The sequence below is a fragment of the Nannobrachium achirus genome (genome assembly GCF_963921795.1).
Source record: "Nannobrachium achirus genome assembly, chromosome: 23".
Classification (NCBI taxonomy): domain Eukaryota; kingdom Metazoa; phylum Chordata; class Actinopteri; order Myctophiformes; family Myctophidae; genus Nannobrachium; species Nannobrachium achirus.
Window position 1 is genome coordinate 38,570,363 of NC_137830.1, and position 144,179 is coordinate 38,714,541.

The 144,179-nt window shown below is 42.2% G+C and overlaps 4 protein-coding genes across 6 annotated transcripts in view; all 4 read left to right on the top strand.

Moving 5' to 3' along the window:
* Nucleotides 1-415: 415 nt before the first annotated feature.
* On the top strand, nucleotides 416-15,431 carry LOC308308909 (NXPE family member 3-like; the record flags this gene model as incomplete). The annotated part of the gene is made up of 6 exons (XM_080754365.1): nucleotides 416-468; nucleotides 4,283-4,412; nucleotides 5,962-6,707; nucleotides 6,797-6,867; nucleotides 7,183-7,389; nucleotides 14,843-15,431. 6 exons carry the CDS (start codon nucleotides 416-418, stop codon nucleotides 15,397-15,399), a joined length of 1,764 nt encoding a protein of 587 aa, XP_080610491.1. The 3' UTR covers nucleotides 15,400-15,431.
* Nucleotides 15,432-27,864: 12,433 nt separating this feature from the next.
* Nucleotides 27,865-51,226, top strand: LOC308308910 (uncharacterized protein; the record flags this gene model as incomplete). Its single annotated transcript, XM_080754366.1, has 16 exons — nucleotides 27,865-28,002; nucleotides 30,212-30,316; nucleotides 32,216-32,311; nucleotides 33,349-33,459; nucleotides 35,764-35,881; nucleotides 36,368-36,517; nucleotides 36,886-37,138; nucleotides 37,907-37,974; nucleotides 38,869-39,124; nucleotides 39,548-39,726; nucleotides 41,771-41,993; nucleotides 42,615-42,778; nucleotides 45,363-45,454; nucleotides 46,774-46,931; nucleotides 49,792-49,946; nucleotides 50,976-51,226. 16 exons carry the CDS (start codon nucleotides 27,865-27,867, stop codon nucleotides 51,224-51,226), a joined length of 2,517 nt encoding a protein of 838 aa, XP_080610492.1.
* Nucleotides 51,227-52,145: 919 nt separating this feature from the next.
* LOC308308682 (zinc finger and SCAN domain-containing protein 29-like) lies at nucleotides 52,146-67,093 on the top strand. The gene is made up of 8 exons (XM_080754128.1): nucleotides 52,146-52,213; nucleotides 53,986-54,226; nucleotides 55,741-55,865; nucleotides 56,699-56,948; nucleotides 57,476-57,618; nucleotides 59,782-60,028; nucleotides 62,453-62,562; nucleotides 66,966-67,093. The coding sequence occupies exons 1-8, from the start codon at nucleotides 52,168-52,170 to the stop codon at nucleotides 66,989-66,991; spliced, it is 1,188 nt and encodes a 395-aa protein (XP_080610254.1). The 5' UTR covers nucleotides 52,146-52,167; the 3' UTR covers nucleotides 66,992-67,093.
* Nucleotides 67,094-96,407: 29,314 nt separating this feature from the next.
* Nucleotides 96,408-144,179, top strand: part of LOC308309027 (tyrosine-protein phosphatase non-receptor type 12-like) — a 58,611-nt gene continuing 10,839 nt past the window's right edge. For 2 of the 3 annotated variants that reach the window (XM_080754483.1, XM_080754482.1), the window contains exons 1-14: nucleotides 96,408-97,015; nucleotides 118,524-118,632; nucleotides 119,465-119,541; nucleotides 120,075-120,170; nucleotides 120,361-120,399; nucleotides 121,435-121,506; nucleotides 123,013-123,072; nucleotides 124,138-124,280; nucleotides 126,672-126,738; nucleotides 126,859-126,936; nucleotides 128,839-128,937; nucleotides 133,522-133,607; nucleotides 139,725-139,926; nucleotides 141,425-142,460. In XM_080754483.1, coding sequence (XP_080610609.1) covers nucleotides 96,917-97,015; nucleotides 118,524-118,632; nucleotides 119,465-119,541; nucleotides 120,075-120,170; nucleotides 120,361-120,399; nucleotides 121,435-121,506; nucleotides 123,013-123,072; nucleotides 124,138-124,280; nucleotides 126,672-126,738; nucleotides 126,859-126,936; nucleotides 128,839-128,937; nucleotides 133,522-133,607; nucleotides 139,725-139,926; nucleotides 141,425-142,460 — 2,263 coding nt within the window. In that variant the 5' untranslated portion in view covers nucleotides 96,408-96,916. Of the gene's footprint in view, nucleotides 97,016-118,523; nucleotides 118,633-118,963; nucleotides 118,974-119,464; nucleotides 119,542-120,074; nucleotides 120,171-120,360; nucleotides 120,400-121,434; nucleotides 121,507-123,012; nucleotides 123,073-124,137; nucleotides 124,281-126,671; nucleotides 126,739-126,858; nucleotides 126,937-128,838; nucleotides 128,938-133,521; nucleotides 133,608-139,724; nucleotides 139,927-141,424; nucleotides 142,461-144,179 lie in introns of those variants that run through there. The other variant, XM_080754484.1, reaches the window with a different exon arrangement.

Sequence of the window (144,179 nt, forward strand, 5' to 3'; positions counted from 1 at the left end):
TGCGTGCATTTGTTGTGGGGGGTGTGCACTTTGAACACAGGTTTAAAAAGGGTGCCATTAACATACTGAATACTCAACTTAAGATGGTTCAGGGGCCACTCAGCAAAATACCAAAAGTCCAAGGGCCGCAAACTAAAAAGTACGGTCCTATTTTGGACGTTTAGAGAATGATTTTCTAACACTACATGACTAGTCTAAAAATTAAAGGAAACACACAGATAACAGCCAAGGCCAAACCTCATTGAACAAAACGATTGTCATGGAATGATTAATGATGAAGTTTCTTCTTTTGGAACAAACAAAATAGCAAGTCCAAAAAGTCTAGTATAAAACAAAACAAAAATTGTTTCGGAGAAACTGAAAAATGACATCAGAAATTATTTGTCCACACTGAAAGTATAAAAGAATTATGACCATGACGGGCCGCATAGACTGCCACAGGGGCCGCGTGCGGCCCACGGGCCACAGGTTGAATAGCGCTGTTATACAATATGTATGTTGCCGATTACAATATAAAACTTCAAGTCTAAAAATGCAATTGCCTCTCTAAGAATCTAAAATGCACATCATCAAGAGGCTGCACATGCGCACGCTTGTATTTTAAGTGTGAGTATAGTGGCATTTGAGAAATAGACATTGGGAGGAACATCTTCCTGGTCCTCACTCCTCACTAGAGAAATGATGGTTAAAAAATGTTTTTTAGAGCTATGCTTACAATTACATATAAGGATTCAGGTTAGAGTAAAGGTTATGATGAGACATTTAGAGGTCAGATTTTGTGGCAATTCTAACTGTCAGAGTTATGCTTGATTTATTGCGACCGTCAGGGAGCAGTTTACTATGAAAACCTCCACCGTCCGTCCGTCCGTCCGTCCGTCCGTCCGTCCGTCCGTCCGTCCGTCCGTCACACGTCACACGTCACACCTTTGCCCTGCTCATATCTCCGCATCAGTATGACATCACACCACATGTGTACACAAACCTTTGTGTATGTTGCTGTGGCAACAGTCTGTTGTTGCTGGTCTGTTAGTGTACGTTAGCAACCACCTTAGCAACCATGGTTTTACCCTAGCAACCAACTGTTTACCCTAGCAACCAACTGTTTACCATAGCAACCATGTTTTTTTACCCTAGCAACCAACTGTTTACCATAGCAACCAGATACGCAGAGCAGGGATCTCCATATATGGGCATAAACAGGTGACATCACACTGATGTCAGATACTCAGAGCAGGGATTTCTCCATAATATATGGGCATAAAAGGGATTCTGTTAGGGATCTCCATATATGGGCATAAAAGGGATTCTGTTAGGGATCTCCATATATGGGCATACAAGGGATTCTGTTAGGGATCTCCATATATGGGCATAAAAGGGATTCTGTTAGGGATCTCCATATATGGGCATAAAAGGGATTCTGTTAGGGATCTCCATATATGGGCATAAAAGGGATTCTGTTAGGGATCTCCATATATGGGCATAAAAGGGATTCTGTTAGGGATCTCCATATATGGGCATAAAAGGGATTCTGTTAGCTGTTAGTGATCTCCATATATGGGCATAAAAGGGATGCTGTTAGGGATCTCCATATATGGGCATAAAAGGGATTCTGTTAGGGATCTCCATATATGGGCATGAAAGGGATTCTGTTAGGGATCTCCATATATGGGCATAAAAGGGATTGTATCCCAGATGATGCCCTGTTAGGAGATCCACACTAACAGAATCCATATATGGTCCTACCGACAGCTGCTATAAGCCAACCCTGGCGATAAGGTCTGAGTCGAATAAATGCTTCTTTCCTGGCAAGAATTGCCCCTTTATACTGTAGGGCTCGTTTGTGTATTGTATGACATCACGCCACATCATCGGCTGAGGACTGTGTGATGTCATCATATCTCCATATATGGAGACATAAGTTGCTCATGCCCAAATATGGGCTGGTGAGGTCAGACTTAGTGTGATGCGTAGGTTATCTCCATATATGGAGATTCAACTTCAATGAGTAACCATGGCAAACTGTCAACTGCCCGTATGTCTTGATAATTGGTAAAACAAACTTTTGGCCTATTTGTGGAGATAAGCGACCAACGGTCGCTTATCTCCCGATTAGGGAGTCTTACTGGTACTTAGTTACATGCCAGTGTAGTACACCATATAGCTAATCTACAAACTCACAACACAAGGACAGTCATACTTGAGGACAGGAGGAGATAAAGTTCTACCAGCTGAACAAGTTTTCTGTTTGTCAAGGCATAGCGTCAATATTTGTGGTTTCCATTAGAGTGAACAGGTGTTTTATGTAGAAAGTCTTGACTTGTGTGCAAGGGCTGAGCAAGGCCTGGTTTGCTCAGATTGTATTTGCGGAACCCTGGCTGTTGGATGGAATATTTAAGGCCTGAACACTGCACCGGTGCGAATCACTATTGATATTTGCCTGGAGTTGCCAGCCTCTATCACACACTTCGTTTTGGAAGAGAGTCTGGGATTTCAGGAAGAGTTTTCATTTCTGCCTGATGGCAGTGAAACTGTGTACGCACACTCCCTGAGTGCCAGAGCATAACCTCTGCACCAAATTCTTCACATGGGCCTGTTATTGTGCCACCAGGAGGTACACAGTATCTCTAGGCTAAAAACAGGTCTTTCAGATATTTCATTTTTCATCCTGATTAGCTAAGATTGGCTTCCAGTTCCAACGTTTGCAGGAGTGCTCTGTTTTGATTAAAGTGGCTCAAATCATGAACACAGTGTGCTATCTCTGTGAGGTTTTGCATACACGTTGTTCCCACTTCCTTGAATAATCAACTGTTAGGCAGTAGCTTAACCACAGGCTAGTGGTTGTGAGTGTGACCATCATACATAATTTAATATATTCCTCAGTGCGCCTGTGGTTAGTTGTCTCCACTAGGCCTGATAGTTGTTGTTTTGGTAAAGCCTATCAAACATAATTATCCAAATGTCTGTCTGTCTGTCTGTCTGTCTGTCTGTCTGTCTGTCTGTCTGTCTGTCTGTCTGTCTGTCTGTCTGTCTGTCTGTCTGAGTGTCTGTCACAACGTTTCTCTTCGGCGGCTGGACCAATTGATCTGAATCCGCATCACCATTAGCATATGAACAGACCTGACATAACTGCAAAGACCGTTTGTCACTTTCACAAATCATATACTGAATATTAGCATTTTTATGGTGTATCTATTCTGCTCGGTTAAGGCTAGGCGTATTTGTTATTTTCCACTGAGATCCTTAATATCCTTATATACCTCGGTAGACTATGTGTCATGTTTTGTCAGGTTCGTACCTTTATTGTGTAGTGATAGTGTTTCCTGTTTTACCTTGTAACTGTTACCTGTCTTGTCACACCTCACTGACTAGTCATGTTCACCACCTGTGTATTGTTAGTCTTTCAGCCAATTATGTCTAGTCAGTGTCTATTTAAACCTCCCTGTGTTCAGTGTTCCCTTGTCGGGTTATAGACAATGTTGCTGTGTGTTCCTGCCTATGTAACCCTGCTGTAAGTCTGTTTATTAGTTATTGTCTTTCCCCTACTTGTCATTAGTTTAGTTTTTCCCAGTTTAGTGTCCCTGTCTACTACCTTGTGTTTGCTGTTCCGTTTATTATTAATAAATACTGGACTTGATCTGTCTGCCTGCTGTGTTCTGCTTCTGGGTCCTCCACTTCTGTCTCACACTGTGACACTATGCCTAAACGGTTAAACCTAGCCTTATCCTAGCCCTCAAGCCCTCTCTGACTAAACGTGCGCCTATGTCAGTGCATGAGTCGGTAAGGGAGCGGATTGGAATTGAGCCTTAAATATCTGTTACTCATTTAGTGTTAATGTGCTGGGAGTGGGACGAGGACAGAGAATTACAAGGGCTGCAGGGCAGTAAAGAAAAAGTTGAACTATACTCAAGGGTAGTAGCAGACAGAGTAACATCAGGAGGGTAATTTTTGCAACAGGGAAAGTGGCAGTGGACAAAGTATTCAAATATTTACACTTGATGTTGAGAAATGTGCGTGTGTTTTGGTAATGTTTGACTGGCCATTTGCATATATTTATGTTAGTTGAAGGTCAGGCAAAAGGGAATTTCACTCGAGACAGAACAGTTGGAGAGCAACACTGTCCCCGTTTTGAAACAGACATAAGAGAAGAGCATTTAGCATTGTATGTGTAACAACTTTTAATGTGTTTAACGTAGGCCTACTCTAAAAACAGAATAAGAAATAGCAATGATAAGATGAATGGGACTGATCACAGCCGTGTCACACTATTTACCCTTTATAACAGATGTGAAATGAAGACTCATCATTGTAAAAGGAAGGAGCTACCTGAATGCCGTCTCACGTATAAAGTCACATTCCTCGTCCTGGCTCTGTCAGCTCTGATCTTTCTGCTGCTCAACATCAACACTCTGAAGGTGAGAAGAGAGTGTTGACCTTTTAAATTATTTACATTTAAGTATACTCACATACACTTTTATACATGTACAATTTAATTTTGAATTAAATGAATGGGATTCTATTAGAACCAATGCAGGTCTGCATAACTCATAAGTTTTAATTTGGCTTCAGTATAAGTCAATAGTTTAAGATGAATAGTTGCCTAAGCCCTAAGGGAAGAATATCAAAGAATAATACAATTATAGATATTTTAAAATACTGAAGATGGCAATTGATAGTCTTGCGAAATAATTTGTGGTTTGTCAGAAAGTATCTTCTCTAATGTGAAGTTTGCTTTCTTCGCCATGCCTGTATAGTTGTTGCTCATCATCAGACAACTATTTTCCATTCCAGACAATTCCAAACATTTTCCAGGCAAAAATATTGCATACCTTCTGTATATGGCTATCTATTTAAAGCAAACAAACATTTAAGATGCCGACCGAGAGGCAAGTCGGGCAAAACGTTTACCTGCTGGAATGTGTGTCTGTCAATAAAACAGCTCCACTTCTCGCTCCAATCTTCCCTCTGCTGTATAGCTGTGGAGGGTGCCAGCAGAGTGCCACACCGGCAAACAGTGGCCAATATTGCTGAGGTATTGCCGACTGTTTACTGAGAAATAGTAGTAGCCTATGAGCTAGTAAACATGTAACACACCTGGATCATTCATTCAGTATGTGGACAGGGCCATTCATTCCTATGTTAATTGTTATTAATTGTTATTGTTCCATCCTGCTATTCCAAAATCAGCAGGAGCGGTCTGTTTTGAACATAATGCCTCAAATCATGAATACAGCATGCACATTCCCATTAGGCCAACTTGGCCAAGGAAGAAATGCCATCCTAATCTTTTTCAAATCAGGCTCGTGGTGGTACTATAACAGGCCAATTCACCCTTTACCTATAATTGGACCAATCGGCGTTTGCACGCATACTCCCTAGATGCCAAGCAAAAACCTCTGCCCCAAATCTTTCACATCGGCCTCTTATAGCGCCACCAGGGGCCAATGTTTTACAGATTCTTTCCAAACATCACTCAAATCGGTACACAAGTCATGTTATCAAGACGGATCTGTCTGATTTTTCAGATTCCATCCTGGAGAGACTCGTTTGAACAAAATGCCTGAAAACATTCCCACTAGTCTGAGGAAGAAATGCCAGCTTTTCACATTGTCCTGTTATAGCGCCACCAGGAGGCAGATTGTTGCCAAACACACTTTGTGATATTACTACTAAGATTTTGTCCAAACATTACGCGAATCGGTACACATTATCTCTGTTGTCATGTGATCAAGACGCATCTGTCACATTTCTCATATTCCATTGTGGTTGCCAATGATTGGCTTCCCAAGTTAGTAAGTGTGGCCGCTCACTTCAAACTGGGTTAGATTTTTTCCCCCAGATTAACCAAAGTTTTCGGGCCCTGAGTAGGCATCCCGGCCTGTCGGAGACCTGTGCTCTGAGGAGCATACTAGTTTGACGCTCTTGTTAATGTTTCTAATCTCGTCTCTTTAAACCCTCTGCCAGATCCGATTTCAAAGTCACTCGACCTCCATCGTCCCAGAAAGTTCTCCTCTTCACTGCCACAATACCAGCCTCTGGATCTGCCAGGGTCAGAGCCTATCGCCCGAGGATGCTCTGGAGGAACGCTGTCTTCTAGAATCCATCGACTGGCCTGAACCTCCACTCTTTCCTAAAGCTCCTCACTTCAATCAGACCAGTGACCCTGCACACAGCCACTTCACTATCCTCCCAGCAGAGGGAGGTAGAGAGTGGCATGTAGGGGACCAGCTGAACGCTCTCATCCAAATGTATGACTTTCAGGGTCAGCCCAAACACCATGGGGGGGATTTGTTGCTCGCTCGGCTGCATGATCCGTCGCTTGAAGCAGGCGTAGCAGGCCAGGTGGTGGACCTCTTGAATGGGTCCTACTCTGCTGTTTTCACTTTGCTCTGGGAGGGCCGTGCACAGGTGGAGGTGACCCTGGTTCACCCCAGTGAGGCTGTCAATGTGCTGCGGAGACTGACCAGGGAGCAACCAGGCAGGGTGTTCTTCCAGAGCGTGTTCCGCTCAGGCTCGGTCTCGGAGAACACAGTTTGTAATGTTTGTCTGCCGTCAAGCCAGCAGGCACTTTGTAACTATACAAACCTCCACACCGGAGAGCCCTGGTACTGCTATAAGCCTAACAAGCTGAGCTGTGACGATCGCATCAGCCACTCCAATGGAGGCTTCAAACAAAACATCACATCTTACGAACAGACACTTTTTCAAAGGTGAAGGAAAACAGTGGAGAAAAGTTGAGTTTTATTTCTTCATTAATTTTGCACAATATTGAAGAAATATTTTGTCTATTTATCCCCAGCGGCATCAATATGAAAGTCTCTGTTAAAGCTTCAGGATCTGACAGTGTCAGTGTGTTGCCTAAGGAAAAAGGTAAAGACAAATGTGCACAGTGTACATAATAATGAGTGCAAATAAGCTTTTAATGGAGTAGACGTTTTATAGCCTCTTTTAGAGGGTATTTGAAAGTGTATACAATTGTCTCTGTTGAGAGACATTGGCAGCAGCATTCTGTATCATTAGGGCACTAAACCATGTTTAAGTAAGTCCTTTCAAGTCCTGATCAAGAGTTCCATTGCTTAATGCTGTTGGAATGAATGCCCTTTGTAGACAATATATTTGATGCAGTGGCATGGCTTCAAAATTTGATGACGAATGATGTTAAATAAATGTTTTATTTGCTCACAGACAAACCAGAGGTGAAAAACAACGGCAAGGCGGCTGGACCCTCTGGGTATTACTTCCAAGGTTGGTGGCGAGCCATCGGTGGCATCCCAGTTCACCAGTTCAGTAACGCCTCTGCCATCAGTCAGTGTCTGAAGGACAAGGATGTCTTCATCTATGGCGATTCCACCGCGAGACAGTGGTTTGAGTTCCTCACAACATCTTTACCAGGTAACATGTACTATTGTACAGTACAGGCTGAAATGCTTGCTTCCTGAATGTAGCATTGTTTGCAGATAGGACCCCCTCAATGTACCTGGTTGTCAAGGTCTATAACCTGCTAAGCCTTAGGAGAGTGGTAAACAAAATCGAATTCTACCGCTAGAAAACTAAAACTGCATCTGATCACAATTACAATCGCTAGTTGAAAGGTTTATGGAATCCATTGTGATGCAAATGATATAAGTGACGACTCTCCTAAGGCCCGTACACATTGAGCCGATCCCGGAGCCGAGGCTCCCCGATCAGATTTCGGGATGACCCCCCGGGAAAATCGTTTGGTCGGCCCCGGAATCGGTCTTGGGCTTGAACAGTACCCCGACACGATCGGATTATGTTAATTGGCTTTTTATGACCTCGGGACTCGTCGGGAGCGCTCCCGATAATATCAAAAAAGCTTGATATTCTCGGGTCATCGGGTAGGAATCCTTTACAATTATTGTCGTCTGAATGAGCTCACGGGATTGCTTGAGATTATATGAAGCCAGCTCCTCCCTTTTTTTAGGCTGCGCAGAGTGTAGGCTATTCTGTCACCTCACAATAGAACAGCCTACACTTTTATTATTATTATTAGCCTACTTACTTTTTACTTTAGCCTTCTTTCTCCCTAAAATGTTGTAATCACTTGTTCAAAAACGTTATAGCCTATAGCGTTCTTTTTTCCCCCCTTTTTTTCTTCTGCGCAGTCATTTGGCGACAAGGCAGTGTAGGCCTATTCTATCACCTCACGAAAGCCTTTCCCCATATATATATAATATATTTTTTATATTTATAAAAGATAATAATATATTGGGCTATCATCATCCTTTTTTGGACAGTTGGTTGAAGGCTTGGATGAGGCAATGGATTTTATTAAATCAATGATATTGGAGATGCGACACTCTCAGCCGTGTCTTGGATGCGCATCACATTGCACACTGCGAAAGTTTGGGTACAAACATTCCAGAAGAGTGGCAGTGATGGAGACTGTAATCTTTTAAAATATGTATAGTGAATGAAATCATACTGGACGACTGCATTATTATGCCCTTCTTAACTATGCGTAAAACAATTTAGGCTACACCTACCAGAGGAGCGAGACGCGCGCTGGGATCCTTTCCACTTTATCACAGATGCAATATCTGTTCTTATTTTTATAGTTAACTTAATATCTAGTAGTCATGCAGAGCCAGATGTCTCGCTTGCCAAAAAATAACTGAATATATAATTATAATAGGCCTATCTATAAAGTGAGACATTCAACACAAGATCAAAATGTCGTGAGCTTGTAGCGCTAATATTTCAACACGCATGATTATGAAACCAAATGGAGCCATAGGCCTACGGCGGTTTCATTTTACGCCCTCAAGAAGATTAATAGGGTCCATTTGGTTACCATCTCCATAAGCTGGGGAATGTGTGGAAAGGGAGAGGACGCGTCGTTCGCTTCACGCTGTTGGTTACAACAATATATTCATTATTTATTTATTTTGGTCGGCAAAGCCCATGCCTGCAAAGCCCAATGTCTGGCTGGTTGCCGTTAAAATGCTGGTTGATGCTATATGCCACATTATTATTCATATAGCCTAATGTCATCATACTCAAAGTCAGAGAGACATACATTCCTTGGGATTTTTTTTTTCTTTTTTACTACGTGCGGTCTTTTTTCTTGTTTTGTTTGGTGTTGTATGACCACAACTCATTAACACCACGCAATTTAGGCTATTGTTCAAAAAGGTATATCATTCCCACAAAGGTAGGTCTATATCATTCCCACGTAATATTACAGTGCACTCAGGATTATTTGGTCATCAAAATGCGCAGCATGGTTAGGCTATGTTCCCAAAATAACAGATCTGTTCTCTGTAGACGCAGCTATGGCACAGTGCATTGTGAGCTTGTATCTGCTTTTGGCTATCAACGAACGCGAAGATGGATAGGCCTATTACATGAAAAAGGTTCACGACTCAGCCTAATATATTAATAAATTAAAAGGGTTCTAAATCGACCTATACAAGTGCTACTCTGACAGTGTTGGTTGAAGGCGCTTAAGGTGGGACAGTCACAGACTGAGTTCAAGTTTAAACCTCTCTTTCTTTTTTTGTGCGGAGAAAGGCTCACTTTGATGTAATGGGCAATTTCCTATATTGAACATGCACACCTGCAAGCATTCTCAATGATGAGAAGAAGCTTGTACCCAGGGGGCAAACCAGCCGTTTTTTAGGAAACCTGCATTTGCCCCGACATACAAAGTTGTCCACCAGAAATATTATCTATGACCCAGTAGGATCACAACCTATATGGACAACCCGGTCAATTTGTACAACAAAGTCCAATATGGCCGCCTTTAGTTTTAATGGGGGGGTGAATAGGGCAAAATTTTAAACTGAGGGATATTTCCACGAAACTTCACAGGTTGATCAATGGTATACATATGAACATTTTTTGTATTGCAAGTTTCCATGAAATCCAATATGGCCGCCACAATATGGCCGCCATAATGTAAGGACCCAGAAAATAGGTTTTGCCTAACTTCTGAACCAGATGAGCTAGAAACGCAAACTTGGTGTCTATTTCATGGTGTCTGACCATGGGAGACTCAATGGAATAGCAAATGTTATTATTGGGTGTGTCTGGACCTTTATTGTGCATATTTGCAAGATGGTGGACTCCCAAAATAGAGCTTTAACATAATTTCTACCATGATTGTTGACTGCTTTTACAAATACAAGCAATATGAATCCATTTGCTAAGATTTATGGCACAGAAGGGACTTATACCTGTGTTATTCTTGAGTTTGCATGTTGTCAAAATGGCTGTAAACGAGATATTATATTTCCTGTCCGATTCTACTGTATGTAGTTGTAGCAATGACTTCAGATAAAATCAGAGACCAAAACAATGTATCTTAGAAATAACTTTTTAATTAAAAAAAAAAAGAAAAAAAGAGAGAGATTATCTCAATGAAATGAATGCAACTGCCTTTTTGGGTCTTTCACACATAGACATGCACATGCTTTCCAACAACTTCAGCTTCAGGGAAATTATATATATTATATTATAATGAACACATGATTAAAACAGGCTGCATTATAATGCAAATAATTGCTAGTCACTATCACTGTCATGTGTACCTATCCTGCTGCATCTTGTCTCCAGTCCTTGGCAACGACACCCCAAGTAGCATGCAATTCCCTTCTTCGCACATGAACAATTTTTCTGGCAGCCTTTGATACAGCTACATGATATTGCCTTGTCCATTGATATAGGCCAGGCTGGCTCTGTAGATGGACAGGGGACTGCCTTCCCATCACTGAGAGACCATCCATATTCAGTGAAGCAAGGGATGTCTGGCTTCGCGATGTGTGCAGTTTTATCTATTATGGCTGCTAGAGCAGCTCTTTTCAGGTGCAGGCCAAAGGCATTTTCTCTAGGTGGCAGCAGCTTCAACAGGGTTGATCGGTTATTTAGGAACTTCTACACTCTCAGCTTTGCCAGGTCAAAGTCCTCCGAATGGTCAGCTTTTGATGCATATACAGCTATTGTGAGGTCTCTAGCCTGATTCTTGACATCCTCTGAGAGGGAATAAGAGGAATTTTCACCAAACTCCTGAAGTGCAGGGAGATCTAGACCCATGCTGGTCTTGAACAATGCCTTCTTTCCAGTGAAAAAGGGATAGCTGGTGGTATCTCTGCCACTCAGGCTGTGAATAAAGGGCAGGGCACGACACTGTGCGAGTCCAAGGGCTGAGACCATGTGATGGATAGGAAGATATGCATCCTGCTCTGTTCTCACCCACAGCTCTGGAAGGTCTAGGAGGTGGGTGGCAGCATGATATAGGCACATGATGATGATGTCTGTGTCATTAGCATGGATGACAACTCTGTCAACTTTGTGAGCCTGGACACTGTAGATGGTGTGTAGAATTACCCTTGTGTCGGCCTCCTGTTGTGTTGACTATAGTGCAGGGACATCAACAACACACCCCTCCTTGATCACCACACTCCTTGTCTCTTCTTTAAATCCTCCACTCAGGTAAAGATGGGTTGTACCAAGAGCAGAATTAAGTGTCTCATTTTGACACCATTCTTCACAGAGGAATCTTCGAAGGTTTGCTTTGTTTTCAGAGACAGCAAAAAACTCTTGAGGATCAGGAGCTGTATATTGTGCAGAGACTTCATATTCTTTTGCAGGTTTTGAATGGACATACCTGTGTTCCTGCTCAGCTGTCTTAAGACTGGGTCCACTGTACCGGTCACAGCAAAAGTGTATGATGTCTGTGTTCTTTACCAGGCTCACAAAGTTGACAGAGTTGTCATCCATGCTAATGACACAGACATCATCTTCATGTGTCTATATCATGCTGCCACCCACCTCCTAGACCTTCCAGAGCTGTGGGTGAGAACAGAGCAGGATGCATATCTTCCTATCCATCACATGGTCTCAGCCCTTGGACTCGCACAGTGTCGTGCCCTGCCCTTTATTCACAGCCTGAGTGGCAGAGATACCACCAGCTATCCCTTTTTCACTGGAAAGAAGGCATTGTTCAAGACCAGCATGGGTCTAGATCTCCCTGCACTTCAGGAGTTTGGTGAAAATTCCTCTTATTCCCTCTCAGAGGATGTCAAGAATCAGGCTAGAGACCTCACAATAGCTGTATATGCATCAAAAGCTGACCATTCGGAGGACTTTGACCTGGCAAAGCTGAGAGTGTAGAAGTTCCTAAATAACCGATCAACCCTGTTGAAGCTGCTGCCACCTACAGAAAATGCCTTTGGCCTGCACCTGAAAAGAGCTGCTCTAGCAGCCATAATAGATAAAACTGCACACATCGCGAAGCCAGACATCCCTTGCTTCACTGAATATGGATGGTCTCTCAGTGATGGGAAGGCAGTCCCCTGTCCATCTACAGAGCCAGCCTGGCCTATATCAATGGACAAGGCAATATCATGTAGCTGTATCAAAGGCTGCCAGAAAAACTGTTCATGTGCGAAGAAGGGAATTGCATTACTTGGGGTGTCGTTGCCAAGGACTGGAGACAAGATGCAGCAGGATAGGTACACATGACAGTGTGCAATTATTTGCATTATAATGCAGCCTGTTTTAATCATGTGTTCATTATAATTTCCCTGAAGCTGAAGTTGTTGGAAAGCATGTGCATGTCTATGTGTGAAAGACCCAAAAAGGCAGTTGCATTCATTTCATTGAGATAATCTCTCTCTTTTCTTCTTTTTTTTAATAAAAAAAATATTTCTAAGATACATTGTTTTGGTCTCTGATTTTATCTGAAGTCATTGCTACAACTACATACAGTAGAATCGGACAGGAAATATAATATCTCGTTTACAGCCATTTTGACAACATGCAAACTCAAGAATAATACAGGTATAAGTCCCTTCTGTGCCATAAATCTTAGCAAATGGATTCATATTGCTTGTATTTGCAAAAGCAGTCAACAATCATTGTAGAAATTATGTTAAAGCTCTATTTTGGGAGTCCACCATCTTGCAAATATGCACAATAAAGGTCCAGACACACCCAATAATAAAATTAGCTATTCCATTGAGTCTCCCATGGTCAGACACCATGAAATAGACACCAAGTTTGCGTTTCTAGCTCATCTGGTTCAGAAGTTAGAGGCAAAACCTATTTTCTGGGTCTTTACATATTGTGGCGGCCATATTAGATTTCATGGAAACTTGCAATACAAAAAATTTTCATATGTATACCATTGATCAACCTGTGAAGTTTCGTGGAAATATCCCTCAGTTTAAAATTTTGCCCCATTCACCCCCCCATTAAAACTAAATGCGGCCATATTGGACTTTGTTGTACAAATTGACCGGGTTGTCCATATAGGTTGTGATCCTACTGGGTCATAGATAATATTTCTGGTGGACAACTTTGTATGTCGGGGCAAATGCAGCACACCTTCCTTTGCCCCCTGGGTATTGGCCACTTTTGAGAGCGGACCACCACCTGGAACTGATGCGCTAATTATTTATCTGGCCTAGTTTCGCGCAATGATGTAATGATTAATTTGAGCTCCATATAAGTGAGTTCCAACCTGCATCTTCGAGGTGGCTTTTGATGGCGTTTCACCTCGCTAAAAAACCTCCATGATTTTCACCTTCAACAGATTGGCAGCACTGCAGGACTCATTGCATATGCAAACAGAAGGTAATAAATGGATTTGGGAGCATAGCCTAATTACAATGCGTGTCTCATAAAAAACAATATATATTTTATAGTTGAAGGGCAAATAGACGTTATACACAGTACAGTAGTATGGTCGTCAATGTGCGAGCCCATGGCACCTTCCGCGACCCCACGTTGGGTCGGGACACATAGTTTGAGAACCGAGGCTGGAGCCTTGTTTCTTTATTCAATCAACTGCCAGAAAAAATAAAATAAAACTTTTTCCCCAATCAACTCTGGCCCGAGATCGCTAGGGGTGGTCATCCAGGATATCTGGCTCATCTGTAATGGTCTCAGATATTTCACTTGGCACAGCGGGATATACCGGGCCCGAATTCAAGACCGAGGATTACTGTCGTTTGAAATGAACACCGATAAACCCCCGGGCACGAGATCTGATCCGACCCAACATCGCGTTTCGTCTGTAGGCTATCTAAGACTAGTCTAGTAGTACTAGTCTGCATGTGTTTCTAAGTCACCTTCTGGTTTCACCCCGGCTCACTCAAGCATCGAAGGAGGTGATACCAAAAATGTCAGACACCACTGCACACACAATTAGTGCCTCTTAATCTGAAGGTTGCTTGGTGCCTCGGTGCCACGCGGTTTCCTCCATAGGCCGCCGCTATTATTTTGAAGGGCTGGAAGGGGGTTGTTTTTGTTTTTTTGGATTATCACTTGACGGCAACGATTACGTCATCTAGTCACATGACAGTGTGGGACAAGAAGAGGAAAGATGGCTGCGCCCTGCCTTGTGCCTTGTTTACATTTAGATCTGCTGCAAAATGTCTCAAAATGGCTATTTTGTTTAAATGAAGTTTCTTTATGGGCCTCTCCATTGACTTAACATTGAGGAGCTTCACTTCGCGTGCACGCCCAACGTGCGTTGTAAACAAATCGCCGACATTACCGATGCGAGCGGGACCGGAGCGACATTAAGTAAGTAATAATATCTTTACTGTATATACAGTAAGATTCACAGTCCTCACCGTCAACGGCGCCATGGTATTAACCCTTTCAATGACGGTGAGGACTGTCAACGGCGGCAGAACAGTTAAACCCCAAAAAAGACGATAGTTGAGATTGGCCGGTACAGTGGGGGAAAGAAAGAATTAGAAAAACTGGAGCATCTAAAATGTGAGGAAACGTACATGCTTTATGTAGCCTGCGGGGTCATCAATCAATGTTATGCTCTCCCTCGATCACATCTTCACCTGTTCTGTTGTTACAGACCTCAAGGAGTTCAACCTGCACAGCCTAAAGCAAGTTGGACCATTCATGTCGGTGGACAGCAGCCGTAACATCCAGGTGAAATACCGCTGCCATGGGCCCCCGATCCGATTCGCCAGCGTTCCCATCAGCCAACTTCGCTACACGGCCAACGAGCTAGATGGCCTGGTCGGGGGCCCCAACACTGTGGTGCTTCTCAGCATCTGGTCCCATTTCAGCACATTCCCTGTGGAGGTCTACATCCGTCGGCTGAGGGGTATTCGCAGATCAGTGGTGCGCCTCCTGGACAGGGCTCCCGGAACCCTTGTGGTCGTCCGTACGGCAAACGTCAAAGCTCTGATGAACCTCTACGAGACCCTGACCAACAGTGACTGGTACTCACTGCAGCGGGACAGGGTGCTCAGGGCCATGTTCGAGGGACTGAACGTTGTCCTGCTGGATGCCTGGGAGATGACACTGGCACACCACCTACCTCATAGTCTCCATCCACAGCCTCCCATTATCAAAAATATGATCGATGTTGTCTTGTCTAACGTCTGCCCACAGAGGACTGTCTAGGTTTGTGTGGAAAAATAACAATTATGTCCACATCCGGGGATGTGCGCCAGGGACATGCTGGGCCCCTGATTCAGCCCGGGAAAAAGAGTTGGAGAGGCCCTCATTGCGTGCTATAGAGAGAGATCTCTCTCTATAGCGCTGCTGCTACTCAAAGATTTGCCATTTCAGATCATGACAAGTGACAATCCAGTGGGCCAATTACAAGAGTTATATTTCGTCATTGTCGGGTGGAAACTTTGTATGTCCAAAACCATTTTAAAAATGATTTAAACTAGTGAAAACAGCCGATCTACAAGCACACAACGCCTCACATCGCGAGGCGTTGTGTGCTTGTAGATCTGCCGTTTTCACTACTTTTGAGCAACGACCTTGTATGATGAAGCAGTGCTTTCCTTTGCAAAAAAAATTGAAACTTGGAGATACGAGGTTTCTGCCCGACAGTGACGATTTACTTGGTTGGCCGCCCAGCCCCCAAAATGGAACAAAGGCCGACATTTTCTTTTTTTCATAATGGCCGGCCTGGACCGGCCAGGAATGAACCGGCCGTTCGGGAGTTGTCCCGCTTTTCCCAATGGCCAGCACGTCCCTGATGTGCGCACCTAAACTATATGCAGACTTTGGGACCACAACTGCAAAGTGAGAATAGCACTTGGGCACCGTCTCTGCTGGCATTCTCTCTGCCGTTGTGTGTGGATACTGCAGCCCCGAAGCCAGGTCAACGAACAATATGTCCAGGCTATGGGACTGAGACCCAGTCTGCTCTTATTTATTTTGTACACTTAACATATATGCTATAGTAACAGTCTTGCTGCTTGGTGTGATACATGCCATGCATTTAAATCAAAGTCCTTTATAACTTGATAGCGCTGCAGCCACAACGTTAAAAGCAGGGGGCCAGTTGTCCGGATTTAAAATGAAGCAAACACAGAACTAAAAGTTCCTATGATTGGCCGCTAGCTGCGCTGTTCTGGTACCAAAAGCAACATGTTCTCCACAGGATTCCATTAATTTCCCCCGAACTTTTACATTTGATTTTCTTACCTTAAAGGGGCACTGTCACCTAAAGGGGTAGAGGGGCAGATTACACAGTGACATGAGCTTCTCTGAAAACGGTCTGAAACAGTCTGAAGCTCATGTTTTTAAGATGAAAGTTATCGCACCAGCGAACAAATAGATCGATTTCCTTTTTATAGGCCCGATCATCACTGTTGATGAGACCAATAAGAACAGTGTCGTCAGAGAATTTCTGCATGTGACACTTTGCCTCACTGTGCCTACAATCTGCAGTATAGAGGACAAATAAAAAGGGAGCTAAAACTGTTCCCTGAGGGATGACATCTGATACCGCATTATCTAGCTTAACAAAATGGGTTCCCACCGTCTGTACAGTATATCAGCTGCTACATTTGGAAACGCCTAAGCATTCAATATACTGTATTCAAGGCAACTACAGGCAAATGGGGATTTTCCTACAGCAGGAAAGCCTGAAAACGGTCTGAAACAGTCTGAAGCTCATGTCACAGTGTAATCTGCCCCTCGCCCTCCAACAACAGCTGACCAGTACAGTAAGTAGTCATACAGTCAGGCTATACAGACAATTCATTTGATTGACTTATAATTGCGCATCCCCACAATGACATCATAAAAATATTAACTTGTTTTTTAAGATGATTCTTAAAGTGACAGTAACCCTTTAGGTGACAGGCCCCCTTTAATAAACATTGTCATAAATACTTTATGGTTCCTGTCGCTAGTTTAAAGCCTTGTTTCAATCACCATGATATGCGTTTGGTGAAAATATAGTTCCATTTATAATTGATGTTCAAGCAGGGTATGCTGTAGGAGGAGCTTGTGATGATTCTTCTTTGTGTGCTTTATTTTCGGCAGGCTCAACACATTTACCCAAGTATCCCTGCGCTTGCACGTGACCGTTGGCAGCCAACTAAAACAATGATGGCGACACTCATACAAGGGCAAAAAAAGCGTATTTTCGCAGCATAGAAACCAATGGTATGATATGGTTTATTGCTTAGTCCCCGAGGGGAAACATGTTTTGCCACCAGAGCAAATACAAATACACAAGTAACAATAACATACTTTACAAATTAGGTAACATTACACCCTCCCAAAACAAAGCTAGCGGTGTTCGTTAAGGAATCTAACAGCAGCAGGAACAAAGGATCTCTTCATTTGCTCGGTAGAGCATATAGGCATCAAAAACCTGTTGCTAAACGAGCTACGCAGGTCCTTAAATACCTTATAGAGAGGATGACCTTCAAAGGAAAGAATAGTGTTCAATTTGGTCCTCATTCGCTTGGCTATAGTGATATCCAAAGTATCCTGAGGGAGGCCAATCACTGAGCCAGCCTTTTTAATCAATTTATTGATCCGTTTTTTTTCTTCAGCCGTGATGCTGCACCCCCAGCAGAGCACAGCATAAAAGAGGACACTAGCAAGGATACCTTAGAAAACATGAAGAAGTGACCTACTGATCTCAAAGGATCTGAGCTTTCTCAAGTGAAAGTCTAGCTTTCTTGCACACAGAATCTGTGTTTATCTTCCAGTCCAGCTTCCTGTCCAAGTGGACACCAACATACTTGTAGGACTGGACTATTTCTACCTCCTGCCCTTTGATGCTGACATGTGAGATAGGCACCTTCCTTTTACCAAAGTTAACAACTAGCTCTTTGGTCTTTTCTACATTAAGCAGTAGAAAGTTATCACACCAGCGAACAAATAGATCGATTTCCTTTTTATAGGCCCGATCATCACTGTTGATGAGACCAATAAGAACAGTGTCGTCAGAGAATTTCTGCATGTGACACTTTGCCTCACTGTGCCTACAATCTGCAGTATAGATGACAAATAAAAAGGGAGCTAAAACTGTTCCCTGAGGGACTCCAGTTTTTGTCCAGATGACATCTGATACCGCATTATCTAGCTTAACAAAATGGGTTCCCACCGTCTGTACAGTATATCAGCTGCTACATTTGGAAACGCCTATGCATTCAATATACTGTATTCAAGGCAACTACAGGCAAATGGGGATTTTCCTACAGCAGAAATGTGTTCCTTGGTTTACAGCACTAGGCTGATTTTGCAAGATCTACAATGTATGTACATTTATTTTAAAAGAAACATAATTTCTCCTCTCTCAGCAGCTGTAGTTGGACGTTTGCAATGCAGTCAACTGTGCTGTCAGACTGAGGGAGGTTTCACAGTTACTTATACTTGCGTTTTTGTAAGGCTCTGTATCACTGTGTGAACTGAACACCCAGACACTGTTAGCGTATAGTGGAAACTCTGACACTAGCAGCTTACTTTCCTATATCTTCAGACAGGCCTCCAGCGATCTTCAGAGTTAAGTCTGGAAGCTTCTCCAGGTTTGTACCAGCTAAGATAGTCGATAGCTTTATTTTTCTCTAGTAAATACCGGCCCATATCTGAACTGACAGTATATATGAATTATTGACATCAATAAACAGAGGATGCTTCTTATTTATAATAGTTTTGGGTTTATTCCAGAGAAGATAGTGGAAGAAGTGTCAGAAATGCATGGTTCCAGGTGATTCTTATGAAGTTTAAATAGTGAAGTTTTTATACAGAGATTGTTGGTTCACATCAGAGAGGCAGTTGTCGGTGGCCATCTTGCTTCATTTCCTTGGCAACCCAAGGAAGGAGGTTAACCAACTTATCTTCATATTGTTGACTTACACTAGGAGCCATTAAACCAAAACAACAGCAGGCCGCCTGAGAGGCACAGACAATTCAACAAAACTGACTCACAAGCCAAGAGACAGGCTGGCTAGCGAATCTAAACAAACACATACAAATGATAATATACCCATCTCAGAGTGATAAATACATGTTTATAACTCCATCAATAGTCTGCGTTAACAAATATTGACCAGTTGATCCAACACAGGAGAAAAACACTACATTTGAATTTGATCAACAACAATATTGTCAACCTTTGAGAATATTCATTTCAACCGATTAAAAGCTCTCATCTTGACTGCAAACAGCAATGAAAATGCTGTTTTTTTTTGTTTTTCTTTTTGTAGAATAATCAAGCTTCTACAAGACATTTTTACAACTTTTCATATAAACAAAAGTTTACAAAGTGTTTTTAATATTGTCACAATCACTTCATGTTAGATGTCTAGTATTGTCTAGTCACAATAGACCATGTTTATAGTTGATGTGAATTTAACATCAGGATGCAATACTTACTCATTAAAGGATTTGGACCACCCAAAACTGTCAATTATTTGGTATTTTCCCAGTTTTGTTTTACATGTGTGTCTCCGGGAACAGGCGACCAACTGGTTCCAGAGATGCTCTATTCTAATCTGATCACAACAGAGTCCTCACATCTAGAAGATGCAAATATTTTCAGCCCCACGACTGACAAGTTAAACTGTTTAGCTGTTCCCCTCATAAACGTACACTAATATTAGATGGGCTGACTACCTGAATACCTAATCAGTGACTTGTTTTACATAATATTATACATTTTATTTTGTTTTAGTGTCATGGTGAGTTGTCATATAAACTGATATTGTCCCATGTCTCACGTGACAACTTAACCAATTCTTGTATATCCTACATACTGGCAATACAGTGTTTCTGAGTTCTGGTCTTTGACAGTACTAGACATTTGTTTTAGCTCACAATCTATCCGATTTAGTGGTGTCAGTGGTGCAAAATGGTGCAACAAGAAAATCAACTGCCAAAACATTAATTAATTCATGAATTCATCAATGAATGTGTTCATGAAGACCAATGACAAGAGATTATCTGTCTATCCAGGGCTGAGCAATGCTCGGGATATTGCAACATGCAACACACTCTCAGTCTTGCAGTTGGAAGCAAACAGGGTGGAAAGTATGTTTACTTAAGAACTGTATTTAAATATTCAAATATTGTATTTTTTTTACTCCACTACAATTATTAGAACACTTTAGTTACTAGTTACTAATTTTTTTATTTTTTATTATTACAAAATAAACCACCCTATATATTTTTTCGGCCATTTGAAAATAGCCAATCTACAAGCTCACAGTGCATCACTATGACACATGGTGAGCTTGTAGATTTGCTATTTTCAAAAGATTTTTATATAATTGAAACTTTAAGTACATTTTGATACCAATACTTTTATAAGTACATTTATAATTCTGGACTTTTACTTGTAACAGGGTATTTCTATATTGCAGTATCGATACTTTTAATTAAGTAAAAATTGTGTATACCTTTTCCACCATGGAAGCAAACCATGGATGTTGGAAATTCTATCCGGTCATAGACTACTGCCACACCCCAAGATTATATATTGACAATGAAAAGAACACATAATTATAATAATCAACGACGCAGAACAATACAACAAACAACTTACAATCACATGAATGACTGACCCACTGAGCACGCCGTCTAAAAGTGGTCTAATAGACGTATAGATTTGAAAGTTTTTTAGTTGTCTAAACTTAGACTAGACGACTAATAGACTTCTAATAGTCGTCTAAATGTAGACGGTCTATATTTAGACGACTATTAGAAGTCTATTAGTCGTCTAGTCTAAGTTTAGACAACTAAAAAACTTTCAAATCTATACGTCTATTAGACCACTTTTAGACGGCGTGCTTAGTGGGGAGTTTATGATTAAACTGTGTTTTTCCCACCAGGAACCTGTGCAGTGAGCTTCAAGTGACGCTGATAAAACTCCTGCACGGACGTCTCCTGCTCTGTTGTTTCGATGGAACCTGGCCGAAGTCTGCGGACCTCATCGATAGCATGTTGACCATTCAGAGCTCTCGTCTTCACCAGGAAACAGGCCAGCATGGTGCCTGTCCTGCCCTGTCCATGCATGCAGTGGACCCCCACGCCCTAGAAAGGACAGTTTCACATTGATCAGTGGTGGAAAAAGTACTCAAATATTTTACTCAAATAAAAGTATCAATACTGCAATATAAAAATACACTGTTACAAGTAAGTCCAGAATTCAGAATGTACTTGAGTAAAAGTACAAAAGTGTTGGCACGTACAAAATGTTAGAAAATAGCAGATCTCCGAAAAGGTACTACAAGCTCGGGTCTACAAGCTCATACAAGCTTGTGAGTTTGTAGATCAGCTATTTCCAAATAGCCTACCGGTAGGTATAAAATAGGGCTAAAGTGGATTAATGTATGTTTTATAATATAATCATTTATATCTGCAAAGTAACTAAAGTTTCCAAATAATTGTAGGAGAGTAAAAGTACAATGTTTGCCTCTAAGATGTAGTGGAGTAGAAGTAAAATTATTGGTAATTGGACATATTCAAGTAAAGTAGGCCTACTAATACCTCAAAATTGTACTTAAGTTACAGTACTTGAGTAAATCTACCTACTTTACACCTCTGCAGGTGATGCAGAAATCTTCAAAGAATAAAGAGGAAAGCTAGTTGTCGGTTTAAGTAATTGGATTCTGGCCTTATGTATTCTTGTGCATACAGTGCCCTGCTCAAGGGCACATTGATAATAGTGACAGTGGCAACCAATGGCAACCGATGTAACCAGGTCACATTCCACCACAAGGCATGGCTGCAATACCTTGTTTAAATCACTTAAGCCAGTGTTTCTCAACCTTTTTTCTGCATGGGCACACTTTTCATGTCCCAAGAATCCATGGGCACACCAACATAATACAGGGGTGTAAATATCGTCACTGCCGGGAAGAAACCTTGTATCTCCAAGTTTCAAATGTGTACGTTTCTTCGCAAAGTAAAGCCCTGCTTAATCATACAAGGCTGTCACACAACAGTAGTGAAAACAGCAGATCTACAAGCACACAATGCCTCGCACCGCGAGGCGTTGTGTGCTTGTAGATCGGTTTAAATACTAGTTTAAATCATTTTTAAAATGATAAATACAATACTGGCTTTCAAGCAGTTTCAAGGGGCACACTTGACCCTTCTCAGGGGCACACCAAAGGTCCCCAGGCACAGTGGTTGAGAAACACTGACCTTTTTTATTTCACAACCATCTACTTGAAAGATAGAGGCTTCTGCATCAACCTTGTGTCAAGCCCCTTGCCACATACACACACACACACACACACACACACGTTGTTTTCTTCTTTTAATTAAAAAACATCATCGATGTGTCAGGTGACATCCAGGGGAATCGGGAAATAAGTGGTGACCTATAGCAGTGTTTCTCAACCACTGTGCCTGGGGACCTTTGGTGTGCCCCTGAGAAGGGTCAAGTGTGCCCCTTGAAACGGCTTGAAAGCCAGTATTGTATTTATCATTTTAAAAATGATTTAAACTCGTGAAAACAGCCGATCTACAAGCACACAACGCCTTGCGGTGCGAGGCGTTGTGTGCTTGTAGATCTGCTGTTTTCACTACTGTTGTGCGACAGCCTTGTATGATGAAGCAGGGCTTTACTTTGCAAAGAAACGTACAAATGTGAAACTTGGAGATACAAGGTTTCTTCCCGACAGTGACGATATTTACACCCCTGTATTATGTTGGTGTGCCCATGCCTTCTTGGGACATGAAAAGTGTGCCCATGCAGAAAAAAGGTTGAGAAACACTGCTATAGGCTATATAGCAAACAGCACCATCCAGCGTCAAAACACCATAACTCGTCAAACTCATCCCGTGGCAGGCAATGAGTGAATACAACATACCACTCGACGATAGTGCTGTCAAACAAGTCTATGAAGCTGTCTATGAAAATGTTTAATCTGGTTTAACCTTAACAATGTTATACAATAGGGTCCCTGCTTCATCTCTCTCTCAGCTAAGGGGGCCTTGGGCTGAAAAAGTTGAAGACCCCTGGTTTAGCGTAGTAGTGCTGCACCAACACAAGTCTTACCTCTCCCTTCGCATTAGCACACTCCACTATGGACAGAAACCGATCGATCTGATCTGGACTTGGAGGGCAGAAGTCGGTGATGTTGATGTGGTGGAGGACCAACCCAGGACAGGTTTCATAGTTAGGCGGTTTACTCTCACATAGGCAGACAAGATGCTTGATCCCATTGTCCAGCAGATACTGGTAGTGAGCAGTCATCTTAGGACATGCCATTCCAGCTAATTGATCCACCACAACCCAGGAGAAGTTCACTGGAACGACTGATGATGCCATGATACCTCACTCGGCGAGGTACAATATTCACTGAACACCCTGGAATGCGTAAAAAGAAACATTATTTTTACAACATTTTTGAAAGATGCTTTTCCGTACATTCAGTAGAGCAGTATACACTAAATCACAGTATTATTACTCAAATCCAACATTTTGTTGCTTGTTCCTGTATGAAAACCCTTAATATGTCTTGAAATCCTCCTGTCTCAGGTCTTGAAAATGAATACATCTGAATCTGAGTAAGCCTTGGTTAGAAGTGGACTAGTGACAATACAAATACTTTTACGTTGCATTTACTTCAAATTACAGAATGCTGATGCATTGGACATTTGGTTTGTCAGAAATTGTCACACAGAAGCTAGTAGGCTATACGCAATCCATAAAAAATGTCACAGGATCTGATACATTAATACACCCATTACATAATACTGCGATGTTCATTCTGTCTTCTTATATGCACCCACTACCCTACATGTCACTAGAAACGACCTAGTTTGAAAAGTTTGAACGTTCTTACTTTCTGTTCCTCCAAAGACACTGCATGGGAATGTCCTGGTCTTCAGTCTCACAGGTGTGCTGGGTGCCCCACCTACATTTGCATTGTGAAATGAGCCACTGTCTGTTGGCAGCTGTCCTGGCATGCAAGATGCATGCACATACTGTAAGCCTGGGTTTTATTTAGCTGTGCGCAGGTGTGGCACACCGAAAATAGCAGATCTACAAGCTCTACATACCGAGTGCATCAGGCATTACGTTAACACAGTATTTTCCACCCAACTACTATACCACAGTAACCACACCCAAGCCTATAACCCACCTATTGAACAAACATGGGCAAATTATCTTTGTGTGAAATAGGTCTACCCTGACATCCTGTTATAATGTATACCAGCTTGCGACAAGCTAAACCCCTTACTAGGGTTGTAATAAAACTAAATAGTTTAACATACGCAACTCCTTTAAACACTGTTTCAGACTCTTATTGATTTATGTATTATCTTTATGTTTCAACTTCAAAATCTGTAGTTCATTTCTTTGACCACCAGATGGCATCCTGGCCTTATGCTCACTGCTCGTAGGCGAGCTGGTTTAAAAACCAAAGTGGCTGCGTGGAGATAGCGCCATCTATTGGCGTGAAGGACGAGGCACGCCTGGTGTTCAGGTCTTCCTCAGCCAACCAGGGAAGAGGGTTTCCTCTGATCCGGATTGAAGCGGAGGAGACCAGAACCTTTTATTCTCGCCTTCCCTCCACTCCACATCTACAGCGAAATAAGCACCTCATTCCATAGTTATCTGCAGCGATTTATCCTTATAAACGTTGCTTGAACATCTAACGTTTGGTGTTAACCGACGTTTATCATAATAAGAACCATCAAAAAAGACGCCCTGGTCGGAAGAAGCCCAAAGGGGGGGCATTAATGTATTTTCTTTATTTCTGTTGGCCGTTGGATGGACAATGAAACGCGGAAGTGAACGTGACTGCAGTCGAGGTGCGTGCATACCATTTTAATCACCGAGAGATGGGGTTGTGCGCCCGAAACAATGTAACTTACACCCTGAGCGCGGTTCAGGGCTGTTGGTGTTGGGCGTAATATGACGCTCGTTATTTCACTTTGTCCTTATATCCATCATCTGATCATCATCATCATCACCTCATCTGACAATCTGTCATTCTGCTCTCAGACCATCACGTAAAACAATAGGGATTTATTGTGGCCAGGCATTGGGTGATTCACACACAAGTCAAATTCTCTTTAAAAAAAAACCTAACCAGAGGGGGCGGTTATTTCGGTGTGTGTGTGTGTGTGTGTGTGTGTGTGTGTGTGTGTGTGTGTGTGTGTGTGTGTGTGTGTGTGTGTGTGTGTGTGTGTGTGTGTGTGTGTGTGTGTGTGTGTGTGTGTTCCCTTTGCAGGTTGCCCGGAAAAGGGTGACCTGTCAAATCCTGTGACTCCAGAGGACGCTGTTTCGCAATTCTGCAATGAAAAGTAAATAAATAAGGACAAAAATATCAATACAATTTAGGAACATTTAAGTTTTATACGGTACCATGCATGATGGGAGCACGGCTCCGCTGTTTAGAATAATGTTCATGAAGTTGGGCCAACACCAACCACATTAAAGTGATTTAATTTCATGTTGTTGGCCGTTTATTGTGGTTCGTAAGGACAAATAATTCTATGTTGACATGTTGATGTACAGGCTTGTCAACTCTCCTGGATTTCCCAGGAGTCTCCTGGATTTTGAACCCCTCTCCTGGGAGTCTCCTGGATTGGCAAATCTCCTGGATTTCTCCAAACTCCCAAAATTCACCAGAACACAGGAAATGACATCTACTATGTACATTTTTTTCTGGGGGAGGCCCCCCAGACCCCCGCTTTAGGGGTGGTGCAATGAATGCAAGAAAGATCAGACACATATTCACTTAAGTAATGACTTAAAAATTAGAAGTCATCATTAAAGATGTCCTTTGGTTCAGTCATCAATACATGCGTATAAAACATGCACAAAATTCACCAGAACACAGGAAATTACATCTATGTTAAATCTTTTCAGGGGGAGGACCCCCAGACCCCCCGCTTTAGGGTTGGGGGCAATGCATGCAAGAAAGATCATATATGTGTAATGACTTAAAGATGAGAAGTCATTATTATTCACCTACATTTGTCATTTTAAGGCTGAAATTGTACCAGTGCTAGTAAAGCAAGCCTGATAAAAGTATCAAACATGCACAAAATTCAACAGAACACAGGAAAAAATATATATCTGTTAAGAGGTTTTGGGGAGAGGACCCCCAGACCCCGGTAGGGGAGTTCCGCGCACCCCCCAAAAAATGAATCTCCTGGATTCTGACCGTCCAATGTTTTTTCTTCTTACTTCTCTGTAAGTTTGTAAATAACCTTATACTGCTGTGCTGTAAGCATCGGGCATTCGAGGCATGAGCTACACAGCCAAACGTGGGGGTTGCGCTGACCCAAAATTTGCCAACATTCGGTCCATTATATCCCCCCTTTAATTGTGCCAAATGGTATTGTGTTTGATATCATTGTTATCGTTGATTCGTCACCTTTACAATGAGGTACAGTTTGTAAGGATTTGGCATTCGTGGAATGAGAAACACAGCCAAACGTGTGGGTAGCGCTCCTCCAAAAATTGTCAAAATGGCCTGGCAGGCCTGCAATACTGTTCTTTTGGTCTTCACCTTTGTTACTTGGGGCATTGAATGATTGCACTCTCCCACAGTAATAAGGAAAAGAAAAAACAACACATATCGGCAATTTTTACACTTTATTAATGTTAAGCTCAGTGTCAGGGAAGCCCAAAACGAGAGTAAATGCCAGCAGAACAGTATGTTGCAAGCCATTTTGGCAAATTTCTGGTCGGCGCTACCCACACGTTTGGCTGTGTAGCTCATGCCTCGAAATGCCTGATGCTTACAAGCTGTACTTCCTTGTAAAGGTGACAACGATAAAAATGATATAAAACACAATACCATTTGGGTTTATTAAAGGGGAGATATAATCGACCAAAGTTAGATTTCCGAACTTTTTGTGGCAAGTTTTATCTATCTATCTATCTATCTATCTAGTAGTAGAGGCCGCAAAAAATGGAAAGGTATTTTTGACATGAAAACATTAAGCTGCACTGAGCATTTGTGTGATGCAATTGACCATACAATAACAACATCGTGGTATGCCTGTTTACCTAATATGTGTTAATAATATTAGATACAGTACATTTACATTTTTGTCACGTCACGTTGGGATTTCATGATCCAACAGCGAACTTTTCGGTCACGGAATTCGATAAGTCACCGACGTCAGTGTAACTGTAACACCGGTGTGTGTGTGTGTGTGTGTGTGTGTGTGTGTGTGTGTGTGTGTGTGTGGGGGGCATGCACTGCCAGTGCATCCCACATTTTTCAAATTGGCCTCATGATGGTGCATATATTAGCCTGAAGAAGGTCATCTGTGACCAAAATGTTGTTATGCTCTAAATGTACTCCTGGCAGGGATGTATTCTTCTTGATGATTGATTGATATTGATTTAAACTTGGTTGCCAACGCACCTGCTCTCAGCTCTGAATCTTTTATTCTACTAGGTGTGCAAAAGTTCTTCTTCAACAGGCCTATAAGCACACATACAATAAAACAATGTTTTCCCTGTATTCTTTAATTGGATGATGGCCTGTGCTCCACCATGATTCATTCTCATCAACTCAGAAACTGTGGTTTACTTTCTCTCTTTCTTTTTATCTTGTCCCAGGCCATGACCTCACCGTCTCCTATCTACGCCTTCTCGCGCCTCCCCTGCAGCTGTTCTCAGCTGCGATGTGGCAGGTGGTGCAGCAGGGACTTGTGGATCATTATGGGATGCTGGAGGAGTTTATTACCACGGTGACAGAGCTGGTCCCTGAGTTGATGAGCTACAGCCAGAGAGCCCAGCTCATCATGGGACTGAGGGCCAGGGTTGGTACAAGGGTTGACACAAGTCCCCATATTGGAAATAGGGATGGGACGATATGAGAATTTCATATCACGATTATTGTGACAAAAGAAATCGATTTACGATATCGCAAAAGCCATTATCCTGGGGCGGAACATTTGCCAAAAAAATAGCAGATCGGCTATATTTTGGCAAAGACATTTGATAGAGGACTGTGAAGACTAGTATGTATATTATTAAAGGGGAAGACCACCCATTTTCAATATTGAACTATGTCATTAATATACCTTAGAGGAGTGTGGAAATTAAAAAAAGTTTCCCCTCTTCTGTGTTGCCTAGAACTGGAGGATTGATTTTGGGTTTTTTATTGTAAAGTACAATGTGTGATGTCATAAAGTTGTAGCCTCGCAAGCCATCCCGAGTTACGTCATCACCAATGTGCTTCCTTTCTCGGTCTGGTACTCCTCCCATCGAGTCTCTTTATGAGAAATAGGTTCTCAATTTCCAATCAAAAGGCTGCATTTCGAGCGAACCCGCCTCACACCGCTCCTGATTGGTCGAGCGGCTGCTACAGCTCTTGCATTTTATAAACAAACATGGCGGACCCCATGTCCGATGTGAGTTCACAAATCGCAAATAAAAGCTGCATTAAGCGAAGTTTTATCTGAAATCAACGGCATCTCATAACTTAAAAACAAACAACAGTTTGCACCTTTGGAATTTCTGTCTGGAAAAGACATATTTGATGTTCTCCCGACGATGTTTTGATGCGCTGATGACTACTGAATGGACCTGTCAGTCAAAGTGAGTTTCTACGTCATCGCGTAATGCATCGTCTATGGAGAACTCCCAGACTCTCCTTTTGGAGAGTCTGGCTGTTGCGAGGCTAATAAAGTTGTACTTTACAATACAAACCCCAAAATCAATCCTCCAGTTCTAGGCAACACAGAAGAGGGGGAACTTTTTATTTATTTCCACACAACTCCTCTAAGGTATATTAATTACATAGTTCAATATTGAAAATGGGTGTTCTTCCCCTTTAAGTACCTTTTACCAATATAGAGGGTTTAAATAGTACCGGATAAGCAGCTCGGCAAATAAAAGGTGAATTGATCCCAGTGCATGACGGAGGACGATATCACAATAAATTAAATCTCCACGATACGATTATCGTGAGTCTTTTTTATCACAATAAACGTGTAACATCGCTTATCGTCCCATGATCTCCCATCCCAATTAGGAAAACCATATCTTCTTTTTTTTTTCATGGAATGGCAACATTGACAGCACGAGTCCCTCCTGATTCCTAAATATGTATAGGCCTGTCACAATTATTACATAATCTTCTAATCGCAATTATTTGGCATAATCTTAGTTATTTTGTCATAATTCGTCATAATTGTTTCCATGTTGATTTTTTTTTTTTTTTTTTTCCAAAACAGTTGAAATAGCAGATCTATCGCGACGCGTTGTGAGCTTGTAGATCGTCTATTTCCACTATCAATGTATAAAGTTGTCAAATATGTCAAGTAATTTCTTTGTATATTTGGTTTATGTGTCATATCAGCCATGTGCAACTCCAAAGCCTAAAATCAAAACAGAAATGTAATTGTCAATGACAAAAACACAATTAGATCTCTAATCGCAATTATATGAGTGATAATTAATTGTCATGTAAAATGTCATAATCGTGACAGGCCTAAATACGTAATGTACAGTACCACATTGTGTTGTGTGATGCATTACTGTTTATTAGGCGTGTAACGATACATTTAATAGTGATACGCATCATGATACATGGTTGACAATACGATACGATACGATTCAATGATTTCAAATCGATATAGGATATATATGAAAAGTGTCAATAGTGCAGAAAAATCTGTTATTATGGATATAAATGGATAATGGATATGGATATTATAAGTAAACACTGTGATTCTCTAGCAAATATATGGACATTGTATTTCAACACGTATGGACAAACCTGCACCTTGACATGAACACAGAGATTACACACATTTATCAATAGACCAAGAGTAGCTATATGGAATGGAAAAGTAATTAGACCCCTCTTTTTCATTTTCCATCTTAAAATTGCTAAATTCAAGGCACAGATACTTAGTTTTCATACAATCGATTATTTGCATTGCAAAACAATTCGATACCGATCTTCATTGTTAAACGATACGTTACTACTGTATATCACCCTACTGTTTCTGTTGCTTCCAGCTGGTTCTAGATCTGTGTCGGGGTGAGAACCCAGCGGATCTTCAGACCATCCAGCCGCACCTGGACAGAATCAAGGCCCCCATCAGCAGCGCCAAGGATAGCCATGTAAGAGTAGGGGTGGGACGATATGAATATATGAGGACGATATGACGCGTTGTGAGCTTAAGATCGCCTATTTTTTGGCAAAGAGATTTGGTAAAGAGTGAAAAAAAGACTGTATCAAGTTTGTATATTATAAGTATGTTTAAAAGACTGTATCAAGTACGTATATTATAATTACGTTTTACCAATAGAGGGTTTAAATGGTACTGGATAAGGTGAATTGATCCAAGTGCATGACGGGGGACGATTTCACGATATACTTAATCTCCAGGATACGATTATCTTGAGTATTTTTTATCAGGGTAAACGATAATATCGCTTATCGTCCCATCCCTATGTAAGAGCACACAGTCTGCTTTATCCAAATCTTATTAGAGCACTGTTTCCCAAGCACTGGGTCGGGACCCATTTGTGGGTCGCGGAGACATTTTTGTGGGTCCCTTAACTTTTGGTTTCCTACATTTTGTTTTAAATTATTATTTCAAAACAAGATTTTCATGAATAATAATAAAAAATAATCTATAATTTCTCTAAGTAATTTCATTAATTAATAAAGGACAAATCAAAGAAATCCCATAAATTAGAAAACAAATGATTAAGAAGTAGTGAAAATAGCAGATCTACAGATCTAGTTTGGAACTTAGGGTACCGGGCAAACATCTAATTTCTCTTTTGGGTCGCGGGCTAAAAGGTTTGGGAACCACTGTATTGGAGAGTCATGACTTCAACGTCCCATTAAGACAAGATTATAATTTCAACAAGGGTTGCAAAACGAAAAGAAATAAATTAAATGGTGATTGTTTTGTTTTTGGGCGTGTGCACACGCTCCCGCGCTCATCGCTAGGGATGGAGCTCGTTGATTTGTATTGATAACGAGCACCTTATCGATCCTGCTTATTGAGCCGGGATTTTATCGAGCCCACTATTGAGCGTTTTCTAATATTTTGTGGAAAGATGTGAGATGACAAATTCTGAACAGAACTGGTATCTTTTATTATTGGCCAGTTGTTGTGACCGTGAGTTTGTGGCTGACCACCATCTATGAAGATGACAATTAACAAAAGTTGGAAAAAAAAAATGTTTTGCCTATCATTAAAACCTCCATTCATTGATGTGCAATAAGTGTTAAATGGCTTTATATTAGGAATAGTACTGTAATAATCTCTTGATCGCCTCTTGTCTTGATTGTTTAACCCATTTAGAACGGGTACACATTATTGTGTATCATTATTTCATGCTTTAACTATTGAAAAATAGCAGATATACAAGCTCACAGCGCGGCACCGAGTGCCGCGCTGCGAGCTTGTAGATCTGCTATTATTTCAAATTTAGAAAATTTGAATTTTGACCCGATTCTATAAGTGTCTTTTGAATCCTTCTAAGGTTTTTTGAAAAACCTATGTTTCTATGTCAGCAATCTGGCCAGCCATCGTCAAAGAAAAGGTCCTTTTCATTTAACTGGAGCTCAGTTAGTCTGTTGTTGAGAGACTACTATGTCAGTGGTTCTCAAACCTTTTCATGTGAAGGACCCCCAAACTGATATTTATTTGGCCACGGACCCCCATCTCAGAATATTTAGTTCCAGGGACCCCCCAGAAGCAAAATTTGAGTTAAAAACCTTCGGTTTGAAAATACATATATTCAAAGATTTGCACACATTTTCACGACTTTTTCAAAAATAGCAGATCTACACTCAGTGCCGCGCTGTGAGCTTGTATATCTGCTATTTTTCACTGGTTAAAGCATTCAATAATTCTAGGCCTAAATTTAAACATTTCATGGGACGCTATATGCTCAATAACAGGATTGAGAAGCCCAAAGCTTATTGACACCGGGTAATACATTTGTTATGTAACAGGCTCGCAATTGGAACTCCATCTCACTCATCGCTGTGCCTTTCAGGTGACTATAGATCAGGTGGAGGAGTCTGAAGTGAACTTTGTGGAGTTGGTTCACACCTTGCTGGACGACCCCTCAGAGAGAGAGCACTTCTTCACGGTGAGCTCGCACGAGTCTATGGCGTTACCAAACCTTTTCAGCGGAGATCGCAAATATTTCCCAGTGTATGAATGAATGGATGAGCACTTTGAGCACTTAGTAAAGCACTCTAAAAATGCAGTTCATTATTATTATATGCGTTTGGGTCCCCGGGACCCAAGCACAATGGGTGCGTTCGGAAATGCGCACTGGGTGTGTGGTCAGTGTAGTGAGTGCAGTGGGCGGTGACGTTGTGAGTGCATTCAGTGTGGCTTATTTACGAACGACCAGTTTAGAGGCAGCTGTGTGCTTTTTCAGTCAGAGAACTTTCTTAAAAGCAGCAGTTGCTAATACTAACGTAACGTTGCTATTTATAGGTAATTTAATTAATAACATTGGCCTACCTGCATGCTGTTAGTTTACAAGTTGATGCGTGTGTAACAACAAAGCTCAAAGCAAAGGACCAATAAAGCAGCAAATGGTGCATTTTGTTATCATTTCCTACGCGATTGTTCACAGCTGAGAAGTGCGAGACACCGCCATGAAAACCAACCAATCAAATCACAGCACTGCTGCACCGCACCGTCAAACCATGGTCAAACCCCATCTTCTGAGTAGGGTCGGTCAGTGCGTGCACTCAGCACACCGGTGCGCCGCGGACTGGATTTCCGAACGACAACGCACCAAGTGCACCGAATAAACGAACGACAACATGGCACACCAGTGCGTTGAGTGCGCATTTCCGAACGCACCCATAATGGCCGGGTTTCCCAAATCGATTTTAGCCCTTCGTAGCTCACGCATGGTCGTAGAGACCAAGCCCTGACCGTCATGTTCTCGGGTTTACATGGGTTCAGGCAGAGCGACTTATTTAGCCCCCTACAACTACACCAACATTCAGAATTCACGAACAAAATGCTTAATAAAGTCTCACGCCTGTCTAAATACAGTACGGCATTCCTTGTATTTCCTGGTGTTCCCCATGCGCACCAACCCCATCTATCTCTCTCTCTCTCTCTCTCTCTCTCTCTCTCTCTCTCTCTCTCTCTCTCTCTCAGGAGATCTTCCCTGTACACTTTGGTTCGAAGTACAACACTGCATTAGAGATGTTAGTGTGGGAGTTTATATCCAGACTGGAAGAAGTTCTGCCTGTCCCCGACTTCACACAGGTGGAGTTCAGCAAACGGCCTTCAACATTCATGATGAGGATGTTGTTGTTATTGTTTTTATTGTTGGTTACAATTACTTATGCACAATATATCAGTCATCATATACAGTAAGTATCGGCTGATAATTTACCCTTTGTCAGCCTTCTGATTGGTCCCTGACTGACCAACCAGCAGGCTCTTTCTGCCCTGGTTCAGCCCTGGTTCAACCGTTCTGCGTTATAGTTGTTCATGTTGAATTTGCTAAAACATCATTTTTGGAGAAAAGAAACATGATATGCCAAGTCACTATAGTGCACCTGAGATGTTCCTTTTTTACTGACACCACGTTTAAAGTAAGAATTGAATACGTAGAATATCAATACAAAGCAACTGAAAAACCTGTTATTTCAATGGAAGTGGATGGAGAGAAAGGATTTTTATCCAACCAAGAAACATCAACCAATAGGTGCGAAGAGTGGCACTACCACGGGCGGGACTTGACAAAGGGTCCATTGTGTTAACAGTATCAGAGAGATATCAAAATGATTCCTGATATGTTGTGCTATGATGACCCATTAATTCTACACCAACCACGTTGAAAAAACTGCTCTTGTCAGCCTCCGTACAAAGGATTTCTATGGTATGATATAAAGCAGGGGTCAGCAACCTTTTTGAAATGAAGTGCCACGTTTTTATTTTCTAGAGTGTCAGTGTGCCATGTAAACAACGGTACATTTTAATGACAAATATTTTGTCATATTTTGATTGGCAGGACATTGTTATAAGGATCATTAGACCCAGAGGAATAAACCATCTCCCCGACTCCCTCCCCAGTCAGAGTTCAGAGTTTTAATGAGTGTAGTACTATCTGCAAGATGTAATTTGCTATAAATTAGCTAACTTCATTTAATTGACCACATTTACATTTTTTAATGACAAATATTTTGTCATATTTTGATTGGCAGGACATTATTATAAGGATCATTAGACCCAGAGGAATAAACCACCTATCTCCCTGACTCCCTCCCCAGTCAGTGTTCAGAGTTTTAATGAATGTAGAATTATGTGCAAGATGTAATTAGCTATTCATTAGCTAACTTCATTTAATTGACCACATTCAAAAAAAGTTTTGTTTTTAAAATAAAAATCCTCTCTCTCAAACTTCTGCCAGTGTGCCGGCGACCACCCTCCCCTGTGCCAATTTTGGCACCCGTGCCTAAGGTTGCCTATTTAAAAGCTAATATATTGTGCATCCCTAGTAATAATAACGCATTTATTTGACCATTCAATTATAGACCGCATTGGTCATAAACATCTAATAAACATAATTCAATAACTGCAGAAGAAAAATGCAAAAATAATGTAATATGTAATATTTTAGTATTGATAACAGTAATCACCAGTAAGACTCCCTAATCGGGAGATAAGCGGATAAGCGACCGTTGGTCGCTTATCTCCACAAATATCACAACCTCCACCTCTCACGTCATAAAGGGGCAATTCTCACCAGGGAAGAGAGCATTCCCCACTAGCTGAGTATCTTAAGATGGTTGGATGTGATGATAAGCTATAAGCTTAGTTGATCCTGGCGATAAGGTCTGAGTCGAGGAATGCTCTCTTCCCTGGTGAGAATTGCCCCTTTATATAGGGCTTGTTTGTGTATTGTATGACATCACGCCACATCATCAGCTGTGGACTCTGTGATGTCATCGTATCTCCATATATGGCCATCTCCGTATATGGAGATATAAGTCGTCCATGCCCAAGTATGGGCTGGTGAGGTCAGACTTTGTGTGATGCGTAGGTTATCTCCATATATGGAGATTCAACATTCCAGGTGTAACTATGGCTGCCCGTATGACGTGAGAGGTGGAGGTTGTGGATTGGCAGGCAAGGAGTGTGTGTGCAAAGTTTGGCATGTGTATTGTATGACATCACGCCACATCATCAGCTGTGGACTCTGTGATGTCATCGTATCTCCATATATGGCCATCTCCGTATATGGAGATATAAGTCGTCCATGCCCAAGTATGGGCTGGTGAGGTCAGACTTTGTGTGATGCGTAGGTTATCTCCATATAATGCCCAAGTATGGGCTGGTGAGGTCAGACTTTGTGTGATGCGTAGGTTATCTCCATATATGGAGATTCAACATTCCAGGTGTATTGTATGACATCACGCCACATCATCAGCTGTGGACTCTGTGATGTCATCGTATCTATGAGTTGGGGAAAAGTGTGACATGACGGACAGACTGACAGACAGCCGGTGGAGGTTTTGGTAGTAAAAAATAAAATGTTATGAATAACTTCATCTTTCTTCACAGATGGTTGCATGGCTGGGAGATAGCCCTTCCTTCCTAGATGACTGCTTACAGTCCTTCTCTCCTCCGGAAGACATGAAGGCTGTGTTAGAACAGCGCAGAAACCACATTGAAGAGAAAGGTAGTTTTTGTTTTTGTTTTTCCAGTTGATGTATCAATAGTTATAACTGAGTGTGATTCTTGACAGAGAGAGAGATCTATTGTGGAATAAAAATACACATAAAATACACATTACATACAGTAATGGTCATTGCTAGAGAGAGAGAGAGACATATTTAGGAAAGTTATTTTTTTGTATGAATTGAGTTCAAATGGACCTCAAATTAAACAAGCCCAAAATCTTTCTTGTGGTCTTTATCCTTTTAGTTGACCTTGTATCAGTGAGCTGTTCTGTCCTGTACCTATTCCTATGCAAACTTCTAATAAAATATTCAATCAATCAATCATACAATTTTCTAAATAGAGCTACATTATATTTTTTAGGACTAAAATGCTTCTGGTTTCTACTGCATTTCCCTATTCTTTCTGTCTACTTCAAGCCTACAATTTACACGATGGGTACATTTAGCCTTTTGAGATGAACCTGTTTCTCTTCTTCGCGTTACAGATCCCGGACTACTGCCCATGGACGACTGCATCCTGTCCTCCCTGTCCGTGCCCCCGATGAGCCGACTGGTCCTTCCCGCCGATGCCCCCCCACGTCTGGAGAAAGAGGAGGTTTCGGAGGTCCTCATCGGCCAGGAGGTCGTGGACGGGGGTAGGGATGGGACGATATGAAAATGTCATATCACGATTATTGTGACCAAAGAAATCGCGATTTACGATATTATCATGATTATCAAAACATCCCCAACAGCCATTATCCTGGGGCGGAACATTTGCCAAGCGTTGTGAGCTTGTAGATCTGCTATTCTTTGTTAAAGGTATAGAATGAAAAAAAGAATGTGTCAAGTATGTATATTAGTACCAATAGAGGGCTTAATTAATGCAGCTCAGCAAATAAAAGGTGAATTGATCCCAGTGCATGACGGACGACGATTTCACGATAAATTAAATCTCCACGATTATCGTGAGTGGTTTTTTTATCACGATAAACGATAATATCGCTTATCATCCCATCCCTAGACGGGGGGTCCGGGATGACGTCTGACCTGAAGGAGAGGAGGTCCACGGCCGAGAGCGAGAAAAGAGCACCAAGCGTGTTTCCACGCAGTGACACCACGAGCCCCCTCAACCTGGTGATGTCATCTGGGGGGAGCGACTCGGCAGCCAATGACAGCGAGCACAGCATCCGAGGAGGCAGGGTTCTGAGGAAGAGGCAGTCGAGTGGAGACTTTGTGGTTCCGTCAAAGCGCTGCACCGAGGTGTCTGCGTTCTTGTGAGTTTTGCGTAAAATAACCCATTACATAATGCTGGGGTTCTCAACCTTTTCAGGCTGAGACCCCCAAAATAATCATATTTTAACTGGGGACCCCCCACCCTGACGAGTGACGAGCACTAAGAGTTCTAAGAGTTGAGGCATTACATTTTGTATACCACAGTTCTATTGTGAAAATAGCAGATCTACATGCTCACAACGCCTCGCAACACGAGGCGTTGTGAGCATGTATCGGCTATTTTCAAAATTTCTGCCTCTAATATTTACTATCTACTCTCCTTGGCATTAGTAATCAATAGAAAACAAGTCATTTTGGGGGTGAACTACTCCTTTAAATTGTCACTTTAAAAATGTACATATACCCTCTATACACTTAAACTTTATGTTGGTTTCTTTACTGTTGAGAGAGAAAACAATGTTGCACATTAAGTTAATCATCTGGGGATCCCCCCCCCCCCCCCCCCCCCCAAAAAAAAAGAAAAAGATGTCTGAATTGTCTTGTATTGAAACTATTCAGTCGAACATTGTGTAGCAGCTCATGGCATCACGTTTATTCAACTTCAGTCTGCATTGTTCTACTTGGACAATGAAAGAGAGAGGCCTGACTTCTTCACACCTGTAACCTGTGATGTGAAAATTGAGATGATTCTTCTGATTCTGATTCAGTGTTTGTGTTTTAAACGGCACACGTGTGGCAAAGGCACATATTTTGTGAACCTGCGAAACGTTTTTTTTTTTTTCACTGAGATGTTTGTTCCTCCTTTACAGAGACGCATCAGTGAACGTCAACAGCTCAGGTGATTCACCTCTTATCTCCATATGGGGAGAATACACAGGTATGCACAGACCATTTATGTATCTTTGTTTGTTTGTTTGTTTGTTTTTCTTTCTTTCTTTCTTTCTTCCTTTCCTTTCTTTCTGTCTTTACTTGCGCCAGCAGAGCGTGCAAGTACTGAGTTGGGCTGCATATGTACGTATGTACTTATGCACGTATGAACAATGTACTGCTATGTACGTATGTACGTATGTTGGTGTCTGCAGAGCAGTGTATGGAGAGTGGTGACACACTTTGATCTCGCCGCAGACCGGAAGTGCCGTCGCATGGAGCCGTTCTTATTCCTAGCGAGCCTCTGCTCCTCTCCTGCCCCGTCCGCCCCCATTATAACCGAGGCATTTTTACTCGCTTGTAAGTAGACGAAATCACGTCTTTTTCCCCCTTTTAATAATGTTGTCTACCTTAGAGAGGCCCGTGAATGCGTTAAAAGGGGGGAAAAGACGTGATTTAGTCTACTTACCAGCGAGTGAAAATGCCTTGGTTATAATGGGGGCGGACGGGGGCAGAAGAGCAGCAGAGGCTAGCTAGGAATGAGAACAGGCTCCAGTAAGCTAGGCTAAGCTAGCGTTCCACTATGCTTTCCACGCTTACAATGGGAGTCGACGTAAGTGTCATAACTCTCTAGGGGTCTGGGTGTCTGCAAGTGTTCAAGCCTGTAGCCCAATCAGGGACCAGCATTTCTGGCAACGTCATCATTAACAGCCAATGAGGGACCAGCATTTCGTGGTGAGCGCACCTCATGGCGCGCTCTGCTGGCGCACAAGTGCGCCATACATGGCCTACATGTGCGCGGGTCGCAAGTTGGCACCTCGACAGAGTGCAGTTCTAGTTCTTTCTAGACACACCATAATCATCCACATCCTCAACACACCTCCGCCTCCTCGTCTCATTTCAGACTCCGAGGGGTCCTCGTACCCCGTGGGGACGGACACCAAGGTCCCCTGGTCGGACGATGAGACCCTCAGCCTGTTAGACATTTGGGGGAATGATTCCATTCAGAGTGTCCTGAGGGGCTCTCTGAAGAACCGACACGTCTTTGACCTCATCTCCCACAAGATGGCGGAGAGGGGACACAGGAGGACGGCGGAGCAGTGTCAGACCAGGATCAAGCGGCTGAAGAAGTGCTTCAGACAGTGTCTGCACAATAACAGGTGGCTGCATGTCACACAAATGATTAAAGGATGCAATTGGTTCATTTATTCTGTAATTTCAGTCGTACTTTACCTAATTTTTAACCTTTAAAGCAGGGGTCTTCAACGTTTTCAGGCCAATGACCCCTTGGTTGATAGAGAGATGAAGCAGGGACCCCCACAACCCATAGATACCATATAGTTTCATCGTTTGACAGCACAATCATCAGTGTATTTTGGATTCATGTCACAACGCCTCGCAGTGCGACCCATGCTTCAAATAAACTTTTTTTTTTAAAGATGGACAACAAAATTGAAACTTTTGTCAGATTTTGAGATTCAATCAAGGTTTAGTATCATGTTGTGATTTGATCACGGCGGTGGTGATGATGGTGTAGATTATTATTATGTAATAAACAACAACGTGTTCCTTCTCCAATCCAGTATCACAGGGAAACCCCGACTGGAGTGTAAGTTCTATGAGCAGTTGGAGCGAGTGCTTGGCACCTCGTCCACCTCAGTCCCCGAGGTCACCTACGAAGTAGAGGAGGGGACGCCTGGGGACCTTCAGCAAGGACCTGAAGACTGGCAGGTCCTGGGACACGCAGGCCAAGAAGACATTGGTACGAAATGATGGAAGCAATCTTATGACTGTTTTGTGTTCAGAGGGCCAGTTTTCCAGATTTAACATGAAACAAACCTGGAACTATCTCTATATACATTTTGGAACTGACAGCAAAGTGCATTCGATCGATCAACGACCCAAAACGAAACGAATGCGCGACAGCGAGAGAGAGTGAGAGAGAGCAAAGAGCGAGCGAGAGACAGCGAGAGAGAGAGAGAGAGAGAGACACAGCGACAGAGAGAGAGAGAGAGAGAGAGAGAACTGCCTGCATTTCCATGACAATGATGTGCTGATTGGCTGGTTATTGGGTCACACACAGTTCACAGCCACGTAACTTTTAGCTTCTTCATGGATCCTATAGTAAATCCAGCTACAAGTTTAAAAATATTGTGTGTGTTTGTCAGGCTGCTCCTCGCCTGTTTAGATGTCTCATTCACATAGCTTTTCGCGTTAACAACGAGGGGAGGGGGAAAAAAGCCGCAAATTTCTAGTGTTCCTACACTAGAAATTTGGCCGCTAGTTTAGCTGTTTCCCCCCCGGCTGGTACCAAAGGGAATATGTTCTCCATTGGACCCCATTCATTTTTCCCAAACTTTACATTTACTTTTCTTCCCTTAACAAACATTGTCAGAAATACTTTTTGGTTCCTGTCGCTTGTTTAAAGTCTCGTTTCAATCACCATGATATGCGTTTTGTGAAAATATGGTGCCATTTATTTTATATTCTCCACCATTCTCATCTACACCCATAGACCGTAGGTCCCACCCTCCTTCTTCTTCGTCTGCTTTATTATAGGCAAGCTCCCAAGTATCCTTGCGGTTGCACGTGACCGTTGGCAGCCACTAGCCTTCTTTGGGTATCATTAATACAATGATGGCAGACACCCATACGAGGGCAAAAAAAGCTTCATTTTCGCTCTGATAGAAACCAATGGTGACATCATCACTTCCCACCATCCATATTTTCTACGGTCTATGGTTGCGTTGCGTCACCGTCATCGACGTTGTCAATTTGATTTTCGATCTACTCCAATAGAGTGTGTTTGTTCCCTTTTATTTATGAATTATGCCTAATAGCTACAGCTTAATCCTAACAGATGTTTTTGCAATGCAAAGCCGAAGCAATGTCAGCAGTGGAGAACCTTTCATTGATTACAAAGTAAATGTTATCTGGCGACGGCTGTCGCTGAGACTGACACAACGCAACGCGCCTCGATGGCTCCTGTGGAGTCCAGACGTTCATTTAATCGGATATATCCAACTTAATTAACACTTCATCACACTCACTTTTAACACCAGTTTTAATTAAAGTAACTGTCAATCAACACTGTTGATCCTGCTGAAGATCGAATCTATGACCGTTCATTTACAGCACAGCTTCTCAACTGGAGATTAATTCATAGTTCAAAGAATGAAGCCCCATCATTTACAGTTTTCAGGAAAAGGGGGTCGGAGAGCAGGGAGAAGACATAGGAAGGAAAGAAAAATCTAATATATGCACATTTATACATTTATCATAAAAAGTAGCAGGTATGTACATGAGGTTGTGAGATATAAGGTGCAAAAAGTAACGGGTACATGAGGTTAGACATAAGGTGCAGGTTAAATAAAATCACACCTGTGTGAACTGAGCGGTGGTTGTGGTGTGTGTGTGTGTGTGTGTGTGCGCGTGTGCGTGTGTGCATGTGTCCATGCTGTGGTGGTGGTGGTGGTGGTGGTGTGTGTGTGTGTGTGTGTGTGTGTGTGTGTGTGTGTGTGTGTGTGCGCGCGCGCAGGTGTGTGTGTGTATTGCAGTTGATGCTCAGGCTAGACTCAACAGGCTAGACTCATCAGCACCCTCTTTGGTCACTAAGTGTAACTGAGGCTACATACAGGCTACAGACCCACACGGACGGACGGAGACACGCATACACACACGGCCATGCTAAGGAGCGTGGTCTTACCACCACTCAAAAAGATATCAGTGATATGCTAGTGATAAAAGGACCCTGGAAATGAATTCTGGATTCTGAAGGGTTTTTGTGTTCTTTTCTCACATTCCAGGAACCAGAAGTGTCCCGTGGACTGACTTGGAAACTCAGGTTTTCATCACCATCTGGGGCGAGGACGCTACGCAGCAGGAGTTGAGGGCTATGCACCGGAACGGACACATCTTCGCAGCCATCTCCAGCAAGATGGCCGTCCACGGCTTTTCCCGCACTGCAGAACAGTGCCAGACCAGAGTGAAGAGGCTGAAGTCCAGCTTCAGACAGTGCTATGAGAACAAGTATGTGGATTGCAGTGATTGAAGATAGATTTTTTTACTAAAGTAAAAGTAGCAGTACCACAATCTTTTACCAAGTAAAAGGCCTGTATTAGAAACGCGTGTATCAAAAAAGCACCTCGGTTAAGGCAAGACCCGCCCGTGGAAGCTTGTGATTGCCTGAACCGGAGGTAGGGCGCTCTCCGCTGTGTTCACTTGGACCGCGCGGAGGTGCCGAATGTCGAGGGGGCGGAGATTTACTATTCTGGCCCCCTGGTTTACAACTCCCAACAGCACTGAATCGGCTCAAGCGGACTTCGCAACGCTCAACACGGCGACTCGCTCGCTTTAGCTCGCTCTGCGGTGTCTCACATGGCTCAAGTCCGCTTGAGACGGCACGCCTCCGTCGTCTCCACCGAAAACAAGCGGGTCTTTCCTTAACTGAGCTGCTTTTATGATACACACATTAGAAACTTGGACTGTAGAACGGCTATTTTCAAATTCATTAGTAGGTGAAGGTTCTTCCTAGAACCATATAGCCTTTCAAAGCTTTGAAGAACCATTGTTTTGCTGTGTGCAGGTTCTCAGACCACTCACTTTGCCCTCAGTCTCAGTGCCTCTGCTTCCCTTCCCCTCCAACCTTAGCATGAAGGGACGGGAGCGAGTGGAGTGCAAGTTCTACGATCAGCTGGAGAGGATTCTGAGGAAGGAGATAACCTCGCTGGCGGTGTCGGGAGACAACACAGAGCTGGAGCAGGAAGAGACGACGACGGAGGAGGTCTATTCTGCATACTCGCACCAGGATATGGGTATGTCTCAAAGATCTGTCTCAAATAGCTCTACTATACTCTAGGGCAGGGGTTTTCAAAGTGGGTGACGGGGCACCCTGGGGTGCCGTGAAGGCAGTCCAGGGGTGCCGCTAGATAATTTGATAATATTTGGACACTTGAAAAAATATTTTGTATCATTTTAAACTTGTACAAAGTTATTTTCAGTCAGTTCTAACCAAAATGGCTATTATCTCAACGTATTCCTCGCAACATAATCACTAAAATATCGTCACTGTCGGGCAGAAACCTCGTATCTCCAAGTTTGAAAAGTGTACGTCTTTTGGTAAAGCAAAGCCCTGCTTCATCATACAAGACTGTCGCACAAAATTAGTGAAAACAGCCGATCTACAAGCACACAACGCCTCGCATCGCGAGGCGTTGTGTGCTTGTAGATCGGCTGTTTTCACTACTTTAGTATATTTTATAGATGATAAATACATAATGAACGGTTTTGGTCATACAAGGTTTCCACCCAGCACCCGAAGGTGCTGGGACTGAAAATTATGTAGGGGTGCCTCGGATTAAAAAAATAAGGGTCATTTTAAACTTGTACAAAGTTATTTTCAGTCAGTTCTAACCAAAATGGCTATTATCTCAACGTATTCCTCGCAACATAATCACTAAAATATCGTCACTGTCGGGCAGAAACCTCGTATCTCCAAGTTTGAAAAGTGTACGTCTTTTGGTAAAGCAAAGCCCTGCTTCATCATACAAGACTGTCGCACAAAATTAGTGAAAACAGCCGATCTACAAGCACACAACGCCTCGCATCGCGAGGCGTTGTGTGCTTGTAGATCGGCTGTTTTCACTACTTTAGTATATTTTATAGATGATAAATACATAATGAACGGTTTTGGTCATACAAGGTTTCCACCCAGCACCCGAAGGTGCTGGGACTGAAAATTATGTAGGGGTGCCTCGGATTAAAAAAATAAGGGTGCCCTGAGACAAAAAGGTTTGGAAACCCCTGCTCTAGGGAAGGGACGATAAGCGATATTATCGTTTATCGCGATAAAAAACCTCACGATAAACGTATCGTGGAGATTTAATTCATCGTGATATCGTCCTCCGTCATGCACTGGGATCAATTCAGCTTTTATTTGCAGAGCTGCATATCCGGTGCCATTTAAAACATACTTATGATATACGTACTTGATACAGTCTTTTTTTCACTCTACCAAATCTCTTTGCCAAATAATAGCCGATCTACAAGCTCACAACGCGTCGTGTCGTGGCGCGTTTTGAGCTTGTAGATCGGCTATTATTTGGCAAATGTTCCGCCCCAGGATAATGGATTTTATTTTGATTATCGCGATAATAGCGTAAATCGCAATTTCTTTGGTCACAATAATCATGACATGACATTTTCTTATTGTCCCATCCCTACCATACTCAACATTTTAGACTATCCACTCCGAAAAGGATTGTGTTGCATCTTTTTTAGCTCCTTCCAGGAGCTAAGCTCCCACATCTGGCTTTGTCCGTTTTGTACGCCCATTGGCCAAGCTTTTGCGTGACGCTTAATGAAATGAACTCATAAATAGCACCACTCACTTTACACTGGGTGTGATTTTTGAGCGGTGCTCCTGGAAGGAACGAAGCTCCCACATCCATCTGGCTTTGTCCGTTTGTACGATTCACGGGATGCAAAGCTTGGCCTACTTCTGGCCTACATCTTTGCACAAAGCGTTCAATGTTTGTTGTACGCCCAGGTGTCACATTGGCCATGCTTCGGAAGGACGCTTAATGAGATAAACTCATAAATATCACCACTCACTTCACACTAGGTGTGATTTCTTTCTTCATATAAAAACGTTGTGCGGCTTATTATTCCATCATCAAAGTTGTCAGATCTTTGAGTGGTGCTAACCGCTACTACGTCTGGCTTTGTGTTTATGAGCACGGAATGTCTGTATGGAGATAACCAACGTCACGGACAGAACGGCCCATACAAGGAGATGTGCATGTGTGTCGTGTTTGATCATCACTCACTTCCAGTGTTGGGTGTGTTACTTTTAAAAAGTAATTAGTTATAGTTACTAGTTACTTCTCCAAAAAAGTAACTGAGTTAGTAACTGAATTACTCTATTGTAAAAGTAACTAGTTACTAGGACAAGTAACTATTTGTGTAAAACAGTTGTAATATGTCAAAGAATTTGGATTGTTTTTGGGAGCAGGTTTCACAATCTGGTTGCGGTACAGTAAAAAAAAAAAAAAATTATTTAACTTAAATATTTGTAATTAATATAAGTATTTGTTTAAGTAAATTAAAGTAAAAAAAAAACAATTCAGACACATTACAGTATTTTCTGCGTTTCATTCTTTTCAAGGGAAAAAATGCCTTATATCGCTTTTTTGATGCCTTCCATTATTATTCTCAAGGGGGGGAAAACACCTCATTTATTTTGCTTCACGTGTGGAGACAGAGAGGAGGGGAGACCTGTCGCAAAGAAAACTAAACTAAACAAAGGTTTAGGCAATTATACATCGACATGTATACCCAACACTGATCACTTCGCACCGGTGCAATGTTTTTAAATCTATATAGCGTGTCTATCTGTAGATGTTACTGTTGGTGCACAGGAGGAGAGGAAGAAAGTGCCCTGGACAGACAGAGAGACTGTCATCCTCCTGGAGCTCTGGGGAGACCACCAGGTATGACACAGTGTGTGCAGGCATGTGCATACATTAGGGCATTCACCAAATATTCAAATATCAAAGTCACTATTCGACGTTGTTCACCGAAATCGAATATTCGCTTATTTCTATTTTTTTATTGTTTTCTCTTGGCGAGATAGGAAGTCATAAGAATGAGTTGTCAATGCCCCTGGTGGATGAATTTGTTAATGCTCTATACCAGAGCTTCTCAAACCTTTTTAGGCCGTGTTATGTTTATAAAATGTATCGTCACTGTCGGGCAGAAACCTCTTATCGCCAAGTTTCAAATTAACATATTTGAACTGGGGACCCCCACCCTGACAAGCACTTGGAATTGTAGGTATTAATGTGACTCGGTTCCACAGATAAATATTGTGAAAATAGCTGATCTACATGCTCACAATTGCGAGGCGTTGTGAGCATGTAGATCGGCTATTTTCACAATGTTTGCCTCTTGCTTACTTAATATTTGACAGTTTGGCCAGTCCTGTCGAATATTCGACTATTCAAATACTTTGAGGTCGAATAATTCGAATACTAAAAATCACCATTCGTGAATGCCCTAGCATACATAGACATCAAAGGGGGCTTGAGCCCCTGTCCTTTTATCTGTCTGTAAAAAGTGCCCTCTCCGGACCAAGAATGTAGTTTTCACTATAGTGAAAGAAATGCAAATTCCCTCTTTCCATGCCACACCTGAAGGCAGCATTCAAGAGAATTTTCTTGTCCAAACATCTCCTGAACTTGAATGCAGAATTTTTATGATGGAAGAATTGCCCTCTCTGTGTAGAAATCCATGCCGTAAGCCAGATCTCCAGTATTGACTTGATTATGCTTAGTTCAGTGTGGTATCAAGCACTGACCTCCAAGCACCGACCTCCAAGCTCACAACGCACTTGGAGGTCTGCTATTTTCGATATATTTTCAACAAAAGGACCTTTTAGAAATTTCAGACCCTGCCTCTCTAACATTCTCTTCGCGTCCCTGGTTGTGTGCTACATGTGTGAAAGGCCAACACCGCACAACGACCTGATTCCCCTGGACGTTTTCCAGGCTTCATATGGCTCTAGTTCAGGGGTCTTCAACGTTTTCAGTCCAAGGACCCCTTAGTTGAGAGATGAAGCAGGGACCCACCACACAACCTTTTCAGACATTCATTGTCTAACTGAGATAGACAGATCGGCTATCTAGGTTTTCGGAATGTGGACGATAGGGTTCAAAGATTTGGAGAACCCCCTGTTGAAGACCCTTGATATAGAGGATCACTGTTTTGCAGCATGCAAACAAAACCTCCATATTTCTCACCCCACCACCAGGTCCAGCAAAACCTCAGTCGCCGCCCTCACAACGGACACATTTTCTCCCAGATATCCGAGAAGCTGAGTGCCAGTGGTTACTACCGCAGTCCAGACCAGTGTCACACCAGGATCAAGAGGCTAAAGGCTAGCTACCGCCAGTGTCAGGACAGCATGAGGTCAACACTACATTTGACTGTTCATTTCTGTATTGTCCCTGGAACAACATATTTTGAGACGGGAGGGATCCGAGGCCAAATGCATGTGACTTTGGGCGTCTTTGACATGAAAAAGTTTGAGAACCACTGATTTAGAAGAAGGATTTAGACAGGGGTGGGGAGGAGGGGGAGAAAGACATGCAGTCTGGGCTATTAGCCGATGAGTGCTATATACATCTCCATCCAACCGTGTGTAACCGAGAGAAGTTAGAGCGGTATGCTTCACATGAGCACCACATTGTTGTGAAAAAAGAAAATCTTAAAAAAAAAAGAAAATCATACAGTGGCGGTCGGATTTGAAGGAGCGGCGGGCCGCCGCTTAATGCATTTAGGGGAAACACTGTAATGCGTAATAATGCTTTCCAGGTCTTAACCCTATAAGTGCCTATCCCGAACAAGTTCGGCTTTATTTCAATCCAATACAATATTTTATTTGCTATTTTACTTACCCCGAGCTGCTTGGAGCAACGTGGGTGGTCCTTGCTCGTCCAGCGCTAGCCAACGAGAGACGCTAGATGGTCCGACGATTTATTCCATTGAAAATGGTTTAAAATAAAGATTAGAGCCCCCCCAAAAAAACTCAATATATACTGTCGGCGGCGCGATGTATTCCAGGGTGCCTATCCCAACTAGTTCGGGATATTTAATAAAATGAATTATTTCATTATTATTATTTCATCGGAGGCCTCAACGAAGCCCCGGTCTAAACGTCCATCCATGGTCCAGGCCAACACTCGGCCATACACGGGCCGTAGTCGCGCTAACGGCCGCATCGCGCCGCCCACTCCAATAATAAATCACATCTTTAGACAGGATTTTCTCCGGATTGTGTTCCCAGACCCAAAGAGAACGTTTTTTGCGACTGAAATAGCTTTAGATCGGGCTTCTAAATGGGTTAGCATTTTGGCTACGTGTCAGCTAGCTTCCTCCTCTCGTCACCCATAGCATTGGCTGGAGTGAAATCCCAAGGCACTTGGGACAGTGTCGACGGAATCTAGAGCGAAGGTCTATAGAGAAATTTCTGGCACTCTAGCGCCCCTTGTGGCCGGCGGCACTGTATGAGTTAATGGGTTCACTTGGAGACACATCTTGAAGTGTTGGTTCGTTGCCAAAATGTATGTGTGCGTCTTAGGGCTGCAATTGATAGCAGAATCTACAATAGCAGATTCACAGGCTCACAACATGTCGTTATGTGACACATTATGAGCTTGTTGATGGGACATTTTCACCATATAGGTGTAGCAGAGTGATTCACAGCCTCAGCCTGATGGCCTCAAAAGTCTAGTATCTCCCTCGGTCCATAGGGATGTCCCTTTGCATCCCGGGCGTTACAAATGGACCTGACTGATTTGTTTGCGCTTAGTGCCATGGCGACACATTGAGGTTAGATACAGTACAATCCATATTTGGACATAGCTGCAATGGGAACTTAAATTCGTTTTTTTGGCCGAGTCATAGTGACATGAGGGTGACGACGTGGTCTGTCCTTCTGCCTAGCCCATTTTTATTGCGACCGTAGGTCACAGTTAGTATGAAAATGGCCAGCTCATGTCAGTCAGTCACGCCTCACGTCACACAATGATGTAATCAATATATGCCCGTATACAGATCCATCTAAAGAAATTGAAGAATATATTGTGTAAAAAAGCATTGCAGCAGATGCCCCAAATCATAACTGACTGAGGAAACTTCCCACTAGACTTCAAGCAACTCTGACTTAAGAAGGCTGACATTTCTCTATTATAAATCCTTGTTTTGAGTGGTCTCGTGTAATATTGTAATATTTTGAAATATGTACTTTTGATATTCATGAGCTATAAAAAAAAATCTAAATCTTAACAAAAAAGGTTTGGATTTAGAATAATTCACTGAATGTGCAATGTATCTAGAATATATGAAAGTTTCACGAAATCTATGAAAGTTTCAAGAAAATGTACTTTTACACAATATTCCAATGCCCATATACCGGTATGGAGATCACTTAGGGCGTCTTAGTAGTATAGGATTATAATTTTTCTGTTTTCATTTTGAACTTATTTTAACCCATTTAGAACGTGTACAGATTATTGTGTATCATTATTTTATGCTTTAACTATTTAGGGGAAGTATTCGCACATCCACTAGATTCAGGTGCAGGTGCGTAGGACTGAGCAAGAGCAGAGTGCGGGGGTTTTTGTTCATGAAATATGTTTTCATGATTTCTTCATGCTTTAACTATTGAAAAATAGCAGATATACAAGCTTATAGATCTGCTATTTTTGAAAAATCGTGAAAATTAGAATTTTGACCAAATTCTATAAGTGTATTTTGAATCCTTTTTTGATAAACCGATGTTTCTATGTCAGCAATCTGACCAGCCAACGTCAAAGAAAAGGTCCTTTTCACTTTACTGGAGCTCAGTTAGTCTGTTCTTGAGAGACTCAGACTACTGTGTCAGTGGTTCTCAAACCTTTTCATTTGAAGGACCCCCAAAATGATATGCATTTGGCCACGGACCCCCATCTCAAAATATTTAGTTCCAGGGACCACCCAGTAGCAAAATTTGAGTTACAAACGTTCGCTTTGAAAACTACATATATTCAAAGATTTGCACACATTTTCACGACTTTTTCCAACAATAGCAGATCTACAAGCTCGCAGCGCGGCACTCGGTGCCGTGCTGTGAGCTTGTATATCTGCTATTTTTCACTGGTTAAAGCATTCAATCATTCTAGGCCTAAATACAATGACATCCCCAATTACTTAAATCTGTTTTTAGTTTGATTAGTTGCACCCCTAGTTGTGTCTAACACTGTGCACCTGTCGCTTGGCTGTCCTTCAGCTCATCAGGGACTGATCGGGTGGATTTCAAGTTCTACGACCTCTTGGAGCAGATCCTGGAGAAACAGCCTCCATCTTCATCCACTCTGGTCTCAGACTCCATCGAAATATTCGATGATGGATCCCATGATGGCTCCATAGATGGCACAGGCACAGGTACAGTACAGGGAATGCTCCCCTTTCTCATACGCTCAGTGCAGTAGTGCAGTGGGTTATTTTGAGTTTCCTGACCTCAATTACACAAAAAAAAAAATTAACTTTCAACATTCAGTGTTTTTTCTGTAAACTGTAGTTTTTTTTAATTACTAGGCTCAGAAAGGTGAGTTAATTTGCCTCTGGCAAGATCATCCAGGGGAGGGTGTTGTTGTAGGGGAGGGTGAACTCAACAACCAAAGTGGTGAATGGTAAATGGTGCATTGAACCAATGCAAACACAAGTAACAGCAAAGGTGCTATTTGGAAAAATGAAAAAAAAAAAAAATATATATATATATATATACAGGTATATATATATATATATATATATATATATTATACAATAAAAAAGTATTAAAAATAAATGAAAAAGGTTGTTTTTAATGAATCTATCATGGTTAAAATGGAGTTATATATATATATATATATATATATATATATATATATATATTATACAATAAAAAAGTAATAAAAATAAATGAAAAAGGTTGTTTTTAATGAATCTATCATGGTTAAAATGGAGTTTGAAGTTACAATGGGTGTGTATGGGGAGGGGCCCTGGAGGAGGAGGGCCTGGTAACATTTACAGCAAATATCTAAATATTGAATCAAGCAAATTAAAATATGTTCAGGGTGTTGTTCATAAAAGCCTGATTAGACGATAAAATGACCAAACATTTTTTTGAAAGTGATTTAAAAACAAAAAACAAAAATTGATGTGACATGTTTTGAGCTTGTAGATTTCTTTGCTACTTTTGTGCAGACAAAGTACAAAGTAGGGCATTAAATTATGAAAAAAGGGTTTCTGCCAGACAGCAGCGATAAACACACCACACCAAACCCAGCCTAATCCCTACATAAAGTCACAGCAGATAACAAAAGATGAACTTTCATAATCTGAAGAGACATTGTCTGTAATGTTATCGCGTGATTGATGTCATTCCAAACCAACACTGATCGAGGCACTGACCATACCGTGTTTGTCTTTTAGAAGTCAGTGTTGGATCAGAGAAGGCTGCATCAGGCTCCTGGTCGGATGCAGATACCCTCACTCTGATAGACGTCTGGGGCGATGAGGAGGTTCAGCGGTCGCTGAGAGGCGTGGTTCACAACGGCCACGTGTACAGCGACATAGCGGAGAGGATGCACGACCTCGGCCACGCCAAAACACCCGAGCAGTGTCGCTGGAAGGTCAAGTCGCTGAGAAATAACTTCCGGCAGTGTTATGACAAGAAGAAGTGAGTCACTGTTGCAAAGCCTGTTTATATGACGATAAACCAGGTAGGTGTCTTCAGTGTTTTCAGGCCAAGGACCCCTTAGTTGTAAGAGAGATGAAGCAGGGACCCCACAATGACACAATCATCAGTGTATTTTGGATTCATGTCAATTTGTGTTTTCAGATACGTATTTAACCACTTGAAACGTCTTCTTCTTTCGTGTATCATCGTCCTTGATGATTGGTTGACAACATTTTATTTGCTTAACTTGACATTTCACTCTGTACTTAGTCTGTCCTTTTCCCCCCCACTAACCCAAACCTCTTTGCTGAAAATAGCCGATCTACAAGCTCACAATCTGCTATTTTTGGCTAAGGTCCTCAGAATATGGACACTCGAGTTCAAGTGGTTAATATAAAAAAAGAGAAAAAGGTTTCTATCACGCAAAGATTTGCAGGACCCCCTGTAGTAACTCTGGGGTCCCCCTAGGGGTCCCAGACCCCCTGTTGAAGACCCCTGCGATAAACTGTATTTCAATAGGGTTATTACGGAAGAAATCTGGTTTTAATTAGATAGAACGTGATACTTACTTACTTATCACGTTATCGGTATCACATTATAAGGTATAAAGGTTAAAACATGATAAGTATCAGTTTTTTTATTCTGAGATGCTCAACGTACATGATATGTTGTTAAAACCAGAAATATGCTAGAATGATTTATTTTTAATCCTGACATGGCAGCTTCCGTGGATTAGATATTCACACTGTGAATACTAGCTTGTCTCCATTGTTTGTCTGGATCACTCTGTCTGTCTGTCTGTGTCAATCTAATAGTAATATTGATTGAATCTATCTAACATTTATTGACCACAAACATGCTGTTGTTTCCAGGCGTGGGATAAACACGGTAGAATATAAGTTTTATAAGCAGTTGGACAGAATCCTGGGTCAGGAGGCCGTTTCTATGGATGAATACGATGAGCAAGATGAAGAAGCCGAGCAGAACTCAGGTACATTGATTGATTGATTGAATTGATTTGTTCATTGACAACAAAAACATATACAGACATCTAATTGCACATATTTAGTCAAAATGATCACACAAAAAAGGCTGAATACTAATTTGCATGGTTAATACAGTAAGTCAAGAGTCTTTGTTTGTAAATATTTTCCTTGTAGACTTTTTTAATCAATCAATCAGTGCTTAACAATTAATAATAAAATAAAACGAGAAAGATACAATTCTGTGGAATTGCAAGTGTGGTTGCACTGACGTGGCTCGCAAGGAATCCACTGGGAAATTAATTCTGTCTACCATTCATATTATATATTGTGATGTCAAGTGAAGCATGACCGAAAGCTTCACTTTTCGGAACCAAAAAAAACAGTTTCACTTAGCTGGCAAAAAGATTCTCTGACCTAGAACAATAGTGTGTTGCCTATTTATATCCAGGGACCCCCTGCCGCCGCCGCCAAAAAGTGCAAAAATGACCAAATGATCACCCCAACGGGGCTGCTCACGGGGAATTCCCGGGGACCACCGACTCCTGGTGCTCCAGAACGGATGCAAAAGTTCTCGCGCAAAAGTGCTCGAGCACATAAAATGCCTTAACTCAGGCTAGGAACGACCGGGAGAGCCACCTAGCGGCAGACCCCCGCCACTGCAGCCCGCTAAAAAGGCCGCAATTCTGCCCCCCAGCGACCGGGGTGACCTGACGATCGCTTATCTCCCGATTAGGGAGTCTTACTGGTATTATGTATTGTGATGTCACATGAAACTTGACCAATCCTCAAGCTTGCACCGCTCCTCCATTGAACTCAATAGACTTTTGGGGGTTTGAGGTTACTCTAGATGAAATATAATACTAAAGATGGACAACCAGTCTGGTTTCCCTGTAGGCAACCACACTAATAACAGTGATAACAGTGTTTCCATGTAGCAGGGTATATTTAAGCTCTTTCTATTCGTTCATTAGGATTTCCTCTGCTATCAGTGAGTGGCCATAATGCTCTATAGTCGGGGGATATCTTAAAAAGTCCTGGAATAAATTCCTTACCAAAACATTTCTTCACCAATGTGTTTGTAAAGGTGTCTAGTAACACATCTCACAAAGACTGAAATTCATTTTCCCTAGGAATTTTTTTGACAGCTAGGGTAATTCTGGGTCTCATTCACTCACTATACACTATACTATAGGGGAAACAATCACTCCAAAAAGAATGCTTTAAGTGGGATGTGAGGGGTCTAACTATGTGTTTTTAATGATTCTGAATCCATTGCAAGCATTTGTTTTGCACAAAAAAACATTCATTGGGCTAAAAACAGCCCATAAAATGATGGTTTAGTGATGAGTCATCACTTTTCACAGTGGTATGGGGGTCCATTTCTAGCCCAAGGAATGTTTTTGGTGCAAAACAAATGCTTGCAATGGATTCAGAATAATTAAAAACATCTAGTTAGACCCCTCACATCCCACTTAAAGCATATTTTTTGGGAGTGATTTTTTCCCCCATAGTAGTGTATAGTGAGTGAATGAGACCCAGAATTACCCTAGCTGTTAAACATTTTCCTAGGGAAACTGAATTTCAGTCTTTGTGAGATGTGTTACTAGACACCTTTACAAACACATTGGTGAAGACTTTTTTTGGTAAGGAATTTATTCCAGGATTTGACACTATTTCTAAAGATATCCCCTGACTACTAGCCATGGGGACCCAATACTGCTGAATGAGTCCTTCATCAATAGTTTCAATTCTGAGCCTGTTCTCTGCCTCAAAGCAGCAGGAGCGGACGGGGCCAGGCATGCAGCAGCGTGGTCAGAGCTGGAGACGCTGTCTCTCATCGAGTTGTGGGCAGCAGACGACGTGCAGCACAGCCTCAAGACGTGCCTCCGTAACGGACACATCTTCGCCGACATAGCGCACAAGATGGCCGCCATAGGCTACCCCAGGACGGCCGAGCAGTGCCACTCCAGGATCAAGAGACTGAGGAAGTTGTACAGATGCTGCTGTAACAGCCAGAGGTGTGATAGTTTGATTGATTGATTGATTGATTGATTGGATAGTGTGGCGCACACACACACACACACACACACACACACACACACACACACACTAGGGATGGGACGATATTTGTTATTATCGTTTATCGTGATATAAAGCACTCACAATAATCGTATTGTGGAGATTTAAATGTATCGTGAAATTATCCTCCGTCATGCACTGGGATCAATTCACCTTTTATTTGCAGAGCTGCATAACCGGTACCACCGGTACTCTAAAATTGGTAAAACGGACCTGGAAATAAGTCAAATAAAGTACTAGATACACAGTCCTTTTCTCACTCTCTACCAAATCTCTTTGACAAAAAATAGCCGATATACACACTCACAACATGAGTGTGTAGTTCGGCTATTTATTGGCAAATGTTCCGCCCCAGGATAATGGATGTCGGGGGTATTTTGTTTAGGGATGTCCCGATACCACTTTTTTGCTGACCAAGTGCAAGTACGAGTACTTAATTTGAGTACTTGCCGATACCGGATACCGATACTGTAAGTTAAGTTTCTGTACAAGTGCTTAAAGGTATATTCAGTGATTGTATTTCATTCAAATACAAATATAATAGGTACATTTTCCATTCATTCTCCTCACTAGAATGTGTGCTGACCATATAAGGACTTCCACAATGGCCTGTGTTACGAGCATAGCTAGATTCAGTTTCCAGAGGTGGCCAGCCAGTCCTCTACCAATCAGGGTAGAGTATGGCCGTAGTTATGTTATGATGTTTAGTTATGATGGTCAAAATAAAAGTTTGAGAACCACAGTCGCTCTGAATTATGAACGTCTGCTAAATGCCTAGATTGTAAACTACTGAACTCATAAAATGCCACAGTCTCGTAGTAAATCATATCATACATATCCTGAAGCTGGAGACGTAGGCCTACCGATATTCAGTGCTTGGGTCTAATGATCGAAACAAGAACATTATAATGGTGTAAAAAAATCTATAAAAAAACTAAACATTTCCAGGCCAGTAAGGGACAAGATGACCTCCGCCACTTTCATTATCACTGAATACACCTTTAAATAGTGTGTGGCGCTCCAAAATAAAATGCTATAAATAATTATGTTGTCATGCCTAGAGTGAGAGAATGTGAAAACACTGTTCATTAGTCGAACTAACAGACACAAAACTGTGTTTTAGGACTTTTGATATGTTGTTACCAACATATTTACTATGAAACAAAATGGTATCTGGCGCTGCCGTGAGCAATATCGGACGAGTACGAGTACAGCAAAATAGGCCGGTATCGGGGCGAGTACCGATACTGCGAGTACTGATACCGCATCCCTAATTTTGTTTACCGTGATAATATCGTAAATCACAATTTCTTTGGTCACAATAATCGTGACAAGAAATGTTCATATCGCCCCATCCCTCATATCGTCCCAACTTGTTTTTCCCTACTAAAGTGCGATGTCGCTCACTGCTGTTAGTTACCATTATTTTGTCCATTTTGCTGCTGTTGTCCAGAAGTGGAAGAGAGCCCATGATGTTCAGATACTACGAGGTGCTGCAGCCTGTTCTTGGAGACCTCTACAGCGATGTAGTAGATGATACAGAGCCCTGTGGAGACACCCTGTACACTGACACTGTGTGTAAGTCCTTCAAACAGCATTTTTTAAGGCAGGGGTGGGCAACTTTGATGATGGCGAGGGCCACTATATTTCCACCTTCACTCCATGGGCCACATTGCATATTGCTACGTCCTACTTTGTCATTCTAGTATCTCATACTAAAGAAGTAAAAATAGCCAATCTACAAGCTCAAAACGCATCGATGCGATGCGTTTTGAGCTTGTAGATCGGCTATTTTTGCTTCTTTTGAATTGGAATCCTGAAATGTAAAATTTGTATTTAATTTCAAATGCATTAAGTTATATAGTCATGTTAACTTTATGAACCTAAATACAAATAACTTGGACATAAAAAATACATTTTAATACTACTATACTAGTCATTAAGCTACTAATACAGACTGACGGAATTAAAGCAGGTCATGTTTGCAACTGTAACAGCTGACATCAATAATATATCAGTATTCCGGTATTAACCTGCGGGCCGCATTAAGCGAAGGTGGGGGCCGCATGTGGCCCCCGGGGCCGCCAGTTGCCCATGTATGTTTTAAGGCATTAGAAATTGATTTGAGTGGGAATTGGCGATGTGTCGTGGATGATATGGTAAAGAGGTAAAACTGAAAACGTAAACGTAATTGGCTCGAATTTACTTTTCACTCTACTGAAAGGCTACAGTACTTTCAACTGGCTAACTGTAACCTTCTTGTCAACCTGCTAGAATCAGCTTTCATGCTAATATTGAGTTTTTGGAAGGTTATACTGTACTTTCCGTGGCAATTACACTTTGAGTGCCTAAAACGTCCCCAGACGTCTTACTGTTTACCCCCTCGCTAATTCCCACCCTCTTCCCTCTAGCTGACGAGGCCTCCACCAGTCAGTTCCTGGCGGAGTCGAGCAGGAAGCAGCCCTGGTCGGACCTGGAGACCCAGGTTCTGCTGGAGATCTGGGGCGAGGACCAGATCCAGGCGACCCTGCGGGGCTGCATGAAGAACCGCCACGTCTTTGACTTCATCTCCCAGAGGATGAAGGCTCACGGCTTCTCCAGGACCTCAGAGCAGTGCTACACGCGCATCAAACGCCTCAAGCATGCCTTCCTCCATGACAAGTCAGTGTGGATCTGTTGGGTATAATTTATATTATCTATTTAACACTTTTACTGCCTAATTAAGGATGTTTTATAGTCTGTTCCCTGCCATCAAAGTAGCTTACCTTTGTGATTTTATAGAAAAATAGCCATCCACTAATTCCAATCGCGATCTTCTGTAAAAGACAGGTGTAACTCTCATAGTCGCGAAAAAAAAGAAGAAAAAAACAGACGTCCAGGCTCAGCGAGAGGCTGAAGTTTGTCCCTCGTTTGCATCAGTTGTAGACATAGAAATAGAGAAACTAGATTCAGGGCTGAAAAACAGAACAGAAAAGTTATCCTGCCGCCATAGTTGTTCCCAGAACGAGTCAGGCTCTGCTGGGGGAAAAGACGAACGCTTGCCATGGCAGCGTGAAAAAAATTCAGAGCGTAAAATAGTTAATATCTGGAAAGTTTCAGGTTATGGAAGGTTCTGGGTTTAACCCATTCAATAATTCTAGGCCTAAATGTAATGGGTTGACTGATTGTGAGGTATGTGTTGCCTCCAGGGAGGAGTTCAGGTTCTACCAGCAGATGGAGGAGATCTTCACCAGAGAACTGAAGACGACCCAGATGGACGGAGGAGAGACCTCCATCACAGAGGAGCCCCCAGGCCACACCCAGCCCACCCAGGACACCCAACAGAAGAGAAGTGAGTCCATTCAACACAGTATTGAATCGGAGCGGTGAAGCCACCTCCCAACGTTCCACTTAGTGGAGGGTTCCCCAATTAATTTTCCCCAAGGGCCGAATTATGTCTAGGGTACCAAGCCGGGGACCACAACATTGCGGGGGGTGACGGCGGCGTTCCCGCTACTCCAGCGGCAGATATACTAGTGTGTGGCTGCTCTTATACCACCATTATCATAATTATTATGAGAAATACACTCCTTAAAGTTGAAACAAAATAAGTTAAGAACCAATTAACCAGTCTGCTTGAAAAGTATGCATCTGTATAACAGCAGCTATTGACAGTGCAGAGACATAATTGCCTTCCTTTGATCCATTAACGAGGGGCCATGGCCATCAACTACTTACCGGCCTCAGCTGGACACAGAAACACACACCTTTCCTCTGCAGTGCTCTGTGTCTGTCTCATTTCTCTCCAAAAGCCCTTGAATATGATGAAAATGATTACCCAGCAAGCACGGTCAGGACCTGGACCAATCAGTGGCGTCTTGATTGGGGCCAGATCAAGTCAAACCATGACTAGTCGGATCTGGCCTAGATTATCAACATAAATCCTGCCCTCGAAAACGGACGTCCTGGATTAATCAGAGAGGGTCCGATCGAGGCCAGATAAATATCATAGCTAGTCAGATATGTCCCAGAATATAACCTTACATGCTCATATTTCAACTAACATTACAAACAATAACAATAATCCTATAGTCCATATGACGTCCTGGTAATGACATCAAGATCATCCCCATATGGGCTGTGATCTGGATGAGGCCCAGTTGTTTTTGGAGACCCCTATTCATCTCAGCCAGAACATCCCTTTCCCCAGCTATTGTCTGTAGATCTTGCTCCATTTCTCTTGTTTCCACCAAAGAAGGTTTGGTGCCTATTACTACCTGGATACAGTCTAATTGGTTCTGGCCTAGTTCTGAACGTCACCGGAGTCACCGGAGGACGTTATCATAACGTCATCATGACGTCATTTGGCTTGCAGGGTAAGGATTACTGTGATTATGGTAAGCTTACGTTTCATATCGCACTCGCCATACCTGTAACTTTCACTTGTTCCCCAAAATATTTTTTTGAAAAAAAGAAAAAAAAACAGCGGGCCGCAAATGGCACGCAGGCCGCCTATTGGGGAACCCTGATTCAGTGTGTTCTCCTGTCCATGCTGAAATACCGCTGGGTGACCAGAAGTGGCGCTGTTGTGCAGCCTAGACACACACACACACACACACACATTTGCGGCTGCGTTTTAAGTCGGTCGGTCCCATATATGCACATGACCAGATCTCTGTATCTGTCATTCCATGTCCCTTTTATGCCCATATGAAGATCGCTGATGTCATCAGTATATGGCCATATATACATGCATCCTCCACCCATGGTGGAGGATGCATGTATGCATGGCACCAACCTACTCATCGGGACCAGTTATGGGTTAAGTGTCTTGCTCAAGGACACTTGCAATTTCCCAGAATTGCGCCTTTCTAGTTATAGCCTAGGTTGTTTTCTGAACTAAGTGGAAAATGGCGTTTCTGCTTCTAATCTAAACGAACAACTACAATCTGCAGATCACAGTGCTTGCAACCTAAACTAGAAGGAATATCACTTCAAGTGCTCTCCTCTCTCGGGGCAGGCAGCTCTATTATCCCATTAGATGTGAAACGCGTAGGAGGTGTTGTTTACAGTGGTTTGCAGTTTCACTTGCAGTTAAATGGATTCATATTTTGAATGGATGGATTGTTGAAATCAAGTACAGTAGGCTAATGGGTAATTCCCAACATTATTATCAGAGAAAAGAGATGATAATGTGCTTGTACTGTAAGTGCTTCTATGGTTGCTGTGGTCAGGGGTCTCGCACCAAATTCGGGGCCCTGGACGGGTACTTGAACTATTGAAAAATAGCAGATATACAAGCTCACAGCGCTTGTATAGAGTGCCGCGCTGCGAGCTTGTAGATCTGCTATTTAAAAAAAGAATCCTTCTAAGGTTTTTTGAAAAACCTATGTTTCTATGTCAGTAGAACACTTAACACTGTCAGAGTTAAGGGGAGACCTTGACATTTGAAAGTTTGAGAAACACTGGCCCACCCCATCCATTGGCCTTACCATTTCCTCCTTTATGAACCCAGCTAACCCGCCTGTGACCGACGGGTCGGCCAAGCTGCCGTGGAGCGACGGCGAGACCCGGGTTCTGCTGCAGATCTGGGGCAGCGAGGACGTCCAGGGCGACCTGAAGAGCAGCACCAAGAACAAGAACACCTACGCCCACATCTCCCAGGCCATGGCCAGCCAGGGGTACCAGCGCACTGCCATGCAGTGCCAGAGCCGCGTCAAGAGGCTGAAGGCCAACTTCAGGCAGTTCTGCGAAGGCACACCGTAAGACAGGGGTTTTCAAAGTGGGTGACGGGGGGCACCCTGGGGTGCCGTGACAGCAGTCCAGGGGTGCGCGAGATCATTTGACAATATTTGGAATATATTTGGACATTATTGAAAAAATATTATTTGCTTCATTTTAAACTTGAAGTACAAAGTTATTTTCAGTCAGTTCTAACCAAAATGGCTATTATCTCAAAGTTTTCCTCCATAATCACTAAAATATCGTCACTGTCGGGCAAAACCTTGTATCTCCAAGTTTCAAATGTGTACGTCTTTTGCCCTGCTCCATCATACAAGACCGTCACACAAAACTAGTGATCTATGCTTGTAGATCTGCTGTTTTCACTAGTTTAGTACATTTTATAGATGATAAATACAAAACGAACGGTTTTGGACGTATAAGGTTTCTACCCGACAACGACAATATGCTATAAATATAAGGTGCTGGGAGTGAAAATTATAATGCAGGGGTGCCTCAGATTAAAAAGATATTTATGGGCTGCCCTGAGACAAAAACGTTTGAGAACCCCTGCCGCAAGAGAGTGCATAGAATGAATAACTGTCCAGTGATGCCTCAAGGTCGTAGGAGGTTGTACAGTAGGTCCAGCCACTTCAGCTGTAGCCTGGTGTCACATTATATATGGTTGTTGTCGGGTGGACACCCTGTGTGTCCATATCCGTTCGTTTTGTGCTTATCGTTTTACAGCAGGGGTGCCCACACCTTTTTGACTTGAGAGCTACTTTTAAAATGACCAGCTCACCATGATCTACCCATCCACAATGTTTTACCTGAGGCCTGAGGGGGCTTTGGAATAGTGGCACTGGCGTTACTTATAAGACAAACACCCTTAACTCATTGACTGTACCAGCCGAGCAACCCAAGAATTCCGCTGTCTTTCACTGCCTGGCTTCTCTTACCTTTTAACGTGGGCGCTAGAGTTTCCATCGTGCGCGATCGGACGCGGTCTATGCATTGTGCGTGTGCGGGTATTTCATCAGCTTCAAAAAAAACGTTTGAAATGTTTCAAATCCGTCCAGCGGTTGTCTTTTTGTAAGCCGTGTTAGAGCCCGAATAGAGCATGGACCATCCTGCTTCTGCTTCTCCATGGCAACGCTCCGTCTTGAAACCGTTCGCGGAGGATTACTTCTGGCCTTTTTTAGTTTCGCTGCGATAACATTTTTCTTTATTTTATTAAGCTTATTAAATCTTCGGGTTCCTCTGGCCTGGCGGAGAAGAACTACAAAGGTTTTTTTTTTGGGCAGAGATTGTGTTGAATATTTGGGGGGAAAAGGGAAATACTGGAGAAAAAAGTCTTCATCCACTTGTGTGTGGTAGGTTTTAGGGTTCTTTGTAATGCTATACTGAGTCTTGAACAAAGCATTGCATTGGGGGTTTGCCTACTTAAGAAGCCATGAAGGGAGCTGACAGACCCTTTGATGTGAATCAATCAAGTCACCATAATTCAAGTGACGTATTCTTTTTAATTATATTTAATTAAATATATTTTAAGGGACATGTTATGCGGTCTATCTGCACAGCCTTTGTGATCTGCTGGTAGATCACAATATACCTTTTGGGCACCCCTGTTTTACAGTAACTCATTGACTGCTTTCATTAAACTTCATCTTTGAGGGTTCCCTGCCAATGGCAGGCTGCCAGTGCCATGCTTTGGCAGGCTGCCATGCTTTGGCAGGCTGCCATGCTTTTTCTTATCTTTTAAAGTGGTTGCGGCGTGTCCATCGTGCACGCCACGGTATAGATCCGACAAAATAAAATAAATCCATGTTGACGCGACCAAGTGCTCTCTATAAGGTCACTAGCTAGTGCAGAAATGCTGCTGGACACGTGGCAGGATCAGCAAACAGAGAAATGGGCGTTTTCCTGCAAAAATGTAACACGATGGGGATCCAATGCAGATCAGTTTTTTCGTATGCGGTGTGAACTGTTTCCGGGTCAAAACAATATGCGCTACTTTTTGAGCAGATAAACACCAGCGTAATGTTGGATTATTATATCTGGGTTTGGGGCAGTAAATTAGTTAAAAGTGATTTAAACAACAAGCACACAACGCCTCGTGGTGCGAGGCGTTGTGTGCTTGTAGATCGGCTATTTTCACTAGTTTTTGTGCGACAGCCTTGTATGCAGTGTTGTAATAGTCTTGGGTCGCACACCCCCGCCGCCCCATATCTTTTCTAAGCAGGGGTCTCGCCTCTCACGCAAACGGACATGCATTGATCCCAAAACCCCCCAAGTTCACACCTCGCCAACGCTTCAAGTGAGGTGGTCCTAATACTGAGAGGATTAGGGGTTCCATCTCCTGTGTAATGGAGTGGAGGCTAAATGACTGGAAATTACTAGACGGATTACGGATTTGTACTGTCGCTATTAGAATCAATTATGATGATGTTGTTTTATATTTCCAGGAGCGGAGGAGATAAACTAGAGTGTAAGTTCTTTGAAGAGCTGCTGAGTATACTGGGAAGCAAGTACCTGAGCTCTGACCCTCTGACGGACGAATCCCTGGACGTCACAGGTGAGAGGACAGACTCAAGAGAGCAATGACCACTCCTAGAACAACAGACGCAATAGCGGAGGCGTAATTCCACAAGTGATGCACTGGGCGCCCCCCCAGCGCAACACAGTCGCCTCGGAAAGCACAAGGAAGTTGATCAAATAGAATCCATTTGCAGTTACCGCATCGTCTATTTATCGCTTCAAATATTTTTAATTTACAATATTATCGCGATAATCAAAATCCATTATCCTGAGGTGAAACATTTGCCAAAAAATAGCCGATCTAAAAGCTCACTGTGAGCTTGTAGATCTGCTATTTTTTGGCAAAGTCTTTTGATAGAGTGAAAAAATAGTCCCTAGCCTCTTAAGCCCCAGGGGGGTCCAGGGGAGAAATCCGCCTAAAATGTATGCCCAAATTGGAACAGTTGTGGACACAAAACTACCATGATTGTGGCTACTCTTGACTCACCAAATGTCAGCTAACCCCTGAAAATTCACAAATGCAGTGTAAAACATCACATTTCTCTGACCAAATTGTCCTGCTGTGATCATTTACCAAGGAAAAGATGATTGAAAAAGACCTCCGCCTATGGAAATGTTGCCTTCTGAATAGTGAATGAGCCTCAAGACCCCATTTAAAACATATATAGTGAATAGAAAAATTGTTCACCAAGGTGTCACCAATTGATAGGCAAAATTGTATGAATATATTGCAAACTATGTAAACTCTACAGATGTTTTAGTGAGAGTAGTGCTGTAATATTAGTAATGTTAAAGTATAGGGTGAAAAATGATAAAAACGAGTAACAATAAGTAGTAATAATACTGTAATAGGAGTAATGTATGGATGAAAAGTACAATGGCAGCTGATTAATATGCTGTAGGACCACTGTAACAATAATCAACAAAGAAATTGTAGTTTGATTTGGTCTCTATTGATTTATTGACATTTATTGACAGCTGTTCAGAGGTCAACACCTTTTGCCCCCGCCGGCGGGGGCAATGGGGCTCAAGAGGCTAGTTGGATACGGCATAAAAGTCACACAGTGCACCCAGGTGTTTTAAGCCTTTGATTAGGCTTTAGCCTGTTATAGAGCGGAGCGGTCATTATTTTTTTCATTTTCAGAAAGAATGTATTGTCACACCTTAAAAAAAGTTAAAGAAGGGTTAAATTCATTCATTCATTCATTCAATTCACCCTTTGTCAAGTCCCGCCCGTTGTCCGACTCCCACCCCTCTTCACACTCATTGGTTGCTGTGTCTTGGTGGGACACTCGGTGGGACACTCCATCCACTACCATTTTAACTCAGTTGTTCGTATTGTGTTCAATTCTAATTATTTCTTGGTTTCAGTAAAATGGAGCTGCTCAGTGGCAGTATAGTGACTCAGCATGTTTTTATTCGCCAAAAACTATGTTTTAGCAAATTCAACATAAAAAAGGCGGAACCAGGGCGGGACAAGGCAGATAGAGGCTGCTGGTTGGTCAGTCAGGGACCAACCAGAAGGCTTACAAAGGGTGAATTCCTTATTGCCTAATTTGAGTATCCCCTCGTTTATACAGTATATTCTCAATGAATCCTTGTTAATAGACCTTTTGGCTTGTTTTTGTGTGGTTGCATTGTTGGTCATGCCTAATTGACTCACCAAGAGAGGGGCAGTGATTCTTCAAATATTCTTTGACACAGAATCAAATGTTTTATGGTAATGATTTACCAGGAAATCTCTGGGATTTTTCTATCTGTGGCACCACAAAATGCTATACCCTATACTATTTTCTGCTTAAGGTGCCCAAGACCCTATCATGCGCCCGTGCTATCCCTTGGCACTATGTGTTATACCTTAATTACCCACAAGGCACCTGGCACTGCCCCTGGGCCTAAAGGATATCGCGCGGCAGCCTTACCGGTAACATGCTACACAATAGCAACACGGCCATGGGAACGGCCCTTGCGCAATCCTTTATCCCCAAATAGTGAGTAGCGCAGCCGAGCCGCACGTTATGGCCCAGAGCGCTCAGCCAAAAACACGCTGGATGCAGACAGCGCTGAAGCGCAATGTGTGTCTTTACCATAGAAATGTATGGCAGCTCAGAAAATGCTTTCTGTGCACACAATCCATTCTTGATTAGATAGATATACTGTAGATCAGGGGTCTTCAATGTTTTCAGGCCAAGGACCCCTTAGTTGAGAGAGAGATGAAACAGGGACCCCCACAACCTTTTCATAGATTCCATATAGTTTCATCGTTTGAAAGCACAATCATCAGTGTATTTTGGATTCATGTCAATTTGTGTTTTCAGATATTTAACCACTTGAACCGTCAATACTTAATAAACTTGACCCTTCACTCTGTACTTAGTCTGCTCTTTTCCCCTTCTACACCATAGCTCTTTGCCGAAAATAGCCGATCTACAAGCTCACGTGTGAGCTTGTAGATCTGCTATTTTTGGCTAAAGTTCTCAGAATATGGACACTAGGGTTCAAGTGGTTAATATAAAAAAGGAGAAAGATTTGGAGGACCCCCTGTAGTAACTCTGAGGACCCCCTAGGGGTCCCGGACCCCCTGTTGAAGACCCCTGCTGTAAATAGATAGATAGATAGATAGATAGGTACATTTATTGATCCAACAGGGGAAATTCAGGTGCCAGAGACAGCACAGCAGTACAAGTTACAGATACGGGGCAGTGAAGTACAATAGGTACAGAAGAATAACATCACATAAAGACACCTTCAAACGGTATAAAGCAGTGGTTCTCAAGATAAGACCCAAAAGACCAATTAGACGAATTGGGACCCAAACTAGTGAAAACGGCAGATCTACAAGCTCACAACGTGTCGCTGAGAGCTTGTATATCGGCTATTTTCACTACTTCTTAAACATTTGTTTTCTAATTTATGGAATTTCTTAGATTTTTATTTTATTTCTTCATGAAATTACTGAAGAAAAAAAATGTAATTCATAAAAAAAAATGTTTTTTTTTTTTAATGTTTTGAAATAATAATTAAACACAACATTTAGGAAACCAAAAATTAAGGAACAATAATTAGAATCCGTTTGATTAAATTATTTTATACATTTTCAAAAATAGCAGTGTGGCACTCTGTGCCTTGCTGTGAGCTTGTATATCTGCTATTTTTTTTTTTATAGTTAAAGCATAAAATAATGGTTAAAGTAATAATGCGTAATGCATTCACAGTAAGTGCATCATTAAGTCCCCTGGGTGTTAAGGTTTGTACAGTGTGTATCCAATATGCTTCACGCTGTTTAACCCTTTTAGTGCCTATCCCGAACTAGTTCAGGATATTCGGGATCAAAAACAATTTTTTATTTGCTATTTTACTTACCCCGAGCTGCTTGGAGCAACGTGGGTGGTCCCGGCTCGCCCAGCGCTCACCAACGAGAGACGCTAGATGCTCCGACGATTTATTCCATTGAAAATGGTTTAAAATAAAGTTTAGACCCCCCCCCAATGTTCACCAAATGTTCATTGTAGGCGGCGCGACGTATTCCAGGGTGCCTATCCCGAACATGTCCGGGATATTTAATAAAATGAATTATTTTATCGGAGGCCTCAACGAAGCCCCGGTCTAGACGTCCATCCTTGGCCGGCAGTGTGCAGATTTGTTTTATTTGCATTGTATTGCAAGCCTATAGTTTTGACATCAGCACAGACCACAGGTAACGTTACTGGTCACGACAGGACGGATGTTACAATAGTCACCCACCGTCTTTATGCTATTAAGTCAAAGAGAGTCAATTACTGTTGCTCTTTACTAAGGCATGCAAACGACACAAAAGACTGACGAAGCTCATCCAGCCTCATCCTAGAGTAGAGGAATAAGTCCTTCCTATCACTAATAGGGATGGGATGCTAATCGTTATTATCGTGATAAAAAACACTCACGATAATCGTATTGCACTGGGATCAATTCACCTTTTATTTGCTGATATGCATATCTGGTACCACTTAAACCCTCTATAATTGGTAAAAACGGAACTGTAAATAACGTACTTGATACAGTCTTTTTGTCTCAGTCTCTTTGCCAAAAAAAAAAATTCTTGGCAAATGTTCCGTCCTAGGATAAAGAATGTTGGGGATATTTTGATTATCGCGATAATATCGTAAATCGTAAAAAAGTTTAAGTCACAATAATTGTGACATGACATTTTCCCATCCCTAATCGCTAACTCCCTCTTCAAGCTCCGAGGAGGGAGTGGGAGTGGTTGGCCCTGATGGCCACCAGCTTCCTCGGTACACACACAATCCTCCACCCAGTCCAGTGTAGCCCCAAAGGCAGAGCAACCGATCCATCTTTGGTGGAGTGTTTCACAGCATCTTTGTCTTTATAGACATAAATCCCACGTACAGGTTTACGTGCCAGCAACAGCTGACATTTTCTTTTGTGCTCTGTCCCCCCCAGAATTGGGCATCTGTCCATCGCCATAGAAACCAGTCCAGAGTGGGCCCAGCCTCACACGCGGGAGTCTTCCTCGGCAGCTGTCGGATTAACGAGATCCCAGGAAGATGTGGGGACAAATAACACAACCGCCAGAGAGAGGAATGCATAGTAGAGTGCATAGTCACTTGTGCCTCTCTGTATCTGTAACATTCTGCATACAGAATACACTTTGAGTCTCTGTATGTGTTCTTGTGTGTGTGTGTGTGCGTGCGGGAGAGTCTGTTTGAGGGTGCCAGTGAACCCACAAACAGAATTGAACAAACATCAAGACACATGTTCCTGTATTGATTCGATCCACAAACGTCAAAATTAATATTTTAGTCCAGGGTGGGATACTACTGTTTGTTTTGTTGTCACCCTTATTCTGCCAGTTGCTCTGAATAGAGATCACTTTATGTACTGTTTTTGCAGCCATATCATGTAATTCTATCTTGTTTTGTCATAATGTGTTGCACATTCAGACGTTTTTATTATTATTTTTTGTTTGTTTTTGTAGTAAAAAAAGAGAGAATAGTTCCCACTGTTTTCACATTATATACATTATATATATATTGATCTCTGTTTAAATTATAATATAAACTTTATTTATGTTTGTTTTTGAGAGGCACTAGGACAGAATACAAAAACTAAGCTTATTAGAAAATAATTAAACTGACAAATTCAAGAATTTCCCTTGTATGCTGCCTACCGCAAACTTTGGAATGTAGTCTTAGCCAATTGGAAAGGGTTCTAAAAAATCTGACTCATACACCTTGATCACATGACCCCAGAGATAATGTGTACCGGTTTCTGTGAGTTCTGGATAAAGTCTGTAGGAGTACCGGTAGTATCAAAAAGTGTGTTTTGAAGAAGAAAACGCGCAATGGTAGAAAATGAAATCTGGCACAAACAGGGCCAATACGTTTCAACATGATCCAAGAAATCCAGGGGAGAAAATACAGAAACGGGCCAAATCGGAATAGAATCCGAAAAATCTCACAGATACATCTTGATCACATGACTACAGAGATAAGGGTGAGGTTTGGACAAAATCCGTAGGAGTATTAGCAAAAACTGGGTTTAGCAAAGGAAACGCAAAATGGCGTTAATATTATCAGCTAGAACTGGGCGTGACCTATTTGGGGAGTTGCAAAATTATCCAAGGAATAGGCTCAAAATGTGAATTGGGCGGTTATAGCGCCACCATAAGACCCAAGTCGAATAATGTAGGGTGGCATTTCTTCCTCTGCCTGGTGGGAATGCACGTGTCAAGTTTCACGGCAATTGGTCGCTCATGGTTTGAGGCGTTTTGTTCAAACGGGCCACTCCTGCAACTTTGAAAGCCCATTACACTGTATCCTCTATCTTCTTCCAGAAGCCAGGAGGAAATGCAGGTGATACATAATGGTTGAATGCAGGGGCGTCACAGGGGGGGGGGGGGGGGGGGGATTGAGTTACTAGGGTAGAAGGTGGAGGGGCCTTAATTATTTTATACTTTAACTATTGACAAATAGCAGATATACAAGCTCACTGCGCGGCCGTGCTATGAGCATGTAGATCTGCTATTTTTGAAAAGTCGTGAAAATGTGTGCAAATCTTTGAATATATGTATTTTTAAGCGAACTCAAATTTTGCTTCTTGGGGGGGGGGGGGGGTCCCTGGAACTATTTTGAGGTGGGGGTCCGTGGCCAAATACATATCACTTTGGGGGTTCTTCACATGAAAAAGTTTGAGCACCACTGACATAGAAACATAGGTTTTTCCAAAAATCGAAAATTGTCATGATTTGTCAAAAATGTGCCGTGCTGTGAGCTTGTATATCTGCTATTTTTCAATAGTTAAAGTACCCAGGGCCCAGAATTTGGTGCGACACCCCTGGTTGAATGAAATAGCACTATTGGAAACTATGTTTAATTTCTATACTTTAGGTTTAGGCAGCTTTACTTTCATACAGTAAACGTGTTTACCTTCCAGAACCATATATTTGTCTCTTTTCGAATACGACGCATAACCCAGAACCTTTCTTAGGCTGACACTTTCCCGAACCCGTGAAATTCTGTGATTATAATTTTTTTAAGTTACTAGTACTACCTCCTATAGGGCCCAATAATTAGGGTCTGAGTCTGTGAACGTTATCTGAAACCGAGCCATAGCAAATGGAAACAGATCCACAACCTGTGAAAATACATGGCACAGTGCGGTTCACTTAACGCTAATAGTGGAAAATAGCCAATTAATAGCACGATTTTAACCATGTTTATCTCTCTCTCTCTCTCTCTCTCTCTCTCTGGACAGGAATTATGACTTGTTTACGCACAGCTGTCCAAAGGTTTCTGCTCTGTATCAAGAGTCAAATGGAGCAGGGGTGGGAGGTTAGAGTGGGGTTGCCAGGCGACGCACTACACACACGATCGTTTCCGGTAAACAGGCCGGAGTTATTGTCAGCATTTCATTTAATTTAGCAATCGAAAGGCCATAAAGCCATAAACTAACCCTCTGCCCTGCAATAAACCGGGAAAGGAAGGATAGCATCCGACATACTGGCAGTGTTCCACCTAGAGCTGAGAACAGAACAGCGAGAACATAATAAACATGTCACTGACCAAACATGGACAAAGAATTACCCTTGGCTCCTCTGTGGTAGAAGTAGATTCCAAATATGGGTAGGACTCAGTGGGAAAGATGCTCCAGAAATGTAAACTTTTCTCATACAGCAGATTCCCACAAGTCTTACCCTTGTTGTCTCTCAACTGAGTTTATACCTTGCTTTTGTATCTTTTTGTTACACGGTTGTGTGGTGTTGGCTATTAACTGTCAATGTATTTACTTGACTTTCTCCTGCATTAAAATTGCAAAAATATTCCAGTCTTAGCTCCTACATTTGACTTGGCGTGTAGGTCCCTATGTCCCTATGTACTGTATGTGTCCCAATGTTTCAGAGCATAATGTATGGCGAAGTCCCTACTGTTTCCAGTGGATTACTCACCCCATGGAGACTTGAGTTCACGGATATTTTGTTGTTTTTGTCACATTCCTAAGCCTATAATTTGATTACCCCCAGTGGTTCCGGTGGGAGACACAAAAGAGTCTCCTTTGTGTCTCCGACCAGATACATTAGGGTCAAATTATTGGCTCAGGAATGTGACAAACACAAAAAACAAAAATGTCCATCAAAATGAGTCTCCATGGGGTGTGTAATCGATAGAAAGAATTGCATTTTGGGGGTGAACTACTTCTTTAAGCCTTAGACAGAACATGCATCTTCATATATGGGTATAAAAGGGAAACAGACAGACATACAGACATCTTCATACTATATGGACATAAAAGGGACTCAGACAGACAGACACAATGGGTCTCTGACAATGTATACTAGTAAGACGCCCTAAGAGACTGGCGCTTTGGCATGGGATCAACTTTAACCAAAATAATTCACACTCACAGACCTGGTCTGACGTCATAGACCACATGAGATTGACACAATATGTCCATATATGGGCATTCCCAGATATGGATGACATCAGGGACCTCCTTATATGGGCATAAAAGGGACATGGACATGAAGTGTGACTCGCGTCGCTGCAAAGGACAGAATTAATTTGCAAGTGTCTTGGCCATTTATGGAGATGACTGACGTTGGACATCATAGATGTCTGATGTCATAGACCACATGCGACTGACACAATATGTCCATATATGGGCATCTGACATCATAGATGTCTGACGTCATAGACCACACGAGGCTTAATGTTGATGACATCAGGGATCTCCATATATGGGCATAAAATAAATTGTATTAGTGTGGTTGCCCTAACAGGGCATCATCTGGGAATGCCCATATATGGACATATTGTGTCAGTCTCATGTGGGCTATGACGTCAGACATCTATGATGTCAGATGCCCATATATGGACATATTCTGTCAGTCTCATGTGGTCTATGACATCAGATGTCAATTTGCAAGTGTCTTGGCCATATATGGAGCATTAGTTGTGACAGACAAGACAGACAGACAGACAGACATGAGCTGCAAGTTTTCATTCTAAATTATAGCAACCTACAGTAACAACAACACGTTTTGCATAAATGGGTGTGGCATGAATTTCCAACTTGGAAATGGGGGAAAATGTATATCAAATATCTAAATATTGAATCAAGCAATTCAAAAACAGATAAAACGTATATTGCAATAACGGGAGGGGCATGTGTTCCCAGCGGGGATCGGCGGCCTAATAGCTGTAATCCTGGCAGAAGGTTTCTACAGGTGGATGGGGCAGGAGGAAAACCCGGTGGCCGTTCTCTATATTCTGTGGGGTCATCTGAGCCCAGTTGAGGCCCTCGAACAGCCTCGACCCGCTGGGCAGCGGAGCGTCCGCGGGTATGTGGACCACGTAGAACGGCTTGGACATAAACTCTGGCTCGTTGCACTTGAAGACGGCCGTGTACGGCGGGGGGTCGATCCCCACCTGCATTCTCTCCAGCTCCTCCATGGTGACCAACAGCATGGGGCAATCGTTGCTCTCGTCCCACTGGGCCTCGTCCTCGGATGCCGCTTCCGCGGCCTCGCTGTCAGCCTTGTCGGGACCCTTCCTGACGTAGAGCACGGGAACGCTCTGGCTTAGGTATCTCTTCTCAGCCTTCTCGTGGTGGAGTGTGTAGAGCAGGTCCACAACTTGAAGCACGATGGCCACCTGAGCATGGGAGAGAGCATGTATTTGATTCACTCAGCAAGGGGTGCAACAGTTAATTGAACTCATGAATGTTATTGATTATGAATAGAATAATCCATAATTGTTTTTTTTATCTAAAGAATTGTGTTGATTTGTAGATGTATAACAAATTCAACAAATTATTAAAAAAACATGCATATTATTTGATTAATAAAAATCAAACCTCGGTTCGAAGAGAAGCGGTGAACTTTTATTCTATGTGTTCCAGAGTTATGAACTCTGGAACACATAGATACATTCTTTATTCTGAATGAATGAATGAATGTTTTTATCTGGAGGGCCGAATTGTCATGTGAAGCTTGACCAATCCTCAAAGTATCCAATCATCAGACCGGGACGGACACTACACACATATTCTGGACGTACGGGACAGATAAAACCTGTTCATTCTGGACTGAAATGACCATATATGGACATGAGGTGACACACATTTTGTTTTTGATAAAACCTGTTCATTCTGGACTGAAATGACCATATATGGACATGGGACACACATTTTGTTTTTGATAAAAAACCTGTTCATTCTGGACTGAAATTACCATATATGGACATGGGACACACAAAGCCACTCCTTGGAAGCGGCTTTCACCGCCTCAAAAACAGAAAATAAGTAAGATCAGTAAGAAATCAATAAGAAAATAATAAATAGCTGCAATATTGCAGCCCTACTGTGGTTTACTCCAGTAGTTCACAGGTTTTGTCAGTGAATGAGATTTAAGACTAATCTTCTTTGTTACATCCCATTAAACAAGCACACGAGAGCAGAATAATGGAGTTTCGGCTCCTCAACATTGCTGCGGGCAAAGGCAATAGCAAAAACTGCAATAAAATAGCAACAGAAATAAACCCAGGCAGTGTGGGTGGGATCTATTATGCAGACAAAGTGATGTACAAGAAGGTACAATAAGGTTTATAATTATGATTGATAAAGCTTAGTCACGGTTAATAAAGTAGTCATCCAAGACTTTAAAGTCATATTCTGTATTACCTTTTCAATTAAACAAAGATTATTTTTATATGACCTTTAACTGGTATATTTTTCACAATAACCATTCCACATAAATGTTTTCTCTCTCTCTATCTCTCTCTCTCTCTCTCTCTCTCTCTCTCTCTCTCTCTCTCTCTCTCTCTCTCTCTCTCTCTCTCTCTCTCTCTTTAAACAATATCACACTTATAAGTGAAGTGTACCGGAAATAAAGACTTATATTTAAGTCTTAATTCATGTAATTTAATGTTAATAAGTACGGTTTCTGGCAATTCCAAAATGTCCTCGATGCTAGGCCAGGACCCTGCCGCATTACTTTATGAGTTCATTATGACATTAATTTATGAAAAGAGAATAAGGTTTCGGCCCAACAGCAACAATATAATCCTTAGTCACGATGAATAGAGTAGAGTCATCCAGACGAGTGAGTTGTTTTTGGAGGCATTTCACATTGTTCCCAAGTCGGGGGCTTATAAATAACAGTCTCTGGCGAGAAAAAGGCTTCTAGATCGGTTTCATCAAGTGGTTCAGCATAAGTGGGCATAAGTGGTGAGTCTTCTTCATCCACGTACACCACATAGAAGGGGAAGGTGCAGGTGCCCATCAGACACTCATGTTTGCTAATTCCCTTTACCGGGGGAGGATCCAGTTCCTCCCGCAGTGTCTTCCACTCTGAAATGTAGAATTCTCGCATTGGACGAGGAGGGAAATCTCCATCTAGCATCTTTGCCAATTTGTCAGTCATTATTACTTTTGGTTTTCCCTCTCTTATCTCTCCCCCTTTTTCTTCCTTTCTTTCATCTTCTGTGTCTCCTGTGAGGTTTTGGTTTTCATCCTCCATTTTGAGCCCAGACTTTGCCGCCTGCATCGTGTTCGGCTTTCTGACAAACACCACCAGCACCGTTTTTTCTCTCTTTTTTTCCTTCATCAGATCCTTAAAGCATTCATAGCACACCAATGCAGTTATCTGCAGATAAAAAAGTAAAAATAACTTATGTTACTTTAATCAATATTACATCATCTCGTTCGTCGAGTGAGTATTAGCTTATATACTACACCCTTACACAGACCAGTGGTTCTCACCCTTTGGGTCGGGACCCCCAGGTGGGTCCCCAAATTATTGTGGGGGGTCCCCAGATGATTAGCTTAATGTGCAACATTGTTCTCTCACTCAACAGTAAGTTTAGGTGTATAGAGAGTATATGCACATTTCTGAAGTGACAATTTAAGGACATTTTAATACCTCTAAAATGACAAATTAAACATTGGCCAAATTGTCAAATATTAGAGGTAGAAATTGTGAAAATAGCTGATCTACATGCTCACAAGGCCTCACAACGCCTCGCGTAGATCTGCTATTTTCATAATAGAACCGTGTAATACAAAATGTAATGCCTCAACTCTTAAAGCTTGCCAGGGTGGGCGGGAGGGTCCCCAGTTAAAATATGATTATTTTGGGGGTCGCGGCCTGAAAAGGTTGAGAACCACTGACACAGACAGACAGACATTATGGAAATTGGTGAAATGTGAATGTGGTGAAGAATTACCATGAAAAAACCCAGGATCATGAGGATGCCGACTGCACCATGGATGCAACAGATGACAATCTACACATGGGGTAAACCAGTGTTAATCTCATCATGAAACATAAATGACAAAGATGTGCTTATATTTTTTTTTACTTGGCAATTCTAGAGAATTACTAAGCATATACCTGTACTGTACCAGACCGGCAAGTGTGTGTGTCATCACCAAAGCTGCGCCTCTTTTTGGGGGCATCCTCCCCATTGTAATCCAATGCTATTATACGTAACTTAGCTTAGATCTTTTGACAGTACTAGCCAATATTTGTTTTGATTATGTTGGATAACCTGGAAATATTTGCATTTGCATACAAAGTTGGTACTTTTTCAAGTATTACTTCCTGAAAACGATAATCAGGTCAGATCACCCGACATCAGGTCAGATTACTTCCGCACTTTAATTGTCTTGTTGACATCTGTTCCACCGGAAATATGAACTCGTTTTTTTTTCTTAACTAATCTAATTTATGTATCTGTCTCTGTGAGCTTGTCTATCAATCAATCAATTTGGTGAAACAGATGTCAACAAGATGCGCAAAATGGGGAAGTAATCTGACGGAAAATCTGAGGTCGGAAAAGATACGTTGGTGTTAAACAAATCTATCTTTCTCAACAAATACCTATCGAAACATTATCCACTTGGAAATGCTCTGAATATTTCCAGGTTGTTGGGAATATTATTAAAAGAAATATTGGATGATATAAGCTAATTTAGGTCACATTCCATTGGTTTACAAAGGCGATGGTTCCCCAAAAAGGAGGCGCAGTTTTGGTAGTGACGTGTTGGGCATTTTTAGGTAGGGATGGAGCTTGTTACTTTTTATTGATAATGAGCACCTTATCGATCCTGCTTATTGAGCCGGACTTTTATAGCCCATTATTGAGCTTTTTCTAATATTTCGTGGAAAGATGTGAGACGACAAATTCTGAACAGAACTGGTATCCTTTTTTATTGGCCAGTTGTTGTGACTGTGAGTTTGTGGCTGTCCGCCATCTATGAAGATGACAATTGACGTTTAATGATTGAATATCATTAAAACAATCATTCATTAACGAACAGTGTTAAATGGTTTTATATTATGAATAGTAATGTAATAATTTCTTGATCGCCTCTTGACTTGATTGTTTAAACATGACGTCATGGCCCGCTATGCTCAATAACAAGCTTGAAACACAGCTTGATAAGCCCAAAGCTTATTGATACCGGGTACTCAATAAATGTGTTTGTAGTGGGCCCTTGTTTCGAGCTCCATCCCTATTTTTAGGCCTTTGAATGATAGCGATAGTGGAGAGAGACAGGAAACGGCAGAAGAGAGAGATGGGGAAGGACATGCAGCGAAGGGCCTCGGGGCGGATTCAAACCCTGCACAAGGACTGAGGCTTAATGGTATTATTATTGATACAACTATGTTTAAACTATGATGTCTTGGGTATTTGTATAAGCCACAGTACTAAAAGGGCTCACTATATAAGGCAATAGTCTTCAATAAAACCATGTTCCACACTTGGTCTTCGCGGGCGGGGCCGCAAGCTTGTACATCTGCTTCGAACAGTTTTGAAAAATCTTTCAAAAGTATGAGAACTAGTACTGATTTAGAAGGCGTTTGTAGAAAGCCTCCGATCTTAATGGGTTAAATTACATGTGGGAGTTAGCTATACCAGTAAGACTCCCTAATCGGGAGATAAGCGACCGTCAGGTCGCAGCGTGATTTTAGGCCAAAATGTGTAGGAGAAGTGTCCAAAAATGTGTTTGTAAAAAGTGGTCTGATGGTGGCGCTATATGGGACTGATCCATGTTGATGAGATGAGTGTAGACATACTGTGTACCGATTTGCGTGATTTTAGGGCAAAATCTGTAGGAGCAGTGTCCAAAAATGTGTTTGAAAAAATCGGCCTGATGGTGGCGCTATATGGGACAGATCCATTTTGATGACATGAGTGTAGACATACTGTGTAGCGATTTGCGTGATTTTAGGGCAAAATCTGTAGGAGTAGTGTCCAAAAATTTGTTTTTAAAAATCGGCCTGAAGGTGGCGCTAAATGGGACAGATCCATGTTGATGACATCAGTGTAGAGCAAGTGTGTACCGATTTGCGTGATTTTAGGGCAAAATTTGTAGGAGCAGAGTCCAAAAATGTGTTTGAAAAATTCGGCCTGAAGGTGGCACTAAATGAGACATATCCATGTTGATGAGATGAGTGTAGACATACTGTGTACCGATTTGCGTGATTTTAGGGCAAAAATTGTAGGAGCAGTGTCCAAAAATGTGTTTTGCAAGAATCGGCCTCATGGTGGCGCTAGACGAGGGCCATGTGATTTGGCATGGATCACAGATAACAGGAAGACACAGAGTCAAATCAAATACACAATGTCCAATATACAGTACAAAATGTAAGACACATGGTTAAAAATCACACCCGTGTGAACTGAGCGGTGGTCGTGGAGGCTGTGCAACAGCACTACTGGGTGGGTGCAGCGGGGTTAGTGTGCTTTACAATGCTGTAGTTTCTTCACACACTCTAATTTATTTGACCCTAAAACATTCAGTTTGTTAATAATAATAATAATACTTGACCACACATGCTGACCCACCCTTCTCCCCTGTGTGTGTGTGTGTGTGTGTGTGTGTGTGTGTGTGTGTGTGTGTGTGTGTGTGTGTGTGTGTGTGTGTGTGTGTGTGTGATAACAACAGCGTCCCTCCCTTAACATGTGTGGTCAGAAAAGGTACTGCAGGCTTGAGGCTACATACACGGACGGCCGGACGGCCGGACGGACGCATACACACACGGCCACGTATAGGAGACGGTGTGACCACCGCTCAAAAATGACAGTGGATAACATAGCATTACAGAAGGAAATGTTCCCTGTGCAGGAGAGGAACATACAGTATTGTCGCTGTCGGGTAGAAACCTTGTATCTCCATATTTCAACTTTTTAAGTTAATGTACAACGTTTGTTGTATACAGGTGTTGTGCAGTTGTAACGCAAATAGACTACTTCACTCTTTTGAAACATTCTGAAAGTGTGGGCTATTTTCAGTATTATGGGACGATACCATCGGTGGTTAAGCTGTTCATTGATATAAAAAGTGTGTTTCTCGATGAATTAATACAAAACGTAATCCATAGATTCATTGCTTAGAAACGTATCAATATAGTTGCAACCCTACAGTGCACCATGAAATGATGTGCCTGCAGGGGCGTCACAAGGGGGGGGGAAAGTGGGACTGAGTTACTAGGGACCAAGGCGGAGGGACCTTAATTATGTTATGCTTTAACTATTGAAAAATAGCAGATCTACAAGCTCACAGCGCGACACCGAGTGCCGCGCTGTGAGCTTGTAGATCTGCTATTTGAAAGAGTTGTGGAAAATGAGTTGTGGAAAATGTGTGCAAATTAAAGCTCAAAATAACGCGTAATAATGTGTTCCCAGTCTAAATAGGTTAAACCCCCTCCCCCTATGACGAACATTCATGGGGGCCCCGCAGTGAATCCTCCGTACCCAGGGCCCAGAATTTGGTACGACACCCCAGGTTGCGCCACCAAAGTTGGAAACCCTGCAGCAACAGCAGTACTACTTACCCAAATAGTGATGATGTACGAGGAGGAATTTAAGATGCTTTTACCAACATGGGGTAGTACTTGAGGAAGGCATGGCTACACACACGCACACACGCACGCACGCACGCACGCACGCACGCACACACACACACACACACACACACACACACACACACACACACACACACACACACACACACACACACACACAAAGAAACAATTTGATCATTAGGACAAAAGATATTTGCACTCAAACAGCATTTGCAAGTATATAATTATGTTGCTCACTGGAAAGTAACAAAGACGGTATGTTTACTCAAATACTGTACTTAAGTAGAATTTTGAGGTACCTACAGTATATTAACTTTAATGGATACTTTTAAAATATTATTTGATACTTTATAGGCCTACTTCTCCTATCTCAGAGGCAAATATTGTACTTTTTACTTCACTTCAACTATTTGACAGCTTTACTTACTAGTTGCTTATTTAGAAATCATTGTAAATTGTAATGCAAACAGAAATAATCAAATCTTTTTGAAAACAGCAGATCTTCCAAGCTCACAATGCAACGTGCTGCACAAGAGCTTGTAGATTGGGCTTAAGTGGTTAATGATCGGTAATTATTGCCCAATAACATATATCACAGACAGACACGCGTACAACTATAAGATAAATACATGAAGGAGTACTTGTCTTGTACCATGGCTATCACTGTAGATATCAGTGTAGCTCTGTCTCTGTAAGGTCCCACTGTCACAGCCTTGCTGTGCATCTCCATTCTATTCCAATGTTTCACGGAACAGTATTTATGGGTTGTGACTTACTTATAGTATATCCCGTTTTTTGTTTTTCCCACAATGTTTTAAAAATATTTTAAGGAGTTGACAAGAGAACAAATTTGAAATTCAAAAAAGAAACTTCTAAAGACTTTCAGAAATTATAAATATTTTTAAGAATTCAAACATTTTCCAGAAATGGAGGTGCACATACTCACATACTCATACAAAAGAATGCCTATGAGATTAATTCGTAACATATTTTTGTAAGTTTATGTCCTGACACTAAATGGTATATCTTGGGTCTTGAACTGAAAACACTGATCCATTCAATCTAATTCTGTAACTTTTTAAATGTTAATTAACTTTTACCTTAACATAATATCTGGTCGTCTTGTTTGTAGATTGAGTGGTGCTGTTGGACACATGAGTCTGAAACACAACACACAAAAAGGTCTGTCCACTCACTTTGTGTATAGAAGTATAATGACATGAAAACTCACAGAACCACTTATCTAACAATAGCCTAGCCTACAAAGAACGTTTTATCTTCTGTGTTTGAGGTGTATTTTTATCTATGTCGGTTCAGTAGGAATGGAGCTGACACTTACACACAGAGCAGTGCCTTCATCTGGGTCGCAGAGACAGGAGTCGGGAACGGCAAATTCCCAGTCTTGGTAGCCATTAATGAGACCACAGCACTTGTACTAAATGGGTTGCACACACACGTGCGCGTGTGCGTACGCATGCACGCACACACACCCACACACGCACGTACGCACGCACGCACGCACGCACACACACAGCACACACAAAGAAACATTCAGAAGACCCAGAAACAAATGGACACACACACACACACACACACACACACACACACACACACACACACACACACACACACACACACACACACACACACACACACACACACACACACACACACACACACACACACACACACACACAGAAGCTTGGTTATGCCTACATAATATCCATGCATAAAGATATGCATACAGTACTTTCACACCAACAAACAATCAAGGATGGAAACATACAAACAAGTAGTCAAGTGGGTGCCCACTGCGCACTGCCCACAGACACACAAATGCTCTCACACTGTGTACTGTATGCACGTACACACAAACCTGATGAAGGTTGGAGTTATGTGAGCCTTTTAACATTGCAACATTTTACTAAAGACAGACAAGTAGCTTACCATTTGTGAAACAAAAGACAATATGTTTAAAAGGATCCCTGGCTAATGAGACAAATAGGTTTTTACTTATTCTATAAATAGTTAATCTTTCAGTCAATAGGAGCAAAGCCTGTGACAGGTTGATGATGTAATTTTGTCCATGTGTGGTCTAGCCCTATAGAATTTATGGAATGCATGTGTAAATAAAAATACATGTTTAAAATATTTGATGCTCATATAGGAAGTATTAAGTTGGTCTTTATTTTCACATGCATTGCATAAATTCCATAGGGATAAACCACACACTATTGCCCCTATTGAGTGAAAGATTAGCTATTTCTAGACTAAATAAAAATGTTAAGGTGTTTTTGATTTTACATTTTAATTATAGAGGACAATTATAATTTATTAAGGCATATTCGGCTTATTAGCCAGGGATCCTTTTAAACCCTCTAGGGACCCACTGTTGTAATATTACAACGTTTGTATTTTATCCAAAAAAAGGTTTAAATCATTTTATTTTAGCTCTACATCACCATTAGATTCTATTGTTTAGTATTACAATGCCATTGGCCACAATATTTGCATATAAATACCCCCCACAGAGGCTGACATTCACACCCACCACAGAGGCTGACATTCCAGAGTTTTGATGAACAACATCTCACTTTTTCACTGAAGCTATTCCTCACAAAAACATAAGTAAAATGCCGGTAATTTTTTTTGATGATCATTAGAATGTCTAGAACATGTTATTATTCTGAAAAATATCCCCCATGTAAATTAGAGCATGATTTATGATTTATGGCTATAAAACCTTACAAAAAAATGTTTTTGAAAAAAAAAAAAAAAAAAAACATTACATTTTCCTCTGATTAGGACTCCTACAACACCATCTGATCTTTAAAAAAATGTATTTCAAGTATTTCTATTTTTGGGTCTTAGAGTTAACCATCTAATGGGCCATTCCATAATGCAATTGCATCGAATGTGAACATTCATAAACCAACAGAGAACAAAATACAAACTGAATGTCAGATTCAATGGAAATATCAATCCTGGAATCAAAAGAATAATACAAAAATAAAATTAAAACCAAACAACACAAAACTGTTTGTCCTACCTTGGCCTGCCAGTCATGGACGTTGCTCAGTAAACTGCAAGGTGGAGTATGGTTGGTCAGAGGCAGCAGGGCCACATAGCGCTCCTTGAATTTTTCTTGCTCCTACAACATCAATTAACGGTTACACTTTTCAGTACATCATGCAAATGATACCAGGCTGCATTAACTTGCCAGATGATAACAACTGCAGCTATCAAAGTTATGCAAGTGAAAACCGGGTTTAGTTCCCCATTAACTCCAAAAGTTAAACTAACACTGAGTATATGGTTCTTCTGTACAAAAACTCAACAAACAACCACCTGGCTCCTTGCTGTCCATCTTAAAACCACCACAGTAATACTCAGAACAGACATCCCCAACACAAACTGTGGAGAGAAAGAGAGACAAAGAGAGGGGGGGGATATAAACTTCATTGACCAGTACTGACTAGAAGAATTGCATGTGGTAAATATCATGAAATTTGAAATTTTACACACAGTCTTCATACTAGGTCTGCAACTATCCATTGTTTTCAGAGTGATTATTCTATAGAGGGTATGAACGTGACATCATTGTACCCGAAAGTTATTTGGCCAAGAACATCTACTGAGCGGCAAAAAACAGAGTCAGTAGGAGTGAGGACTAGAAGCGCTTCCAAACTCCAATAGTGCGGGCCATAAGGGGAACAAAATGCTAAATGCTAAAAGCGCCACATTTTGAACAGATATAGCCCAGGGCTTGCTCTAATGATTTAGCTAGGGCGCCCGAGCCGACGACCTTCGGGGTCGCCACAGTGGCCAAATCAAGTTTGGCTCCTATCGACTTTCTATACAGGAGGAAAATACCCAGAAAAAAATCTGCTTTAAGTCTGCTTGTGAGTAGCCTCGTAAACGACCAACTTCCGTAATCCACAAATTAAATGGTTTTCGGAAGAGGGCGGTTTACGAGACTAGGATGTGAGGGGGTCTAACTAGGGGTTTGTCATGATTCTGAATCCATTGCAAGCGTTTGTTTTGCACAAAAAACTTTCCTTGGGCTAGAAATGGCCCCACAAAACGATGGTTTAGTGATGAGTGATGAGTCATCACTTTTCACAGTTTTGTGGGCGTTTTCTGGGGCCATTTATAGCCCAAGGAAAGCTTGCAATGGATTCAGAATCATGACAAACCCATAATTAGACCCCTCACATCCTACTTAAAGCTGATTTTTTTCTGGGTATTTTCCTCTTGTATAGAAAGTCGATGGGAGCCCAACTTGATTTGGCCGCTGTGGTGACCCCGAAGGTTGTTGTCTCGGGCGCCCTAGCTAAATCATTAGAGCAATTAAGCCCTGGGCTACATCTGTGCAAACTTTGGCGCTTTTAGACTGATTTGCACAAAATTAACATTTGCTCCCCTTAAGGCCCCGCACTACAATGCTTTTCATGCTGCTTTATGTTTTGCCACTCTGTCCATGGTGCTGATCCTGTGTGGCATATGATGCATTCCCTCTATAGATTACTTTTTCGATTAATCAGATCATATTATTTTAGTCAACGGATCGACAAACTATTTCATACTTCGTCGAACCGTCGTACCGCACTGTCACGAAAAATAGCCAATCACAATGCATCACTGTGCAATGCATTGTGACCTTGGAGCTCAGCCTTTGGCCTATAATGACATACCGTATTTTATTAACATAATAATCTTTATAATCGATTAGATCAATTCAATTGATGAACTGTTGCATCTATAGCAAATATAGTGGCTAAATACAAATCAATCATATACACACACAAACATTCTTCATAAATATTAGGCTAAAACCTCCCTACCAATATCAGAACACAGTTGTTTTTCTTCCAGACGCCCAGCAGCCCAATGAGAGAGAGAATCAGAGTAGCGACACCCAACATCGAGTATAATGTGTCGTACTTTTCCAACTCTGCCACATCCTGCAGACACAGACCACATTACTGTTAAAAGTGCAGACAGTAAGTCATATTATTTTGTTAAAATAAGTTTTAAATAGCTCAATATTCAGATTTTTGAATTATTGCTATGAACTGTTTGTTTAGTAACAGGATTCTCCCTATCCCTAGTAATAATCATGTCAGGATTATTGTGACCATATTGTGACGATATTATCGCGATAATCAAAATATCCCCAACATCCATTATTCTGGGGCGGTGCGGAATGTTGTGAGCTTGTAGATCTGCAATTTTTTGGAGATTTGATAGAGAGTGAAATAAAGACTGTATCAAGTAGCTCTTTAGTAAACAGAAAATACACATGCAGGTTGGTATAATGTCATCCTCTCAGGGGGAAAAACTCATAGAGGTTAACAGGATAAACCAGGGAAATTGGAAGTGAGGAAATAAAGAAATGAGCTGACAAAATTGTTAGTATTGTCAGCAATTAACCGAAAAGATCCGACATTTAGAACCAATAATCGACTTATAACCGAATGATTGAGAAGCAAGGTTCGACTAAATTGATCGACATCTGCTAGCATTTGAAAATAATAATAATGATCAATTTAAATAGTAGGCTACTTTTAGTTTTGGTAGCATAGTAGGTTAAGATATTTAACAGTTAAATATAGTTAAGGTCTATCTATATTCTAGTACTCTTGTCTTAAGAGTGTTTTTTTCTCTGCATGTCTCTCCAGCTTTTATTAAACAGAAGGTTTTCTAGATATTTTTTTAATACAAAATTAAAGTCATGCAAAAAGAGAGGTAGCCTATTAACCCTACATAAAATATGAGTCATGCAAAAGGAGAGGTAGCCTATAACCCTACATAAAATATGAGTCATGCAAAAGGAGGTGCACATATAATAGTCTATATGAGTCATACGAAAGAAGAGACTGATTCCAAAAAACAATGCTTTAAGGAGATCTTTTATTTTTAGATCACTGTCTGACACTATGGAATAACCTGCCTCCAAACCTTCATATATTTACAGTAAACTTTTAAAAAGAATCTTTTTTTTTTTTGTTATCAATTATTTTTATTTTCCATAACATGAAATTAGAGACATACATATGAATAGAATTTTAAAAAGAATCTTAAAGTTTATTTAACACTGTAATTTTCTTCTGTTTCTTTTTGCTTGTTCCTTTTTCTGTTTCTTTTCTAAAATGTAATTTCATCTATCTTGTTAGATTCATTATGTATTGAGTGTTGAGTACTGACTTTTAATCATATTGCATTTGTAACTGAAATCTTATATGTTATGTGTGGAGTCTCCCAGGGCCGGATCTAGCCTTGGGGCAGGAAGAAATGATAGGGGGTCAAAAAAATGGGAGACAAACCCCCTAAAACACCCAAAATGCATAGAAAATTAAGCATTTTGGCACACTTATACCTATAACACGCAATACAAACAACAGGTCTTACACCTATCTAACTCTCTCTCTAATATCTTATCAGTTTATCTATCCATCTACCTAGTTGTAGCATAATATTTCAAATAGTTTAATATTTTAGACATTTTAGATTTTCGCATGCCATCATGTTTGGTGGGGCAGACAGGGCATTTAGGGGGGCATTGCCCCCCCTTGCCTATGCCTAGATCCGTGGACCCCATGGAAGACTATAGATGGCTGCTACGGCAACAGATGGGGATCCTTAATAAAATCAAATAAAATCAAATAAAATGTTACACCGCCTTACCTCCCGTGAACATTCAATCTGCTCTTCATTCTGCAAGAGCCCTGATGCTGTCAGAGCCAACACCGCCGCACTGGCAAGCTGGACACAGAGACAAAGGTCACGTACGGACACGGACGGTGAAAGATCAAAGCCTATGAAACGGTGGTATAGGCTACTGGTAACAAGAACAACAAGAACAACAACAACAACAACAACAACAACAACAACAACAACAACAAGGGGGAAACGGCTCACCATGAGTATGATCATTGAAAAAAATAAAAAAAATCTTTTAAACGTTTTCAGTCCCTGCATTGTGCATGTGGACGATTTCCCTGTGTCGGTTTTCTCCGAGTTGGAACTCATTGCAAAGGTGTTGTCGTCCATCGATCCCTTTCTTTTCTCTTATCCTGTCTTCTCTAGCCTCCTCCTTTTTTTCTCTGCTCTCTTTCTGCCGCTAATAAAGGCTACTGTTGTAGAAGATCGGTGCTGTTTCCAGAGATCTGTCCAGTCCTCCTCTCATCGGTAATAGCCTATCGGTATGAGGTGATCTGGTGTGAAACAGGCTGCTTCTTCCTCTGTTCTAGCTGTAATTCCCGGATTCCCCTCCTCCTATCCGCGCTAAAGCGCTCCTCTGTCGCCTGTCGGACCGTCTCTCAGTCTCCCCCATCTCAAATTTGGCTCTGTTGTGTAGTGGGCGAGGCGTGGTGTCTAGAGAGCATGTCAAGGACACCAATATCTTATTGATATGGCCTATTACGGCGGCGGACCCCATCCGGGAAAAAAATGTGTGTCAGGGACCCCCATAAGATAAGATTTATTTGTGTAAAATAATAAATAAATATACATGATAATAATAATAATAGGCCTAAGGGTAGTAAGTGTAATAACTATAGGCTAGTTTTTGGTGTTAATAATAATAGGCCTATTAATAATAATAGGCTAATAATAATAATAATCCAAATGTTATGCTACTGTATATTCCCTCTCAACCCTGCCTCGTTTAGCGTGTCTGTAGGCCTACGTGCTCCCACCCATAGAGACGTGTGTGAGACTAGTGCGTGCGTACAGCCCCACCTGAACCCGTCTGGAATGGTGGGAGGTCAGAGAGTTTGCGCGTGCGTGCGTGTGTGCGTGCGTTTGTGTGTGTAGGTCTATATATATTGTTTTTTTTCTGACGATAGAGACTATCTACTGCATAGGCCTAGTAGCCTACTGTGTTCTATCCGTTTGTCATCAGATTAACGGATATATGGTAGGGTACAATGTTATATGAGATACATAAAGGTTTCCTGTGTGAATAAGCCAAAAAGCTTACTAGAATCTCCTTTATTTGACTCGCTTGTAGGCCTACCAGTGAACTAGGCTACAGTCATGAAACTGTACCTTTTCCTATGCAAACTTCTAATAAAGTCTTCAATCAATCAATCAATTACGCGAAGTATAGTCTATATAGACGTTTTGATATAGATATTTTGTGTAAACGTCTAGACATTAAAGCCACTAGTACTACCTGGGAATACCACCACCACTGGGCAGCAATGTTCTCTGGTCAGCAGCAGGAACACAGACCTCATGGCTGGTAGCCTACCATAGCCCCACACAGGCCTTAAAACAAGGTTTAGTCAGACATCCCAAAACAAACTGGTCAGGCTACTGCTTGGCCTCAACTCATTACCCCTGCTCTGGGGTGTTGGGATGCCTTTAATCTGGGTTCCCAGAAGTTTTGGATGCCTCAGGTTAGAGGACAGAGTAGCCTATAGCAACTTGCAACGGGCCTCCCTTGCCTACAACTACACCACAAAGACACCCATGTAGGCTACCTGTCAAGCTACTTAAACGTTAAAGATGTTGGCAATAGAAAACAGTCTAAGCTGATTGTCAGCTAGCTGATATGATTTTGCACTACTCTAGAATCGCCTCTAGATGGAGACAATGGACCGTAGTATGAAAATACTGACCAAACTGCAGCGTCATCAGTGACAGACAGTGGCGATGACAGACAGGCAGCCTGGAGACTTCCAGAAATGGGGGATTGCAAATACACAAGCATGCTTGGACGCATGTTTCTCTGCACTGTCTCAGACTGTCAGACTCAAAGACTATAACCATTACACAACAAGGGTTAGTCAGTCTGATAACCAGAGCATATTTCTACAACCATAAGGCAAAAGACAGAGGCAACATAAAATCACAGAGACTGTTACATACCATCAAGAAGCACAATGAGAAACAAAGCTATTAAGGAAAGAGAGGGACACAGGACACTTAGGGGGAAAAATACATCTATCTCTCTCTCTCTCTCTCTCTCTCTCTCTGTCTCTCTCTCTCTCTCTCTCTCTCCTATGCCTACTGGGGCCCAGTCTTAAAAATCACACCCGTGTGAACTGAGCGGTGGTTTACCCCCCCCCCCCCCTTCCCCCCTGTGTGTGTGTGTGTGTGTGTGTGTGTGTGTGTGTGTGTGTGTGTGTGTGTGTGTGTGTGTGTGTGTGTGTGTGCGTGTGTGTGTGTGTGCCTGGTCTGGCCTGGCCTGAACAACAGCGCCCCTCCCTTAACATGTGTGGTCATAAAAGGTACTGCAGGCCTGCAGGCTACATACAGACACACACGCACGCATACATACACGGCCACGTATAGGAGACGGTGTAACCACCGCTCAAAAATCACACCCGTGTGAACTGAGCGGTGGTTTACCCACCAACCCCCCCCCCCCCTTACCCTCAAGCCGCAAAAGTCTAGGCCCCTCCCGCTAAATTTGGCAGCCCGTTACGAACGAACGGTATGAACTATCGAAATATCCCTTGACTATGTTTATTGCGTGGGTTCCTAGATCAAGTGTACCCATTTTTGTGATATTTGACGAAAATATGTAGGAAAAGGAGCAAAAATTCAAGATGGCGGAAAATCTATCCTGGCGCAAATGGGCATGGCCTATATGGGGAGATGCGTCTTGACCCAAGGAATCCAGGGAAAAAAGAATTTTAATTTTCCGATCTACGGTTCAAGAGTTACGGGGCAAAACGTAAAGTGGGCTGTTATAGCGCCACCATGAGGCCGAGTGATGTAATTATTTTTCGATTCATTCTTAAAATCATTATGAATCTCCTCTCCGAGGTTTGAAACTGTAGCTCCTATGGTTTACGAGAGAAAAATACTTGAAAGTGATTTCTTGCATTGTCCCATTATAAGTCAATGGGGACAATTAAGCGTCGTTTTTTGCCGATTACGTCGGCATGGTAAGGCGGATCGGAACGAAAGGTAATAGCACACCATTCCCGGCCGAGCCGCACATTTTGATGTATATATTGCGCGAGTGGCGTAAATGGTGCGGCACTAGTTACGCGCCGAAGTTTAGGCTACATACAGACAGACACGGACGGACGGACGGAGACCCACACACACGGCCACGTATAGGAGCGTTGTGACCACCGCTCAAAAAGAACTGGCTGAGGCAGAAAAGAAAATGCAGGGTTACATTCTCATCAAATCTTTAAATGCTAAATGTGTGTGTTTCCACAGCAAAAAATATAATTTGGCCCAAATTGGCACTGGGCCATACCATACCATTGTAACCATTCAGTTACTATGTTAATTTCTATGTAATTCAATATGTAATATATTGATAATATCAGATTACAACTATGTTGCTGTAATATAGCATTCAAATATATTATATTCTTCTAATCTTCTTCAGCATTGAAGAAGATTAATATTCCAAACGAAACTTCTCCATAGGGAACCGCTGTCCGTCATCAGATTATTGCAGGCTTGCGACTATCCCTTTAATGTTTGTTTTGTAATAATAATCAAAAGCTACATATACTTTACACCACTGCACAGTGAACAATATTCCTCTGACTGTGCATGCGTGCGCGCGTGAGTGAGATATTTTCTCTTTAATAATATTCTTTAACACACAGGTTCACATTCTGCCCTGAATGGTGAGAGAGGTTGCATGTTTATAGAGAAAAGAGTTATGGTGAGAGAAATAATAACTCACAAATCAGAAAGGGAGATACTTGCATTGCAAGGATGAAGAGAGAGAGAGAGAGAGAGAGAGAGAGAGAGAGTGTGTGTGTGTGTGTGTGTGTGTGTGTGTGTGTGTGTGTGTGTGTGTGTGTGTGTGTGTGTGTGTGTGTGTGTGTGTGTGTGTGTGTGTGTGTGCGTGCGTGTGCGTGTGTGGCCTCCTCCCTAGGGGTTTTGTATGGGCTTGTTTCTGCAACATTCCTCTTCTCAGCTGCTGTGGTACATTCCAGAGAGAGAGAGAGAGAGAGAGAGAGAGAGAGAGAGAGAGAGAGAGAGAGAGAGAGAGAGAGAGAGAGAGAGATGGTAGGTGAAAGGGAGCAGGCGAAAGAGATAGAAAAAGGGGAGGGGAGGAAAGAAATGAGAGGGAGAAAAAGAGAGAGAGAGAGAGAGAAAGAAAGGGTTGTTGCAGGGAAAGAGGGGGAAGAGAAAGAGAGCATCAGAAAGGAGGGAAAAGGTGAGAGTGTGCTGTGGCCTACAGTATAGTGTCATGGATTCATCTCTTTCTGACCTATGACCCCTAATGTCATCTCTTGCTCGTCCTCCTCAATGTGTGTTGTGTAGTATGTGTGTGTGTGTGTGTGTGTGTGTGTGTGCATAGTTGTGATATAGGCCTACTCACACTCACTCACAAACAAACAGAGCATGTATATGTACAGCAGGGTTCCCCAATTAGTTTTCCCCAAGGGCCGAATTATGTCTAGGGTACCAAGCCGAGGACCACAACATTGCAGGGGGCGACGGTGGCGGTCCCGCTACTCCAGCTACAGTTCAGATATCGTCGTTGTCGGGTGAAAATCTGTCCAAAACCGTTCGTTTGGCATTTATCATTTTAAAAATGATTTAAACTAGTGAAAACAGCCGATCTACAAGCTCACAAAGCCTCGCACCGCGAGGCGTTGTGTGCTTGTAGATCTGCTATTTTCACTACTTTTGTGCGACGGCCTTGTGTGATGAAGCAGGGCTTTACTTTGCGAAAGAACATACACATTTGGAGATACAAGGTTTCCACCCGACAACGACGATATACTAGTGTTGTTGCTGCTCTTATACCACCATTATTACTGGGGTTGGTGGGGGCCAGACAGTAGCCCCCCGCGGGCCGCAAATGGCCCGCGGGCCGCCTATTGGGGAACCCTGATGTACAGGAACAAGAAAATGACCTCTCATGCACAGACAAACGCATACACACATGCACACTCAGGAGGTTAAGCGGTCCTTTTGAAATCTAAAGGTGGGCGGATCGATCCCCTGCTCCTCCTGGCAGTGTTTCCTCCTTGAGCAAGACACTAGACATTGTCTAGTGTCTTGAAAATGCCCTCAGTCTATTGTGTGTTAAACCATCTCCCATCTCAATATTTCTCTCTTCCTCTCCCACTACTAGGTGCTACATACCGGTACCTGTATATAATTTACAACAATGTTTAAGTTACATTTAAGCCAACCACGTGACCCCTATAGCTTCCCTATTCTGGCCATGCGAATATGTGTCGAAAACAGGTGAATATTCACAGAAAATAACCGATTTACAAGCTTACAATGCATTGCAATGTAATGTATTATGTGCTAATACATATTATGTAGATCAGCTGTTTTTGGTGAATAGATTTGGTGTTGAGGAAAAAAAGGAGGGGACCAAGTATAGAACCCTGAGGGGCACCAACACTGATGCTTGCGGGATTTGTACAGTACCACAACTACTATCATTACTACTTCTCCTACTATTTGCTTGCTTTTGCTACAACTGCTACTGTATTTCTAATAATAATTCTTTCTATTACATGTATATAAGTATATTGTTGTTGTCGGGTGGTGTCCAAAACCATTTGTTTTGTATTTACCATTTTATAAATGATCTAAAATAGTGAAAATGTGTGTGTGTGTGTGTGTGTGTGTGTGTGTGTGTGTGTGTGTGTGTGTGTGTGTGTGTGTGTGTGTGTGTGTGTGTGTGTGTGTGTGTGTGTGTGCAACATAAACAGGTTTAGCTATATCCTATGGTCCCCTGTCTCAATTCCTGGTTTTAAAAAGTCTGGAAAGCTGCGGTAAGCTGTCTATTTTTTGATAAATGCACTAAATAATATTACTATCTGGTGTGTCGCAACCATAACATGTCAGCTCCATCAGTCCTTCTAAATCCAAACAAAATACAAAAATATGTTTTAAATGTCTACGGTAATTATATTAGCATTAATAGAACTCTAAGCAACTTTGAAAAATAAATTATCTACTCACTATGACTGTGCTATGGAATGAAAAAAAAATTACAATTTGTCAACTCTGTCAGACGTCAACTCCGTCAGATATTCCATTTTATGGAGTTGACATCTAAAAAAAATGGTGTGAGTTTGGCCCATTACATGATTTAATAGTCAACCCTTTGATCATTTAAAATATATTTTCCCGGTATAATCGAAGAATATAAAAAGTAATATAAATAAAATAAAGGTCCCAATTCTCAAGAATGGATATTTGTATATATGCACGCATGCACACACGCACGCACGCACGCACGCACGCACACACACACACACACACACACACACACACACACACACACACACACACACACACACAGAGAGAGAGAGAGAGAGAGAGAGAGAGAAAGGATAGAGTTACCTCTCCTGTCCACAGCGGTGGTATTTGATTATAAATCTATTCCTGGCTATCTCAATCCAGATTATATATCGGTCCTGTTAATCTGCCGGATGCTAGCTGCGTCTTCACCTCATGTCCTGGATAAACTAATGCATCATCTCTCTCTCTCTCTGTGTGTGTGTGTGTGTGTGTGTGTGTGTGTGTGTGTGTGTGTGTGTGTGTGTGTGTGTGTGTGTGTGTGCCAGTCTGTTTGATTATAATCCAGTGACTGTATGAACTCTATATATATGAATGGATAAGCCCAGCAATGACACATGATGTCAAACTGCAAAGAACCACAAACATGCTGTTTGTGAGCTTGTGTTTTTTTTTTGTTTGTGTGTGTGTGTGTGTGTGTGTGTGTGTGTGTGTGTGTGTGTGTGCGTGCGTGCGTGCGTGCGTGCGTGCGTGCGTACTGTGCGTGCGTGCGTGCGTGCGTGTGTGCGTGAGAGAGAGAGAGAGAGAGAGAGAGAGAGAGAGAGAGAGAGAGTGAGAGAGAGAGAGAGAGAGAGAGAGAGATTCCTAGACCTCTCCCCAGGTCAAGAATGCTTGAATGCCTGCACATGTTTCCCAGATATTTGTGTGGGGTAGGCCTACGTGAACTAATCTCTCCTTCTGACTCCTCCTTTGAGCAAGGCAGTTGCTGTCCAAACTTAAACTGGACTCTGGAGTAAGATGTTGACAGTATAGCCTAGGTGTGGGGGGGGGGGGGGACAAATGACATAGAACCATATTCCCAACACACTTTAAAATACCTATAAATAACAGGAAATGCTGTTCCTACTAAACAGTGTGGGCTCGCATGGAACACCATGTATGGCCACAAAGATCTACCCTTTGGCTGCTCCTCATTGGCCCTGCCTTTGTACTGTCAGTTTTTTTTAGGAGAATAACCTTGGTCTATAAAGTTTTGGTATAACATGTTGTTATAACATACTGGTCTCGAGCCCACGTGTTGTTATTTATATCAGGTTGCACGTGTTGGTAGTGATGTCACCAAGAACGCTGCTCCTCATTGCTCCTGCCTTTGTACTGTCGGTAATTTCTTTAGGAGAATAAACTTGACCTATCGACTGTCCTCGACTCAAAACATTCTTAGTAATCAGTTCTGTATTGATAACAAACTGTGTGCCGTGCATTCCATATTTCCAAGAGTGTGTCTTTAGGATGGCATATGGCACCTGGGGATTCCATCGCCCGTGCTACCCCAGCCTACCTGGACACACCAGTGATTGTACTACCTATGGTTAAGTGTTGTAAGACAAAATGATTTGGCCAGTTTTAAAAAGATTGTGGTGGATCTTCCTCAGACACACACACATGGGTCAGTGACGTGACGCCCCAAAAAAATTGTTTTTAAAAAAACTTTAAATTGCAGGCATAAAAGTTATTTACTTTTGTTCTACTCACTCTCAACCTTATGGAAATAAATTTTGTTTTTAGATATTTTATTGGAATCAGACTTTATTCAGCAGTTTGTTGTACTTGTGCCTAAAATCGTCATATGGTGTGACATGAAAATAATTGTTCATAAAATGAAAATGGAGTACATCTTTCTTAAGTTACTCACTTTATCAAAGTCCTTTATCATAATTAACCAGTGATCCACTATAGTTTTTTGAAAATTTATTATATCTGTATATTTTTTTCATAATCGACACTCTGTGTGAGGCCCATGTTCATGATCTTACAACATATTTTAAATGTATTCTGTCAAAACTTTCTCTAAAATTACACAAATTTTTGTGACTCTTCCTGATAATATTCTCTATGTAATCCATAAACATTTTTTTGGTTTAATCATTAATAAAGGTATGATTTTTCACTATTTGGAATGTCACACCAAATGATTTAGTGTCACACCGTATGATCATATCTTCATGTGTCAAAGCAAACTGTGTTTTAACCTACCTATTAGTGAGTACTGAACTTTACTGATTGATTAAACAATTACCCAGGATAACATGGCCTTAATATTTCTGAACAGGATATTATTGTAGGGCTTTAACATGGGATAAGAAATAATTGTAGTAGTAGATGGATGATGAGGATGTGCACAGGAATGCTACGCACACCTAAGTCTTCTGCCGGCCCACGGCAGAAGGATCCTAAAGAGACAATAAGGCGCATAGCCACACTTGGAGCCAAGGCAACATTTTATTAACACCAATTAGTGGAAACAGAACTCAGCATTCAGGTAAATTGCTTTTTTCCGAAGTCTCCTGAACTTGAACACAGCATTTTGTGTTGAACAAATGTAATTAGGAATCATGACATTACACCACATCTCCACTAGCTAAAGAGTGCTGGGTTGCGCAACTCCGAAAATAGCTGATCTACAAGCTCTCGCAGCACAACGTGTTGAGAGCTTGTAGATCAGCTATTTTCGCTAGTTTTGTCTCGGGTCCTACCTTAACACTGTCCACTGTCCAGTCCAGTGAGTGAAAGTACAAAAGTATTAGATCAGATTAGATTACACATTTAGACTGTATTGTACATCAGCCAGTCGTATTTGGTGAGGGTAGCAAACCGGCTGCCTTGTTGCGGTTCTGCTATGCCACAGACAACCTCCTGCTCTTCGTAGAAAATGCAGTCTCGCCCCTTTGGCTCCTCTCTCCTTGCTGGGTCATTGTTTAGTTTCTCCCTGTACTTTCTCGTTCTCTCAGCACTTGTCATTTTCCAGCTGACAAAAGAAAATGGAATGTATAGTTTAAGACAAAGAGAAAATATTGTTTAGATTGAAACAATATGTTAAGGTTACTGTGAAGGGGTTTCTGCTCTGTCTGATGAATTTGAAGTATCACTGAATGAAGCTAAATTACATTTTATGTAAAAATGTTTAAAACAAATGTTTAAATGTACAAAAGAAACATGGAACTTTGTTATTTATTGTTATATCTGTAGTTAAATACAGTATAAATCATATGGTGTGACAATCAAGTCATATGGCGTGACAAGCAGACATGTCACACCATTATGATTAAGTGTCACACCATATTACGTTTTCTGCATTTAGGTTTACCTTGAGGCTACTATGTACACATTAGCATGATAACAGCATGCTAGCTATAACAAAGCAACCTAGATCTACATGGAAATATGACCAAAACTTCAAATAACTTAAGCTTTTTTTAATGAAAAGGTGTCACACCAACAGACATCCAAAGTGGTGAGTTTGTCAAAGTTTCAACAAGATGGCATTTCATGAAAATGTTAAAATCATAACTCACCTCAGACACCTGTCTTGCAGTTGTGCTGGGAGTGCTGAATAGCCTTACAGAAGAAGGACCTCTCTAGCCAATAGGTGTCCAAATAATTGCCTGTTTAATTTGTCCAAACTAGTGTCACACCAAATGATTTTGGTTTGGGGGACAAAATGTTTTTGATCAGAAATGACTGAAAACATTATGCTTTGACTTTGAAAAGATATAGGCTCACAAATAGACATTTATTTAGCCTAAATTCATTTTCAAATGATTTTTAGCAATTCTTTTTCTTAGTTTTATTCAAGTTCCCACTTTGAGAAACAAGGTCAGGACAGTCACACCATATGAGTTTTGCCATGTTTGGTTGAAAATTCTGAAGAAATGAGGAATGAAATGTTTTAATCTTGAGTAAGTTCACATAAAGCTTAATGTCCTGCACAATATTCAGAAGGTTTTTGACAAATATATTTTTTATTTATACATGTTTGACACCGAGGACAGCGAAAACGTTACGTCACGTCACCCACCCACATACACACACACACACACACACACACACACACACACACACACACGTGCGCACGTGCGCACGTGCGCGCGCGCACACACACACACACACACACACGCACAGGAGGACAGATGGTTTACATTCATGGGCTCTTGTCTGATTGAACTTTTAGTGATGAGGCTCTGTGCCTGTTTTGGTTGTATTGTCCATATACTTGTGTTGCATTATGCATACTAATATAACCTACAGCATAATACAAAACACAAGTAGAATGCCTGGACAATAGGCCTAAAAGCCAAACCGGTAACAACATGAAAAAAGTAACCAAAGTTTTGTTTTAATTAATTAACACCATGTAAAATTATATTCAAAATACAAAAGGTTTGTTATTTTACAATAAAACTCTAGACTCTAGCAGTGGTTCTCAAAGTCTCGTGGGTTCCTTTAGGGGGGTCTAAATGAACTAACTCTCTCTCTGACAGTGTACAAATGGAACCAAATTAATCTTTTTGTACACTGTCAGAGTTAAGTCAAGAGACCGTGAGCATGCCCTAGATCATGTTTTGAAACAATAAAACAACACTTTCTTCACTAATTTACAAAGAATACTTTCAGGAGACCACTATTATGATCACCGCCATGGGGGCTTGTCGGCTGACGACTGCCTTCTTCTGTGACCAGAATGATCGACGCTCCCCGCGTCCAAACAGACGCGGCGACGCGAGAATCGATGCCCAGACGCACCAGTCGGCTGCCATTTCCGGGTGGCGGCCGTCCAATCACAGCCAGGGAGAGGCGGGAACGGTGTCCTCAGCGGCTCTGCGTGTGCGGGTTTCCCAACTGGTCTGAGCAGCGTGTAGGCCTATCTATTCTGCGTCTAGCTTAAGGCAAGAGTCAAGACCCAAATTTAGAGTGAACTCAATTATTATTTTTTGCTTCTGGGGGTCCCTGAACAATATATTTTGAGATGGGGGTCTGCGGCCAAATATAATTTTGGGGGTCCTTGACATGACAAAGTTTAATTGAGAACCACATACAAACATACAATTTACAATTTAGGCATTTTATTGAGCAGACGCTCTTAATCCAGAGTTATTTACAATAAGCAAGGTAATATCATCAATACAATAAGAAATCTCAAAATATTTTGTTCCAGGCACCCCCAGAACGAAGCAAATATTTGCGTTTAAATAGGGCCTACCTTAAAATGACTTATTTGCGGTGTGCCTTTTAGGCAGGGTGTTTACTGTAGGCTAATTTTTTTTTGTATTGACTATATTTGTAGGTCTACTGTTCTTCTTCATTTTTGTCTAATAGAAATATTCAATTGAAAAGTCTTGCCTTAAGCTAGATGCAGAATAGATACGCAGCTCAGACCCGTTGGAAAACGCCAGGTCGCCGCACAGCTCTCGCCCAGGTCCGGATGTTCTCTTCTCTCTCCAGCCAGTGAAAGAATAGCGAGTTCCAGTGCGTGTGAATGTGGCAACCCTGAGACAGGGAGGGGTAGGCTAGATAGATTGACTAGACTAGGGTTTTGTGTGTGTTCCTGTCTTTTTTATACCGTATTATTCCAGGGACGACCACGTCAAAAGTATTTTAGAGTTTATGCAAAAGGCGTCAGCCACGTTTACAAACTTACACCCAAGGCAGGAGAGAAGAAGACACAGCTAACCATCTACTACCGCCGCCGCTTTTTGGGAATATATATCGTTGAGAAAACAAGCAAGCGAAGGAGAAAAAAAGCGAGTGAGAGAGAGAGAGAGAGGACAGGAGAGAACATGGGACGATAAAAAAAAGGCAAAGAAAGGGGGTGTTGAAACGATGATCATCTGGGACGAGTCTTGAATTTTATTTATTAACCCCCCTTTCCCCCTCCCCTTGTTTCTTTTTTTAAATATTATTATTATTTCTGTTCTCCCCGTTCTATTTACGACGGGGTTGGTCTTATTTATAAGAAGAGGAAAAGCAGCAGCGTGGGAAAATAAGGATGGACCAGCCGAGCATCCTGAGAAAGTTTATCCAGGGGGTGAACGCCATGAGAGAAGGGGACGACCGGGGAGAGGACAACTTCGGCAGCGACTTCATGGTGGGTCCCACGGCGGCATTATTACCCCTGAGAGACAGAGAACTGCTTCTCTCCCTCCCTATCGTTTTATATCAGTGGTTCTCAACCTTTTCAGGCCGTGACCCCCCAAATAATCACATTTGAACTGGGGACCCTCCCAGGCAGCCTGACGAGCACAGTTATACTGCATTACATTTGGTATAACTACGGTTCTATTGTGAAAATAGCAGATCTACATGTAGATATGCTATTTTCACAATGTCTGCCTCTTAATACTTGACACATTGGCCAATGTTTGTTTATTTATGTCCATTTTAGAGGTATTAAAAAGTTCCTATATTGTCACTTTAGATAGAAATGTGCAGATACCCTCTAGTCTATACACTTAAACTTTGTGTTGGTTTGTTTACTGTTGAGTGAGAAAACAAAGTTGCACATTAAGTTAATCGTCTGAGGACTCCCCAAAACAATTTGGGTCCCGACCCACAGGTTGAGAACCACTTCCCTAGCACAGGGGTCTTCAACGTTTTTCAGGCCAAAGACCCTCTATAGCTGAGAGAGAGATGAAGCAGGGACGCCCACCCCCCACTATATTGCATAAGATTGTGTTGAGGACACTATATTTCAGACTTGTTTGACAGCGCTATCAGTGTAGGCTGGATTCATGTTAATGTGTATTTTCAGACCATTTAACCACTTGAACCGTCAATACTTAGTAAACCTGACCTTTAACTCTGTACTTAGTCTGCTATTTTCCCCCCCCTCTCTACACCAAACCACTTTGCCAAAAATGGCAGATCTACAAACTCACAACGCCTCCCAGCGCTTGTAGATCTGCTATTTTGGGCTAATGTTCTCCTCCGAGTAGAGATGCTTGGGTTCAAGTGCATGTCAATGTAAAACACATCCTATCACACAACGATTTGTAACTCTGATGACCCCCTGTTGAAGACCCCTGCCCTAGTATCACATAACTCACTCCTTCTCAGCACTGTCTGTAACGCGTCTGTTTGTCCCCTTTTTTCCAACCCCACTGCTGTCCCATGTATTCCCCCAGGAGGAGGCTATCCCTTCTTCCCCAGCTCTCTCCCAGAGCCTCCCTCTGTCTGTCCTCCGTATCGCACATCATCTCCCATTCCATTCCACGGCCACTTTGCATTCTTAACGTCCAGGTCCTCTCCTATTGTACCATTTATTCCCTCACTTCTACTCTACCTATCAATTTACCCACTCTCTCGCCCCCTCCCACCCACCCGGCGAGGCAGTATTATTCAGTCAGAGAAGCCGATCTCCCCTTCCCCTCTGTCTCACTCCGAGTCACTCCCACGTCCAGGCTTAGGTCGGGGCCTAGCATTGTTTTCTCGAACAACGTCAAAAACATATACAGGGAAAGGAGGGAAGGGTAAAATTGACCCCTGGGTTTTAGAGACTTTGTGGGGGAAATGCTCTTGTAAAACGTGTCATACAAGTGGACAGTGCCCTCAGCAGGGGCACCCCGGTGTTCTACATGGCCAACAAAGCACGTTCATCAATCACGATACCTTTGTATTGTTTGTAGTTTTGTTAAATTTATACTGTTTGAATGGCGTTTGTAGAGCAGTTATAGTTGTCATGTCAGTGGGTTTACAGTAGGCCAGTGGGTAGTTGTATTCACAGCACATAATGTGTGGCTAGTACTGGCTACAGTGTATAACCAGATGTGAGGATACATTACTCGCAAAGAGTAGTTACAATCTGATATTGTCAACAAACCCCACACGCTCCCCACCTTGCTATCCACAAGACGCTACTGGAGCAAATATCTGTATCGTTTATACAAACCGATAAGTGGGCACATGTTGTTAATATATATATGACAGTGTAAGCACAGCATGTTTGGCTATGTTGTTAGCTGCAGGCTAAAGGCTAACTGCCTGTTGTGTGAACAAACATACATGGTTGGTGTTCTGACTGGTCTCTGCGTTGATAAGTTTTTAGTTTGCTTCTGCGTTGATAAGTTTTTAGTTTGCTTCAATGTAAACAGCTCCGTTGTGTGCTGCATGATTTTGTTGACATTCATGGCTGTCGTTTATGTGTTGTTTATCTGTTCGGGAGGAAGGATTCGTATAGATAACAAGGCAATGAAGGCAGTGTGCACAACAATCACCAGGTTTAACCTGCTTGGGGACTGCACACCACACAAGTCCTAACACCATGCCTGTCAAAAAGTAAGAATGTTGCAAAAGCAAGATTATGAGAAAACATACATTGCCTGATATACCAAAACCTCAACCTTGTGAAATAATTACACTAGGTCTACTGATTGTCCATCAATGTGAGGAATGATCTGTGTGTGTGTGTGTTTTCTGTTTTGGTCTTTATGATTCTCTGTATCTTTAACACACACACACACACACACACACACACACACACACACACACACACACACACACACACACACACACACACACACACACACACACACACACACACAATAAGATATAAGCCACATCCCTGACTACTTGCAGCAAGCTTGCTTGCTGGAGCTTGCAACATTCTTTCTGGTACATTTCATAACGCTGTTCTGGCTGCAAATCTGGAGCTTTCCTCTCTCGTCTCTCTGACAAACTCATGATAACAAATCTGTGCATTTGACAAGTTCACATCATATTTAAAGAAAGCAATTTGAGCAATTTCACTCCTGTTGTGAGTGAGTAGGTGTACTCTGTGTGTGTGTGTGTGTGTGTGTGTATTCACGCGCACGTGTGTGCGTGCATTCACGCGCACGTGTGTGCGCGTGCATTAACGCGCACGTGTGTGAGCGGATGTTGCGCAAATGCTACTCTACCAGGGGCGTTGGAATGAGAGGCATTGAGGAAGTGTGTTATGGATGAACACTGTAAGTGAGGTCCTGAGACTTGACTATTGGGCCTTTTTGACTGCTGGCTGGTGCTACTGTTGTTGTTTTTCCCTGCCTTTTATACTGGGAATGGAGTTGAAGTGACTTAAATCTCTCACTTCTATTTCCAAGAGATGTTTCATTTAGCATCCCTATTAGGGCAAACATTCAACAAAAATAGACAATCTACAAGTAGTGGTGGGCGATATAGTGATAAATATCGTTGCAACGATACAATGTCTCCACGATATTCCTTTTCAGAGATATCGTATATATCGTGATACAATGAGGGATCCTTATAAAACAATCCTGTTGAATTGTTAATACATTTAGACCATTTTGGTCTAAATCAGTAGTTCTCAAACTATAAAATGTCAAGGTCTCCCCTTAACTCTGAGAGTATACATTTGTATACTGTCAGTTACATACTTGAAAGGGTCAATTTAGACCTCCCAAAAGGAAGCCAGAGAGCACTCTTTGAGGACCACTGGTCTAAAAGGTCTTTACTCCTTTTTCTTTGTCTTGTAGTGGTTGTACAGTTGTACCTTGAAAGTAACTTGAAAAATAACCATAAAACCAACATGAAAAAGAATCGTGATAAGATTGTGTATCGTGATAGAGCTTGGGAAAATATTGTGATATTGTATTTTTCCATATCGCCCACCCCTATCTACAAGCTGTGTCGCGATGTCGTTGTGAGCTTGTAGATTGGCTATTTTCGGCTAAGTGGTTTGGGGGCTAAGGATAGAGGGGACCCAGGGGAACTAAAGTATATAGGGTTTAAGTGGTTAGGGAGACTAGGAGAGACATGATCTCAGAGTAAAAATCCATGGTAATATTCGTGTGCTACACTTACACATTACCTCACATGTCTTCAAGACAGTTTGGCACAACATTGTGCGACACTAGGTTTAGAGCTGGACTTGGACTTGCAACACCACAAGCACATTGCGGGCATCTTGACCCACAGAGCAACTCAAAGCTCCAAAACACACATTCTTTTTGCCTCATATTGTTGTCTATATATAGGGTGTATTTTATAGACTTAATTATAGGGCTGTACGTGGCCAGAGTCATAGATTATATGCTTAGTCCTGCAGTCATTCAAAGCCTTTCACAGCTATACTGTCGCCCACATAAGGAGACGGGACTTTTTTTTAGCCTCTGTGACATAAATGTGAAGACATCGTGGTGGGGGCGTTTTGGTGTCAGAATATGCATGTGCCACATGTATGTGCTCTAGCCGCATTGGCATAATAATAGTGAAGCTTTACAGGTTTGAGTCGCACTTCTCCTAACCTGTTATCTCTTCGCTATTTAACCCCTCTCTGTCATACCATCTATTAAAATAGAAATGCTACTCCCATGTACACCAAAATGACATGTAGGCATTGTGGATGGTAAAAAAGAAAATCCTATCTAAAAGTTTACAGTCATTTGAAAGACGGATCTTCCTGCGCACAGAAAGGTAGCACATTTTGTAACTAGAAAGGTGCACGCCCGAGTCCTCCGAACGCAGATCTCTGCCAGGCCAGGTAGGCTAGCCAGGGTCCAATACTGGAAGTCAATCGTGATTCAAAGCCAATCGGAATGGAATGAGAACAATCCGACTGAAATTCACTGAATCATAGCTGTTGTTTTCCATGGCCTACTGGGAGTGTGCGTGCAAAGTTTCATGCCTGTCGGTCCAGTGGTACCAAAAAAGCTGTTCAGACAAGCTGATGGACAGGGGCAAAAAGATCAGCTCTAGCCATCGGCCATCCAGCCTGGCAGAGATAACAAATGTCCTGACATGAATAATATTGTAATATTATCCCATAATGTCTTTGACATCATGCCCGTTATCATTATTTCCATCAGAGTAGGTATCATGTTTTCTATATGATGGATATAGACTACTATACTACTAACTACTGTCACTACTCTCTTTCTCTCTTTTTTAATATTAATACTAGGAAGGTGCAATTCTGGGAAATCGTAAGTGTGGTTGCACCGACGCGAGTCGCGAGGATCCACTGAGAAATGAATTCCGTCTTACCATTCATATTATATATTGTGATGTCAAGTGAAGCATGACCAAAAGCTTCACTTTTCTGCTGTGCAAAGGTTAACCAAAAACCTTGCATTGTTCACTTTGCTGGCAAAAAAAATCTCTGAATTGTGTGTTGCCTTTAGCAACCGCACTAATTATAATAAAAGATATTATTTATTTAAAGCTATTACTTCATTTGTCACCTAAATTCCAACAAGAAATATCTTGTTGGCAGTGGTGTAGAAATGTACTGACAAGCTGGCAGAGGAACAGTTCAGTGTGACACAGAGACAACCGGACCTCACAACATGATATGCTTACATTGAAGCCATGTAGCTGTTACCATTATATCCTGTAATTTACAACACACATCAATAAATCTGTAACTTACAACACACACACACAGATTACGTTCTAATCCCTAGATCAGCAGCCCTTACAAATAATTGGTCAGTGAGTCACAGTGAATGGAAACTATCCCTCTGATCCTACAGAGATCCTGCAACAGACAATTAAGACAAGAAACGAATGACAGATAAGAGCTCAATTATTTTTTGTGTGTTTGCGTTTGTCTGTCTAATCTAAGAAACCACTGGATCATCAGCGTCAAAGCTTTCATGCATACTAGTAGGCCAAGGAAGATACTCTACCCCTATGTTTAAAATCAGCCTCATGCTGGCACTACCGGGCCAATACTAGATTAGCAACCATTGACATCTATCTGGCATTTGGCACAGGAACAGTCAGACATTTAGGCTAAAACAAAGGATAGCACAAAAATTATCCTTTTCCTTTGTGGTCCTGGCGTGCTCCCGTCACATATCATAGCTCTCAAAGTGAAATTGCCCGCACACAATAATTTGCAACATTAATAGCATAAGCAAGAATAGGAATACCACGATAACTCTGTGGTGCTGTGGCACCTGCAACAGCACATTGCAATTGTCATCACGTTCCCCAAGCTGAAATCATAGGCTACTGCAGGCCTTGTTGATGATATTTTGAAGCTTTGGCTCCAAAATCCTTGTCAACGTCTGTGCTGCTTGCCAGACCTAAAGTTGCAGAGTGGTGGGGGTGGAGCTTAGCGAAGGTTGAATTGACTTACAGAATTAGTGGGGCCTATATGTTGGTAAATGGTATATAGAATGAACGTATAGCGCAATCCGAAATCAGGAGGAATACACCAGTCCGACGTGTCATTAGTCCAACTACGTGGCTACGCGTGTGGTTAGGGATAGGGTTAGTAATGGGTAGAGTTGGATGAACGCAACGTCGGACTAATGCGTGTCAGAACAATGCTACGCACCCAGTGAAATCGCTTGTTGAGGGGCTTCTATGGAGCGGCATTGGAGTGCATCTCCAAAAGCACTTTGTTTTCTGCCCCTTGTGGATGAAACACATGCGCAAAGTTTCACCGTATGTTGTAGGAATGCTATTTCCCCACACAGCGGCATCTTGCTCCGTGGTCCTGGTGGTGGTGGCAGCCAGCCTCCGGCAGTGATATGCGCTCCACAGAGATCCCAGTTCTAGTTTTCTAGATCAGTGTTTCTCAACCACTGTGAGGCCTGGGGATCTTTTGTGTGCCCCTGAGAAGGGTCAAGTGTGCCCCTTGAAACTGCTTGAAAGCCGGTGCGAGGCGTTGTGTGCTTGTAGATCTGCTGTTTTCACTACTGTTGTGCGACAGCCTTGTATGATGAAGCAGAGCAGGGCTTTACTTTGCGAAGAAACGTACACATTTGAAACTTGGAGATACAAGGTTTCTTCCCGACAGTGACGATATTTACACCCCGGTATTATGTTGGTGTGCCCATGGATTCTTGGGACATGAAAAGTGTGCCCATGCAGAAAAAAGGTTGAGAAACACTGTTCTAGTTATCTCAGATCTTCCAAATCCACTTTTACACTGTCTATAGACCGATTTCCTGAGCGCTTCCCTGTAGAGAGCGCTGTCACCATTGTCGCAGTGTAAACCGCAGCCAGTGGTGGAGTAGAAGTAAAATGACTGAAAATGGGAAATACTCAAGTAAAGTACAAATTCTCAAAATTGTACTTAAGTACAGTACTTAAGTAAATGTAAGTTGGCCTAGTGGTCAAGGCGCATACCACATACTAGGCTATGACGCCTGCTGGCGTCGCCGGTTCGATTCCCGATCCGGACGACCTTTGCCACATGTCATTCCCCATCTCTCCCTCCATTTCCTGTCAGTCTACTGTCCTGTCAAATAAAGGCATAAAACCCCCAAAAACAAATCTTAAAAAAAAAAAAAATGTAGGCTACAAGTTACGTTACAGTACTGTTTACTAATATTGAGGATTTTTGATGGTTAGATAATTTGATAGAGATACTGGTAGTTGGTTGGTTCATTATCCAGGTAGTTAGCCCTTTCGTCAACAGAGTGAGTAGATTGTTGTGTCCAGGCCCATATTTAAATAGACACTGCTGCATGTGTTCCATCATGTAGACTTAATCACAACAGGACCGTGCTGACCTTGCAGATAGATGATATGATGCTATGAAAGCCTGTATATACTGATATTACGTAGATATAATTTGCAGGCCTGTTTGATAAACTGGGCTTCTGGGCTCCTGAGTTGGCCACATGCCTAACTCTTCTGGGTCTGTGTTTTATTCCATAACGTATACTAGGGATGGGACGATATGAAAATGTCATGTTCATGTTACGACTATTGTGACCAAAATAATTGCGATTTACGATATTATCACAATCATTTAAATATGCTTAAAACTCTTAATGCCACTTTAGTTAACCACTTAACCACTCTATATTCGATTTGGTAGAGACATTGAAAAAAAGACTGTATCAAGTACGTTCTTTACAGATATGTTTGACCAATTATAGAGGGTTTAAGTGGTACCGGATATGCAGCTCGGCAAAGGTGACTTTGTGACTTGATGTATGATGGAGGACAATAAATTAAACCTCCGCCATACAATTATTGTGAGCGTTTTCTATTTCTTTTGTTCACGATAAACAATAATGACGATTATCCCCATTTCTAATTGGGACTGTTATTATTCTACAATGTATGTACAAATAATGAATGCATACAAACATGCCCATGTTTGTCTATTTACAGTATATCTTTTTTTCCCCTTCTTTTTAAATACGCTTTCCTTACTTACACCTTTATACAGCATAGCATCCTATGCCCATGTGCGTCATGCACTGTGACGCACATTGGGCTTAATATTAATGACATCAGATCTCCATATATGGGCATAAAAGGGATAAGGACGGAATTCATTTGCAACATCATTGTGATGTCAGAACAGGTCAGCTAATGTGTATCCTTCTGCTGAGCTGGGATGAAATTGATGACATCAGGGAGCCGCCTTTCTTTCTATTCCTGCCACATGCAATCATCATATACATAAAAACTCTCTCTATCCATAGTAAATGCACCCTCATTTACTATCATGTTCTTTCTCTCTGATCAGTAGTAGTTCCAGCCTGGTATTGATGTGTTAATGTCTGCATATAGAGGCTAGTGATGTGACGTTCATGAGTGATTCATTCATAAGAATCGAATCGTGAACGATTCGTTCATTTCCTTAAACTGTCACGTTCACGCTGTCGTGCATACCTCCCGTCCCCTCCCCCTAATAGCCCCCGGCACACAGGACAGGAAGGTGGGCTGTACGCGTGACGTAATAAGAACGCTCCCGCGATAGTGTTTTTCACCGGGCAATCGCGCTATGAACGGTGAACGTGAACGAATCGTTTGAACGGATCATTACCGTGAACGTGAACGAAATGATTCGTTCACTGAAATGAACAGGATTGCCCGCCACTAATAGTGGCATACGTAACAGGAGAACCTCTGCATTATAATTAGGAGTAGGTGATGAGTATAACTGAAACACACCCAGACTGAGACACACGCACGCACGCACGCACGCACGCACGCACGCACGCACGCGCACACACACACACACACACACACACACACACACACACACACACACACACACACACACACACACACACACACACACACACACACACACACACACAGCAGCGTCTACTATTCTCTAGACCAGGGTTCTTCAACGTTTTCAGTCCAAGGAACCCTTGGTTGAGAGAGAGAGATGAAGCAGGGACCCCCACAACCTGTTAATAGATTCCATATAGTTTCATCTTTTGACAGCACAATGACAGCACAATCATCAGTGTATTTTGGATTCCTTAAACTTGACCTTTCACTCTGTACTTACTTAGTCTGCTCTGTTTCCCCCTCTACACCAAAGCTCTTTGCCGAAAATAGCCGATGTGAGGCGTTGTGATCTTGTAGATGTGCTATTCTTGGCTAAATGTCTCCGAATATGGACGCTAGGGTTCAAGTGGTTAATATAAAAATGGAGAGGACCCGGTGTAGTACCTCTGAGGACCCCCTAGGGGTCCCGGACCCCCTGTTGAAGATCCCTGCTATAGACGCTGCAGTGGTGGCACACACACACACACACACACACACACACACACACACACACACACACACACACACACACACACACACACACATTTAGGCCTAGAATTATTTGATGCTTTAACTATTGAAAAATAGTAGATATACAAGCTCACAGCGCGGCACCGAGTGCCTAAAGACTTGCATCCACACGAATCTAAATGAAACGGGCCAACATGCACACATCCGCACCAACATGCCCAGACAACCACGTCGGCAACCACACAATTAATCAAAAGTAATCGAAAGTCATTTGGTTTGCATACCATAAAACTTGGCCATAAATTATTAAATGGTATTTGTTCAGCTGTTGCAGCCTCCCCTCATCTCCTAAACATTACCATTACAAGGGTTTGTCTAATAACCAGAGCATTGTACAACCTAGCTCTGGTCCATTAGTGGAGTTCTTGTTCCTCTACCTCCCAAATCCTTGGCAATTCCGGAAAGCCCCGTCGTCTGGTCCGAAAATAACAAAAACTGTTTCGCCCCTCACCAAACCAAAGGTATCAGTGGACAGTTGAAAGCTTACTCTACTTAGTGGACGCGGTCTGAGCCCCCCACCACACACTTAAAATACATTTCTAGGGCAAAATGAAAAATATTCCACCGGATGGAGACACTCTTCCTGGTTGAAGACTGTTTTTACGAAACAGCGCTTCCAACGCAACGTTGCAGAGTTGAATAACACCCAATGAGACTAATGCTCTGTGTAATTCGGTCCTCTGACCTGCGCGGCAGTAGTGCACGGCACTTTGATGGCGACGACAAATAGTGAAGAACTAGAAGAAATGTAGTCTCCATCCGGTAGAATATTTTTCATTTTGCCCTAGAAATGTATTTTAAGCTTGTGGTGGTGGGGGGCTCAGACCGTGTCTACTAACGTAGCGGTAGACCCAGAGGGGTCGCTACTTGTCTCGTCTACACCTCGGGTATGAGTCCTGTGAAATGTCGTGCAATTTGTGATCCCGTTTCGGCGATCAATCGCATAGTGAAAACTACACACAATGACATTATGACAGCCGATTTCAAGAAAGACACTCGTGTTGTCTGAAATACTTTAAGGATTTGATGACTTCCCGACCACTTCAATGTCTTGCAGTGTGTTCCTGCCTTTAAGACCGGGAACGTGCCCGCGTCGCGTTCAATTTTAACCACTTTAACCATTATTTTATGCTTTAACTATTGAAAAATAAGATGCCGCGCTGCGAGGTTGTAGATCTGCTATTTTTGAAAAAATTGTGAACATGTGTGCAAGTCCTTGAATATCTTTGACACGATCTTTGACATTTGGCCGCGGACCCCCATCTCAAAATATGTTGTTCCAGGGACCCCCCGGAAGCAAATATTTGAGTACAAAAGTTTACTATAAAATATTGAAAAATGTGCACACCTTTTCACGATAAAAAAAAAAATAGTAGATCTACAAGCTTGCAGCGCGGCACTCGGTGCCGTGCTGTGAGCTTGTATATCTGCTATATTTCAATAGTTAAAGCATCAAATAATTCTAGGCCTAAATGGGTTAATAAAGTGGTAATTATATAATAATGGCAATGGCATTATATATAATGTTGATTTATGAGAGCGCTGCTGCAGTGAGTTTACACAGGAGGTTATAGGTTGAATTATTTCTTTCTATCCATTTGTCTGTGTCAAGTGGTGTTTGTTCAATAAAGTTGTAAAGTGGAAGCTTTTTGTGGTGACTTTGGGATCTAATCTGTTAACTTATTTACCATCAATGCTTTTGACTGGACAGGAGATGAACTGTGAATATGATTAATTCTGATGAGTGGATCTAAAACATATGGAACATACACAGAACACACACACACACACACACACACACACACACACACACACACACACACACACACACACACACACATTATTTACAGATGTGTGTATATACTGTAGTAACTATGGACAAGCATGCTCACATAACTCTAGGCACACCATGGCAGTCTAGACAAGGTTTAGACATAGATCAGCCTGTGTGTGTGTGTGTGTGTGTGTGTGTGTGTGTGTGTGTGTGTGTGTGTGTGTGTGTGTGTGTGTGTGTGTGTGTGTGTGTGTGTGTGTGTGTGTGTGTGTGTGTGTGTGTGTGTGTGTGTGTGTGTGTGTGTGTGTGTGTGTGTGTGTGTGTGTGTGTGTGTGTGTGTGTGTGTGCGTGCGTACACACATACACTCTCCCTACCTCTGCAAGCTGATGACTCAGGAGCAGGACATCAAAGAGCAGGAAGACACACACACACACACACACACACACACACACACACACACACACACGCACACACACGCACACACACACACAGTACATGCCTCCTGTCTGGCAGACATAAAACTCAGGGGAGGCTTGGAAATTAGATGCCAAAATGCCAAACGTGTGTGTGTGTGTGTGTGTGTGTGTGTGAGAGAGAGATGGAGTATGCATTTCCAGTGCCTCCGGGGGTTCCTTTCTGTATTGCTCTACTGTGTGTGTGTGTGTGTGTGTGTGTGTGTGTGTGTGTGTGTGTGTGTGTGTGCGTGTCCATCCAGTATGGTCAGTATTGACTGGTCAGTGATGGTTGCAAAAAGGAATCTGACTCCCTGATTTGTGGCCTCCAATAGAAAGTTATACGTTTTTTATAAAATCAAGACAAAGGAAATGCAGCAATACTGTGTGTATGTGAGAAGAGAAACCCACTTGTTCAATTCTCCAAAATGTTTAATTCAAAATAAATTTCAGTTGCTGTAATTACTTTTTTCACTATTTAAAATATTGTTTTTAAATACCGGTATTATAATTGTTTTTGCTAACACAAGAACTCTAGGCTAATGCCTGAGAACTTGTATAGTATTAGCAGTCAATAAATAGATACATTATTATTAATTAAAAAAAGAAAAATACAAATGTGTGTGATCCGAGCCCGACCCGATCAATTAGAATACATATTGAACACGAATCCTTAGGGTCCTGTGTGGCTCCGCTTGAAATTGAGAACTAATTCCTAGTCTCTCTTCCACAAACGTTGAATGCTACAGGCTGTATTTCCACCTTACAAAAAAGAAAATAGCCAGCACTCCTAGGGTCCGTCACAGCATACACAGCGCAAATGCCAGTCGAAAACATGTATTTCTGCCTTGCAAAAGTTGTGACAGGATCTAGCTGTAGATTTGTCATTTCCGTTCAAAATATATACATATAAAGAAATTGACTTCAACTTTTTGGTATGCAATAGGTCTCATTTATGCTACTGCGAGTGTGAAGGTGAAATGGAAGAGGGGGGAGGCATATTGGATGTTACTATATTAGATATCAGATGTGTTTCCTGAGGGAGATATCCAGTGGGATCTTCTGGAGGTAGACTGTTGTGTGTAAATGAAAAAGTCTGACAGTTATATTTAATGTACAGAGCTCAGGGCTTGACAATAACATTTTGAGGCACTTGTTCTTTGGACAAGTACATTTCCCATTCACTTGTCTGGGTACAAAAGTCACTTGTCCGGATAAAAATGAGACATTTCATTTATTTTTTTATTTGACAAATAAGACCCCCCTTGACCCCCTCCACCCTCCACTCCATAGTATCGGCAGTCCATAGTCTGCATACAGCACAAAGCTGCTATAGGAGCATCACAGAAAAAGTGAAACCAAGAGCCACTTGTACATTTTTTTATGAACTTGTCCATTAAGATTTATTGGTTGTCCCGGACAACAGGACAAGCCTTAATGTCATAACCCGATCAATATACTATCTGTACTATACTATCTTATGGTGTAGAACTTCTAAACTACCCAGAATCCATATCAAATTGACAAGTGCTGATGTAAAACAGTAGTGAAACCTTTTCCTGTAGTGTTACTTTTGAGGAAACCACCACTAATTCTGGCCTGTTAATTACCTTCTCAGTCGGGCTGATGATGCATCAATTCCATGGCAACATTGCTGTTGATAATTGATATGAGGCTGGAGGGAACTGTTTGTTGGTGGAGTGGAACAACAAAATCAAACTATTGTCTCCCATTACTTGATTGTTTTATGAAAACGATATTTCACACTGGCTGTTATTCTACTGTATATTGGCCCTCAGTGTTGCGTGATATTGCTTAAAGCTCACAACGCGTCGTTAAGTGACGAGCTTGTAGATCGGCTATTTCCAATATCAGTGCTATTATTTGAGTGACAATTAATTGTCATCTAAATGTCATAATCGTGACAGCCCTAATCATGCTCTGTGTATCCTACAGTCCGCCTGATCTCTCTCTCTCTCTCACACACACACACACACACACACACACACACACACACACACACACACACACACACACACACACACACACACACAGCCTGATGGGTAATTAAGCAGAGCCCTTCCTGCTTTGCTCCAGTGGTTGCCGGGTAATTACTCAGCCCCTGTACCATAGATTTGTGAATGTGTGCATGTGCGTGTGTGTCCATTACCCCATTCTCCTGTTAACTCTGTCATTCTGTTCCACTGACCTATATTGGGTTACTCGGTGGAGAAGTAAGTGTGTGTGTGTGTGTGTGTGTGGGTGAGAGAGAGAGTGAGTGCTTGGTATATGGTGACTAATGTTGGTCATCAAGCAAAATGTTAGCCTGACATGTGTAGCTACTAGCTGATAAGGACAGATGCACGCATGCATGCACACACTCACACACACACACACACACACACACACACACACACACACACACACACAGGGAGTCCATAGCCTTGAGTCATACTGGTGACCAGGGTGGGTCTGTGTATCATTTCCTGTCTGCTACTGTGTGTCGCTACTACAGACTGAAAACTGATCCAAGAGTTATCTTGTTTAGGGATGGGACGATATGAAAATTTCATATCTCGATTATTGTGACAAAAGAAATCGTAATTTACGATATTATCGCAATAATCAAAATCCATTATTTTGGGGCTGAACATTTGCCAAGTAGATCTACAAGCTTGTAGATCGGCTATTTTTTGGCAAAGACATTTGATAGAGAGTGAAAAAAAGGCTGTATCAAGAACGTATATTATAAGTACCTTTTACCAATTATAGAGGGTTTAAGTGGTACCGGATATGCAGCTTGGCAAATAAAAGGTGAATTGATCCCAGTGCATGACAGAGGACGATATCCCCATAAATTAAATCGTGTTTTTTATCACTATAAACGATAATATCGCGTATCGTACCATCCCTAATCTTGTTAGTTGTTATGATTAGATATAGATTTCTCTATTTTCGTGTCAAGCACCAAAGGTTTGCTCAGCCCACATCTTTTGTTCGCAAGCTTTACATATTAAATCTGCTCAAAAGAAAATGCCTTTCCTGAAACACAATTCAAGTCTTTCATAATCATCTAACTAAAGAAAGTTATCACAAATGGATGACATTTTACAAAACAATAAATGTCTTAATTCATCATATAATGGACAGTAAGACAATATAACACTAGACCTTACCCGTTCGAAGATATGTGCTGCAAAATATGTGCAGAGTGTGGGTTATGGGGAAAGTAACTGTAACTGCATGGTGCGTGCGTGAGAATATGTGGGAGCATCGTAATGTAAGGAGCAGCCCATGGAGGAGTGTATATTTATGATGGATACAAATGATTTAACAGCAAAATTAGGTGAATAGAAGTATGAGTATGTATGTGCTTGCTCCACATAATTTTTCCATACCCGTTGGAAGATGAGACACACATCACCCGTTGCATGCGTGACCCATGCAGAGAGAGAGAGAGAGAGAGACTGCAACATTCCTAACTGTGAGAGAGGTGTGTGTAGGCCCGGGGCTACAGATCCCATGGCCTGGAGGAACGGACCGTAACCCTGACAACAGGCTGTAGAGCTGTAGAGTGAAGAAACGCTAATAAATAGCTAGAATTTGGGAAAAATGGAATTCGGGCTCCGTCACCATGTGTATAATGCTAATGGCCAATGCCATGTTAAATTTGAGATCAGTCGCTGAAGCGAGTGAATAGATAATCCATTGTGTGAGTGACCTACTTACTGACTGACTGACTGACTGACTGACTGACTGACTGCTCTCCCTAATTAGTATATGGATAATGTTAATAGATGAATAGTCATATGTCATAAATACAGGTATATAGTCAAATAGGGCTGCAACAGTTAGCTTTCAACCTGGCATCCCTTGTTTAGTCAAACGTTCAACATGTTAGAAAATAGTTGATCTACAAGCGTACAATGTGTTGCAATGCATTGAGAGCGACATTGTGATCATTGAACAACAAAGTGTAAAGTAGGGCTTTAGTGGTTAATCAAACTAGTTGATGTAGTTGATTATATAAAACAATCGATTCGATTTTGACCACGTACATTTGTTGATATATAATGAAATAAAATAAAACCTGCTTTTCGTTTAATCAATGAGTAATAGATTGATCGCTATGAAAATAATCTATAGTTGCAGCCCAAGTCCATTATTCATAAGCTTCATGTAATCATGTTATATAAGCCTAAACTGTAAAATACTAAGGGCCAAATTCACTATGAATGCACTGGGGCTGCTGAAAGCACTATACTATGAATTAATTGCACATCACTTTCAAGATCTGATTCCGAAAATCTATTGCTCTAAAGTTACGACGGCGCAAACATGCCCATCGAGTTTTGCCTTTTTTAAGCCTGGCTTTGTGACACACTAGTGAGGCTGATGCATTTTTGACTGTCACCCATGAGTTTATGGAGTTGTGCTGAGGTGAGGCGTTATTTAGGCCTAGCAGAAGCCTGAAATCTGATGGATCATGAACTTATATATGATATGGAGGAACAAGCTATTCTTTCCAGTTCTGCTCACCTGCTGAACTGGCCAATTGTCTTCATTAGAGCAGTGGTTCTCAACCTGTGGGTCGGGGCCCAAAATTATTTCGGGTTTCCACAGATGTTTAGCTCAATGTTAACATTGTTTTCTCACTTAACTGTAAACAGAACAACATGTAAAAGTGTATACAGGGTAAAAAATAGCAGGCGTTGTGACTTGTGAGCTTGTAGATGGCTATTTTCGCGGCCTGAAAAGGTTGAGGACTGCATAAGAGCACCTGGCCAAGCCGGATGCACTGTGGAAGATTCAAACCCCAGTCTTGTTGTCAAATGATAAACAGTGTCTCATTTATACTGGGATAAAAATAAAAATAAAAAATCTGTTAAACGTGTCTATTGCATTGCACTAATTGCACTGGTTCATCTCAAACGTATTCATGTGAAGGATCCCCAAATTAATATGTATTCACCTGCGGAGCCCCATCTGAAAATAATCTGTGCCAGGGGGGAGTGGACCCCATACAATATTCGTGTTGTCAGAATGCTCACGACGCTTTGCATCATTAACTCATTTAACTATTTTCAAATAGCCGATGTATATAGGGTTTAAGTTGTTGAAATAGTTTTAACGCTACTGTATATATTAACCAATTGTCCTGGGGAACACCTCGGCTCAAGGACCGCTGGGGTTCCCCGGACCCCACTTTGAGAACCACTGCTGTACTTCCCAGTATCCAATGACGGCATTGTAGTTCTCTACTGTTTTCAATTGTGTTTTCTGACAAGGCTGAAATACAATGCTGCTGGGAGCTTGGGTAGTCGCGATGGACTTGTTAGTAGCCTCGCGTAGCCAGGCTTACTCATCTGCGAAGAGAAAAGCCTGGTCAAGATATGAGGCAGATAGAGTTCTAGGAGGTGGAGCTGAATTTTCCCAGAAGTTGTCTTTTTTTCACAGTGCGGTGTCCCTGGAAACGACGTACTCTACGTCTCCCGCTCCGTCAGTTGCGCTCGCAATAAACAATATACAAACAAAAACATGGATTCGGACAACATTACACCTATTAAGAGCGAGTAAGAGGCGAGCTACAATCTATTTTCTTTGTTTCGCTGGTTAAATGCAGCACTTCCTCCACTAGAAATCTTGGAACCAAGCGGAAGTCATATCTTGCCCAGGGTGACTTGTTAGGGTCCATGTATACACTTAAATGTACACATTGAATTATCCAGTGTCTGTCCAGTGATGGTAAGAGGGGAACAGAAAGTAGGCCAACAACTAATGATTATTTTCATAATCGAATAATGATTTAAACGATTAATCTGATTATGGCACTTATTTAGCTATTACATCATAAATTAGATTTCAGGTTCTTTTAGACATTGTTTGTTCTAACTGAAAAAAGACATTAAAGATGAATAATTCATTCAAGAATACATCATTTATTACATTTTGCTCAGCTGCCAATTAGGTTTCTAATAGAAGACAAATAAACAAAATAAATACCCTTTTCTGATATAAATAGCTACACATTTGTCGGGCTAAAGGGAAAGAGTACTCTTTTCAAATAGGTCATTGTTCTTGACCAAATATTCCTGCACGGTATTAATAAAGATTCCAGCGATTAGTTGCCGATTCGATTACTAAATTAGTTGGCAACTAATTTAATTATCGATTGGATTATGATTAATTGATTAATCGTTGCAGCCCTAACAGAAAGACAGAGGGAGATGTGTGCTGTTGTGCAGCAGCTTTCCTCTGCCACATTTGTCAGAGTTGACCTGTTTTACCGTGTGCGTGTGTTGGCGTGTGTTGAGGGGAGTGTTGTTGTTGAGTGGGAAGTAGCAGAGAAGTGGCAGTCCCCTTCCACACTTATTTTCTGTACCAACAAAAACTGCTTCTGCTAACAAAGGAGTGTATTTTGTTTGTGCCAATCACTGTGTGTGTGTGTGTGTGTGTGTGTGTGTGTGTGTGTGTGTGTGTGTGTGTGTGTGTGTGTGTGTGTGTGTGTGTGTGTGTGTGTGTGTGTGTGTGTGTGTGTGTGTGTGTGTGTGTGTGTGTGTGTGTGTGTGTGTGTGTGTGTGTGTGTGTGAATTATTTAGCATGCTGGGTAAGTACAGCAGTGTTGACTTATTCAGCCAGGAGATGGAAAGTAGGTTAGAGACACCAACAACCACCATCTATCCCTCCATCTGCCAGTTCGTCCATCTCTTCATCTGTCTCTAGATCAGTGGTTCTCAACCTGTGGGTCGGGTCCCCAAATTATTTTGGGGGGTCCCCAGATGATTAACTTAATGTGCAATCTTGTTTTCTCACTTAACAGTAAACAAACCAACATAAAGTTTAAGTGTATAGAGAGTATCTGCACATTTCTAAAGTGACAATTTAAGGACTTTTTAATACCTCTAAAATTACAAATATTGTCAAATATTAGAGGCAGAAATTGTGAAAATAGACGATCTATATCCTCACAACACTGTGAGCATTTAGATCTGCTATTTTCACAATAGAACCGTGTTATACAAAATGTAATGCCTCAACTCTTGGTGCTCGTCAGGGTGGGGGTCCAAAAGATAAACTATTTTCATCTTTTTGCCTGCTACTAACGCACTTCCGGAAAATACGGTTGACCGTCGCCCATTGTTGCCCGTCTGTTACACCGGCTGGAGTATCTTTGAACAACTCAGCGAGTGCCTGTGCTGTGTGGGGAAGCGTTTGGGTTGAGATAGAACCACTGTTTTATAGAATTAAGTGGCCTCGCTTTCTTTTTGTGTGTGTGTGTGTGTGTGTGTGTGTGTGTGTGTGTGTGTGTGTGTGTGTGTGTGTGTGTGTGTGTGTGTGTGTGTGTGTGTGTGTGTGTGTGTGTGTGTGTGTGTGTGTGTGTGTGTGTGTGTGTGTGTGTGTGTGTGTGTGTGTGTGTGTTGTTTTGTGTGCTTTCCTGGTATCCGCTCCACCACAGGAACAAAGCTCCATAGGAAATGTAATTCACATGAGAGCAGAGAAGAGCTAATGCTATTACTACACGCACACACACACACACACACACACACACACACACACACACACACACACACACACACACACACACTATTTATCCCAGTGCCACAGTCAGAGACAAGGCTGTTAAACACTGTGACTGTGTGTGTTTATAATGATGTTAGTAATACTTAAGAAACAGGGGGAGAGGAGGGGTTGTCAATATCGGGAACTTCACCGCAACAGAAGCTAGAGAGAGAGGGTGGGCCGGGGGCATAGAGGACGGAGGGGGGGCAGAAGGAGCAACTTCCACACAAAGTTCAAAACACCCACGCTGACTTTCTCAGAGTTTCTGTTTCTGAGAGAGAGAGGCTTGGTCAATAACAATAATACATACAATTTATACAGTATATAGCGCTTTTCTTAGTTGGTGACGGAGAGAGGAAGAAAGTGGCAGATGACAGAGACGCATAGACACACGCGCACACAGAAGAAAGAAGCAAAGAAGGGGCATCTGGGTGGCATGGAAGTAAAACTCGTCAGTTACCTACCACTGCTGATGAACACAATTGTTGGTCAGGTGGGAAGCCATCATGGGATTGTGTTCTTGCTGCACTAGAGTGGAACTGGTGATGTTGACAGCGTGAAACTCTGCACGTTGCGCTGGCAAAACTCCTCGCTGTCAGGTGAACAGAAGTGGCTGGTGACCCTGTGGTTGTCTACACTGGTGGTTCTCAACCTTTTCAGGCAATGGACAAATTGAGTCAAAACCATTTCGATTTCATTAAAACCTTCCATTTTCATTTACTAGAAGCTCGGCCTCCCTTCGGGGAATGAATGAAAAAAATGCTCCGCCCTTTAATGCAAACCCCATTATACCTGTTGTCATAGGACCCGTTTTGACCATCTGTTTGCCCATTTATGCCCATATATGGAGATATCTGTATCTGTCTGTCTGTGTCCATTGTATGCCCATATATGGAGATATATACATGCACACTCACAATAGATTTTTTGTTGACTCATGTGGCGTACGTGATGTCAGAGCCTTTTATGAAGTGATGTCACAATGAGTCAGCGCTTGCGCCCGTTCCTCCGGAAACAGCCTGATGTCAACAATCAGCTCCGCATACGGAGATTCCGAACGTTTCGCTCCGTTTCCGGAAAACCGCGTATCGGGTCGGGGTCGAGGCGGGCACTGCACTCCGTGCCGCGGCGGGGAACGCGTGTGCCGAATCTGAAGCCGGTGGGACGAACGGTTCTTGAGATACACAGATTACATACATACATACTCACAGAGATTTGTCGCATTTATTGTAAGATTGAACAGCAACTTAGTGTCAGGACTGGACTTCTACCATTGGTTTCTATGCACGGGAACAGAGTTTTCTTTTTTCTCTCTCTCAAAGTATTGTGATACTACAGCCTGAAGTATCGATACAGTATTGGGAAATAAAATAATGTGATATATTGCCATGCCATATCAATTATATTGCCCATCCCAAGTGTAAAATAGGCATTACAGAGAAAGAGGGAAGAATGTACAGTAGGGCGAGTTGGAGAGACACACAGCTAGATCTGTAGTTTGAATGACGTTTAAAAGAGGCACAGAAGTGTTTCAGGTTGTTTTGAAGTTTCTTCACAGTTCTACTATGGGTCACTACAGGTCACTGCAGACGGCTCACGTTCACATAACAAACGGCTCTCTCTCAGTCTCTGGGTCAGAGACTCAACTATTGTAGTGGTTTTGCCAAACGTTTTAGCTCAAGATCCAAAAGAGAAATTCGATGTCTCCCCGGGACCCAAACTAGTGAGAATTAGCCAATCTAATCTATAAGCTCATAACACGTTGCGATGCTTTGTCTTTGAGAATGCAATGGTTCCCAAACCTTTTAGCTTGAGACCCAAAAGAGAGTTTTGATGTCTAGTGAACACACACACACACACACACACACACACACACACACAGAATATAATCTATGTACTGAAGTACTACAATATTGGATTGGAGACGTGGTAATGAACCAAAGTTATTTTTCAGAATTGATTCTCCACTACTTTGCTACTGTGTTTCATATCACACATATTTGTCATTTTGTCTGAGTCAAACAACGCATGTAAATCAAACTCTGTCTCGCGCTTTGATTTGATTTACATATTACCAGGAAATCCTCTTTCTCAGTGACTTTACTTCAGGCTCTCATGCACTCTGTTTATGTAATCATGATGTTTTGCTGCTGGACTGTGAGGTCAGGGGAAGTTGTACGTTCACAAAATAACGATGTCCTGTCAGGGAGGTGGGAGGTGGGGGGGACTTGATGTAAGTGATCCAGTGTGCAGCGAGAAAACAAGAACACAGAAATTAAAAGCTGTCTGTCTTTCCCGTTTTCAGAGGTTGCGACGGTTGTCGACCAAATATCGCACAGAGAAGATTTACCCGACGAACGTGGGGGAGCGGGAGGAGAACGTCAAGAAGAACAGATACAAAGACATACTGCCATGTAAGAGCGCATGCACGTACAAATGCGCGCGCACACACACACACACACACACACACACACACACACACACACACACACACACACACACACACACACACACACACACACTAGGGCTGTTCGATTTGGCCTAAAAATAAAATCCTGATTTATTTCTCTGAAAAGTTGATTTTAACTTATTTTATAATGCACTGTATACTATAATACATATATATAATTTATATGATTGCTGATAATAGTTGTGTAGTGCATAGAGTCACACACACAAGCACAAACGTGTATACTCAAAGAACAGGTGCAAAGCACTCATGCATGACTGAACAGATATAAAGACATACTGCCATGTAAGAGCGCGCGCGCGCGCACACACACACACACACACACACACACACACACACACACACACACACACACACACACACACACACACACACACACACACACACACACACACACACACACAGCTCTTAGGAAGTAGTTAATGGCCTAACATCTGTCTCTCCCATCCATCCGTCCGTCCGTCCAGGCTTTTAGTGAATGACCTACACACGAGTCAATGGGGGCGAATATCCATGACAGATGTAGTGTAAACTGTATATCTCTCTCTCTCTCTCACACACACACACACTCACACACACACACACACACACACACACACACACACACACACACACACACACACACACACACACACACACACACACACACACACACACACACACACACACAGGAATGAAGATAATGCTGTGTTCCATTAACCTCTCTCCACTCAATTTGTCACTGAGTTTTTCTCTTGTCCTTGTTTGCCCTCTCTCTCTCTCTCTCTCTCTCTCAGTCGACCACACTAGAGTCAAGCTGACATTAAAACCGACCAATCAGGATACAGATTATGTCAACGCCAACTTCATCAAGGTAAATGTTCAGCTAACTACAAGTGTGTCTCCTTTAATACCGGGAAGAAAACCTCTGAATCTGATTGCACAAATCAAGCTGCAGTGCTAAGACAATTATTTTGGATTAAACTACAGTAACCACTTCTACCCTAGATTTATGTTGCGCCCAGATTATGTAATCTGGGGTTCAAGTTCTTAAAGTGAACATTTCTCTCTCTCGAAATATTTTGAAATTTGAAAAAAAAAAGAAAAGAAATTCCAGTATTTTTTTTCTAAAACATGTACAGTACAACATTGCACAAAATAACGTAAGTAGTTTTGCAGCCTAAATGTATGTGATAAAAAGAATAAAGCTACAGTACATGCTCATTCTATCACCGTTCTATGCTTTATTTTTGCTACAGACACTGCCTGTCTTTGGGTATTGCACACAGGAGAAAGAGACTCATCATTGCGCTGAATGGTTGTGTTTTAGGTCTGCAAATTGGCTGGAAAAGTTTTGGAAATGTATTGGTTAACATGTGTGGGAACCCTGTCCACCCTCCCCTCCAGGGTATAGATGGACCAGAAGCCTACATTGCCACGCAAGGTCCTCTGCCAAACACAGTGGTTGACTTCTGGAGGATGATCTGGGAATACAACGTAGCGGTCAGTAGGAGTCAACACACACACACACACACACACACACACACACACACACACACACACACACACACACACACACACACACACACACACACACACACACACACACACACACACACACACACTATTGATCATCTGAAAACCTCAAACTTTAATTGTGATCACATACTGACCACTGTGATTCTGTTTGCAGGTTATTGTAATGGCCTGTCGAGAGTTTGAGATGGGCAGGGTAAGGCTATGACCTTTTCTTTGTGTATGCGTGTGTGTATATATTGTCTTATTTCCATAATCTGCTGGCAACATACCATGAGGACAGCCTTGAGGATAGTTTTCTAAAGAGAAGCTACAAACCTCTAGAGTCTGTCTCTCTCTACAAACGCAACCGGATGGCAGTAAACACTGAGGATGCCAGAGGTTTCCATAAATAATGGCGGTTAACTGCCATAATCAAATCAATGTTATTTACCTGATCTTTGATCGCTCCGTTTGTGGCGTGGCTGCTCCCATTCACGGCCGCCCCACGTCTTCTTTCACGCGGAGAACAAAAAATACAAGCGCGGCGATCCATGAGTCAGATATAGTCCATAGAAAATGGGGCCGGTTTGACCAAACAAGCGATGTGGGGAAAAAAAGCCATTTTACTGCAGCCAGATAGAATGGATGGATGTGAGGGCATCAAGAGAAATTACGTTTTTTTGCTCACCAGTGGCCATCAGTTACCATGGTAACCAGTTAACGCGTCCCCTGAACATTATAACGGCGCCGCGATGCTCCACGGGGGGTAATCCTTATCACGTTCCTGGACGTATTAGGCAGCCCAAGTGTAATAAATGAAGAGAGATAGCATGCACTTTGTTCACTGTGTCTGTCGCCAGAAATGGTGAAATCTCCAAGACGAGTAACGTCAAAGTGCATCGTAGGGTGATGAAAACAAACTGCCGAGATCCAGGTGTCAATATCACCATTTTTAGCACAGGGTGGGATCTTAATGTTCAGGGCTCCGAATTGAGATGCATTGAGTATAAAACAATTCAGTTTCAGGAAGCCGTTTTTTTTCCCTTTTACTTTGTTAGAAGTATGCTCTAGCTTTATTGTGGTTTTGAGTCACCGTAATATTGAGTGCTGATTTAACTCTTGATAGGGAGATTTCATTTTTACACCCTTGAGTTAATTTAACACTCAGGATTTGATTGAGTATACAGTAGAAGACGTGTTGACAGGAAGTGGTTGTGTTTTCTCAACTATACATTCTTCTCTGTTTTAGAAAAAGTGTGAGCGGTATTTTCCAATGCTGGGAGACGAAGCCATGACCTTTGGCTCCTTCAGAATAGCCTGTGTAAGTAGATTGATATATGTGTGTGTGTGTGTGTTAGGGCATTCACGAATAGTGATTTTTAGTATTCGAATTATTCTACCTCAAAATATTCGAATAGTCGAATATTCGACAGGACTGGCCAAACTGTCAAATATTAAGTAAGCAAGAGGCGAACATTGTGAAAATAGCCGATCTACATGCTCTCCTCCCGCTATTTTCACAATGTTTATCTGCGGAACCGAGTGCTTGTCAGGGCGGGGTCCCCAGTTCATATATGTTTATTTTGGGGGTCAGGGCCTAAAAGGGTTTGAGAACCCCTGGTATAGAGCATTAACAAATTCATCCAACGGGCATTGACAACTCATTCTTATGACTTCCTAGCTAGCCAAGCTTTATAAACTACCCTATATATTTTTTAAAGAGAGAGAGAGAAAAAGAAAATGAAAAAAGGCGAATATATTCGACTTTGGTGAACAACGTCGAATAGTGACTTTGATATTCGAATATTCGGTGAATGCCCTAGTGTGTGTGTGCGCGCGTGTGTGTGCAGACAGACAGACACACAAGACATGCACACGATGGAGTGTGTGTAGATGTCTTTGTTTACGTTTTTGTATGCATTTCCAATCTTATCAGCAACAGACAATATTGACGTTAAAGGTCCATGCTAATGTCTCTTTTAGCCATTGTATCTATTTTAAGCCCAGTCCACACACCAGCTATTTGCAACACAACTAGTTGCAACATACAAAGAGGTGCAGCAGTGATTCTGTTGCAAGTGGTTGCAGTTCCAACTTGTTGCATTGCGAATCACTGGCGTGGACTGGGCTAGACCAGGGGTTCCCAACCTTTTTTGTCTCAGGGCACCCCATAAATATTTGTTTTTATCCGAGGCACCCCTACATTATATATTTTTTTATATTTATACTAGCATATCGTCGTTGTCGGGTGGAAACCGTTCGTTTTGTATTTATCATCTAAAATATGTACTACACTAGTTTTTGTGCGACGGTCCTGTAACTTGGAAATACAAGGTTTCTGCCCGACAGTGACGATATTTTACTGATTATGTTGTGAGGAAAACGTAGGGATAACAGCCATTTTGGTTAGAACTGACTGAAAATAACTTTGTACTTCAAGTTTAAAATGATACTGAATATTTTTTCAGTAGTTTTTCAAGTGTCCAAATAAATTCCAAATACTATCAAATGATCTAGCGGCACCCCTGGACTGCCGTCGCGGCACCCCAGGGTGCCCCGTCACCCACTTTGAAAACCCCTGGGCTAGACAATTCATCTTATCTTGTGCTTGTTATTCAATTTATCTTTTAGTCAATTTATCTTTTCGAATTGAATTTGTCAAAGAATACTTCTCTTGTTTTCTCTCTCCCTCTCTATCCGTCTGTCTTTAGCTCTCTCTCTCTCTCTCCCAAGTTAGGAAGAGGATGATGATCATTGATATGAAGGTTTGGTTTGGTTTCTGCTTTTGTCATATAAATCTCCCCCCCCCCCCCTCCCTCTCCTCCAGGAGTCCGAGCAGGCCAGGACGGACTACTTCATCAGGACTCTAGTGGTGGACCTTGACAATGTACGTTCAGGGGTGTCTCACCAAATTCTGGGCCCTGGGTACAAGGATTCACTGCGGCCCCCCCATGAATGTTCTTCATAAGGGCAGGGCGTTTAACCCATTTAGACTGGGAACACATTATTACGCATTATTTTGTGCTTTAACTATTGAAAAATAGCAGATACACAAGCTCACAGCGCGGCACCGAGTGCCACGCTGCGAGCTTGTAGATCTGCCATTTCGTAGATCTGCTATTTCTTTGTCAGTGGTGCTCAAACCTTTTCATGTGAAGGACCCCCAAAATGATATGTATTTGGCCACAGACCCCCATCTCAAAATATTTAGTTCCAGGGACCCCCCAGAAGCAAAGTTTGAGTTACAAATGTTTGCTTAAAAAATACATATATTCAAAGATTTGCACACATTTTCACTACTTAAATAAAATATTCAAGGCCCCTCCAACTTGGGCCCTAGTAACTCAGTCCCACTTGCCCCCCCCCTTTTGACGCCCCTGTGTGCGTTCTCTCAACACTGATTTATTACACAATGATGATGATAAAAGCTAGGGAGAGGATGATAATCATTGATATGGTGGTTTCTACTTAATTTTTGGGCATTAACGAAAAAGTCGACTCAGTCGACTTCATTACACAAGTCGACTCCCACCAGAGAAGTTGAACAAAATAATAATAATACTTTCTATTGTGAAAATAGCAGATCTACATGCTCACAACGCCTCTCTGCCTCTATATATTTGACAATTTGGACAATGTTTAATTTGTCGTTTTAGAGGTATTAAAAAGTCCTTAAATTGGCACTTTAGAAATGTGCAGATACCCTCTATACACTTAAACTTTATGTTGGTTTGTTTACAGTCGAGTGAGAAAACAATGTTGCACATTAAGTTAATCATTTGGGGACCCCCTCCAAAATAATTGGGGGGTCGTGTGTGATGTGATGACGTCATCAAACGATAAAGTCGACTTCAACTCAACTTTTTACTGAGTCGAGTCGACTTGCAAAAACCACAAGTCGTTAATGCCCTAAAGGTCTTATAAAACTCTCTCTGTCTCTCTCTGTCTGTAGGAGTCTCGCAGGTTGACTCAGTTCCATTATATGAACTGGCCGGATCACGATGTCCCCTCGTCTTTCGACTCCATATTGGATATGATTGGCTTAATGCGGGAATACCAGGAGAATGATGACGTTCCTATATGTGTTCACTGCAGGTTGGTCAGCGGCAGTGCTTCTACGGTCATAACACAAACACACACTGTTGCCGTGTGTGTTTGTAATCAGAGCTGTAACGAGCTGCCTGAGGACAGTTCCTGGTTCCTCTGTTACGCAGCACGACACTAGTGTGTGTGTGTGTGTGTGTGTTAGGGCATTCGAATATTCGAATATCAAAGTCACTATTCAACGTTGTTCGCCAAAGTTATTTAAAGTTTTTTATTGTTTTCTCTTTAAACACATTTAATGTGACTCGGTTCCGCAGATAAATATTGTGAAAATAGCTGATCTTTATGCTCGCAACGCATGTAGATCGGCTATTTTCACAATGTTTGCCTCTTGTTTACATAATATTTGACAGTTTGGCCAGTCCTGTCGAATATTCGACTATTCGAATACTTTGAGGTTGAATAATTCGAATACTAAAAATCACTATTCGTGAATGTGTGTGTGTGTGTGTGTGTGTGTGTGTGTGTGTGTGTGTGTGTGTGTGTGTGTGTGTGTGTGTGTGTGTGTGTGTGTGTGTGTGTGTGTGTGTGTGTGTGTGTGTGTGTGTGTGTGTGTGTGTGTGTGTGTGTGTGTGTGTGTGGCTCGGTCGGTCGGTCGGTCGGTCGGTCGGTCGGTCGGTCGGTCGGTCGGTCGGTCGGTCGGTCGGGTCTGGTCTGTCTCAGAGTCGGACAGACTTGATGTCACAACTCATTCATAACCGCTTCTGTGCATGGAAGTTTTGGGATAAATTGTCTCTTGAGGCAGGCAAAAGGATGATGAGAGCGTCTGTGTGTCTTGTGTGTGCATTAGGGATGGGACGATAATCACTGTTCTCACAATAATCGTAACGTGGAGATTTCAATTTTATCGTGAAATTATCCTCCGTCATCCACTGGAATCAATTCACCTTTTATTTGCCGAGTTGCATATCCGGTAGCACTTAAACCCTCTAAGGTTCCTTTATGGGGGTCTAAATTAGCCTAGCACAGCTAAACAATCCACCCATGTTAAAACAGTTCGTTAGCTGCATTAGTATATAGTCTGGCCAAGCCAGGCTAGGTCTAAATGGACCCATACAAGTCTGTAACTCTGACAGTGTACAAATGGAACCAAATTTGGTTCCATTTGTACACTGTCAGAGTTGAACCCCAGGGGGGTCCAGGGGAAAAATCTGTCTAAAATGCAAGCCCAAATTGGAACAGTTTTGGACACAAAACTACAATGATTGTGGCTACTCTTGATCCACCAAATGTAAGCTAACCCCTGAAAACTCACAAATGCAGTGTAAAACATCACATTTCTCTTACCAAATTGTCCTGCTGTGATCATTTACCTAGGAAAAGAGTATTGAAAAAGACCTCCGCCTATGGAAAATTAGCATTCTGTATACTGAAAAAGACTCAAGACTTCATTGGAAACATAATAGTGAATAGAGAAATTGTCCTTCAATGTGTCATCAATTGATAGGCAAAATCTTATGAATATATTTCAAACTATGTAAACTCTACAGATGTTTTAGTGGGAGTAGTGCTGTGATAATAGTAATGTTAAAGTATAGGGTGAGTAATGATAAAAACGTTCAATAAAGTAAAAATAAGGTGTAATAATAATACTGTAATATGAGTAATGCTTGCATGGATGAAAAATACAATGGCAGCTGATTATATGTCCTGTAGGGCCCCTGTAGCAGGATCAACATTGAAATTGTAATTTGATTTTGTCTCTATTGCTTTATTGACCTCTGAATAGTTTGTTGACTGGTTATGGGAAGCCGGCTTCCCATATGGGGCTTAAGTGGTTAAGGGGAGACCTTGAAATTTGAAAGTAATTGGTCAAACGGACCTGGAAATAACGTACTTGATACAGCATTCTTTTCCCAATCTCTTCCAAATCTCTTTGCCAAAGAATAGCCGATCTACAAGCTCACAACGCGTCGCAACGCTGTAGATCGTCTATTTTTTGGCAAATGTTCCGCCCCAGGATAATGGATGTTGGGGATATTTTGATTATCGCGATAATATCGTAAATCGCAATTTCTTTGTCACAATAATGTGACATGACATTTTCATATTGTCCCATCCCTAGTGTGCGTCTACTTGTCGTTGTGTGTGTGTGTGTGTGTGTGTGTGTGTGTGTGTGTGTGTGTGTGTGTGTGTGTGTGTGTGTGTGTGTGTGTGTGTGTGTGTGTGTGTGTGTGTGTGTGTGTGTGTGTGTGTGTGTGTGTGTGTGTACACACACATGCATACTGTATGTGTTAAAACCTTAACTGTGTGTGTTTGTGTGCATAGTCTATGTGTTAAAACCTTAACTGTGTGTGTGTACACACATGCATACTCTATGTGTTAAAACCTTAACTGTGTGTGTGTGTGTGTGTGTGTGTGTGTGTGTGTGTGTGTGTACAGTGCAGGCTGTGGGAGGACTGGTGCAATTTGTGCTATCGACTACACGTGGAACCTGCTGAAAGCTGGGGTACGACACACACACACACACACACACACACACACACACACACACACACACACAGTAATTGTTTCATACAAGCACTGCGAGTCCAGGCTCGATAAACATCAGTTCTGTTTCATTTTGTAGAAGATTCCAGAAGATTTCAACGTGTTCAACCTGATCCAGGAGATGAGAACACAGAGGCACTCTGCAGTCCAGACTAAGGTCTGATCCTACAACGTTTAAAGCAGGGGTTTTCAAAGTGGGTGACGGGGCACCCTGGGGTGCCGCGACGGCAGTCCAGGGGTGCCGCGAGATCATTTTAAACTTGAAGTACAAAGTTATTTTCAGTCAGTTCTAACCAAAATGGCTATTATCTCAACGTTTTCCTCGCAACATAATCACTAAAATATCGTCACTGTCGGGCAGAAACCTTGTATCTCCAAGTTTCAGATGTGTGCGTCTTTTGGTAAAGCAAAGCCCTGCTTCATCATACAAGACTGTCGCACAAAACTGGTGAAAACAGCCGATCTACAAGCACACAACGCCTCGCGATGTTGTGTTCTTGTAGATCTGCTGTTTTCACTAGTTTAGTACATTGCATAGATGATAAATACAAAACGAACGGTTTTGGACATAAAAGGTTTCCACCCGACAACGACGATATGCTATAAATATAAGGTGCTGGGAGTGAAAATTATAATGAATGGGTGCCTCGGATTAAAAAAATATTCATCGGGTGCCCTGAGACAAAAGAGTTTGGGAACCCCTGGTTTAAAGGACCATGACACTGTCCATACACGCCATTGTCTATTCACAGCTCAGGGCTGTATACCTTACACAAGCGTTGACCGTTTGCCCCTTTGGTGCTTTATTTATTTACATTACCTCCAAAGGCATTAAAATGTTACCAAACTAACCTGATTAATTGAGTCAAATGGTGGCTAAACATCATTGGATGGTAAATAAGTCATAGATGACGTTTTCTCCGGGGACTGTTTTTGGCTACACTTTTCAAATCAGTTTGAGCTTTAAAATGCATTAAAACACAGACATAACATTAAAACTAACAAAGCAGTGATACATAGTAGTGTTTTGGATGACACATCTAGAGCAAGTTTACGGTCTATGCAGATGGATTTTTATACCATACGTAAGTATATTGGTATGCTTTGGAAAATGGTCAGTCGTAATGTGAAGTATACTGAGTCCCAAACCTTTTAACTCAAGACCCAAAAGGGAACTGGCTTTGTTTGTTGTACGCCCAGACTCACATTGGACAAGCTTCGCGGGATGCTCAATGAAATTAACTCATAATAGCACCGGTCACTTTTAACACTTCTGCTGCCTTTGACAGTCCTCACCGTCATTTAAAGGGTTAATATCATGGTGCCGTTGACGACGCTCACCGTCACTGTTACTGTAAATACATTAAAAGTATTATTACTTACTGTACGTCGCTCCGGTCCCGCCCGCATCGGTAATGTCCGCGATTTGTTTACAACGCACGTTGGGCGTGCACACAAAGTGAATATCCTCCATAGCAAATCCATTGAGAGACCCATAAAGAGACTTCATTTACTCAAAAGAATACATTTTGAATCTAAGGCTGGCATGTTTACAGTACAAAATGCACTCGGCTGTCTGGGCCCACACTGTCATGTGACTAGATGACGTAAACGTTGAAGTCAAGTGATAATCCATCTGCGCAAAAACAACCCCGCCCGGCCCTTCAAAATAATAGTGGTGGCCTATGGAGGAAGCGATGCACCAAGCATCCCTTCAAAGTAAGAAGCAGCAGGAAATGGGGGAAAAAGGACAATTACTCGCAACCCATATAAATGTGTCTGACTCACAAATGGGTCCCGACCCAGTGTTTGGGAACCACTGGACTAAACACACTACACCACCGGTAGGGTACTTCAAATGACGCAAGTTCTATAAGAATAAAGTACACTCTAATAACCTCCTATTGTGTAATAATGGTAATTACAGATTAATACACAAGTAAAAGTGGGTGTTTTAAAAAGAAAAGCTGTCATTTGGTAATGATACAGTGTGTAGGAAACTGGCTATTACTGTACTAGTATTGTATGTTTTGTCTCATCTCTCTGTCTGTCTCTATAGGAACAGTATGAGCTGGTTCACAGAGCGATAGCTCAGCTGTTTGAGAAACAACTGCTGGTCCTGGAGAGTCCAACCAACGCGCAGATTCATGACAGCATGGTACAGTAGCACACACACACTCTCTCTCTCTATGTGCACTGTAAATGACAGAATGGTACAGCAGCACACACACACACACTACACACACTGTACTGTACATCCATACACCCATGTACTGTTCAGTGGTTCTCAAACTTTATAATTTCAAGGAGCCCCCATAACCTGTAAGGGTTCACACGCGCACGCACGCACGCACGCACGCACGCACGCACGCACGCACGCACGCACGCACGCACGCACACACACACACACACACACACACACACACACACACACACACACACACACACACACACACACACACACAGGACCATCATACCTGACCTAATTTGTCAGGTGTGATGGTCCTTAAGACCTTTATGGACTCCAAATGTTTTACTTTATTAAAATCGCTACAAACTGAAAGAATAGTGACATATGTTCTTCTTACTATTATAGAGAAACGGGACAGGATGTCTCTGAGTAGAAAGGAAAAATGACTGAGTCACAGAGGAGGGAGAGGAGGAACAAAGGATAGATGTAGGGAGGAGGGGAGAGACAGGAAAGAGAGGATAAAGGGAGAAGAGAGAGAAAATAAGAAAATTATTCATAAGACTATAAGGCAGTGGTTCTCAACCCTTTCAGGCCGCAACTCCCAAAATAATCATATTTGAACTGGGCACCCTGATGAGCACTAAGAGTTGAGTTGAGGCATTACAATTTGTTCTACGCGGTTCTATTGTGATAATAGCCGATCTACATGCTCACACACAACGCCCGAGGCGTTGTGAGCTTGTAGATCAGCTATTTTCACAATTTCTGCCTCTAATATTTTACAATTTGGCCAATGTTCAATTTGTCATTTCAGAGGTATTAAAGAGTTCTTAAATTGTCATTTTAGAAATGCGCAGATACTCTCTATACACTTAAACCTTATGGTGGTCTGTTTACTGTTGAGTGAGAAAACAATGTTGCACATTAAGTTAATCATCTGGGGAACCCCCCAAAATAATTTGGGGACCTCCCTGGGGGTCCTGACCCACAGGTTGAGAACCACTGCTATAAGGGATAGAGGGAGCCGACAGCGGTATAGAGATATATGTTTATGTAGGAGTTATATAGATATTATGAGAGATATAGATATAGTTTATTGTTTTGACACTTGCTTTGGCAATGTAAACACATGTGATCTCTTGCCAATAAATCTCATTTGAATTGATTGAATTGAATTGGGAGCAGGATGGAGGTAGAGAATTGGAGCAGAGATCTGAAATAATTATGGCATTAGTATGATCCATATAATTAATCATTGTAATTATAATGGCATCATTAAAGTAATTTTAATAGCAAATCCTATAATCGTTAATATGAATATACACCCTCCAGTTCATGAGTGAAACAAACAGTGGAACATTGGAACAGATAAGACTATTCGGCTATTTTCACTACTACTTAGACATTTGTTTTCTAATTCATGTAATTTCTTAGGTTTTGTTTTCTTTGATTTCTTCATGAAAATTACGGAAAATAATAATAATAATAATAACTAGAAAAAAGCCCCCTGCGGGGGCCTGGCCCCTTTCCTATGTGAAAGTCCCCTGTACCCAGAGATGGATACAGTCCAGTGGGCAGCTAAGCAATACAAATTTAGGATAGCTGGCAATCCATCCATCCATCCACATCCATCCATCCATCCATCCAACCACATCCATCCATCCATCCATCCATCCATCCATCCATCCATCCATGCATCCATCCATCCATCCATCCATCCATCCATCCATCCATCCATCCATGCATCCATCCATCCATCCACATCCATCCATCCATCCATCCATCCATCCACATCCATCCATCCATCCATCCATCCATCCATCCACATCCATCCATCCATCCATCCATCCATCCACATCAATCCATGCATCAATCCATCCATCCATCCACATCCATCCATCCATCCATCCATCCATCCACATCCATCCATCCATCCACATCCATCCATCCATCCATCCACATCCATCCATCCACATCCATCCATCCATGCATCCATCCATCCATCCATGCATCCATCCATCCATCCATCCATCCATCCACATCCATCCATCCATCCATCCATCCATCCATCCACATCCATCCATCCACATCCATCCATCCATCCACATCCATCCATCCACATCCATCCATCCACATCCATCCATCATCCATCCATCCACATCCATCCATCCTCTACTGTACCTTACCGTACCTTACTCTACTGTAATCTACTGTACTTTACCTTACTGTACTGTACTTTGCTGTACTCTACTGTACCTTGCTGTACTCTACTGTACCTTGCATCCATCCATCCATCCATCCATCCACATCCATCCACATCCATCCATCCATCCATCCATCCATCCACATCCATCCATCCACATCCATCCATCCATCCATCCATCCATCCATGCATCCATCCATCCATGCATCCATCCATCCATCCACATCCATCCATCCATCCATCCATCCATCCATCCATCCATCCATCCACATCCATCCATCCATCCATCCACATCCATCCATCCACATCCATCCATCCACATCCATCCATCCACATCCATCCATCATCCATCCATCCACATCCATCCATCCTCTACTGTACCTTACTGTACCTTATTGTACTGTACTCTACTGTAATCTACTGTACTTTACCTTACTGTACTGTACTTTGCTGTACTCTACTGTACCTTGCTGTACTCTACTGTACCTTGCTGTACTGTACTGTACATATTCTGTGTTCTATATCTATGAATTCTATGTGTTCTAGAACTATGAATTCTGTGTTCTAGATCGATGTTTTTGATTCTTGTTCTAGATCCCCCCCCCCCCCCCCCCCCCTCTCTCTCTCTCTCTCTCTCTCTCTCTCTCTCTCTTGTGTGTGTGTGTGTGTGTGTGTGTGTGTGTGTGTGTGTGTGTGTGTGTGTGCATCTGACCCCCCCCCCCCCTTCCCTCTTGTAACCTGAGACCTGGTGATGATAATGACACTTCGCTCCCAACTATGGATTGCGCAATATGCCGCCTACAGGCCAAAATGTGGGGAAAAATTTTAAACATTTTGGGATTATGAGAAGTAGAGACACATCTGAAGGTGATAAAGTTGATGTTGGGCAAGGTACATGCGTTATTGATTTTTTTAGTATGTTTTTTAGACAATTGAACAACTGCTGAACGTGGAGTTACAGATGGAAACACACACACGCATTTTTTTGGGGCGATTCTGATTATGTAGTGGGAAAATAGAAATGATTTAATTTGTTGGGGTAATGTTTTATGAAAATGTTTTGAAATAATAATTAAAAACTAAATGTAGGAATCAAAAACTAAGGGTCTGTGACCCACAAATGGGTTGCGACCCAGCGCTTGGGAACCAGAGCTGTAGGCAGACAGACTGACAGACAGACAGACAGAGATAGATAGAGATACTAGAGAGAGAGAGACTGAAGGAAGAGAGAGATAGAGATACTACAGAGAGAGAGAGAGAGAGAGAGAGAGAGAGATGGAAGGATGTTGGCTGTGTTCCAGCAGCTGTCTTCCTGTCTAGGAAGCGACAATGACATCATCATACTCCCCACAATGCATCTGGATCCTGAGAATAATGGCGTTTTCATTATGGAAAGAGAAGCCACCACAACGCGCGCGCACACACACACACACACACACACACACACACACACACACACACACACACACACACACACACACACACACACACACACACACACACACACACACACAGAGGGATGGACATGGTAGTGATTCAGTTAAAGCAGCACTCCCACTTTGACTCACTCAGTCAGCCATTGTTAGGGACTAAGATAGACTGGAAATGCTCTTAATGACAGCGCTAACAATAGACACACACACACACACACACACACACACACACACACACACACACACACACACACACACACACACACACACACACACACAGGCCCAAGCCAGACCTAATTTGACTTTATGTTAGTGTCTCATCTGAACTGAATTTCCTTGCATGTGTGTTCCTGAGATGAATATTACACATGCACGCATGCACGCACACACCGGACTGAATGAGTAATTTATGAAACCCCTCAGTCATGTCTTGGGTGCAGAAGCAGACAGGTGGATACAGGTTAATGACATGCCTAAACATTCGACAATTAACTCATCGGATGCCCACGAGGTGTCAACGCATCAATCTCTTTGATGTCTACGTGTGCCCATCGAGGCGACAGCCGAGTTTCGTGGGCAGGGCTGAAGAGCCAATAAACACGATAAAGCGCGACCCTTGAGTATTGCGATTATGGGTATATGTTAGGGTTTGTTTTGTCTTTCTGTACTTTGTTGTACGTTTTGTTTTGTTCCTTGGTTTGTTTTGTGATTTGATGTACAGTACCTCTGTATGTCCTGTATTTTAAAACGGGAAAAAATTTAATAAAAATATAAGTTAAAAAAAATATATATACAGTATATATTGCGATTATACGTCAACATCGTTTCACATTAAAACTGCTTGTGTGTGTGTGTGTGTGTGTGTGTGTGTGTGTGTGTGTGTGTGTGTGCGTGTGCGTGTGCGTGTGTGTCCAGGATGAAAGCAGTCCAGACAAGGCAAGCCACCAATCAGATGAGGAGAGATTGGACACACCTCCTCCGAAACCTCCCCGTGTACGCAGGTAAACACACGTGCACACACAACACTCTTCTTACATATAGTTACATTATAACTTACATTACGATTGAGGTCTTCATGGGTTGTGTTAAACCAAAATAATACACATTGAATTGTGTACAAATTGCAATACCTGTTTTGGTCTTACAGTTTGCTGTTTTATTTTGAACATAATTTACATTAAAACTGGACTTACTGAAATGATATTTTCCCTAACGAGGTGCCAACTTGCGCCTTGTTGGTCGCACTTGTTGTTGGTGAGGTCACCAGGTTGGTGACGTCACCCTGTGTTTTTTATTTTTTCAAGGGGTTTCCCATTGGATGATGTAAACACACACACTCACACACACACACACACACACACACACACACACACACACACACACACACACACACACACACACACACACACACACACAAAATCACCGCACACTTAGGAGGAAGCACTAATTGCACTTTCACATTTCTTCATTGTAACGTTATATTCTTCAAAATGTGGGTTATCAACCATTCGTTCATAGCAGCTTATGTTTGCTGGGTTTTTCTCTTGGCAGTTTAGTTTACTGAGCAAAATGTTGTAAATCTGGGAAATGGGGCACTTGGATTCAGAAATCAGGAGGAACTCGAACCCCAAAAGGTTTAAAGTTTTACACAGTGGAGTGTAATTAGAGCTGTAATATTTGAAAATAGCTCAGACAGTCAGTCAGACTGACATCTCCTCGATTAACTGTAGGATTATCACTGCATAATGTTATATCATTGACCTAAATGGTGTTATATCAACAAGGATATGATGATTAAAATCATCATATGTCACGTGGACTTGACTTTGAAAAGGTGGAAAACTTTAGTTAAACTTGCAGAGTGATGCAATATTTTACCTGGGTTACATTTTCTGATAGTTGCACTTGAATGTTGACATGAAAATGATAATCCTGTTTAGTGTTTCGTGATCGTGAGCTGGCAGTGGCGCTGCATGTTGAAGGCTAGGAGAAAGATACCACAGATTCGACACTGAGTAGTATAATGCTGTCCATCTGTGTTACTTCACAGCTTGTTATAAAGATACCAAGGATTCGTTAGTGATGTCACTGTTATGCAACGCGGAAGTTGCCAGTTCGCTACGCCAGGTTATAGACTCACGTTGCCTGTGCATATTTGTACCATCCATAAACTTGGAATTCCCGGCCGCCTCCTCCGTGGACCGGTGGTACATGTCCCGTGGACCGGTAGTTGGGAGAGGGTGCAGTGGAGTGCAGTGGGGTGCAGTGAGACCTGTATAGTATGCAGTGGAGTGGGGTTCAGTGAGACCAGTGCAGTGGGGCTCAGTGAGCCATTTAGAATACACAGTGGAGTACAGCACAGTAAGTGTACAGTGAGTGTTTGCCTCAGGGACACAATGTATTAATAGAGCACTTTGCAACACTTTGAAATGTTCGCTAGTGTTGAACGCACCTTCACCCTAGGCTGTTATGAATACAGCTGGTAGGTCTTTCATTGTAGCACCTTGAAAATAACTTTGTACTTGACAATTACACTGACTATAAAATCGTTTAATTTTTTTCCTATAAGTGATATTGATGAATTCCACATATCCAATTATTCCATGGCACCCCTAGACTGGGGTCACGGCACCCCGGGTTGTGACACCCACTGAGAAACCCTGACGTATATGGCTGGTGCGTCTTGTCTTTCAGTCTGTCTCACTATCTAGCCCCCTACCCCACAGTAGAAATAATGACAGTAGGGTCTATTTATATCCACATATTCTGCATTCCACTGGCCTCACTCCCCCCGGCTCTATGGAATGGAGTAGGTGTGTGTAGGAGGATGTTTTCTGTGTGTGTGTGTGTGTGTGTGTGTGTGTGTGTGTGTGTGTGTGTGTGTGTGTGTGCGTGTGCGTGTGTGTGCGTGCGCGTGCGTAGGGGGGTGTTTGGTGTGCGTGTGACACCGCTTAAATTCCACTGCGGCTGGCATCAAAGTCACGCACAGTGAGTCATGGGTGTTATGGACACTCAGACACCCCTCTGTCTCTCCACGCCCCACATAATGTCTGTCCCACTGTGACTTCGTGTGACACGGCTGTCCACTCCACTCTGACTTCAGTCTACCCTCAAGTTCTCAGCGTTTGCGCATAAATCATCATTCGCTAATGGAAGAATCTTTTGAATCGGTGATTGAGTAGTAAGCGATTAAAAGGCATGTGTACGCGTTTACTAAACGCTTCCGTCGGCTCCATGAATCAACTGTGAAACGGATCAAAAGGAGTCAAGACTAAACATAAGAGGAAAACATTTATTCTGACTTCAGTCACAAATTTAAGCCTCCATAAATGTTTACTATCGCTTCCGTCGTCTCTACGTGACTCGACAAATACAAACAAGTATAAATTAAACATGTATATAATACGAAAATAAATGGTGAAACATTTGAAGCCCAAAAAGTTGGAACATTTGGCTTTGGCCTCATGCATGTTTTATGTGAAGACTTCCTCCAGTCTCATGGCTGGAGCTGAGAACTACAGTGTCTGTCTAATTAAAAACGCACCATTCCCCCTCAGAGAGTGCTTTATAAGCATTCATTACTGTGTGTATACGGCATGTGCGTGTGCACCTCTTTGTGTATACTGTTGGTGCATTCATGTTTTCTATCCCTACCCCAGTAGTTCATCCTTTCCAGATGGTTGCATAGCTGGTGAGCCCCAGGGCAAGGCAGATAGAGGCTTATGTTTATACCACTGCAATGGTGGCCCGCTCCGCTGTCTAGTTGGCTTTGTAGATTCTATAGATTAACACAGATTCTCTGTTGGTTAAATATTGAAGTTAAGCTTTTTGTGCATTTTTACCCCATCTTTTCTCCCAATTTAATTGTTATGCCAATGTAGACAGATGTTTTGGGCTTGTTTTCCTAGACCTTGTTGCTCACGAAATCTGGCAACACTGGTTGTGCTAGTGCAGCGACAGATCACCCTTCACATTTTTTATCTTAAAGCTCCAAACACGCTTCAGTTTTATATCCATGGTGGCAGACATTTGAAGAATTGGACAACGCTAACCGTACCCAACATAAAAGTGTAAGCATTCGTGTGAAGCACGTGTTTAGTGCTACATATCCCAAAGCTCACTCCTCACTCAAGCTTATTCGTTTTCATTTTTGTCAGAAACATGGAAAACCGCCCTCTGTTAAGTTTTTGTGAGGCTGTGATCTCTCAGGTGTGTCTCACGCGTGTGGTGACAGACAACAGAAATATACTTGAGATTGCGATGCTAACAGCATCTATGTCTTGTAAAACACAAATCTCAGTGGATCATTTTGAGAATGCTCTTTCTTCATAAGGCTCAGTCAGAGATGGAACACAGGAAGTAGAGCACATGGGAAATTTCATGCTACTGTTTTTCTTTTTTTCCCCCTCCATGCTCCCAAAATGAATGTTCATTTACAGCATGGATTCAACACAAGCACACAGTTACTTAGAAATGTTTGACTTAATTGTGATAATATACATAGCTTTTGTAACTGTTGAAGCATATTATGACTCCAGACAGCTTGTTGTTTTCATGTTACCGGCCTTTTACATGTATTTACACCTAGCTGTCTCATACTGTTTGCACAAAAAGCTAAAAGTGAATGTTTTGTTACTCATGTACAAATGTGCGAGACACACACGCACGTGCGCACGATGGTGTGTAAAGACACCATTACACTTTTCTGCTTTGATATGCTGAGGCTGTTTATGAGTGCATGGTACCCGTTAGTGGTATGTTATGAATGTATTGTGTGTATGCATATATGGATGTTTAAGCCACTACGTCATACTATGTATTTCATTGCTATCTTGCATGAATTCATTCATGTGTATATTTAAAACATGTGTGTTTTAAGACCATGAGTTATGTAATGACTAAGCATTGTAACTTGTAACTTATGCCTTGTTTCTTTATAGTCCTTGCTGCGCCGCACTGTTTATAGTGTGTGTGTGTGTGTGTGTGTGTGTGTGTGTGTGTGTGTGTGTGTCGACAAGTCTTCATTACACAAGTCGACACCCACCAGAGAAAGTCGAAGTAAAAAAAAAAAAAAAACGTTCTATCGTGAAAATAGCAGATCTACGTGCTCACAACCATGTAGATCGGCTATTTTCACAATTTCTGCCTCAATATATTTGACAACTTGCATTCAATTGTCACTTTAGAAATGTGAAGATACCCTCTATACACTTAAACTTTATGTTGGTTTGTTTACTGTTGAGTGAGAAAACAATGTTGCACATTAACTTGCAAAAATCACAAGTCGTTAATGGCTGTGTGTGTGTGTGTGTGTGTGTGTGTGTGTGTGTGTGTGTGTGTGTGTGTGTGTGTGTGTGTGTGTGTGTGTGTGTGTGTGTGTGTGTGTGTGTGTGTGTGTGTGTGTGTGTGTGTGTGTGTGTGTGTGTGTGTGTGTGTGTGTGTGTGTGTGTGTGTGTGTGTGTGTGTATCTTTCATTATGCTACTACTGTCCCATTCCAAGGATGTTTATAGCATGTACAAAGGCCCCGACCCTGTGTGTGTGGGCCAGGGTTATTCTAGTTCTAAGGAAATAACGAAAAAAAAAAAAACTCCAATAACCCTGCTGTGTGATTATCTGGTCGTTGAGATGAGCTATCCTAGTAGGTGATATGCTTGGCCCACTCAGGTCAGCTGTTTGTTTTTATAGTTAATCCTCATGGGATCATGGAAGGCTAACTGTTAGCAGCCCTGTTCCTCCCTGGACGCACAAGTAGCGTGATCCTATTATTCTCTCTCTCTCTCTCACTCTCTCTCTCTCATTCTCTCCCATTCTCTTTCTTGTACGTCACTCTCTTTCTCTTGCACTGTCACTCTCTTGCTTACTTAAACTTTCTCCCTTTTCTCCTCTCTTTCACAGAGTCATGTGCTGATTTAGGCTAGAGACTGGCTATAGTCATGTGCTCTTGATTTGGCACACTACCACATCCCTGTGTGTGTGTGTGTGTGTGTGTGTGTGTGTGTGTGTGTGTGTGTGTGTGTGTGTGTGTGTGTGTGTGTGTGTGTGTGTGTGTGTGTGTGTGTGTGTGTGTGTGTGTGTGTGTGTGTGTGTGTGTGTGTGTGTGTGTGTGTGTGTGTGTGTGTGTGTGTGTGGGTGGGTGGGTGGGTGCTTACATGATTTGAACACACACATAACACACGCGCATGTACGTTGTTTTCATGGTGGAAACCCAGCCTCTTGTCTTGAGGTTTTAGTTTTCCATCCGAGTGCTTCTGCTTGGGTCATAACCTCAACCTCCCACACATCCTCCCCACCTCTTGTCTTAGGACTGTTCATCACGTTGTCACCTTCACACGCTCCTCTGCTGACGGGACTTTCACATTGTAAAATCCTTGCGAGTTAAGTTTACTCTGAGAGTGTAAAAATAAACTGTTCGTCTTTCTTTACAATCTAAATTAATTAAATTGACACACTCGGGATTTTGTCATGCAGGGTTCTCTGTGTGTGTGTGTGCGTGTGTGTGCGTGTGTGTGTGTGTGTGTGTAGGGTACTATTGAACTCGGGACTATGTGATGGCATTGCAAGATGATGTGTGACATAATTTAACCAGTCACAGGAAGACCGTCTACTCTACCCCCTGGTGGTGAAACATTGTAACAGACTCCAGTGGTCTGTCATCATCAGTGTTTCTAAAGGCAGTGCTTTTTAAGCAATATTACACAAGAGGGTGTTGGTTATCGTGATGATTGGAACGCCTGCGTTGCCACAGGCACGAGCCCGAACGCAGCGCAGAAGTTCCAATAAACACATAACCAACACCCTTGAGTGTAATATTGTGATTAAACAGTTGTCAGTTGCCCTTAAAAAACACGTCAACTTCATTTCAAGATATTCGCTAGAAATGTGTAATTTCTTTTTAATGCCACATTTAGCTACTATGTCCCTGAACTTCACATGAAAACTGCTCTTTCGCGATCCGCACATGCTGATATCTTTGTTTGACGAGACCCGTGTGGTAGTGCTCATTATTCGCACTCGTAGAGAGCTATTTCAACCAATCAGATTGCTTCGTCGGAACTACCTGTTGTATAATAACGCGTCTTCTCCTTTCTCCCTTTCTGTCTCTCGTCTCGTGTTCCAGCTCCCAGCAGGAGGGTGACGTGAAGGAGGAGATTCTGCAGCCCCCGGAGCCCCGCCCCGTGCCCCCCATCCTCACCCCATCCCCCCCGTCCGCCTTCCCCACCGTCACCAACGTGCGGCAAGACAACGATCGCTACCACCCCAAGCCTGTCATCCACGTGCTGGCTAACACCACCAAAGCAGAACCCTGTCCCAGGACACAGGTATGCTATGGACGAATAAAATAACAAGATGTATTTTACTTGAATTAGGTCACATGGAGTGGACGGATATTTATTATTAGCATCTTCTTTTTATTTAATTTTGGCCGAAAACTGTTTAGACAAATACCCATATTTGTGTAGGCAAGTCCTGAGAGGGATATCCAATTTGCGCTCGACACTCCACACTCAAAAAATGACTGTCTTCACAGCGCCTTTATAGTTACTCATCGGCACAGAATTGCCACAGCTCCATACAATCTTCTTTACCACACGCTGCAAGAAAACGACTCAGAACATCATTAAAGATAGCAGCCATCCCGCCCATTCCCTGTTCTCACTCCTCCCATCCAAAAAACGTTACCAGAGCATTAGTCTCGCGTGGCCAGCTGTTGCCTCCGCGATTTGGTCAAATGCTCCCGGCATACAGTCTGGCGCACCGGGGAAGAAACGGCGAGTGCGAGATGAAGCGGAAGTGAAGCCCCCACGTCACTTCCGTTTCAGTCTCACATCACACATATTTATCATTATATAAATAAAAATCATATAAGCATGTTTAGCTTGCTGCTTAGCAGAAATGACATTTTAAAATATATTTTTTTGAACGTTAATGCCCGTTTTCGATACTCGCCGTTCGGGAGCTGCTGTTCCAGACTCTATATAGCATTCAGAGATTGTGGAATAGTTGTCTGGCTACGCGAGACTACCAGAGCATCAAATCGCACACCACTCGTTTCAGTAATAGTTTTTTTGCCCAGGCAGTCAGGTTGCTCAACGAATGGCTGAAAGTGAAACATAGGTAAACATGGGCACTGTACACATTTTTTAACTGTACACTGTTACACTGTATGGTATTGTTGTTGTTGGGACTTGTCTTGTGTGGCCTGCATGGTATGTGGGTCCACACTCTTGTCGGTCACTGTGACCATGTCTTTGTGTAATAAGGCTGAGAGTGCTCCTGGCACAAGTATTTCATTGTATCTGTACTTGTATGGATATGTGTGACAATAAACCTGAACCTGAACACTTGTTTATGACTTGTAAGGATGTAGATACCTCCTCACCTTGTTCGACAGTTTACAGTTTACAGTTTAGGCATTTAGCAGACGCTTTTAATCCAAAGCGACTTACAATAAGCAGATACAAAACATCACAAGATAATATGTCAGTACATCAACAGCAATATAACAAGTGCAAATGGATATCTATCTAGAAAAAAACACAATAAAATCAAAGTTCTAAAAAAAAACTAAAAACAAATGCTAACTATCTTCTAACTATCTAACTATCTAATGCTAACTATCTTCATATATATATATATTCATTCATATATATTCATATCATATATATCTTCTTCGACTAAGATGTAGTACTAATACTTTGTTTGGTACTTTGTTTACCCTTTAGTAAGGTAAGCGACACACACATGAATTGGTGTTGAGTTGGCGTAAGACGGACAGGTAGATCATAAAATGATGAATTCCCTCTCTCCTCTCCTCAGAACCAGGTAGATTTAGAAACGGATCCTAAGTCGGAACCCTGTCCAGAAACACAGAGCAGTCCCTCTGCGCGGAGTCGCCACAATCACCCCGGCTCCGAGAAGCCCCAGAACCAGACTCCATGCCAGGCCTCAGATCCAGACCTCAACGAGAACTACAACAGCAAACCCTCGCCGCAGCAGCAGACGACGCCGTCGACGACGTCCGAGCCGCTCCAACCGCAGACCCCCTCCTCCCCCTCCCCCCTCTCCCCCTCGGCTCTGGAATGTTCCGGCGTTCCTCGCATCGAGAGAAAGCTGAGCATCGAGATCAAGAAGGTTCCACTGCAGGAGGGGCCCCGGAGCTTCGACACCACGTCCTCCTCCTCCTGCTCCTCCTCAGCCGCTGCCGCGGCGGTCGGAGTAGGAGGGGGGGCATCGGGAGGCGTCGCTGGGTCAAACGCCGCCGGCCATGGCTCTGCCGTGCTGCAGAGAGGCCACGCCTTCAAAGCGCGCTCCAACCAATCCCTGCTGACCTCCAGCTCGTCTCTGTCGGAGGACTCGGAGGAGACGGACGGAGGAGGACTCGGAGGAGGGAGTCAACCGGACAGACCCACCCACCTCCCCCTGAGAGGGGACAGGGCAGGAGGAGGAGAGGGAGTAGAGGTGTGCAAGGCGGGCTGGGCCCCGCCGCCCTGCGGAGGAGGCGTGAGCCCTGACAAACAACACCTCCTCCCCAAGACTTCTTCCTCCTCCTCCTCGTCGGACCGGCCTGCTCCCTCCCTCTCTTCCTCCTCCTCGCACCTCTCCTCGCCCTCCTCCTCCTCTTCCTCCACCACCCCGGTCAGGACTGCCCTGAGCTTCACCAACCCGCTGCACTCCGACAACTCAGACGGCGAGATGGAGCAGCTGCTGAGCGTCTCCACGGCGACCGGCACGGTGACGGCGGCGCCGCACCACAGCGAGCAGCAGCACCAGCAGCAGTCGCTCAGGAGGGTGGTGCCCATGTCCATCGCCGGGCACGCCTCCCCGTCGTCCCCTGTGGCGGCAACCACAGCAAGTATGTTGGTTTGGGGAATTTACAGTGGTTACCGTGGGTACGAGGTAGCGATTTAACGTGACTAACTGTACTAACAGGATTCACTACTGACTGCCTGCCTGGTGGGAGTAACTAAACTAACACAGGAACTTTAGTTTAGGATCAATAGTCAGTTGGATAGTGATAAGGGAGAAATATGGATAAAGTAAGATTAAAACATGGAAGTTGAAGAGTTAGTAATGTGGGCAGATGAGTTAAAAACTCATAGATTAAGATACCTACTGTTTGTCACATACATTGCTGTATGCAAGATTTGTTTTCCGCATTTGATACATCTCTTGGAGCAGTGAGCCACAGCCGTGCCGCGCTCGGGAAATCAGTAGTGGTGATCTAACCCCCCTGTCCAACTCTTGATGCTGAGTGCCAAGCCGGGAGACATTGGGTCCCATTTTTAGTCTTTGGTATGACCCGACCGGGGATCGAACCCCGACCTCCCAGTCTCAGGGCGGACACTGTAACCATAAGGCCACTGAGCTGGTCTGTACGAACATAGATGAGCAACACGCATCACAAGCTGTAAATGTACAAAACGGAAGACTGCTGTAGCCTTAGCATCACATGTATGTGATATACATGTTGTATTATCAGTTTAAAGAATTACACTTGACACCCTGAGAATGGCCACCGTGTAAATATGGTCAGTCCTAGACCTTCTGATTCTATACCAGCTCTTACTTTCTGAGACTTTCAAATTTCAAGGTCTCCTCTTAACTCTGACAGTGTACAAATGGAACCAAATGGACCTGTTGGGGTTCATTTGGTTCCACAGAGTTACAGACTTGTATGGGTCCATTTAGACCCCCATAAAGGAACCTAAGCCCCTTTTTGACTGCAGCTTTAGCACGACACTACACTGCACCACACCCCACCACATAAAAATATCTACATTTTCCATTACACAAAAGTATCGGTAAGAAACAAATTGAGCCTTTTAAATGTGATTATAACACAATATAAATTTGTATTACAACTATCCTAATTATAATACACTATAATGGATTACAACTGTGATTATAATACACTATAAAGTATTAATGTATTACTATGATAACTATAATTCACTGTAATCGATTATAATAGTGGTTATAACACAATAGAATCTATTATCTTGTATTACAACTATATCCTGGTGGTCTAAATGAAAAGTCAGTGAGTGAGCAGTCATTATGAAGTGTTTGGCCCTAGCTCAGACCTACTCTGGATTGGATACTTTTAGTACCACATTTAGTACCACTTTCACACCACTCTACCCAGGTCCTTCTAATGGAAAACCTGGCACAAATGGGCGGTGTGGAGTGGTGTGGTGTTGGGCGATGTCAGTGGAAAAGGGGCTCTAGAGAGTCCCTGGGCCTGAATCCACTTTGAGAACCACTGATCTAAGTGAAATGAAAATGAACAACTTGACATCCTGTGTTTGAATATTAAGAGGGGGTGACTTTCAGAAGGAATCCCCATGGAGCACTAATCATATCGTGCTCTCTCATCCTTAGACATGGAAAACATTTTCTTTACATTCATTTGTGTTAATCACCAACACAAATCACCAGATATAATACACTTCATTGATCCCCAATTCATGTGTTGCTGTAGCCAAAAAGAATACAAAAGGTGCACAGAACAGGATGTGGTTGACAACTTCACATACAGTCTGTATACAGTCTCCATGTATGTTCTCTGCCT

What these genes read in the sequence shown, in the direction of transcription:
- LOC308308682 (XM_080754128.1), top strand. Translation starts at nt 52,168, where the DNA reads ATGGATGAATACGATGAGCAAGATGAAGAAGCCGAGCAGAACTCAG. An exon ending in AGAAGCCGAGCAGAACTCAG is followed by an intron (nt 52,214 to 53,985) that starts GTACATTGATTG and finishes GCCTCAAAGCAG; the next exon opens with CAGGAGCGGACGGGGCCAGG. An exon ending in GGACACCCAACAGAAGAGAA is followed by an intron (nt 57,619 to 59,781) that starts GTGAGTCCATTC and finishes TTATGAACCCAG; the next exon opens with CTAACCCGCCTGTGACCGAC.